Below are 144,179 nucleotides of genomic sequence, written 5' to 3'. Positions count from 1 at the left end.
AGAGGATTGAGGTGCTGGCAGGCAGTCTGGGTAGTGAGAGGATTGGGGTGCTGGCAGGCAGTCTGGGTGGAGAGAGGATTGGGGTGCTGGCAGGCAGTCTGGGGGATCTCTGAGCTGCAAGCGTGGGACTGCACTCCTTGCACTCATGATAATGTGGAACCTTGTGAGCTCAAGAGACTGTGAGAGGTGGTTATGAAAAGCTCCAGCAGAGGCTGGGAAAATGGAAAGTACTTACTTTGCAAGCCTGGGAACCTGGGTTCAGATCTACAGTACACATGTAAAAACAACCAGATCTCGGCACAGGCCTGTAAACCCAGTTCTGGGGAAGTAGAGACAAAAAGATACCTAGCCAGCTAGGCTAGCCAAATCAATGAGTTCCAGGTTCAATGTGAGATTTAAAAAAAAAAAAAAAAAGATTTATTTATTATGTATACAATGTTCTGCTTGTATGTATACCTGCAAGCCAGAAGAGGGCACCAGATCTCATTACAGATGGTTATGAGCCATCATGTGATTGCTGGGAATTGAACTCAGGACCTCTGGAAGAGCAGTCAGTGCTCTTAACGTCGGAGCCATCTCTCCTTCCTCAATGTGAGATCTTGTCTCAAAAATAGAGTACAGCCTGGAGAGATAACTTAGCAGTTAACAGTCTGTTGCTCTTGTGTATAAGGGGTGTGGTTGTGGACGCCTTTAAAGGATTAATCCCAACTCTTAGGATGAAAAGGCAGGTGGATTTTTGTGAGTTCAAGTCCAGCCTGATCTACAGTGAGTTCTGGGGCTATTCAGAGTACCATAATGAGACAAATAAATACAAGGTAATGTAATGCTCTTGCAGAGGACCTGAGCTCTGTCCCCACCATGCACACTGAGTGGCTCACATCTGTAACAACAGCTTCAAAACATCCACTGCCTCCATCTCCCTGGGCACCTGCACACACCCGCACACGTGAATCATCCCCCAACACATTACACATACTTAAATAAAAAATAAAGTGAAGGAGACCAGCAAGATGGCTCCAAAGGTAAAGACACCCGCCATACACACCTCCAATTTGAGTTTGGTCCCTTGGAACCCAAGTAAAGCGGGCAGGAGACAATCTATCCCAAAGTTGCTCTCTGACCTCTACATGCCCCCCCCCACACACATAAAATAAGATATAAATAAATTGGATTGGGCAAGATAGCTCACCCAGTAAAGATGCTTGTCCCAAGCCTAGTGACCTGAGCTCAATCCCCAGGACCCACACGTGAGAAAACTCACTCAGGAAAGTTTTCCCAAGTTCTCTCCATGCATGTGCCATTTAGCATGTATATACACAAATCAGTAAATATCTGTGAAATTTGTCCTTCAAAAGGTCAAGAGCAATTGAGGAAGACACCTATGCCAACCTCTGGTCACCACATGCACACAAGAGCACACAAAGAGTAGGGGACAAAGCCACCATCTTAGGGCAGAGAAGAGGCAGATTCTGAGTGTAGAAGAGACTGTGCCCAGTGGCACTCCTCCACAGTGGCACTCCTCCACAGTGGCACTCCTCCACAGTGGCACTCCACAGTGGCACTCCTCCACAGTGGCACTCCTCCACAGTGGCACTCCTCCACAGTGGCACTCCTCCACAGTGGCACTCCTCCACAGTGGCACTCCTCCACAGGGGCACTCCTCCACAGGGGCACTCCTCCACAGTGGCACTCCTCCACAGTGGCACTCCTCCACAGTGGCACTCCTCCACAGTGGCACTCCTCCACAGTGGCACTCCTCCACAGTGGCACTCCAGGCTCTCTGGGCTTGCCTGCCTTTCTAGTTGTGGGGTTGGGGACTGAGCCTTATTCTCATGCCTCTAATTTCCCTCTCTTTTTAAGACTTATTTCTATTTTACAGCGTTTGTCCTGCACGTATGAATGTGTACCATGGTGTATGTTTGGTACTGGAGGAGGCCAGAAGAGGGTGTCAGATCCCCTGGAACTGAAGTTACACAATTGTGAGCCATCATGTAGGTGCAGGGAATCGAACCCAGGTCCTCTGGAAGAGCAGCTAGTGCTCTTACTCACCGAGCCATCCCTCATTCTCTCCCTTTCTTTTTAAAATTATTTACTTTTAGATGAAGCTAGAGTCTCAAGATATAGTCCAGGCTGGGCTTGAACTTGTAGGAATCCTTCTGCCTCCACCTTCCAGGTGCTGGGATCACAAGCTTGCATGAAAACACACAATGAATTTGACCTCTTCTCACTCAAGCACGCTAGCCTCTCCAGTACAAGTCAAAGCAGTGGTGCATCTCTGCAGGGGAGTGACAGCTCGCTGCGGAGCAGCTTCACTTGTGGGACTGTGCAGAAGTGCCCGGGGGAATGAATAAATGCCTCTTGGACCATCCCATTTCTGTCATCTTACTGCTTTGCCCACCGAGCAATCCTTTGGTTATGCGGTTCAGTTTTAAAACTTGTGTTTGAGTCAGCAGACAGAGGCTGGGGAAGTCTGTGTCTACTATCAATTCACAGCTTGGCCTGTGAATGTGGAGCACCAGTCACTCCTAAGTGGCCCCCATTTCATTTCCACTGCCCTCTGTTTGGCGGGGTCATTCATCCGGGGATCCACGCAGCAGTCTCTCCCAGGCGCTACCCTGCTCTAACCCCTTCTCTTATCCTTCCTGAACACAGACGCCAGGAGCTCCTGCTTAAAACCCTGCCAGCTCTCCAGAGCCCCCAGGAAGCCTGCAGGAGTCTTGGCACCAGCTCTGTTCCAGGCCCTCCTCTTTTGTGACATTCATTTCCTCTGGCGCCTCCCCTGCCTGCCCTTTCCTCGCTCCTCTTTCCTTCGCGTGTTCAAACAACTTCCTTTTCCTTGATAACACACACTGCCTCGCGTGACTCATAATTAGTCATGTTTATCCCTGGACTGTGAGCCTCTGAGAGACCAGACTTGGTCTATTTTTATACCTCCCCATCTCCCCAGGGCCAGATATGGCACCTTGCAAGGGTATGCTAAGCGGCCATTTATTGAGTCTATGTTGTGCCAAGGCACCTGGCTGGTGCTGGAGGTAGCAGAGGAGGTAGCAGATACTTAACAAAGGCTAGTGATTTGTCCCTGATAAAAGGGACATCAAAGTGTTCTCTTGTCTTAGGATGTTCAGGCGAGATGCCTTCCTCAGCCTGTGTGTGTGGGGTTGAGAAAGCAAGCAGGCTCATGGTGGCAGCCCACAAGAAGCAATGTCTGAATTATTTCAATATTCCTGTTTTACCCCTCCTCAAAAAACTGAGGCATACATTGACTATGACACTGGGACCTGTTTCCTCTACATATAATGGATTTTGGGGATCCAGTCTGTTTGGACACTCACCTTCCTGGACCTGGAGGGAGGGGGAAGGAACTGGAACTTCCCACAGGGCAGGAAACCCTGACTGCCCTGGGGGACGAAGAGGGAGGAGGAGGGGGATTAGGGGGAGTGGGAGGGTGTTGGGAGGGGGGGTGGAAATGGAAACTTTTATAATTTAATAAAATTTACTAAAAAAAAAAAAAAAAAAAAGAAAGAAAAAGAAAAAAAAAAAAACAAAACTGAGGCATAGGTTGACAAGATAGCTCAGCGGTAGAGTTGCTTGCCAGCAGGCCGCAGACCTAAATTTGGTCCCTGGAACCCACAGGGAAGAGTACAACAGACAAGCAGTCCTCAGACTTCCACATAACTGCTGTGGCATGTCTACCCATACACACACAGAAAATAAATAAATGTTTTTAATTGAGGCATGTCTTACAGCCCAATTAACACAGTTCTTCTCTTTTCCTCCTCATAACTGGTTTTCTCCCTCCTTGTATAACTGCTTTAAAAAAAAAGATGGGCTGGAGAGATGGCTCAGTGGTTAAGAGCACTGACTGCTCTTCCAGAGGTCTTGAGTTCAATTCCCAGCACCCACATGGTGACTCACAACATGAGAACTACCATTATAATGAGATATGGTGCCCTCCTCGGGTCTGCAGGCACACATGCAGACAGAACATTGTATACATAATAAATAAATCTTTAAAAAAATAAGCAAACAACAAAAACAAACACAGGGTTTCACTCTGTAGCTCAGACTGGTCTCTTAATTCTCCTGCCTCGGCCTCTAAAACATTGGAGTTCCAAGTGTGAACCACAGCACCTGGCTAAATTGTGGGGTGGGGAGGAAAAGGCAATGCCAAGTGTCACTTCTCCCCAGGCACCGTCCACCTTGGGTGTGTTTGTATGTGTACATGAGAACGTGCGTGTGCGTAGATACACATGCTCAGATTGTATCTGGAAGTATTCGGACATGTGTGTAGAGGCCAGAGGACAACCTCAAGTGCTGTTTCTCAGGGACCCCCTACCTTGTCGTTTGAGATGTGATTTCCCGCAGGCCAGGACTCACCAGGTAGGATAGGCTGGCCAGTCAGCAAGCTCTAGGCATCCGCTACCCCTGCCTTCCCAGTGCTGGGATTATAAGTGTGGACTACCATGACAAGCCCCACCCCCTCTTCTTTTCTATAACTCGAACTCAGATCTTCATGTTTGCACAGCACAAAAGCCCTCCCACTTCAACAGACATGTACAAATAAATCAATGTAATACATATTTTAAAACAAAAAGAAATGATTTAAAGAAGATGGCTGGCTGTTCTTGGTTGTCAACTTGACTATATCTGGAACCAACTAAAACCCAAATAAATGAATGGGCACACCTGGGAAGGATTTTTTTTTCAATCATTTGAAGCAGGAAAACCTCACTTTAATCCAGATCTTTTGAGGGGGGAAGATCTACCTTTAATTTGGACCACACCTTCTGCAGGAAGCCTACATAAGGATCAGGACACGGAAGAAGGAAGCTCTGCTCTCTGCTTGCTTGCTCTCACCTTGCTAGCACGTCCATCCCTTCCCTGACATTAGAGTCTGCTTCTTCAGGATTCTGGAACACACTGAAGACCAGCTGAGACACCCGGCCTGGTGGACTGAATAACTGCTGGATTCCTGGGTCTTTTGTTCATAGACAGCCGTTATTGGATTAGCTGGACCACAGCCTGTAAGCTGTTCTAACAAATACTGTTTCTCACACACACACACACACACACACACACACACACACACACACACGCACGCTTATTCTATAGGTTTGGCTACTCTAGCGAACCCTGACCAATACAGAAGTACTGGCATTATAATTAGAAAACAAGCACCCATCCCTTACGATATTTGGTTTTGCCTCTTTCTCTCTGAAACATTTACTCACTGTGTGTGCGTGTGTATGCCTGCATGTGCTGTAGCGTTCAGAAGGTAACTTCTGGGAATGGGTTCTAGTTTTCACCTTTTACCATGTAACTGTAGGAACTGAACTATGTCATCAAGCTTGACAGCAAGCTCCCTTACCCACTGAATCATCTCACCAGCCCTGCTTCTGCCTCTTGTTAAGCAAAGATTTGTTTTTTTTTAATTTATTTTAATTTTACATATATTGATGCATCGCCTACATGTATGTCTGTGTGACGGGGGTCAGATTGCTTAGAAAGAGTTTACAGACAATTGTGAGCTGCCATTTGGGTGCTGGGAATTGAACCTGGGTCCTCTAGAAGAGCAGTCAGTGCTCTTAACTGCTGAGTCATCTCTCCAGCCATGCAGAAGAAGATCTGTATACACTATACCTATATCTTGCATAGCCTGTGCAATAAACTAACAGTGCCTCAAATTAATGCTAACTCCTCATGTTCTATAAAAGCAGCAAAGAATATGCTATGATAGGTTCACCTTAATCCTAGTGTGTGGGAGGCCAAGTCAAAAGCCTAACAAGATGGAGGACAACCCGAGTCACACAGAGAGAACCTGTCTCAAACACAAACGAGCTATAACAAAAACGGGGTGGATGGGCGATAGCTCAGACAGTAAAGTGCTCGGCACACAAGCATGAGGACCTTGGTTTGATTCCCAGCACCCACATAGAAAGGCAAGTATGAACACTCATGCTCACCATTGCTGCACTGATGGGGCTGAAGGGCCCTCGGGCAGAGGCAGGAGAACTACCAAGTTCAGTCCCCGGGTCAGCTAGCCTACAGTGCTCAGCTACAGAAACAAGAGACCCCACCTCAACAAGGTGGGAGGCAGAACCGACTCCTGAAAGTTGCCCTCTGACCTCTGCGTGGGTGCCCCCCACCACAGTAAATACTGAAAGGAAGGAAAGAAGAGAGGGAGAGAGGATAGGAGGAAAAGGGCTGGAGCGATGGCTCTTGCAGAAGACCTGAGTTCAGTTCCCAGCCCTATGTCAACTCCCTGGGACTCTGGCTCCTCCCGGAGATCTGGTCTCTTCTGTGTGCACCTGCACCTGCACCCACAGCAGGGGCACAATTACACATAATTAAACCATGAAAATAAAGCCTTGGGGGAAATAAATAAAAACAAGGCAGACAGTACTGAGGAATCCACCTGATACTGGCCTCTGGCCTGCACACACACGCACACACACGCACACACAGAAGGACAACAGAAAGCCCAGGGAAGCCATGCAGTGCCTTTTGGCTCCCAAGGAATCAGACTTTTGTCACAAATCATCTCTTGTCCTTGGCGCCACCTCCCCGCGAAACGTCCACCCTCACTACAGCCTTTGTTTCACAGCCGTTCTTTGTCACTTGAGGAAATTAAATTCATGACAAAGGGTAGGGAAAACAGCAAGCCATTCTCAAACACAGACACCAGTGGAATGCTCACACCGCAGACTCCTAGGAAAGAGAAACACACACATGTCATGTCCCTCCCTTCTTTCCCTTGGTGCCAGGGGCTGGAACTAAGTGTCTGAAGGATCTGGTCTACTATTAAGCCTTAGACAAACTTTTTCTCATATGATAACCTATACAAAGAAACACAGCTGGGCTGTGGTGGGGCGCACCTTTAATCCCAGCATTCAGGAGGCAGAGGCAGGTGGATCTCTAAGTTCAACTTAGAATGCGTTCCAGGACAGCCAGAGCTACACAGAGAAACTTTGTCTTGAAAAAACAAACAAACAAAAAGAATGATTTATTTTATTTTATGTGCATCTCTGTTTGCTATGCATATGTTTTTGCAACATGTTTGCATGTTGTCCTTGGATGCCAGGAGTTGGAGTTATAGCTGTGAACCACCATGTGGGTACTGGAAATTGAACCCAGGTCTGTTTAGTGGGCATGTCAGCCTGCCTGTAATTCTAGATCTCAAAATTGGTGTCAGGAATCCCTAGGGCAAGCTGGCTAACCAGGCCAGCCCTTTCTGAGAGTCCCTGCCTCAAAGGATAACGTGGAGAGCTATCCCAGAAGACTCCTGATGCCAACTTCCAAATACAGATGCACACACATATGCAACCACACCAATACAAATGTGCATACACGCAAGCATGTGTACCACATACATAGATACATGGGGAAAAGATAATTATATGCAGACAATGGCTTCACCACTGACACACACCAGTGACAAAGAAGGCAGAACAGTCTCTCCAGAAATGAGGTTCACAAGAAGTCACGTAGGAGGCAAGTGTCTTGTCAAGTGGGGAAGATAAGTCATGCTGTCCCTGATAGAGGAACATAGGAGCAAGCATGTCCAACATGAACCTGCTGGCTCTCTCAAAACCTCTGCCTCCTGATTCACAGCTTCAAGCTTCATGATCCTCACAGACTCAACTCCCCCATTATCACTGTGTGGGGTCCCCTCAAGCTCTCCCACCATTCCCTCAGTTCCTGCAATAGTCTCTGAACTGACAACTGTTTGCTCTGGCTCAGCCCTGAACGGGGCTGCCTGGGTGAGAAGGGGGAGATAATGGAGCTTTTTACTATTCAGCTGAAATCCTCAGGGGCTCCAGCACCTTGAGCATGAAGTGCAAAGTGTCCCCTGTGGTTTCTAAGACCCAGGGTGGCAGGACTCTGCTCACCCCCAAACCTTACCTCCAACCTCCACATTGGGCCAGGGGACTTAGAATCCTGAGGGGCACTGCAGCACTGTTGAGTGTGAAGGGACACACCTGGAATCTTGGGATGAGGAGATCACAGCCAGCCTGTGCTACACAGCAAGTCTGAAGTCAGCCTGGGCTACATGAGAGCTTGTCTCAAAAAAAAAACCATTGATGGATGGGTAGTGTATTTCCACAGTAGAACACTTGTCTCCCATGTACAAGACCCTGGCTTTCGTTCCTAGCGACACTTATATGCTCAGGCCTCGCTCCAAAAGATCCAGGGTTAATGTCCCCAGGGAAAGACCTGGCATCATGATGTCATTAAATCACCATGACATCACATTAAATTCACAGCAGGGCTGTGAATGCTGCTATGGACAGGCTCGTTCTGCCTGCAGATACGGGTTCCCTGCACTTGCTGTGTCTGTCGCTAGGAACACCAACGCTGTCCACTTCTGGCCATGAAGCCAGACTTCCTGACCTCTCTTGTCCACTGCTATGTTCCCAGCACCCAGCACTGGAATGAAGTATTTGCCACAAGCAAGAGGCAGAGGAGTAGACGTCTCTGTTCCTCCTCTCACCCAGCTAGCCCCTCACACCACACGGACTCCAGTCTTCTCTCAGCCACACGCTCCGCAGGAGGTCTGTCTCCGAGTTCCCTTATGCCTGCATGCCAGGCAGGGTGGCCAGTACAGCGAGCAACGATTTAAAAAGTGCAGCAGGACACCTGGAGGTATACAGACAGATGTGGACTGCTGGCCAAGGAGGGTAACAGTGTGGTTGGGGCAATGGTGGGAAATGAAGCTGGGGAGGCACACTGCCGGCAGCTTATGAAAGGCCTTGTGGCCACACAAGGAGGCTGGACGCTGTGAACAGTCAGCCAGCGGAGGTTTAAGGAGAGTGACTCTATCAGCTTGCATTAGCATGGACGACCGCAGACACTTAGGGCACAGGGAAGACCAGAGGGAGCTAAGGCACAGGACGGGGAGAGGAAGCCAGAACAGAGAGGCAGAGAGAGAGACAGAACCTGACAGGGGCCAGAGATAAAATGGACAGTATCTGCAGCCCAGGTGGGGCTGTGAGAGAGGGGCGTGCTGCGGGGGACTCTGATGTCCTGTTTGTGGTGGCGGCACAAGCAGACGTGGCATTGGGATTAGACAGGCAATGCTGACCGCTTGGGCGCAGGAGCCAGACTGACTTGATTCAAATCTTAGTGCTTGAAAAGGCTTAACTCCCTGGCAAAAGTAAGCTTGCCAAATGGGAAGGCAAGACAGACAAGAAGGGGTACAGAACATAAAATGGAATCCTATATTCCGCCGCAGATGTCTGCAGGAAGGGTGGAGGAAGTCTGTGAAGGAGACAGATCAGGGACATGCAAGGGACCAAAGTGAGAGCAGCAGTCGCAGGACGCTTCATGTCACAAAGAGCTCTGGGCTCCAGCGAGGAGGCTCAGTGGATGGGGCACTGCCATAGAGCCCTGAATCTACAAAAAGTCGGACATGGTAGTTTGCACTGGCAAGGTTAGACAGAAGGTGGAGACAGGAAAATTGCCCTGGAAGCTCATGGGCTCCTTAGTGTGCCTGAAACACAGTCCCCCAAAACGGGGGAGCCGGTGACGGCAGTGTGCAAAGGCACTCACTATCAAGTCTGATAGCCCGAGTTTGATCTCTGAAACCCACATGGTAGAAGTAAAGGACTGATTCCCACAAGTCCCTCGGACCTCCATAGGTGTGCATTGTGCATATACACACAACACACACACACACAATGTAAAACCGAAGTTAAAAAAAAACCGACAAATGAAAATGGGAGCTGGAGAGATGGCTCAGTGGTTGAGAGTGCTCACTGCTCTTGCACAGGACCTGAGTTCAGTTCCCAGCACCCACACTGGGATCTGACACTCTCTGTTTTGGAGCATGCCCCCCCCAAGGCACACATGCACGTGCGCGCGCGCACACACACACACACACACACACACATCCAGACATAAATTAAAAAAAAATAAAGCTGGGTGGTGGTGGTGCATGCCTTTAATCCCAGCACTTAGAAGTGGTGGCAGGTGGATCCCTGAGTTCCAGGCCAGCATGGTCTACAGAGCAAGTTCCAGGACAGTGAAGACTACAGAGAGAAACCTTTTTTACAAAAACCGAAATATAAATAAAACAAAAACAAATTTAAATAGGGCTGGAGAGATGGCTCAGAGGTTAAGAGCACAGGCTGCTCTTGCAGAGGACCTGGGTTCGATTCCCAACACCCATATGGTGTCTCTCCACAACCATCTAAAACTCTAGGAGATCCAACACCCTCTTCTCGCCTCCATGGTCACTGGGCACATACATGGTACACAGATACATACATGCAGGCAAATTCATAATAATAATAATAATAATAATAAATAAACAAGGTGGAAAGAGAGAACCTGCTCTCAAAAGTTGCCCTTTGACCCCTGCATTCAAACACACACACACACACACACACACACACACACACACACACACTTTCTCACTCTTTATTTTAAAAAATGACAAAGAAAGTAACGGGCTTGTAGGTGTAGTGGCTCTTGCCTGTGCCTCCAGTGCTGGGCTACAGTGGTGGAGGATTAGCCTAGCAAATGCAAAGCCCTGGGTTCAAACCCTAGTCCCCTCCCAAACCAACCAAACAGGAAGTCCAGGAACCCCACTCTGGGCTGGCAAGATGGTTCATCATTAAGAGTACCAGCGTGCCAGGTGGTGGTGCTGCACGCCTTTAATCCCAGCACTCAGGAGGCAGAGGCAGGTGGATCTCTGTGAGTTTGAGGCCAGCCTGGCCTACAAGAGCTAGCTCCAGGACAGGCTCCAATGCTACAGAGAAACCCTGTCTCAAAAAACCAAAAAAGAAAGAAAGAAAGAAAGAAAGAAGGAAGGAAGGAAGGAAGGAAGGAAGGAAAGAAACCAAACCAAAGAGCACCAGCTGGCAGAGGATGGTTTTAATTTAAAATTGTTTATTTTAGAGACAGGGTTTCTGTGTGTAACCCTGGCTGTCTTAGACTAGCTCTGTAGACCAGGCTGGCTTTGAACTCACAGAGACCCACCTGCCTCTGCCTCCCAAGTGCTGGGATTAAGGTGTGCTCCATGACCTCCTGGCAAGGACCCCTGGTTTTATTCTCAGCACCGACATAACAGTTCACAACTGTCTGTAACTTGTTTCTCAGGGGATCTGATACCCTCTTCTGGTCAATACAGGCACTGCAAATATGTAGTAGCCACAGAAATGCAGGCAAAACACTCATACACATATAATAATTTTTAAAATTAAAACAAAAACCTACTTTGTAGCCAAGAGGCATCCTTTCTCCTTCCATAGTGAATCTTTGCACCTGTGTTTGCACCCCACCCCCTCCAGCCTTCAAGGATGACCCTCAGAGTACACGGCCACATCTTTTCTGTCTTCTACTGAAGTTTTCTCTCCAGTGAATTCTTCCCACTGGCCTCCCCACACACAATCAAAACAGAACAAAGCCTTTCACCGGCTTCTGTCTCCCCCTCCCCTTTCTTCCCCAGTCAGAGAGAGGCCAGCTGACACAGCTCTTTTTTAAGTCTAGATGGTAATTTCCCAGGCTTTTGGCTCCGGACTGTGTATCTCTCTAATTTTTCCTTCGTGTGTGTGTGCCTGCACACACACACACACACACACACACACACACACACACACACACACACACACGTAGGCAGGAGGGCATCAGGAGACAAAGGTGGTTGTAAGCCACCTGTCATGGGCGCTGGGAGCTGAACTTAGGGCCTCTAAGAACAGCAAACACTCTCCAGCCCCATAGAGTGAGTATCTTTAAAACTTTGGCAGCCGTGGGGTCTCCTTGGCTCAGTGCTGGGCATAGTTCTTTTTTTTTCTTTAAAATGTATGTGTCAACCGCGTGACAGTCAGAGGAGAGAGGACACATCTATGGAGTGTGTCTCCTACCATTGCATGGGTTTCTGAGATCAACTCAGCTGCCATCAGGCTTGCCTGGCAAACCCTTTCTGCACCGAGCCGTTCTTCCACCCTAGCACAGTCAGTTCTGATAAGCAGGCACTAGATAAGGGAAGAGCGCTGTGTCTGCCGAAGACACAACAGGAAAAGTTCCCTAGTGTAATAGTGTTGAGGGGGAGGAAAGTGCTAGGAGAAGCAGCAGAAGGAAGCGGCTGTCAGGCCTCCTGATAAGTATGGAGCCTTTTAAGAACAGGACATACCCTCACAGCTGTCCTTCACTGTCTCTGTGCCAGAAAAGTCAGCATTAGAGGTGGGAAAACTGGCTGCCCCTCCGATAAGAGAGGAACAGAGATCTTCAGCGAACACTTCACAATCCATGCACGCACATAGCTTGCTCGCTGAGAGATGAGCAGGCGAATGTCCCCTCTGGCAACAGACCATTAGAAAGCAGGGTTCAGATGCACCTTGGTGCACCTGGCTTCCTCCCTAGGCGCAACAGGCCTGATAAACCCCACTGCACAGCAGGAGGCCACATTCCTGTGCTGTCGGCACACACTAAGGGACCTTTCATTCAGTGTTTCACTGTTTGCTTATTTCCCGAGGCATATACATGAGATTTTCTTTTTCTTCTTTAAAACACAGGATCTTGCTATGTAGCCCAGGCTAGCAGTAATTCTTGATCCTACTGCTGCTGCTTCCGGAATGCTGAGGTTACAAGCATGAACCACCAAGCCTGGTATATGAGTCACTTGATGAAAAGATCAAGTAGGAACTGGAGAGATGGCTCAGTGATTGTAGTACACGCTGCTATAGTTCAATTCCCAACACCCACACAGTGGCTCACATACATATGTAATGTCACCCTCTCCTGGTGGGTACCGCACTTACATGGTGCACATAGATGCAGGCCAAACACTCGTGCACATAAGAAAGAAAAGAGATCTAAAAAACAAAAAAGTAAACCCAACATAGAGAACCACAAAATATCCAAACCACTGTTAAATATAGGCTAAGGCTAGGCAGACAAGATTGCTAAACTGGTCAAATATTTACCTAAAGCCTGAGCCTGCATGAAGGTAGAAAGAACCAACTCCTGAAAGCTGCCCTCTGACCTCCACACCCGCGGTGAGGTGTGTATATGTGTGTGTTTCACTCCCTCATAAATAAATAAAAGTTAAAGTCCACCAGGTAGTGGTGGCGCAGGCCTTTAATCCCAGCACTCAGCAAGCAGAGGCAGGCGGATCTCTGTGAGCTTGAGGCCAGCCTGGTCTACAGAGAAAGTTGCCAGCCTGGTCTACAGAGAAAATTCCAAGGATGGCCAGGGCTTCTTCTACAGCCTCCATTCACTTTGGAAGACATGGGCAAGATCCGGCAGCCTCCCCCCGAGAGGTGCAGAGCTAAGGCTGTGATCTCTGCTACTGTTTCGTCCTCCTGCACACCGCCCCTCCTTCCAACAGGGCGGCCACTTACCTCTGAGGAGCCGGAATTCTGTCAGGAACATACTCTCAATCCACTGCCCTCACACATTAGAACGAGGAGCAACATGGACTAGCAATGCCAGCATTTAGCAGCCTTCCTATGGTTTTTAACTCAGAAACCAGACACATAGCCTGACCACCTACTCCAGCCCAAGGATAGAAAACCTCACCCCAGTGCTCCAAGGCAACCTCAAGTCGATCTCTCTCAGGCCTCACACCGGTCTCTACAAACTGTCCCCGAAACACCGAGTCAGTTGCACGACCCTCCATCTCTGTCCTTTTCTGCTTAAACATTAAGCTAACCCACAGGCAATTTCCGTCCCCTTCCTGTCAGGTAGACAGCAGAAAGACGATCCTGAAGGCTGATGACGCCGACTCCTACTTTGCATACAGTCCACACTTAGAACCACTAATAGACTCACCATAGCTGACAGCCCAAGCTCCTAGCTCAAGGGACCTTTCACCACCAACTTTCTTACTTAAAACGGGACAGGCTCCGATACTGGGAGACCTAGGCAAAGCAAGTCTGGGTTGTTGCTGTTTCCTGTAGCAAAATCAGTCTTCTTTTAATCTTGGTAGGTTAACTCTTTCAACGGGGGCTGGAGAGACGGATCAGTGGTTAGGTGCACCAGCTGCTCTTTCTTAAGACCTGAGTTCCTTTCCCAGCACCTACACAGCAGTCCAGTCCATTAACTGCCTGTAACTCCAGTTCCAGGGATCGGATGCCCTCTTCTGGCAATCCATGAACACTGCACACTCATGGTGCACACAAAACACTCATTGACATAAAATATAAATTAAAAAAAAACACAATCTATCACGAAATAAAACAGCTATTACATTCCTCTAGGAAACGTGAACAAATCCATCAGCTAAATTTCAATAGTCTCAAATTCATACTTTTGTGAAATAAGACTGCTTTAAAAAATAAAGTAGAAAGCAGGAACAAAACTAACTAAACAAGGCTAACCTAAGTGAGCATCGACCTTTCTTTCCTGTGGGCACCCGGGTACAGCAAGTGCACAGACATGAACACGCAAACACGACTCCCCTTTCTGCCCTCCACCTCGCAGGGAATTTGCCACCCAGTGACACCTTTCTTGACTCAGTAGAGGAATGCTCTCTCTTCAATCAAAAATTTGTGCTTGAGGTTTGGATTTTTTTTGTTTTTAATGGTTAGGAAAGGAAGCGAGTGGGACGTGAAGCTTGGAACTCAATTCTCAATTCCAACTAATTGAATGGCTCTTTTCCTCCCATCTTTTTCTGCAGAAAACGCAGGTATATGGGTTAAATTTCAAGTGAGGTTTTTTTGGCAGTTAAAAAAAAAACCCAATTAAAAGAACAAAAATGGAGGTTGGCAATCAGGGTGGAGATGGGGCTGAAATCGAGGACTGCAAAGGCTGCCCGGGTCCAGAAGGCCCGGTGGCTGAAGACAGCATGCGAGGACGCCACCCGGGTGCTCGGCAGCCACCGCCTTGGGCTTCTGCCAGGGACTGCGCGGTCTAGGCTGCCCACTCGCACCTCGGGTTGGTCCGGACTTTAGGCTAGGCTCGTTCACTTCCGGTGACAAATCCCTCCCACCACCTCTAGAAATAATGTACCGTTTCTCCATCGCCCTCCTAAAGACGGTCGGCCCTATAGAGAGAGGCGACGCGCCCGGCCTGGGGTCTTAGCCCCGCGCGGCCAGAGGCCGCCAGCTGCGCAGGGAGTGGCCGCCACCGCACTGGGGAGAAAGAGGGTGTGGGTGGCATGTCATCCTCCCCCGCTCCCCCCTCCGACTGCAGGAGTGGGCCAAAAATAAATAATAATAATAATAATCTGTTTTTAGTCTCCTCCAGGAATCCCGGAACCCGCTCCAGCGAGGAACTCAGTCTCTCTCATAGCGGTGCTTCGCGCCTGCTTCCCGCCCCCAATAAACTGCCCACGGGGACCCAGGCGCCCCCAGGCCGCGCGGAGCTGCAGTGGTTGGGGGAGGGCAGGAAGGATGAGGGTTACCGGGGCGGCAGGGACCGGCTGAGCAAAGAGGTGATGGAAGGGAAAAAGGGAAAAAGGGAAAAAAAAAAAAAAAAGAAGAAGAAGAAAAAACCAGAGGCATGCAAGCGGCTCCCTGGCCAGCTGTTCCAGCTGCAGCTTCCTCCGGCGCGGCCCGGGAGGTGCAATAACCCCCCCCTCCATCTTTCTCGCACTACCTGTCCCCACCACCACCACAAGCACACATTCCTCCCCACCACCCTGGAGCAGATCTCCGGCCTGTTAGGGGGTAGTAGGGAGGAGCTGGGGGGAGGGGGAGGCCTGCGAGTTTCTAACCTTGTTCTTATAAACAAACCCACATGTGCAGCTGCCGCTGCTGCAACTCACCCCACAATCCCGGATATAAGTCCTGCCCCTTTAAGAAGAAAAAAAAGCTTCACCCGCCTGCCTCCCACCCCACCCATCCACCAGGACCTTTGTCTCCCCACCCCCTCCTGTCAACAGCCCCGCCCTCGTCCCCGCCCCTCCAGCGCGGAGAAACCAATAGGCGAAGAGGATACGGCGGGACATGACGTCACTGCGGCAGACCAATCACGGGGCGCGTTAGTGGAAGGCCTTGTGGAGGGCGCCGGGAGGGAAGGCTGTGGGTGAGGAAGTCTGGAGTCAAGATGGAAGATGTGGGCTGCTCCGCGGCTCTGGGCGACCCGGCCGCCGCTGGGTCCCCGAAGGACCTGAGCCTGGTGCCGGAGCGAATTCAGAGGCGCGAGCAGGAGCGGCAGATGGAGGTGGAGAGGCGCAAGCAGAAGCGGCAGGACCAGGAGGTGGAGGAGGAGAAGAGCGGCTTCTTCGCCGCCGCCTTCGCTCGTGAGCGCGCGGCGGCCGAGGAGCTGCTGCGGGGCGAGGCGTCGGCCGAGCGGCTGGAAGAGGCGGCCTACCGACTGCAGGGGCTACGGAAGCTCCTGAACGACTCGGTTCTCTTCCTGGCGCCCTACGATCTGCGGCAGGGCCAGGCGGCGCTGGTGCAGCTGCAGGCGACCCTCGCTGAGCGGCGCCAGGAGCTGCAGCCCAAAAAGCGCTTCGCCTTCAAGGCGCGGAAGAAGGATGCTGCTGGGTCCACCCAAGTAGACGCCGCACCCGTCGCTTCGGCGGCCCCTTCGCCGCCCTTAGCCACGGAGGAGGGAGCTCCCGGCCTCGGCTGGGCTTGCGGCTTCTCCAACCTGGAGTCCCAAGATTTGGAGAAGAACGCCGACGAGCTGCACCAGCGCGACATCCTTTTGAGCGACCTGACCAACTGCACTGTCAGACTGCGTGGCAACCCCAACACCCTGAGGCTGGCAAAAGCCCGCGGCTGCAAGGTTCTCTGCGGCCCGGTGTCCACCTCGGTGTTCCTGGAGGACTGTCGTGACTGCATACTGGCTGTGGCTTGCCAACAGCTCCGCGTACACACCACCAAAAACACGCGCATCTTCCTACAGGTGACCAGCAGGGCCATCGTGGAGGACTGCAGCGGCATCCAGTTCGCCCCGTACACCTGGAGCTATCAGGGGATCGACAAGGACTTCCAGGACTCCGGTTTAGATAGGGGCAGAAATAACTGGAACCACATAGACGATTTCAATTGGCTGGCCCGAAACGTGGCCTCTCCAAACTGGAGTATTCTCCCTGAAGAGGACCGGGACATCCAGTGGGAGTGAGGGCGGGCACGCTCAGAGATAGCCCATTCAGTTTACTTGATGTCGTCACGTTGTTTATGTTTGCGGTATGAGGGGCTTGAAACGGTTGACACTCCCCTCCTTGTGAGTTCCATTAAATTCATGACAGCCGACAGGGGCTTTTGCTACTTTGATGACGTTTGCTTGCCTGCCTTTGAGTGTGACGGTCTGAAGAAGAAGGGGAAGAACGGTTGGGCATTGAGGGATTTGCCGTTCTTATGGTTAACCACAGAGCGTGATAAAGTAGGTCTTCAATAAATAATAGGGGATGTCAGGAGAGCTCCATTAGGGCACAGTTTGAAATGGAAGTGGCAAGCCCACGCAAACTCCATTAACAGCTGACCTTTTCCCTCACTGACAGTTTGCCCTGTGTGTTTTTTTCTGCTGACTTTTAAGACTCCTTCCTGGACTTTGGAGTCCAGTACTGTGCTAGGTCTGACGTTTGGATGGACTCCGGGAGGCATATGAACCTTCTGGCTGTAAGACTGAGATAGTCACTACAAGTGCCATCCTCACCCCCATCTTTTTTCCTTTCTTTTTGCAGCCCTTGCTGGTGTCGAACTCACAGATTTCCTGTGTACTTGCCTCTGACTCCATACCAAAACTCATACTTTTGTACACTTATATTACTGAACTCTCAAGTCTAGTGTTGGCACCATGTTTTACATGAGAAAACATGTAATTGGCATAAGGACACAGCTCACACGATAAACTGCTGGAATTTGAGACTAATGTGAACCCCTTTTTTTTTTAAAAAAAGTTTTATTTATTCGTGTATGTTATGTATATGACATATCTAGTTGTGTGTGTACCTGCATGCTGGAAGAGGGCATCAGATCCCTTCATAGATACTGCGAGCCACCATGTGGTTGCTCAGAATTGAACTCAGGTCCTCTGGAAGAGCAGCCAGTACTCTTAACCACTGAGCCATCTCTCCAGTCCCGACCCCATCTTTTCTTAAAGGCCAGCTCCCATGCTTGCCCAGATCTGGAACTTCCTCTGTAATCTGGCCTCAGAGCATAGGGAGCCTCCTACTAGCTGGGATTTTGGAGTTTGAGGCTGCACTGCCAGTGGGACCTCCATCTTAACAGCATGCTGACGGTCGTACTGAGCATGGAGCCAGACGGAAGGCTTCTGAATACAGGCCAAATTTAGTTCTCGGTCATACGCTGCTAGTGGAGGGAAACATCCTGCTGAGATTTAATTTCCCCACTCATTTTGCTCTGATATCCTCGGGTACAGCCTTGTCTTCTGCTCTAGAAACCACTGTCCAGCATTCTTAGATGTAAAACTTTGGTTGTGTTTTGAGGTCTCACTATGCAGCCCTGGACCTGGCTCTTGCTGTCCTCACAGATCACCTGCCTGTCTCTCCAGTGCACCATCATACTTGGCCTGAAACTTGGTTTTAAGACATGCTTTTTAAGAGTTTAACATGCCTTTTATTTTTAAATTTTTATACCCCAAGGATTAAGATACTAGAAATACCTTACACATTTATGTTTAAAATATGTAAAATGTTCTGTCTTACTCCAAAAGAGGATTTAAAGTAGATGCTTGGATAAGTGAAATTGGACAGCGTGACAAAAGCTGATGGGACGGAGCATGGGTCTCTCAAGACAGAAGCCAGACTTTCTCTCTCAGTCACTCAGAAGGCAAAGATGCAACAGATGTCTCAGTCAAGCTGAGGCACTGCAGGAAGCACCGTGCCGGCAGCATACACCAATGGCCTTGCAATTCTCTGAAGACTTGTCATTTTTACAGAAAGGCTCACTACATTTAGAAAAAATCCTGGCATTTGGTAAGACCTTGTGTAGGTCGGATGTAATCTCCATTACCACTAGGAAAAGAAAAGCAAATAAAAATAAAATATTGGAGCTGGGGAGATGGCTCAGTGGGGACAGAGCTTGATAATCAGGCTTGAGAACCTGAGTTCAGAACCCTGAGTGTCTGTCTAGTCCTTTGCCTTTGACCCCAGTGCTGGGAGGTCAAACAGACAGGAGGGTCGGGGGCTCAGGGCGCTCATGGCCAGCCAGTCTAGCAACAAAGACCGTAGGTTCTGTGATAGACCCTCACCTCAAAAACTAAGATGGGAAGGTGCTTCTGGCCTTAACAGGCGAAACGGAGAGCTCACACCAAATCCACTAAATAAATTCCTTGAGATCCCTTAGATATTAGGAACCTGTCATTTAGTTTTTAGCTTATTTTTCCTTCAGACAGGGTTTCATATGTAGCCCAGGCTATCCTGGAACTCCTGATCTCCCTGCCTCAACCTCCCCAGTGATGCTATTGGAAGCATCTACCAACACACCTAGCCACAAACCAGCAAGTGTGATAGACCTCAGAATGACAGAGCCGTTAGTGCTGGCTCTCTTGGCTGAGCTCCCCCTGTCCGGCAAGCCCTCCTTGCTTCTCTGAGAGATCCCCAGACCTCCTGCCACCTACTCACACCTGACTGCAAACCCCACCAGATGAACAGTGAGCACCTAGCTAGCGCCCTATTAACGTACTTCAGTATTTTGAAAAAAGCATTGCTAGTCTTTCTTCAAGTCTGGATCCCCAGTGCCCACAGGGCAGTTTACAACCATCTGTAACTCCAGTTCTGGGCGAAGGGTGGTGTTGACGCCCTCTTCTGGCTTCCCTGGGCACTGCCTGCAAGTGCGCAGGCTTACATGTAGGCAAACCGCCCATATACATACAATAAAAGGGGAAAAAGGATTAGTGTAAAATTAATCTCCCTCTGTTTTTTTAATTTTGTCTATACATTTATAAACATGCTATACTGAATAGCTTTTTCTTCCTGAGTCCCAATGGAAGAATGCTCCTGGTCTTGTTATGGATATACTTGGAGGTCTCTCGCGACTATGTTTGGAGTGGGATCTTGCTATTTAATGATTATGCAGTGTTTGTTTACACAGAGAACCCACTATTTATTTAATCGGTGTCTAATGAACAATAAAGTTTGCCAACAGTATACACTACCAAAGACGCCCATGTCTTGCAGGTGACCAGCAGGGTTATGGTGGCACACGCCTTTAATTCCAGTCCTTGGGAAGCAGAAGCAGGTGGATCTCTGAGTTTGAGGCTACCCTGGTTTACAAAACACCCTGGTCTACAAAACAAGTTCCAGGACAGCCAGGGCTACACAGAGAAACCCTGTCTTGAAACAAAAAAGCCTTGTGTAAGAATGACTCAGCAATGTGCCGTTCTGTCTGTAGGCTAAGTACCTAGGACGGAAATCACTGCATTAACAGGCTATGAGCATCTAGAATATGACATCAGTAGAATTCCGGGGGGGGGGGGTGTTAATTTCCATCTGCACGGCCTGCTATCAGACTTCTGGGTCTTCATGTAAACTATAATCTCTCCACCTCCCTTGTTTAAGTCATTTCGTGCTACTACCAAATTGGTCTTCTTAAAGCATGTCACTTTTCCTAGACCCCTGTTCGCGCAGGACTCACTCCTGGCCAGGGAAGATAAGCCCTCCATGTTTTCACAGCCTCCTGTTCTTACAGCTTGTGTCATTTCCTCATACACGCCCTGTTCTCCAGCTTGTCTGAACTAACGCCCATCAGTCACACACACACACACACACACACACACACACACACACACACACACAGTCCCGGCGGGAAACGACTCGGAGAGTAGTTTTGAAGAGCTTCACACGGGAGCTATTACCAAGATGTAGGCAGAGTTCAGGACACGCAATGAGATGGTGTGGGACCTGCGTCTTCCCTAGGGCTGAAGCTGCTATCTGAGCGGGATGGGGAGCAGGAGGGGAGAACACCAAGAGGTGTAGGATCCAGTGGAAGAATGCAGCCTACCACGGTGCAGGCAACTGGGGGCCTCTTCGGGACAGGCTCTTTTGCTACCTGCCACTGACTGGACCCAATTGGGAATGTCAGAGCAATGAAGTCTTGGTACAGCCCTTTTCTTTTTTCTTTTTTTTTTTTTTTTTTAAAGATCTATTTATTATGTATACAGTGTTCTGCCTGCATGTATGCCTGCAGGCCAGAAGAGGGCATCAGATCTCATCATAGATGGTTGTGATATAGTTGCTGGGAATTGAACTCAAGACCTCTGGAAGAGCAGCCAGCATTCTTAACCACTGAGCCATCTCTCAAGCCCTAAATAAATTTTTTGTTTGGTTTGGTTGGGTTGGGGTTTTTTGTTTTTGTTTTTGTTTTGAGACAAGGTTTCTCTGTAGCTTTGGGGATTGTCCTGGAACTCGCCCTGTAGACTAGGCTGTCCTGAAACTCACAGAGCCTCCCAAGTGCTGGGATTAAAGATTAAAGGCATGCACCACCATTACCCAGTGTTCTCCAGGTGGGAGAAATGAAGACAGCATCTAGAGGGCAAATGGGAGATAATTTGGCTACAAAGATTTTCTTCCAAATCTCTTAGGCGCTGTTTCATCAAATTCCATATAGTTTGAGTCTGTGTGCACTGGCCAAAGTTTTGTATAACTCAAATGTCACTTCCTCTGAGTTGTCCTCAGTCTCTGAAAATGAAGCACAATGTGCACACACACACATACTCTCTGCCTCTGCCTCTCTGTCTCTTTCTTTCACATGTGCGTGTGCGCGCACAAACACACACACACACACACACTCTCTTCATGCAGTACTGGGAATGAAAGTTAGGGTCTTGGCACACACTAGGCAAACGCTCTACCACTGAGCTACTTTGCTGATCAAAATGTTTGTTTGCTCGAAGACAGTCTCTGTTGTCTGTTTAACTCTGACTGGCCTTGAATTTGAGATCTGCCGGCCTCTGCTTCAAGAGTGCTGAGATTAGAGTTGTGTGCCACCATCCCCAGCCAGAATCATCATATCCTGAGGCAATATGAGCTACAAAGGAACGTGAATGAGCCAGTCTCTGGGGTCAAGTTGTTGGGTTCTCTAGTAGCTACATTAAACAAACAAAAACTCTTTGAGACAGGATCTCATGTAGCCCAGGCTGGCCTCAAACTTCCTTTGTAGCCAAGGTTAATGTTGAGCTCCTGACCCCTGCTTTACCTCCCTTATGCTGACATACAGTGACATGCCACTGTGCCTGGCTGCTGCAGTCCTGGGACTCAAGCCCAGGCTCTTCTGCATGCTGGGTCTTCTACCCACTGAGCCGCCCACTTACTTGATTTTTGTTTCCTAGAGATAAGTCTCACTTTGTAGTCGGGCTGGCTTCAAACTCACAAACCCTCTGTCTGACCGCTCAGAGTGGTGGGGTATAGATGTGCGGCACCTGCTCAGTTTACCAGGCTTGATTTCAGAGGGGAAGAAAACGGAAGAACGTGGACAGTGCAGGCCAACTCAGTCAACATTTCCTGGAATCCATGGGCCTCTGAGCCAGATGGGCTTGCATGTGACTTCAGCAGAGTCAGTAAAGATGAGCCATCACAAAACACCCCAGAGAAACCAAAGAATGATGGCTACGGGGTGTGGACAGAAATATGGCTCTTGTCTCCGAGGATCACAGAGCTAGGTGTCCTCAAAACAATGTGCCCATGAGGGAGCAATTTCATGAATTTTGTATAGTAACAGAAAAAATCAAGTCAGATACTAGTTCCAGCGAAGCAGAGACTGTTCTGCTGGGGCCTGAGCTGCCTGTCACAGTCGGCTTTGACTGGTGGAGCCAGAGGTCTGTTCGTGTATTCCAAAGGATTTAACTAATGGCCACAAAAGATCAGGAACAGAGGAGGTCACTAAGTGGCTATTTAAGGGGCTAATGATGTCTCCATGTGGCTCTGAACCTGCAACATCCCAGCCGCTCCACGTCACTGATGTTCTAATCGATCAGCCTTTCAGACACAGCTTCCTTCCAAAGGATCTAGTTCGCAGTGTACAGAATAGAGAGAGCCTCCAGTGTTAGCTGTGAGCAAGGAGATGAAAAAGGGGAGAAACTGCCTCTTCCTAGCCTGGGTTACTGAACCCTTGAAGGGAGGACCATTCGTTTGTGTCCTATCATAATGAAAATTTCCAAAAGAGAGCACAGGACTGTTTACTGTGAGAACACGGGACTGTTGACTGTGAACACAGGACTGTTGACTGTGAACACGGGACTGTTGATGTGAGAACACGGGACTGTTGTCTGTGTGAACACGGGACTGTTGACTGTGAACACGGGACTGTTGACTGAGAACACGGGACTGTTGACTATGAGAACACGGGACTGTTGACTGAGAACACGGGACTGTTGACTGTGAACACAGAACTGTTGACTGTGAACACGGGACTGTTGACTGTGAACATGGGACTGTTGACTATGAGAACACGGGACTGTTGTCTGTGAACACGGGACTGTTGTCTGTGAACACGGGACTGTTGACTGTGAACACGGGACTGTTGACTGTGAACACGGGACTGTTGTCTGTGAACATGGGACTGTTGACTGTGAACACGGGACTGTTGACTGAGAACACGGGACTGTTAACTTAGCTTCCAGAGAACTGGGAGTTAGACCCCTCACAGTCAGACACAGACCATGGGTAGATAAGGGAGATGGCAAACTTCCAATTTCTTTCTTAGCCTCCTGATGAGGCAAATGCCTGGTCGGCTTTTCTTCCTGCCAGCACCGTCCCCCTTCCAATTAACTGGTCTAGGCTGGCCAGATGTGCTCAAGGCTGGCATTGAACAGTCTACCCGCAGCTGTGCATCTCTCAGCTCCTGATTCTTTGTTTGAGCTGATCAACCCAAAATGAGGGAAGGGGCCTACCCCAGGTCACCAAAAACAGTTGAATCTCTAGCCCTCAAGGGGAAGGTGAATTTCAGTCCCCTCTGTGTGCTCTGCAGGGATCTTCTGTGAGCATTTGTGTGTGTGCATGAGTGTTAATGTGTGTGGGCATGAGTGTGCATGAGTGTGTGCTCTTGTCTCTTATAATGCTACCTGCTGTGTGTGAGATTTTTCCAGCTTTTAATTCTGTTTTTGATTTCCTGAGACAGGGTGTCTTTGTGTAGTCCTGGCTGTCCTGAAACTCATTCTGTAGTCCCGGCTGGCCTCAACTCAGAGATCTTCCTGCCTTTTCCCCCTGAGTGCTGGATTAAAGGTGCGTACTACCATACCTGGCTTCAGCCTTTTCATTCTGAAATTCATGAGAAAATGAACCCAGTCAAGCCCCTTAGTTGGTCACACCTCCTCTGCTCATGAGACTGAGCTGTGTCTCCTACAGGGGGACGTTGGCTTCCGAATATGCCTTTGTTGGAGCCCGGCTGACCTGGTACTCACTGTGTGGACATGGCTGACCTTGAGCTCATGTTTATCCCCCTGCCTCTGCCTTTGGAGTCCTGACAGCACAAGCACGAGGCTTCTCATTCAGACCAAGAGCCTACTCTACTGGCTCCTTCCTTTCTCCTATTCCTCTCCCTCCATCTTCTTCCTCCTCCCCTCCCCCTCCTCCTCCATCTCCTTCCAGTTCTCTCTCCCCACCTCCACTTCCCAAATTAGTTAACTTCCACTCAAATCTTTTCTTAGAACAGATTTTTTTTGATTTTTTTTCAAGAGAGGGTTTCTCTGTGTATATCTGGCTGTCCTGGAACTCACTCTGTAGACCAGGCTGGCCTCAAACTCATAAAGATCCGCTTGCCTCTGCCTCCCTGAATGCTGGGATTAAAGGAGTGCGCCACCACCGCCTGGCTGAGTTTCTTGATTTTTTTTCACTATTACATCCTTAAGAAGCCTTTAATCTAACATATTTATTTCTTATTTTGAGTCAGGGTCTCGCAGCTCAAACTGTCCTTGACCCCCTCATGTCACCTTTTACGAGAAAGTACAGTTCTCAACCACGTTTGGTGTTTGCCTTTCTGGGGATACTTGGCAATGATGCATTTTTTTTTCCCTTGTCACAGTTGGCAGATAGTGAGATGCAGCTGCAGCCAGGGACTCAATAAACAGCAATGCACCAAGCAGCTCTCCATAACAGAAAGCTGTCTGGACCAAGTGAAAAGTCAGTTTGCACACAAAGAAATTAGTCTCCCAGCTGTTTTTTCTCTATTAACATCAGAGACTAGAAAACTTTAGGACAGCTGTCTCAGAGTGCTGAGAGACAAACACTGTCACACAAATATTATATACTGTGTGAAAATAAAATTTTAAGTCAGGCAAAGTGGCACAGTCACTGGTCTTAGAACTCAGGCAGAGGCAGGCAGATATCTGAAAATTCAAGGCCAGCCTGGCTCACATAGTGTGTTCCAGGTCAGCCAGAACTACTTAGTGAGGTTTGGTCTTAAAAACAAAACAAAACAAAACAAAAGCAAAAACTAAACAAGGATGACTCACAGATATGTTCAGAAACAAATAAAACCACACAGCTGTCTGGTGTGGTGGCCATGCCACAGCACCTGGGAGGCAGAGGCAGGCAGATCTTGGTGAGCTGGAGGTCAGCCTGGTCTACAGAGCGAGTTCAAGGCCAGTCAGGGCTGCATAGTGAGATTTGGTCTCAACAACAACACAACAAAGAGCAAAACAAGCAAACAAAATTTTAAAAAATCAAAACCGTAAGCATAAGTTCGTCATACAGGAACAGATGTCCGAGAAAAGCCGTGTGCCTTCATGGTTCCAGGCACCAAGCTCAGGTACCCAGAACTGTGCATTCAGTGCCTTCACCGGCGGAGCCATTGGGCCAGCTCCATGTTTTTACGTTTTAAATATAACATGGGTAACATTTACCGATATTTAATCATAGCGTGATATCCTGATGAAAATGAAATGTTTCCTCTTCTAGGTCCATCTCTAGTCTCCTTTTTCCTTCCTTGATAATTTGACCTCCTCGGGAATGCTGGCCTCTCAAAGAGCCGAGTGACTTCAGCATCCCTTTCCGTCCACTGAAGCCCTTCTCTTATGGCCACCAGGGGGCGCACACAGACGCAACATAGGCTCAGCGCCGTCCGGCGCAGCTAATCCACTGTCCCTGCAGCACTGTTTTTGACTTCTGCTCAGCGCTTCCCTCCTGTTTTCTCTCATCCGTCTGCGTGCCTCCCACAGCCACCTAAGTCCAGTTTCAGGACAGCTTCTAGATGCTTGAGTGAGGGAGGCAGAGTCTTTGTTGGGGGAAGTCTGCTCTAAAGCTTCACAACTCCAGCAAGCAAAATTGGTTCTTTCCAATGTCGCTGGTGGCCGAAAGCTGAAATGTTCTGAAGTTCCAAAGTTGTGAGGAGCCAAGGCGGGACCCTAGGTAATGTAAAAACCAAAACTAAAAGGTTTTACCCAAACTGTATGACAATAACAACATGAGACTGTTCCTATACGCCCCGAGTCTGCCTCCGGAGATGCTGTGCACTCAACAGGAAACAAGGGTTATTTTCTAAGGTGACTTTGTTGGAGGAAAAACAGCCTTTGTTTAGTGGCTTTGCTTTCATACCTCCTCTGTGGATTTTGATTTGATTTTACTCAAAGACCTGAAAACAAAATATTGGAGACAGTCAGACAGTGGCGACACACGCCTTTAATCCCAGCACTCAGGAGGCAGAGGCAGGATCTCTGTGAGTTCAAGCCCAGCCTGGTCTACAGAGCAAGTTCCAGGACAGGCTGCAAAACTACAGAGAAACCCTGTCTTGAAAAATAAAGCAAAACAAAATTTAAAAAAAATTGGAGACAAGGTTTGTCTATGTCTGGTCCCAAACTCACAATCCTCTATAGTACTGGGATTACAGGCATGCAGTAAACGCTCTGGTCACCTGGAAATTAAAACACAAACAAACAAATGTTGTAGTTTGTCCGTCCATCTGTTCGTGCCACAGCGTGTGAGTAGAAGTCGGAGGACAACTTCCGGACGTTGGCGCTCTCCTTCCAGCACGAGACTCCTGGGGATCCAACGCAGGTCGTGAGGAGTGGCAGGCAGCACCTTTATCTCACGGGCATCTCATTGCCCTTGATCCCGAAGTCTTCTTTTTCTGGGGAGGGGGCATGGCAGGGGCATTTGCAGACAGGGTTTCTCTGTGTAGCCCTGACTGTCCTGGAACTCACTCTGTAGTCCAGGCTGGCCTCGACCTCAGAGATCTGCCTGCCTTTGACCCCTGAGTGCTGAGCGTAAAGGCTGTGCCACCACCGCAGTAGAAATGACTTTTTAAGCAGAAGATGATGCTGATTAGCTGAATGTGACAGAGGTGTAGAAAAACCCGGACGGTCATAGGCCATGGTAAACTGGTTGGAAGTTGGTTTAACAACGATAGTAAAACACAACTTTGAAATTACAGAGGGTTGTGAGCTGGCATGTGGGTGCTGGGAATTGAACCCAAGTCCTCTGGAAGAGCAGCCAGTGCTCTTAACTGCTGAACCATCTCTCCAGCCCTTACACTGTATACTCTTAAAACTAGTGAAAATTGCTGGGCTTCGTGACACCCAACTTTAATCCCCAAACTCAGGAGGCAGTAAGTTCCAGGACAGCCAGGACTATCTAGAGAGAGACCCTGTCTTAAAATTGGGGCAGGAGAGACAGCCCTTGCTGCTCTTGCAGAGAACTGGAGTTGGTTCCCAGCAACTTCACAACTGCCTGCAACTTCAGCTCCAGAGGATCAGATGCCCTCTTCTGGCCTCTGTAAGTACTGCACCCATGTGCCCATTTCCCCACAACCACATACACATACACATGTGATTAAAAACACATCTTTTTAAAAATGTATACTCATTTAATCCCAGCACTCAGGAGGCAGAAGCAGGCAAATCTCCGAGCTCAAGGCCAGTCTGGTCTACAGAGTGAGTTCCAGGACAGATAGGACTACACAGAGAAACCCTGTCTTGAAATCCCATAGATAGATAGATAGATAGATAGATAGATAGATAGATAGATAGATAGATAGATGACAGATAGATAAATGTATACTCCAGCAGTTGAAGCAGAAAGAGGGATAATTCAAGACCAGCTTTGGCTACCTGGCAAAGTACTGTCTCAAACAAAACAGTCTAAAAATATAACAGTCATGTAAGATATTACTGGTTGGGATAGTAACTCTGTATTTCCTTCCTTCCTCCTCTCTCTCTCCCTCCCTCCCTCCCTCCCTCCTTCTCTCTCTTTCTCTCTCTCTTTCTTTCTTTCTTTCTTTCTTCCTTTCTTTCTTTCTTCCTTTTTCTCTCTCTCCCCCTCTTCCTTCTCCTCCTTTTTGTGGTTTTTCAAGACAGGTTTTCTCTGTGTAACAAATTAAAGGTGTGTACCACTGCACCCAGTCTAACTCTGTAGTTTTCGTTCAAATTTTTATAAACCTAAAATTGCTTTTAAAATATCTACTAATTAGAAATAACAATAAGTAGCTAGGTAGTGGTGGTGCACACCTTTAATCCCAGCACTTGGGAGGTAGAGGCAGGTGGAGCTCTGTGAGTTCGAAGCCAGCTTGGTCTACAAAGCAAGTTCCAGGACAGCCATGGCTGTTACACAAGGAAACCCTGTCTCGAAAAAGCAAAAAGCAAAAAAAAAAAAAAAAAAAAAAAAAAAAAAGAGGAGGAGGAGGAGGAGGAAGAGGAGGAAGAGGAAGAGGAAGAAGAATAAAGTAACACCAAACCCAAAAAGCCGTCTGGTGGTGATGAGATTAGAAAATTTCTTCAATTTTGAAGCCAGTCTGGGATGCATAGCAATGAAAGGCTATAGAGAATCTGTCTTAACAATGAAAAACAGAAGACAGAAAAACAAGCCCCAAGACAGTAACCAAAAGCAACAAATCCTTACAGACTCACTAAGGTCATACTGCTGGGCGGTAGTGGAGCACACCTTTAATCCCAGCACTCGGGAGGCAGAGCCAGGCAGATCTCTGTAAGTTTGAGGTCAGCCTGGTCTACATATGAAGTTCCAGGGCAGGCTCCAAAGCTACAGAGAAACCTTGTCTGGAAAAACAAAACAAACAAACAAAACCAAAAACAAAACTTCCCATTCCTTCCTTTTTTCTTTTTGTTTTTTCCAGACAGGGTTTCTTTGTGTATCCCTGTCTGTCCTGAAATTTATTCTGTAGACCAGGCTTGCCTTGAACTCACAGATCCGCCTACCTCCACTTCTGGGGTGCTGGGATTAAAGGGGTGCCCTGCCACTTAAACTTCCCATGTCTGTCTTTGTGACCATGGTGACAGATTTAACTGCTGTTTAGACTGGTTATTTATTTATTGTTTGTTTGTTTGAGATAGGCCTCATGTAGCTCACACTGGCTTTGAACTTGCTACACATAGCCAAGTGTGTGTCTTTAATCCCAACACTCAAGGGGCAGACACAATTGTATCTTTGTGTTTGAGGTAGCCTAGTCTACTCAGTACATTCCGGGCCAGCCAGAGCTGTACAGTCTAAGATAAGAACAAAATAAAAAAAAACCTTCTAACCCTCAAGATGAGGCTGGCATCTGGGATTACTTCTTTGTGGTCTCATCACATGTGAGTGGTGTTTTGCCTGACGTATGTCTGTGTACCACTTAAATTCTGGCCCATGGAAGCCAGAAGCGGGTGTCGGAGCCCTTGGAGTTACAGATGGTTGTGAGCCACTGCGTGGGTGCTGGGGATCCTGGGTGAGTTCTCTGCAAGGGCAGTGTTCTTAATCACTGAGCCACCCCAGCCGCAAATGCTCAACCTCTCTGCTCTCAGACTCACAGACCCGGCAACCTCCCTGGGGCTTGCAGGAACTGTCCAGCCTGTTCTAGCCAGCTTGAGTCCTCTTGGTTCTGGACTTTTGAGCCGAGCTGGATCCGGCAAGTACACACACGGAAGCTCCTCCCAGCCATGTTTCGAATTGGCATGGTTTTCTCTAATGGGATGACCCTGGCTAAAGAGATTAACAACGGCACTGTGGATCCCACTTCTAATCCGCAGTGTTCGGGCTGTCCCTCCTGGGCTGGGAAGGACGCTGCAGAAACGGCGGCCTAGACTAGCTCCTGCTGCCATTACTGAGTTAACGAGGATTCTAGGCTAGGGAGGCCCCAAGATGGGCAACTCCCAGCTGCTTGGGCCCATGGTGCTCTTCCTAAGGCCCTAAGTGGTCTAGCCCCTGACCTCAGTAGGGTTAGGAGTGGAAGCTGAACTGTGGGAGGCTGCCTGGACCCCACTTGGTAAGCATGGCGCTGCTCAAAGTCAAGTTTGACCAGAAGAAGCGGGTCAAGTTGGCCCAGGGGCTCTGGCTTATGAACTGGCTGTCTGTGTTGGCCGGCATCGTCCTCTTCAGCCTGGGGCTGTTCCTGAAGATTGAGCTCCGCAAGAGAAGCGAAGTGATGAATAACTCCGAAAGCCACTTTGTCCCCAATTCCCTGATAGGGGTGGGGGTGTTGTCCTGTGTCCTCAATTCTCTGGCTGGCAAGATCTGCTACGACGCTCTGGACCCCGCCAAGTACGCCAAGTGGAAGCCCTGGCTGAAGCCGTACCTGGCCGTCTGTGTCCTCTTCAACGCCATCCTTTTCCTCGTGGCTCTTTGCTGCTTCCTGCTGCGGGGCTCCCTGGAGACCACCCTGGCTTACGGGCTCAAGAACGGGATGAAGTACTACCGGGACACGGACACCCCAGGGAGATGCTTCATGAAGAAGACCATCGACATGCTTCAGATTGAGTTCAGGTGCTGCGGCAACAATGGCTTCCGGGACTGGTTTGAGATTCAGTGGATCAGTAACCGCTACCTGGACTTTTCCTCCAAGGAAGTCAAAGAGTGAGTAGCCGCCGTTCCAGGGTGGGAGACCCAGGGTTTGATTGTCCAGCCTGCCCAGTGCATGCATTTTCCTCTCTGTTGGGTATTTGATCTGATCGGGGTTTTGAGGTGTGTGGGGAAGGGGGGCCAGGGCGTTATGCTGGACCATGTGAAGTTGCCAGCATCTGGGCCCTCTGGCCCTTAACGATGGCAGCTTCATCTGGCTCAGCCTCGCGTCTGGCCGAGGTGGGGAAAGGTGTAGAGACGCTTAGGTGAGCTGGAGTTCCCAGGAGGAGAGCCGTAATGTGGAGTGCTTCACACAATAAGAACGGGCCTTCAGAGCTCACATGGACTCAGATATATCTTGGTACTTATCCTGGCCCATCAAATTTCCTGGTTTGCACCTTGGTTTACCAAGGTTTCAGCACTTAAAAAGGTCAAAGTGTCAGCAAAGAGTCTGTCCTTGGATATGGCAGAATTTGAGGTAAGCCATCCTCCTGTGACGTTCAGGGGGCAGAAGGCAATCAGCTTTGGACTGTACTTTGTTCTCAACTGCTCTGTGACTTCAGGCAGGTTGCACACCCATCTTTCAAGGGAAGATACTGGAATATGTGATTTGTCTATGTCTGGTATATAGCAGGGGCTAATTAAATGCCTGCTTGTTCTGTCTTTCTCTCTTCCTTTTTATTTTGAGTCAGGGTCTTACTATGTAGTTTGGCTGCCTGGAACTTCTTACGTAGACTAGGCTGGGCTTGAACTTGGAGAGATACTTCTATTTTTGCCTTTCAAGTGCATGTGAACCATGCCCAGTGCGTTTTATCTGTGTGCATGTGTACAGTGTGGCACAGTGCACGTGCAGAGGGCAGGGGCAACTTCAGGGAGCCGGGTCTTTCTCTCTGCTGTGGACCTGGCATTCATACTCTGGTTGTCAGGTATGGTGAGCGTATGGTGAGCATATGGTGAGCGTATGGTGAGCGTGGCAGGTGCTTTTATCCACAGAGCTCTTTAGCACATCAGTTTTCCAGAATATTCTTGTCATGTGTGAAAATGAAGTCCTGTGGTTGAGTAGGGGGTGCTGGTGAGAACAGGCCTTGGCCTTAGCTCTGGCTGCTCTTCCCTGTGGATGCTCTCTAGGGAGGGGGCATGATTTGCAACACCCTGGCTGACATTCCAGGGCAGTGCCTCATCCAGGTGCCCTTTCCTCTGAGTAACTCTGACAAATCTCAGGGTGTACTGAACTGGTGGGTACCTAGCAGTGGAATGCGCTTGAAGCCCCGAGGTTCCTGGGCTACTGATAGCTTAGACCAGGCTTCACTCCTCAGGTGGAAGGAAGCCCCAGTGAAGGTCACTGCTTGAGATGTTGTTTTCTCTGTGAAAGGAGATTATAGCCACAAATCCCCAGCCAAGGAGAGGATTGTGACCAGCTCTGCCCTTTCTAGATGACAGGTCTGTGGGGGACAGGAGAGGAGGGCATGATTTGCATAAGCCGCCTCCGGAGGATGTGTAGCCAGGGGCCAAGCAGAACTCTTGGGGCTATGAGAGGCCAATGTAAAACCAGATGAATAAGGCTTCCATTTATCTCTTTCTCGTTTCTTTCTTTTCTTTTTTCTAATGTGCTCTCTGAATGGAAACTGCCTGAATGTTTCATGTGTGTAAATTGTTTTGAGCAGATCCACTCCCTCCCCTCTAACCCCAATCCCCAATATTATGTGTTCTTTCCTCCCAATTTTATGTGTTCTTTCTCTGTGTGTGTGTCTCTCTCCTCTCTCTTAATTAAGTGAAGTCCAGTTAGAGCGAAGGTGTCTGGCCATCTGCCGGAGTGTGGATAGTTTTTCAGGGCCCACCTCCCTGAAGAAAACTGACCCTCCCTCCCCGAGTGGCCATCAGTGCTAATGGCTCCTTAGTTAGAGCTGGGAATTCCTGGCCACTTCCCCATCCATGCTGGGCTCTTTCCGGCTTGATTTTGTGCAGATCTTACGCCTGTGGTCAACAGCTGCTACCATCTCGTGTGCAGCTGCGCTGCTGCTCCTGGAAAGCACGTTTATCTGTACCGTGCATTGGCTCGCGAACGCTCTGCCCGCTCTCCCGAGATGACACCTGCACATTGGGAGGAGGGCTGTGATACAGGCGACACATTTGGGGCCGAACAGTCCCGCATTCCCTGCCCATTGGCCACTTGTGAGCCTCGGTGTTGGTCATCAACAGCTGTAAAAAGAAGTGTCTCTGGTAGAGAGTGACAGCGTTGTGGGCGGTGTAATAAGTCAGTAGGAGCTGTTTAGTACTGTGGCCATTTAGCTCAGCAACAGTAAGTCCGCTAGGGAACCTTCCCTCTCCCACTTAGTGCCAGGGATCAGCGTGATGCAGGGCCTTGGGCACGCTAAGCAAGTGCTTGACCACGGGCCCACCTTCTCAACACCTGCCCATTTGCCTCCCTGCCTCCCTCCTCCTTTCTTCCCTCCCTCCCTCCTTCCCTTCACCAGGAGGCAGGTGCTGTCCTTTCAGCTGCCCCCCTCCCTCCAGCTGGCCTGGAACTCACAGAGATCTTCCTGTCTCTGCTTCCCAAGGGCTGGGATTAAAGATGTGTGCCACCACTGCCCGGTGGGATGCAATTATCTTAATTCCATTGTCCTGGAAAAAAAAAATTCCCTATTGTACACACAGAAAATATCATTGGCAATGGTAGGAGGCATGGCAGTAGAAGACCAGCAGGGCGTGGCGGCGCACTCCGGAGTATCCCAGCAGAGGCAGGCAGATCTCCGAGTTCAAGGCCAGCCTGGTCTACAGATGAGTTCTAGGACAGCCAGGGGTACAAAGACAAAGAGAAACCCTGTCTTGAAAAACCAAATAAATAATTAAAAAAAAAACAGAAAATATAAAAGACATTCAAGAAAGATTCTCATCCATAATTGACAGGTGGCTTTACATTTTCTACATTTTAGTCTAGAATTGTTCACATTTTCTTTTATTTTCACTTTTGTTTTGAGACAAGGTTTCTCTGTAGCTTTGGAGCCTGTCCTGTAACTCACTCTGTACACCAGGCTGGCCTTGAACTCACAGAGATCTGCCTGCCTCTGCCTCCTGAGTGCTGGGATTAAAGGCGTGCGCCACTGCTGCCCGGCTCTTGATCTTTTTTAACTGCTGCATACTATTCCCTGAAGAAGGACACACTCAGGCAGGCTCCTAGCTGCTCTCATCCCTGTTGCTGTAACCAGAGCAGGTCTCTTTCAGCCCTTTGCCCTTGTCTGTTCTCTTAGCGCCCCATGGCCAAGTTTGGCTTTTCTGCATAAAGCTGGTCTTAAGATACAACTGTATCAGAAGGCAGAGGCAGGTAGGTCTCTGAGTTTGAGGCCAACATGGTCTACAGAATGAGTTCCAGGACAGTTAGTGCTATACAGAGAAACCCTGTCTCGATAAACAAACAAACAAACGATACAACTGTGGGAATGAGACATCTCTAAGGACCTCATACCATAGTGGGATAGCCTGTGCTACCTTGGGCAGAGCTAGCAGGGGATAGCCCACCCTCACTTCCCACAGGCAACCAGTGTGGAGATCTTCCAGAGTCACATTTGCCTGAGACTACGGTGTTGGGTCCCAAAGGAAGAATCGAGTTTAGCACAGGGAGGAAGGGCCAAGCTCAAGGTGGGACTTTGCTGGGCCCTCTTAGTCCCCCATCTGGAGTATCACCTTGTTCACTTAGGGGCTGCCCTCCTTCCAAGCACAGACAGGGCCCCACTCACCCCACTCGCCTCCTAAGACAGTCAGGGGGCACCGAGCTCCTTAGGTGAGCTGGCTACTTACATCATCTGCTTCCCAGGCTGTGGAAGTACTCTGCCTGGGGGTAACTGGGTCTCGTAGGGTCTTAAGGGGAAGCCTGTCCTCTAGGCTAGCCCCCCACAGCCAAGGTATATCTAGCCTTGTCAAGGCATCCTGCAGACTCTCCTGGAAAACGTGTAATTTGGTGGGTGAATTGATAAATCCATAGGGAAAGACACGAAAGTAGGCAGAGAGGGTCACAGGCATCCCGCACATTGTGACTTCACCCTACTCGGTGCGCAGAGGGACAGCCGGGGAAGGGGCCATTCCCTTGACTTCTGAACTTTGGTAACCTACCTAAAAAGCTAGCATCTAGGACACTTTGGTGGAGAGTTGATCCCAGTTTAGGGCACAGGCTACAGCCAGGACTTAGAGTGCACTTTCTTTTCCTCCCGCCCACTTCCTCCCTCCTCTCTGGTACCTGATGCATGAGGCATGCTGTCTGTCGAGGGGCACCCTGTTAGGGGGACATGGCCACACCCTGTGGACACCAGTAGGGTATCTTGCTTACTGAAGCTTAGGAAGGGGCAGCGGGGCGATGAGGACACTCCAGAGTCTCTGCTGGCCTTGACCCCAAGACTGTCAACCTGACCCTCGCTTCAGATGCACAGAGAGCAGGTGTGCTGGCTTCATTCCAGCTGGGGACATCTGGGGACATCTGGGGTGGTGTGGGGTGTGGTGGTGTGGGGTGTAGGGTGTGGTGGTGTGTGGTGTGTGGTGTGGTGGTATGGTGGTGTGGTGTGTGGTGGTGTGTGGTGTGGTGTGGTGTGTGGTGGTGTGTGGTGTGGTGTGGGGTGTGCGGTGGGGTGTGGTGGTGTGAGGTGTGGTGTAGGGTGGTGTGGTGTGGGGTGGGGTGGTGTAGGGTGTGGGGTGGTGTGTGCGGTGTGGTGTGGGGTGGGGTGGTGGGGTGCGGTGTGGGGGTGTGGTATAGGGTGTGGTGTGAGGTGTGGTGGTGTGGTGTTTTGTGGGGTGTGGTGTGGGGTGGTGTGGAGTGTGGTATGGTATGGTGCAGTGTGGGGTGGTGTGGAGTGTGGTGTGGTATGGTGCAGTGTGGTGTGGGGTGGTGTGGTATGGTGCAGTGTGGGGTGGTGTGGTGGTGTGTGGGGTGGTGTGTGGTGGTGTGTGGTGTGGTGTGGTGTGGGGTGGTGTGTGGTGGTGTGTGGTGTGGTGTGGGGTGAGGTGCTGTGGGGTGCTGTGGGGTGGTGTGATATGGTGCAGTGTGGGGTGCTGTGGGGTGATGGTGTGGGGTGTGGGGTGGGGTGGGGTGGAGTGTGGTGTGGTATGGTGCAGTGTGGGGTGGGGTGGTGTGGAGTGTGGTGTGGTATGGTGCAATGTGAAGTGGGGTGCTGTGGGGTGCTGTGGGGTGGTGTGGTGCGGTGTGGGATGGGGTGTGGTGGTATGTGGTGTGGTGTGGTGTGGTGGTGTGGGGTGTGGTGGGGTGTGGGGTGTGGTGGGGTGGTGTGGTATGGTGCAGTGTGGTGTGGTGTGGGGTGTGGTGGGGTGCGGGGTGTAGTGTGGGGTGGTTGATGGCGCGAGGCAATGGTTCCTGAGATAGAGTAGGTAGACGATCACATTTTCTTCCATTTTTGTTTTTTAGAGACAGGGCTTCTCTGTAGCTTTGAAGTCTGTCCTGGAACTCGCTCTGCTCTGTAGACCAGGCTGGCCTTGAACTCACAGAGATCCACCTGCCTTTCCTCCCCAAGTGCTGGGATCAAAAGCGCATGCTGGCCACCATCACCATCTGTTTCTTTCATATTTAAGTCTCCCCAGGTAGAAGCCCCCAGACGTGGGCTGGGCTGGAACTCAGATGCTGGAATGTGTACCTAGCATGGTGGGAAGCCTTGGGTTCCTTTCCCGGCTCCACATAAACTGGCTGTGGTTGCTCATGCCTGTAATCTTAGCACTTGGGAAGAAAAGATGAAAATCAGAAATTCAAAGTCATCCTCAGATATTTGGCAAGGTCAAGACCAGCCAGCCTAGGGTAGAGGCCTCCGCTCCCTGGGAAACAGGCAGATTCCAGGCCAATAGGGAAGTCAGTGGGTAACTGCTGTGGGTTGTTGTTAATTTACCCGTGTGGTTTTAGATGAGACACTGTCCTGCCCAGAACCCCACTTCCTCTTCTCCAGAACATTCCGGTGGTTTCCAAGGTCCTCTTCAAAGGCCTGAGGTGGAGAGCAGCCAAGGCAGCAGTGCGTTGCTTGTGTTACCTGTGAGGAATGGGCTCCTGCCACCTCACACAGGCCCAGGAAGGCCTGGCCTCACAGTGACAGGTGGCCCTGAGATCTGTTCTGTGCCATACCCACACTGTCCCTGGTGACACTAGAAATGGCTTCAGAGAATATATGTGCTTGGAGAGAGGGCTCAAGGGGTAGCCTGCAAGTCAGAAGCGGGATGAACGGCACCTCAGTGTGGACGCCCTCAGGTTAGAGTAAAGTCCGTTGACAGTCCGGGGTGTTTGAAGGGAGGAATCACCCCAGAGATTAAATTGTGCTCAGGGTCCCCTGGCCTTCAGGAGGGAAAGGGTGCAGAGATGGGGACCTCTGCCGGCCTCAGCCTTAGGAGCACTGGTCTGACCCTCATTTCAGATATCCTTGGGGCGTACTTGAGGCAAGTGTTCAGGCTTCACCCCAACCTCAGGGACATCTGAAGGCCCTGCCAACACCCCTCCAACCTGTCTTCCTGCCCTACCGAGGGCACCCCAACCAGCACTGGCCCAGCACCACACAGGCCAGGCACTGAACTCAATGCTGTCCCATGCACAATGGCGCCGGCAGGCAGACGGCTCCTGCGGCAGCCCGGGATTATACAGCCCTTGTCTCCCCCATGGCAGCGAGCCTTGCTCTGCAGCTGCCCTCAAAGGTCAAGCATGGCAGCCACTGACTCACAAGCGACCGTGTCCCCGGGAGGTCCTCTGGTCTGTTCGTTTCAAAGCCTATAGAGGCTTCCCAGGTGCTCAGGATGGCTCGTGCTTAGCCTCTGCCCAGTGAGGCGCCATTTGTGTGCTTAGCATTTCCTGTGCACCATGCCCTCTTTAAGCACGCGATCCTCATGTGGGGGAGCCCATTTCGCAGCTGAGGAAGCTGAGGTAGGCCAGGATTAAGGAATTTAAGGGATGAAATGGGTCTGTGAAGGGCAGAAGTCCAAGTCAGTGGTCCCCTCTTCCCCGCCTCATGCCCTCGCCACCTAGCACATCTATTCTTTAGGCAGTGCACCCTGCCCATGAATAGATGTCAGGGCTGAAGGACGTGGAGGGGTGGGAGTGTGTCATAACTCAGGCCAACGTGTGCAGTCTTTCCACAGTCCTAACCCGTGCAGGTGGAAAGCGGCAAGCATCTTGCGGAAACGGCCCCACAGCTGTGTCTACACACAAGGGGGCTCAGCTTCTCTTGGAAAGAGAAAAATGTAAATTCAGACAAGTTGAAGGTTGCGAGTGAGATGGTGTATCAACTGAGGGGGGCAGGCAAACTAGCTCCCCCAAGTTGTCCTCTGACCTCTATGTGGCGCCGTGATACATGCGTGTGCCCACGGTAATAAATGTGAGAGGACCATGTCCTCTCAAGGAAGATAACGATGAAGTCCCTTAAAACAAAGCAAAACTCAAGACTCCAAGGTGCTAGTTTTCATCCACTGCCTCTGCAGGGAGCAAAGCTTGGACTGGGAGGGGCAGGTTATCTCCCCTGACTGGCTGGACACAGCCTCTCAAGGGAGGAGGATGATGTGGGGGGGCAGGATCACCCATAGACACAGGGCACTTCTACAGATTCTCCATCTGTATTCTACACAAACAAACATATGAACCATATGATCCATGCCCACATCAGGCTGCCACAGATATAGCTTACTGAAACAAGAAAGCAAAGCAAAATAAATTCCAGAACATTCTCCATTGGCAGATGTGAAAAGACGCCTAAGACTAATATGTAAAGCTATCACGTGAATTTTCCATTTCAAAAAACAATTATTAATTGTTATTATTATTACTGGTGTGTGTGTTGTGTGCCTGTAGGCATGCGTGCCTGTGGAGGTCAGAAGACAGCCTATGGAACTGTTTTCTCCTGCTACTGTGTGATCCTAGTGACGAGAATCGGGTATCAAGCTTGGCAAGCCCCTTTACCCACGGAGCCATCTTGCCAGCCCCCATGTGGACTCTGAGAGATGAGGGTGCTAAGGCAGGCTTGATTTATTTTATGTGTATGAGTTCGTGTGCTCATGCATCTGTGGACACGAGGACGCATGGGTGTGTGGAGGGCCGAGGGTGACCTTAGGTATCCTCAGGTGCTGGTCAAGCAGGTTACACTGGCTAGCCAGTGACTCCAGGAATCCATCTATTTGGTCCCCCAAAGCCCAAGCCATCAGGGCAGCAGATGGAATTCGGGTCCTTCTGCCTGCACGGCCAAGCACTTCACCAATCTGAGCTGTCTCTTTAGCCTTGATCTATGTATGCATCTTTGGAGACAGTCTTACGTAACCTGAGCTGGCCCTGAATGCACTAGGTAGCCAAGGATGACCTTAAACTCCTAATCCTCCTGTCTGCACCTCCCAAGGGCTGGGACTACAGGGGCCCCACGGTGCCCAGCCAGCACACACACACCACAGTGTGCTGCTGCTGGAGGAATTTCGTCACCCCTGGTCAGGTGGCACGGGTAGCCTGCGGGGCTGCGAAGGAATCACCGTGAAGATTCCTTTTGGATTTTGGATCCCTGCGAAGGCACAGCATACCCTAAAGAAACCAACACAGACACACAGAGTGGCTGCGAGCCTCGCTTGGCAGTACGGGGAGTCGAGAATTCAGTCTTGTCTTTCAAAGCGGGTAGGAAGGTCCCACTGCTGTGAGGTTAGAGGTGGGAGCTGCGTCTGTCCCCAGTCTTCATGTCCTGCCTCTGCACAGGTCCCAGGCCAGAGCAGGCCTTCTGGAAACATCTTTCTAGAAAGGACCTTGCTCACGAATGGCCTGTGAAGGGGAAGATGGCTGGTGAAGGGGTGAGGGGTTAAATTCTAACAGGAGCAGCGGTCACCTCAACCCTAGGTCCTTAATTCCTACTGGCCTGGAGTGGATCCAAGAAGTCCCTGCAAGCTGGGGGCCTGCCTGGCAACATAGGGTGACTGGGTACATTGCTGTGTTCCCTCTGCCTCCATCTTATGGGCCATGCACTCCAGGAGGGCAGGGATGGGGGCAGTGTTCACTGCTCTGTCTCTAGCTCCAGCAGAGAGGCTGCTATGTGGTGGGTGCTGGTGGGCTGTGTAGGACTGAGGAAGTGGTTCTCAGTGGCCGGGAGGCCCGACACCGTGAGATGTCCTGAACCAGGCTGCTTCTCTTCCAGTCGCATCAAGAGCAACGTGGATGGGCGATACCTGGTGGACGGCGTCCCTTTCAGCTGCTGCAACCCCAGCTCACCACGGCCCTGCATCCAGTACCAGCTTACCAACAACTCGGCACACTACAGCTATGACCACCAAACCGAGGAGCTCAACCTCTGGCTGCAGGGCTGCAGGGCCGCCCTGCTGAGTTACTACAGCAGCCTCATGAACTCCATGGGTGTGGTCACACTCCTGGTCTGGCTCTTTGAGGTAGGCCACAGAGGACAGGGAGAGGGAGCCTGCCTGCCTTGGTTGTACATGGTGAAGCCAGACCCGGGGAGCAAAGCTTCAGGGTCTCATGTAATCTAGGCTGGTCTTGAACTTGATACATAGCCAAGGCTAGCTCTGAATTCCTTATCCTCTTGGCACTGCCTCCCAAGTGCCAGGAATGGTGTCCATCACTATGTCTGACTTCTTTTTATTGTTGAGACAGAGTCTTACTATGTTGCCCATGCTGGTCTTGAACTTACTATCTCCTGCCTCAGCCTCCCCGCTAAAGCTGGGACCATAGGATGTGCCACCATGCCTGGCATCATTGCTTACAAAATTATTTAGGTAAAACCAACATAAAATTAAACTTTTCTTTTTTATTTTACTTTCTTTTTCTTTTCTTTCTTTTTCTTTTTCTTCTTTTTTCTTCTCTTTTTGTTTTCAAGACAGGGTTTCTCTGTATCTTTGGAGCCTGTCCTGAAACTAGTTCTTGTAGACCAGGCTGGCTTTGAACTCACAGAGATCTGCCTGCCTCTGCCTCTTGAGATTCAGGGCATGTGTCACCACTGTCCGGCTCTTTTTTTTTCTTTCTGATATAGGGTCTTTCTCTATATAGCCCAGACTATTCTGGAACTTTCCATGTAGACCAGGCTGGCCTCAAACTCAGAGGTCAGCTTGCTCCTGCCTACTAAGTGCTGGGATTAAGGTAGTGCGCTACCGCGCCCTGCAAAAATCAAGCCATTTAGTGTATTGATAATAACGCCTGTCTGCCACCTCAATCTAGTTCTAAAACACTTCATAGCCCCCCAAGAAAACTCTCAGCACCCCAAGTCCACGGCAGTTATCCATCTCTGTGCTGCGTTGGGCCCTTGCACTATGCAACATTTTATGTTTGGCTTTTCTCTTAGATCGACTTGGGGTTCCTCTGTTTCCACTTTTTGTTCTAAGGTCTTAGATGATTATAGTGATGTCACATGGGGACAGCGGCATACCTCTGGGGACATAAACAGTGTTGTCACCGGGCCCTTCAGTCAATAGGGTCTGCGTGGACTTGACTTGTGCTTCGCGTGTTGTTGTGTGTAATGTTGGTCTAACTGTCACCCGCAACACACCCTCTTTCGGAAGCTCTGGAGCTTGAAACTCAACAACCCCGCCCCATCCCTTCCCTTGTCTAGTTCCTCCTTGGAAGGGAATTTGCCAACTCCCAGCATGGGAGCTGTTCCGGGTGCTGATTCGGCCACAAGGTACTCAGGTGTGACTCAGGTGTGACTCAGGGTGCCTGCACAGAGCAATTCTTGCCCCAGAAAACCCAGGCTCCAACATCCAAATGTATCAAGACAGAAACATTAACTGAGACAGTTTCCTTCTATCAGAGACAGTTCCTTGAATCTCTCACGTAGTCCACGGACGTGGACAAGGGGGTATCTACCTAGGTCTAAACCATATGTGAAATGACATTGTGGCTGAACCACATGCAAAGGCTTTTGATGTCGAGGCAAAGACAGCACCTCATGGCCATTTATTAGCTGATGATGCTTTGAGGTAGTCTTGGGAATGAATGGCTTGAGGGGAGCAGTCTACCCCCAGGGTGACAGTCAGCACCGTTTAAATCCATGACGAGATGCCTGTCCTTGAAGACTGTAGAGGAGCACCTGGTCTCCTAAGTCACTGCTCACAGGGACTGGTTCACTGGGAACAGGGAATCTGAACACCCCAACTTCTAGTGAGCAGAGCTGCCATAGACCCTGGGCTGCCAGAGCTGCTGGCAGAGCTGTGACCTTGGCCATGACCTCGCATCACAGGTCAGGAGATGAGCAAACGTCCACGGTGCAGCTCCTTCAGCAGGAGTTTGTCACGGTGCAGCAGGTTGCTCTCAGGAGGAGGGCACTTTTCCCATTGTAGAACATGTTAGTAAGCTTTCAACATACAGCAGTCCCTAAGATTGGCCAGTCACTATGATTAGATGCTCTACAGTTAAATTCTCCCCAGTGCACCCACTGGCAGATGTTCGGTGAGGTGCTGACCCACCCTGTGTGGTCTAGGGCTGGGGCGCTGGATGAGTCAGGTGTATGGGGTAGGGGGACAGTCCGACTCCTAGGGGCAGCCTGGAGCTGCACAGGGCACTTGAATCTGCATAGAGGCAGACAGTGAATGGGATACAAAAGAGAGAGAGGAGAGAGAGAGAGAGAGAGAGAGAGAGAGAGAGAGAGAGAGAGAGAGAAGCTGTCAAGCCAGTCACTGACCAGCAGACACACACAGGACCCAGCCATCCATGGGAGGCGGTAGCCATCACTGAAATCTGGAAGCCAGAAGGTACAGCCATTGTCTCCTAGTCTCCCAGTCAGGCAAGTACAAGGCTGGGCTGCCAATCGACTGCCAATCCAGGTGCTTTTGGCTCTAGGCTCTGCCATAGTGGGTGCTAATGCAGATATGCAAGCAGCTGGTGACAAACATCTGTTCATCACCACATGAATGACAATAAGAGAAGACCCCACACTGCAGGGGTTGCAGACAAGGAGGTAACTTTAATTTTTTTTTCAGATTTATTTTGTGTGTGTGTGTTGTCTGCATGCATGTCTGTGCATTGTGTGCATGCATGTCTGTGCATTGTGTGCATGCATGTCTGTGCATTGTGTGCATGCATGCTGCCAGTGGAGGTCAGAAGATGGGGTCGGATCCCCTGGAAGTGGATTACAGATGGTTATGAGCTGCTTTGTGAGTGCAGGGAACCAAGCCTGGATCCTCAGAACGAGCAAGTGCTCTTGACTGCTTAGTCTCTTCCAGTATCTGAAAGGACTTCTTTTGTTTGGTTGGTTTTTTGAGACAGGATCTCTCTACACAGTCCTGACTGTTCTGGAGTTCTTTAGTAGGACCAGGCTGGCCTTGAACTCACAGAGATACATCAGCCTCTGCCTCCCCAGTGCTGGGATTAAAGGTGTGAGTTACTGACCCTGACCTAGGAGTAACTTTTTAAAAAATTATATTTGTTTTTTGTTTGTATTTTGTGTGTGGATGTTTGAGCATGTGTGCCATGGCACACTTGTGGAGCTCAGAGGACATCCTGTGGTAGCTAGTTGTCTCCTTTCACTATGGGGAACTCAGGTTGATTCTTGGCAGCAAATGTCTACCTGTCAAGCCACCTTGGTTGCTAAACCAGGAGATGACTTTGTGCCCCTATCCATGAAGCTGCTGATATTCTTATGGGCCAAGAAACACACTGTGAAAGGGTGGGAGGGCTGGTGTGTCCAGCAAGGTGGAGGCAGGAAGAAGGGGAGGGAGAGGGGAGGCAGGGCACTCACTCATGGTTGGCTCTGGATTAACAGGCAACTGTGGAGAGCCATGATGATCTAGGCAAAGAATATTACATGTTCTAACAGCTTCAGGGAGTGGGTGGGATAGGGCGCTGGAGAGGGAGGCCAGGGTGGGATGGATTCAGTCTTTACCAACCCAGGTTTGGTGCCACCATCAGTGTTAGTGCGGCACCTGGGGAGGCGTGTGTTGCTGGTGCTCACATTTTCCTAACAGCCCAACCCTTAGCTATGCCCCATGTCTGCTCTAAGTCTTGGCTCTCCCCATCAGGTGAGCATTACTGCTGGACTCCGCTACCTGCACACGGCGCTGGAAAATGTGTCGAACCCCGAGGACCCCGAGTGCGAGAGTGAGGGCTGGCTGCTGGAGAAGAGTGTGCCCGAGACCTGGAAGGCCTTTGTGGAGAGCTGTAAGAAGCTAGGCAAGAGCAATCAGGTGGAGGTAGAAGGCGCAGACGCAGGCCAGGCCCCAGAGGCTGGCTGATGGCTTGGGGTCTCTCCCTTCCTCAACACTTAGCGGACTCCAGGAAATGTGGATACCCCCTTGTCCAGCTGAAAGCCCAAATTTCCCAAGAAAGCCGGGCACCGACTGACTCTTCTTGACAGCGGGCTTTGAAGTTCAGGGTCCTGAGGGCATGCGACAGGCATTTGTGAAATGGCTGCATCCAAATGCGAGTGAGTGAACCCTCCTCAGTGGACATGCGGTCTCACGGGCCGATGGCCCACAGGTGACTGGCCACACCAAGGCCCCTGCCCCGGTAGTGTCTGCCTCTTTTCAGTTCCAAGTTCTGCATCTGAATCATCAATCACTTAATCCATAAACACAAGGGTGAAAAACCTAAGGGCCATGTTGTCTTTTCTTAATGACAGGGCTAACAGTCACCGTTTGCTTATGGTAGATAATGGGGGAGGGGCAATGGACCCCCCCCCCCCAAGAGGGTTACCTCCACATAGGATTCAGGGATGGTGAAGAAGTGGGGGTCTCCTTCTCTTTAGCCTCACTAACTCCAGCTTGAACCATGGGCTGCTGGCATATCCCAGTATGCCCTTCACTCACAAAGTGCTGGGGGAGCCACCGCCTGCAGCTAAGAAAGAACAGAGTGAGCTTGCTGTCCTTCTGTGGAAGAGGGGGAACAACCAAACGAGGGTCCACTTGGGGACTAGGCCTTACCCCCTGGTGGGCTTGGGGACATGGGCTCAGGTGGCCAGGACAGTCCTGTGGACTGTACTGTCAATAGGAGGGTAAGAGCCTCTGGAAACTTCTGTTTCTCTCCACACAGTCCTGTGGGAGTGCTGGAGACAGGTTTTCTTCCCACACTAGATTACCTGTGGAAGTTGCCATTTCTTCTGGGAAAGACAGGCAAGCTCTCAGGGGAAGGGAAGCGAAGCAGTTTTGCTGGCACCCATACTGGGGGTGGCCAGTTTGGCATAGGAGTGCACCGTGTGGTTCGAACCCCTCTCAGGGGGAAGACCCAATCAGAGATGCTGATACACCCAACACATTTTGCCCTCAGTGTAGTCTTCAGAGCCCCTCAGAGCAAGGGCTGGCCCAGAGGCTGAGGCAGGCACCTGTGGTGAGGACCCTGAGTTTTCCACCATCCTTCAGGAGGGCTGAGAACCATGGTGAAAGCTACTTTAGACCCATGTGTAACTATGCTGTCAAGAGCTGTATTAAGAGACATTAAAAGCTATATTGTATGAAACTCACTGTTGTTAAGTGACTGCCTCAGTCCATTCAACAGCACGTACCACAGGATGTCCAATTCTAGCCGGTACCTGTTCAAAAAGGCAGAAGCCAGGCCTGGCAGTGCATGCCTATGAGCCTAGCATCTGGAGAGACCAGGAGTCCAATGGCATCTTCCAGCCAGGTGGTGGCGGCACACGCCTTTAATCCCACCACTCAGGAGGTAGAGGCAGGTGAATCTCTGTGAGATTCACAAACAAACAAACAAACAAAAAAAGAAAAGAAAAAAGAAAAACAAACAAACAAAAAAAAAAGAAAAGAAAAAAGAAAAAAAAGTTCCAAGGCTAGCCTGGGCTACATGAGACTGTGTCTTATAAATAGGGGAGGGGTTGGAGGCTAGAAAGATTGATTCAGTAATTAAGAGTACTTGCTATTTTTCCAGAGGACACACACGTTCGGTTCCCAGCACCCATAGGTACATACTCACCGTAACTCCAGCTCCAGGAGATTGGGTGTCTTTTTCTGGCCCCCATGAACACCCACATACATGGCACCCTTCCACAGATCCATAAACAATAACTTTAAAAAATCAAGTCTTAGCCAGGTGGTGGTGGTGCACACCTTTAATCCCAGCACTTTGGAGGCAGAGGCAGACAGATTTCTGAGTTTGAAGCCAGCCTGGTCTACAGAGTGAGTTTCAGGACAGCCAGGTTTATACAGGGAAACCCTGTTTTGAGCCTCCTCCCTCCAAAAAAAGAGTCTTTTTTTCCATTCTGGATTTCTTAAAAACAAAAACCAAAACCCAAAAAACCCAAATTTTCCCAAATAGGTAAATATATTCCTCCTTGGGTCAGGTTATGGGCAGGTATGGTTTGGAGAAGACAGGGTTAACTTGGTGATCTAACAGTGCCCAGTAACACACCAGCACCAGGTCCCTCAAGTTTGTGTAAACTCACGAACAGGTGTGTCAGCCCCATCTCAGGCAGAGTCACTGGTAATGACGGAACCATGGACTTTCTTCTTCAGTGGTGTGATGGGTAGACACCTGTCTTGTGCGTGTGAAGGCTTTTACCACTGAGCCACACCCCAGCCCAGACTTCTGTTTAGACTGTGGCCCAAGTTGGTCTGGAACTTGCTATGTAAACCAGGCTAGCCTCAAACCCAGCCTTTTTTTTTTTTTTTTTTTTTTTTAAGTTTTTGAGATGCAATCTCACTGTGTAATGTTGATTGGCCTGGAACTTTCTATATAGACCAGACTGGCCTTGAATTCACAGAGATCCGCCAGCTTCTGCCTCCTGAGTGCTGGGGTTAAATGCCTGCATCACTATTATCTTGACCCAGCCTTCTGAAGTAAGAGTTGGTGGCTTCTTATGCTGAATGCCCAGAGAGGCAGGACTCCTGGGAGTTTGTAGTCTCAGCTCAGGTAAGAGCCTACATCTCCCTTCGGCAAGGCTTCAAGCTCAAGACTAAGCCATCGACAAATAAACCCCCGAGTAACCTCAATATGGGCTAAGAAGATTAGCGAGCTCCTGCTGAACAGGCTCCCAGGCCTCCTCACCCGGCACCTGCTAGGCCAGCAGGTTTGCAGCTTAGCTGAAACAATGAGGTTCGTTAACCCAGTGTGGCAAGTTCTTGCTGTGTCAGTGGCAGAGCTGAACCCGTGGAAGCTACGGAGTCCACGAGATGGTGGGAGAGATGTTTGCCCACTTCTCAGTGGACGTGGATTGGCTGCCGAGGAGGACAGCGTGATGGAAGGAAGGCATAGCCAATCAGGAACAAACCTGCGTCCACACAAACCCTACCAGGAGTGTTTGAAAGCACAGGCTGCTCACCAGTCGCTTAGATGGTGACCACATTAACCTTGGCAGAGTGAAATCCACTAGCACCCAGAGATCTGTGTGACTCTCAAATGTTGTGCCCTGGGCTTGTGAGGCCATGTTAGCTGTGCCCCCCTTCCATGGAAGGCAACCACAGGCTGGACGTGCCCTGGGGAGCCAAGTCACAAAAACTAAGTCCCATTCCATTTCTGGCTTCCCCAAGGCCACTCTTGCTTTTAATACTTTTATTTTATAAACTATATCTCATATATCCAGGCCTCAGACTCACTATGTACCTGAGATGACCTTTATCTCCTGATCCTGCTAAGTGCTGGTGTTGTAGGCCACAGCAGTTTTTGTCCTGGGATGAAACGCAAGGCTTTGTGTATGTGAGGCAGCTGACTAAGCTATGGTCTTCAGGTTTAAAATGTATCAGTACGCAAAGCAGCAGGCTGGGGAGGCACCTGTGTTAGTCACCTACCATTCTGGAAGGAGTGCAGGACAGGATTCAGGGCAGGGGGAGGAGAGGAGAGGCATGAAGGGACATTCTGGGGCGACAGGGCTGTTCACATTCTTAATTGTGGTAGTTGTCAAACACTGTGTACATTTGTTAAAACGTAAAAAACAACCCTGTGTTCTAGGAAGGGTTACTTGCGTACTGTTTGTAAAGAAGACCTCAGTAAACACCACTCCCTAAGAGTGGGGATAGAGCAGTTGGGCAGTGGTGACCCACACCTTTAATCTCAGCACTTGGCGGCCAGAGACAGGCGAATCCCTGAGTTCAAGGCTAGCCTGGCTGCTATAGACCAGTTCCAGAATAGCCAGTACTACACAGAGAAACCCAGTAGCCAGTGAGAGACACTTGCCCTGGGACAGGAGTCAGCTGGAGGTGCACTGGAGAGCCTGATGCCTGACAGTGTCCCCGTGTGGAGCCTGACCTCTGACAGTGTCCCCATGGGGAGCCTGACCTCTGACAGTGTTCCCGTGGGGAGCCTGACCTCTGACAGTGTCCCCATGGGGAGCCCGACCTCTGTCGGTGTCACCGTGGGGAGCCTGACCTCTGACAGTGTCACCGTGGGGAGCCTGACCTCTGACAGTGTCCAGGTAAGAGAATTCTGAGAACACAGAACTCTGCTCTGAATAAGTTCCCTTCTTGTACACATCTCAAGCACCAAGTGCCTGCTGAGTGTACATGGACTGGCAGGGAGGCAAGCAGGCAAGGCCAAGCAAGAGCGCACACGTGCAAGAATCCCACGCAGATCTGCTTCCTAAGGAGCTGAGGTCTGAAATGGCCCTGGAGACTTCTAGGGCTCAGAGAGAGCCAGCAGGAAACCTGATCAGCTGAGATAATGTCCATGTTCCCCGGGAAGGTCAGCGAGGCTTGGGTAGTGGCCATAAATGACACTAATAGTTTAAGCCTCTTAAATTTTAGGCTAATATCAATGTCCCACTTTTGCAGCAAGGTGACACGGGGAGCTTTGCTGGGTTCTACGTGTGAAACAACACTAGACAGCAGCTGGAGTAATGTCAACACCTAGAGCCTTTATTTGAATATCTTTAAACTGTTTACATATGATACATTCCAAACTTTACAAGTTGTCCACAGATATTAAAATTATAGCCAATTTATTAAACATAAGATTTTCCCTGATATGGAAAGCATGTTATATAAACATTTCTAAAAAAAAAAACCATGCAAAACAAATCAAAAGTCAGATGTGTTGGTATGAACAAGAAACCATCTTCACATTGCCAGACAGTGCGGGCTGCAGAGCAGTGGGGATTCACTGCCCAGACCCTGACATCTCAGGAGGGAAAGGCAGGGCCACCCTCTCAGGCCTGACCCGGGAAGTGTCGGGATGACTTAGCTCACGATCTTTTTTCCTTCCTGGGTTGGTACCAGCATTGAACCCACGACCTTACTCATGCTAGGCAAGCGCTCTGACACTAGGCTCATGCCTAGAAAGGTCTCCGTTTTAAATTCAAGAATAGTGAGCAGAAGGTGAAAAGCCTAGAGAAGCTGAACTTAGAAGTCTGAAGAAACTGCACGTGTCAAAGGTCAACATAAACATCAGTTACAACATCCACGGCCATTCAGACCATGTCAGGGAACGGCTAGGGGAAGGGAGAGCATGGAAGAATTTCACTTGGGCTTCCTGCTGCATAACCTTGAGCCTGGGAAGCAGAAGAGTGAAGCGAAGTCCATTCTTTGGAGGGGAGGCAGCTCCTCACATGATCCTGGAGACTGTGATAGCAATGTTTCTTTTAGCCTCTGGTCTGGGCTTCGGACCCTCCTGGGATACTTGGCATGGATGCAGCTGAGTGGAACAGAACTTGTGGTTGAATCTGAAAGGCTGAGTGATCAGGCTGACAGAAGGCTTAGAAAAGCCGATAACCTCTTCTGTTCATGTGGCCTCAGCTCACATGGAGACCGGAGTTCATCTCTTTGTTGTGTCTGCTGTCACCGTGTGTGTGTGAGCTCTTTTCACGTCTGCCGTGTGCAGTGTGCCAGAGTTGTAACTGCGGCACCCAGGGGCGATGGTTCTAGAAAGGCACCTCTCAGATAATACCTAAGAAGAACAGAAGTTCGTGTGCATGCCGCTGGAGGAGGGGCCTGAACCCACGAGCAGACAAGCGGCAACACATCTAACCCGGGAGACGTGGAGTGGGCGAGGAGCTCAGAACACTGGCTCTATGATTTTGTTTGCTTTGAGACAGGGTCTCAAGTCAAGCTCATAACATAGTTGAAACTAGTCTTGAATTCCTGGTCTTCCTGCCTCAGCCTCCCAGGCTGTAGCCTGACACTTAGCTGAGGTCTTACCTGTCTGCTAGTATCTGGTTGAGGGGCTGCACACACACTGTTTACCTCAGAGCAGAAGTTATTATCTGGGAACCTAGGAGATCCTTTCCATTTCAAAAGCCCTTTGAATAAGCCAAAAGTCTTGACAAAAATAGATAAAACCAACCATCTCCAGTTGTGAAAAGCCAGCCGCTCTCCCCCCAGGTTCTCCTGTCAGTGTCCCCAGCCTTCCAGGCCAGCAGCGAAGAGAATTCCAGCTTCAAATTCAACTGCTCTGCTCCTGGAGGTGAGGTCCAGTCCCAGAGGTGAACGGCATCTCTGCTGCGGCACCAAGATGGGACATGTCATCTGATGGGCCCCAGGGGCTCCTTTAGCTTCTGCTCAACAGTCAACAATTTCAACACCATCAGTGATGAGGAACGGCTCAGGCTACTGGCAAGGGAAGTAGGCAACCTCCAAAGGAGCTCGGCTCTGTCTAGAAAAGGGTCTCAGGCCAGGACACATCTGAGGGACGCAGTGATAAAATCTGTCGGAAAATTATTTTCATCAGTCTGTGGAGCCAGAAACTAGAAAAATAAAACTGGGAAGAAAAGCTTAAATAAAGAACTTATTTCAAAATAGATTCAGCTGAACTTATTTTCTGTTGTCTTCCTGGAAAAGTCAGCTGGTAACAAAACTCCAAGTTCAAGTTTTTGGTAGAGGAGTGATTATAAATGCTGCCAGTCAATGCCGACCAGGGTTTGGTTGGCCTCCTGTGCATGTCCAATTTCCTCCGTGATACTGTGCTGCTGCCATAGCTTCTGGATCTTTCGAAACCGCTCGTGGCATAAATGTAATGGATTTCCTCGTCTAGAAGGAGACACATGTCATTCACATGCACTGTTTGTCCATCCCTCACATCCCAACCCTCTGTGCTAGGAAAGGCACGGAACTACTGCAGATTCCGCCCGTTCCACCCTGCGTGAGGACGGCTGCAGGGGACACGTACTGAACAGAGACAGTGCCTCAGTACGTGGTATCTGACCACTGCCCAGCAACAATAACATTTTAAAAGTAGATAATATGAAGAAAAAAATTAGCCAGGTGAGGTGGCACATTCCTTTAATTCCAGCACTCAGGAGGCAGAGGCAGGTAGATCTTTGAATCTGAGGCCAGTATGGCCTACAGAGTGAGTTCCAGGATACCCAGGACTAAAACCCTGTCTTGAAAAAATATATTATTATCATGTGTGCATGGTGTGTATATGTGTGCTATGTAGGTCATCTAGCAGACCTTTACCACACTGAACCATTACCAGCCCCTTTGTTTATCATTAAACATAAAATTTTCTTTTCAGCATGTGTGGTACATGACTATGTACATGTGCACATGTATTCAGGAGCACATAGTATGCTCTGCCTGTGGAGGCCTGAAGCTCTCGCTGGGATGTCTTCCTGTCTCCTTCCATGCCAGCCTTTGGACAAGGTCTTTCCACTGAGCTCACCATTTTGGCTGTCTGCCTGCCTGTCTTCTGCACTAGGGTCCCAGAGTGCTGGGGAATCTGAATACAAGTTCCAGGATTTTGAGGCAAGCACGTTACCTCTTGAGCCATCTCCTCAGGCATTTTAAAATACACTAATAAAGTGTGTGGGTGTTTTTGCACCTGTACGCACACGTGCGGGTGTGCTTATACCTGACTGTACATGCACGCAGAGGCCAGAAGTCACCCTCAGGTGTCATCCTCCTGTCACTTGCCAGTTCCATTCTGAGATGGGTCTATCAGTTTTTGCCTGGCACTCATGGACTGGGTGAGGATAGTTGTCCAGGCGGCCCTAACCACAGCCCTCCCGTCTCCACCTCCTCAGCACTGGGATCATGCGCAGGCAGCACCTCGCCTAGCTGTTCACATAGTTCTGGGGATCAAACCCAGGCCCTCATGCTTGCACGGCAAGCACTTTGTCAATGGAGCCATCCCCTATCCGCTCACAGCATTCTCAGCTGGGAAATGAACATATAGCAGGCAGCAGGTGCCCTCTGTGGAAACAAGTTCACAGGTAACAAAGCTACCTCCAGCAGAACCGGTGTCTGCGTGTCAGCATGGCTGACTTCAGGGTCAGGCTGGGTGCTTACCTGAGTCCCTGGTCCGTCTCCCCGTAGTCATCAAGGTAGGGAGGAGAATAAAAACATCCTTTGGTTTTGCCAGCTAAAAATAGCACCTGACATTCCCGTACCCTGTGGAGAAAGCATTCATCACTGTGCATGAATACAAGTAACCAAGGTGTTGATTAGGCTTCAAATAGAACAAGGATTGACGTAAGAAAATACAGAACTAAATGAAATACTACTGATCATTTCATCACAATTACAGAAAAATACTCATTTGGAAAAATACGCATAAACCAGGCAGTAGTAGTGCACGCCTTTAATCCCAGCACTCAGGAGGCAGAGACAAGAGGATCTGTGTGAGTTCGAGGCCAGCCTGGTCTACAGAGTAAGTTCCAGGACAGGCACCAAAGCTACAGATAAACCCTGTCTTGAAAAACAAACAAATAAACAAAAAAGGGGTGAAAATTCTGCACAACATTTCCTAAGTGTTCTTTTGTTTGGATACAACGCCTGACAACAGCCTGAGGCTGTGCGTGGAAACTAACAGTGCCTAGCGCAGCAGCAGGGGAGGCTGACGCTGTTTCTTAAATACAGGTTTATTAATTTGTGTTTACACGGAAGTGTGTGAGCCCAGAGGGCAGAAGGAGGCATCAGATCCCTGGCACTGGAGTTACAGGAGGTTGTGAGCCACCACATGGATGCTGAGACCCAAACCCAGGTCTTCTGCAAGAGCAGCCAGCGCTCTTGTGCCCTGTGTCCCCAGCCCCTGGAGGGTTTGTTTTTTTGTTTCTTTGAGACAGGGATTCTCAATAGCTATGGAGCCAGTCCTGGAACTTGTGCTATAGACCAGGCTGGCCTCTGGCCTCAAACTCACAGAGATCCGCCTGCCTCTGCCTCCTGAGTGCTGAGATTAAAGATGTGTGCCACCATCGCCCATCTGGAGGGGTATTCTTAACTGGGTTTGGAGAGGACACTAGGGACAGGGCAGCTTCACATTTATGGAGGTCAAAGGGGAGCAGAGCTGTCAGCTGGGAGCTGGGCTGGACATCTGGGATCCAGCACCAGTGGAAGAACCTGCAGAGTTAGCAGGAGCCACGCAGGCAGTGTGAGGACCTCTTACAGTGGCAGAGCGGCTTCTGACCCTGCAGCGCTATTTTCCTGTGCCCGCCCGAGAACAGCAGTGCTCACCTTAGGAAGATGCCAGCCCCGGAGCCGCAGGAGTAGGTGTGTGCTGTGCAGGCTCCAACGTCCTCCCCCTCCAGCTCAGCCTGGCAGCAGTAGCTCTGAGAGCAGAGGAGAGTTCCACACACGAGGCACAGAGTTGGGGCTCTGCTTTTGTCGCCGCCTGATTTGGGGCACCTCCAAGACAAAGACACATGAACACATCACTGCTCTGAAGGAGTGTGGCTACAGAACCCTGGAACATCATTTTTAATGTGTTAGGACACTGGAACATGCACAAAACCATGTACCAGGGACACCCAGGGGAGCAGAAGCTGTGGAAAGCAAATGAGAGTGGTGTGTGAAAGGTGAGACTGTGCTACTGCACAGACGCAAGGCATTGTGGAACAGTGAGAAGGACGTGGACTGTCAGGGGCACATCTCAGTCAGTGTGCAGAGCATGCGGACATACAGCTACACAAGTGAAGATGTGTGAAGTCACAACTGCTGCTTCGAAACAGAAGACCGTGTAGTTAGCATCTTAGTCACACAGGGAAGGGAGAGCAGAAATCTCAACCGAGAGCCTGCCTCATCAGAGCAGCCCGTGAGCAAGTCTGTGGGGCATTTTCTTGATTGCTAATTGATGTGGGAGGGCACACGGCCCATGTGGGCACCGTTATCTCTGGAGAGTTGAGACAGCCAGTAAGCAGCCTTCTTCCATGGTCTCTGGTTCAGTTCCTGCCTCCAGGTGCCTCCTTTGAGCTTCTGCTCTGATGCCCCTCAATGATGGAGTGTGAACCGGGAGCCAGACAAACCCTTTCTCCTCTCCATTTTGGTGAGTGTTTTATCAACGGATTAAACTGGGGCAGAGGCTTGACATCACACTCAGAGCAATGTCTACAGGGCAAGAAGGTAAGGCCCAGACAGGAGATGCCCAGGGCGTCAACTATCCTGATGATGCTTTATTTCTTATGAAAATGTATCTTTTTTTAAAAAACAAGATTTATTTATTTAATTTATGTATGAGTGTTCTATCTGCATGTATGCCTTTATACCAAGAGAGGGCATCAGGTCCCACCTGGGTTGCTGGGAATTGAACTCAGGACCTCTGGAAGAGCAGCCAGTGCTCCTAACTGCTGAGCCATCGCTCCAGCCTGAAAGCATACTCATCATGCCGTCTGCACACCAAGTGTTTAAACATTTATTAAGAATCACAAAAGCTCTTATTAAAGTGCAATTATTATTCAGAAACCCTTTGTTCTTGCCACCTTCCACCTCTCATTCCATGCCCTACTCTGAAACACGGCCAGAGACATTTACTAACCATGCTATGGAAAGGACTGTTGACTTCTCTTCCCCAAACAAAATAAAGAGTCACCACCAAACCTATCCGATTGTCTGTGTAAGGAGCTAAGGGGCAAGGCATCAAGAGAAGAACTTACGAGAAATTGGATGCTTGGTTAATGAGGCTGCTGTAATCCTCTGGAAGGTCGATCAGTTTGTTAGAGCCTCTTGGGTAGCTAAGAAATTAGAAACATGAAGAGCTCAGTCAATTCATGGTCATGTTATAATTATGTGAGGTTAATTCTCGGCTAAGTCAATCAAGGGAGGCTGAACTAAGCAACAGATGGCCTACCACAGTGTAAGCAGAGAAGACAACTGAAGATGCTCTCGCTTACTCACTGTTCAGCTGCTGGGAGGCCATTGCCATCAGCAGGCCTGGAGGCTCGGGTAGGAACCCTTCCCTTGTAACCAGGGGCTTGGAGGACTAGGGATTTAAATTGCAGGACTCTCACTCTACGAAAGTAGATCTGAGTAAACTTCAGGCTGTGGCAGACAGAACATTCTGAACCAGAAAGGCCATTAACAGGGAACTAGTTAAACCCCTAAGATTATACTCCAGCTGGAGGCTTTGCAAAGGACACACTGCATGCTCTGAATTAGGTAATCCTAATGGGTCTGCCACTCTTCTTTGCAGCAAAGGCCTACCCAGGGAAACTGTCTGTAGTAGAGACGTTAGAAAGAGTATAAAGCCTGCCTAAGATGACTCTCACCCTTGAGAGTGTTCAGTAACTCTATCCAACACTAGTGAGATGGCTCAGCGGTAGAGGTACTTGGTGCCAAGCTTGTGGCCCTCAGTCTAAGCCCTGGAATCCACAGGGTAGAAGGAGAGCAGTGATGCCTGCAAGCTGTCCTCTGACCTCTACACATAGGCTGTGGCACGCGTGCACCCACATTCACACACAAATAAAAATGTAAAGTAAAAATCAAAACAAAATCACTGTCTTCTACACTATGCTGTATGTGTCGTGTCTGGATTCTGTCAATGCAGCCGTGGGACTGACCCAGGGACGGCAATGTCCTAGACATGTGCAGCAGGAGCGCTGAGGTCACAGTGACACCTTCAGTTATCTGCCCCCTTTCCAGCAAAAGGGTGGCCGCAGGAAGGAGGGCCGGTGAGGGCACTCACTCTTGGCTTCTGTCCGTGGCACAGTAAGAGAGTGCATCCACACAATCCGGAACTGATGGTGAAGGCTGTGCTTACGGGGTGAGCTGAAGGCACGACAAGACTACACCCATCTTCTTTCAGTCACATTGATTCTGGGACTCGAAGGAACTCAGAAGGAGTTGAGCTTAGAGCCCAGTCAGTACTCAGGGCCTCTTTCTCAGTGTGCGCCCCCCCCCCTCGAGCCTGCGGCTGCTCAGCACAGGATTGCTGTATGGCTATCCACTTGTCTACTCTGTGGGCCTCCCCATGGGGTGCTTGCTAATTACACCACCATCAACTCCAGTTTTAAGGGAGCACACACGCCAGAACGCCCATTTCAGAAAACCACATCTGTAAGGAGTGGCTTTTTGAAAGTCTGTCAATTACTCTGAGATGTACTTCAAGTTAAGAAGTACTGTGTCACTGGGAATGGTGGTGCACGCCTTTAACCCCAGCATTTGGGAGGCAGAGGCAGGTGGATCTCTGTGAGTTAGCGGCCAGCCTGGTCCACAGAGTGAGTTCAAGCATAGTCAGGTTTTCACACAGAGAAATCCTGTCTTGAAAAGCAACAATAACAACAAAGCAGCAGCAACACCATGTCCCACAGGCGTTCTCACTGAGGCACTTGTGTGACCCAGAGGGATGCTCCACACAACCAGAGCTCAACTAATGCAGAGGCAGAGGGAGAACTGGCCGTGACTGGACAGTCACAAGGGTTGCTGTGGTGGTGAGGCGACTTCCTCCCAGCTGACATGGAGCAGGGAGAGATTCTGGTGGTTCCACACTCACAGTGTAAGAAGCACCAAGCTGGCCTGCACATTGATGGGGCCGCGAGCAGCCTTGAGGAGAGAGGTGAGGTTGTCGGAGGCCCCACCTGAGACCCAGGTGCCACTCCCCGGCTCACAGCAGCTTTGATCTGGGGCAGGGGAGTCGTCTGAGAGTCTGACTCCATGACACAGGTCTCCTGAGCAGTTGCTGATGCTGCAGTGAAGCTCTTCAGTCATCCTTGCCCATATCCTTACAGGTGTCAAGTAAGGCCTAAACTTACTGGCTGGAACTGTTTCTTTGGTCTGTTGCTATCTCAGCAGAGACACCCAGCCCATGGAACCTCATACCATCCCTGATATTTGGATAATTTGAAATTCTCCGTAATGAAAGACAGGATAAAAAGAAAAGAAAAACAACTAACAAAACCCAGGATGAAGAGTTACATTTCTAAAAGCAGTTTCCCAAAGCACAATTCCCCAGACACAGCTGACTCTGCTTCTTTTCCCTACCAAGGGCACAGTGCATTTGTGTTCCTGTCCGACTTCCAGCAGGACACTGGCAGGTTGATGCTAGATGCTCTGTCTGTGAAGTCCTGGACCCTGAGGGCCACAGCCCTGAAGGACACAGCACACACAGCCCTGAAGGACACAGCACTCACATTCCATCTCGCCACCCACCTCACACCAAATCCCCGAGCTCCTCTAACTTACCTTATTGCGCCTCTTTCACCGTTCAGATAGCTTTTAACTTCACTGTTCTGGCACCAACTTTAAGGCAAACAGAGGAAGGAACTTATTTTGGGAGACAGGGTTTCACTGTGTAGCCCAGCTGGTCTCTGACTGGTTTGTTATGGACTGTTTCCACAGGTGTCCATGTTGCTGTGTTGTTCTGTTTGCTCATATGGGGTTCCCCTATAAAGTCCAGGCTGGCCTCAAACTTCAGACCCTCCTTCCTGCCTGCTAGGATTACAGGCATATGACATCATACCTGGCTTTTCAGACATTAAAAAAACGTGATGAAACACAGATAGGCCTGACCATTTTAATCATTATGAATTTGAGAGTTCTCTGCATTAAGACATCCAGACTGTTGTTCAGCATCATTACCACCCAGATCTGTCTCATTTGCTCGAACCAAAATCTATCCCACTAAACACTGCCCTGGCCTTGCCCCATAACCTCTACTCAGATTCCTGCAGACACATGCTGTTGTCTTGTCTTTATTGTTTGAGACAGGGTCTCAGGATGTGGCCTCAGGCTGGCCTTGAATTTATAGCAAGCCCACAAAGCCTCCCTCACAGGTGCTGGGATGACAGGCAGCTGTCACCACCTTTCTACTTTAGCTTAAAGACCTAAGAAGTAGGACTGGTGTGGGGTGCACACCTGCAGTCCTGGCCCTCAGGAGCCCAGCCAGGGCGTTACAGGGAGACCTCGTATCAGCAAACACAGCGGCACAGACAGCTGTGCAGGCGGTCTATAGCAGCCGTTCCATGAAGGAAGTACATTTCTCACGCGCTTCCTCCTCCCCTCTAGGCAAACTTTACCCACTAGGTTGGCAGCGATCCTACCCCGCAGCCAAATCCTTAGCTAAGTTCCGTCTTCTTTCTCTTAAACATTTATTTATTTTTGAGACAGATTCTCACTATGTAGCCCTGGCTAGTATGAAACTTGCTATAAAGACCAGGCTGGCCTTACACTCACAGAGATCCACCTCTGCCTCCTGAGTGCTGGGGTTAAAGGTGTGCGCCACCCAACATGGCAAAACACCCTAATTCTCATAACTTGAATTATGTACTAAATCCTATCAGGTTCAGTAGCTTTTCACTAAAAAACTCTGAAATATCAGAAGATAAGGCTTATTTCATAAACTATTAGAGAATGCAGAAAAATGTCCAAACAAACATTACCTTTCAACCAGACAGTTCATGATGTCACTGTTTTCTTGAAAAAGGTGCATGAGGTTGGTTGGTAGGGAAAGGTAGTTACACAAATGTTCAAAATGGCTTGTTCCAGAAACTGTATATGGGGGAGAAAAGAGATACAAACAACCCACAGTTGCGTCCCATGCAGAAGTGAAAAGAGCTATTTCTTCCTTTTCTTTTGTTTTTGAGATAGGGTTTCTCTATGTAGCCCTGGCTGTCCGGGGGCTCCCTCTGTAGACCAGGCTGGCCTCGACCTCCTGCACCTAGTTTATGAGTAACAGATAAACTGAACCTTGCTGTGAGTAACACAGAAACCGACACGACACAGGCATTTCTGAGACCTAAAGCGCCGAGTAAATGCTCATTCAACAGAGGCTCTCACAGCTAGTTCTTGGGATTCAGAGGCAGAGCATGGATGCAAAGCTGTACACTGGCATTCTACAGGGGGATGCTTTCCCTATGCTCTCAGTTATCAAGCGTATTTGTTTATTGTTTTGTTTCGTGAGTGTTGGGGATGAACTCAGGTCTGAGTGTGCCGAGCAAGCATCACCTCTGAACTCTGTCCCCAGTCATTTCACATTTTCTAACTTATCTTTATTCTACTTTTCACTTTATTTTTTTTTTTTTTTTTTTTTTTTTTTGGTTTTTCGAGACAGGGTTTCTCTGTAGTTTTTGGTGCCTGTCCTGGAACTAGCTCTTGTAGACCAGGCTGGCCTCGAACTCACAGGGATTCGCCTGCCTCTGCCTCCCGAGTGCTGGGATTAAAGGCGTGCGCCACCATCGCCCGGCCTCACTTTATTTTTATTAGCTTTTTTTTTTTTTTTTTTTTTTTTTACTTTCATCTTTGAGACAGGGTCTTTTTAGGTGGCAATGGCTGTCTTGAACTCACACAGCCACGCGCCTCTGCCCAGTGCTGAGGTCAGAGGGCATCACCATGCCCAGCCTTGGTGTTCTTCTACGTGGCTGGAGCAGGTGACCACGAACTTTCCTACCTTGAAGGTCTGGTGGGGCTGGAACTCCATTTAAGTAATGGAAAAACAAGGCGGAGCACTTGAGGAAAGGCGTGATGGCAGCCCGGACGCTCCGCCACAGGTGCCAGCCAGAGGGCGCTTCTTCCAAGGCACTGAGGAGAGAAAAGAAGAAAGACAGTAAGGAAAGATGGCTGCAGCAAAGCGCGGTGTGCAAACAAGACCGACACTAGGAACTGATGATACTATGGTTAAGAGGAGTGGGTCAAAGTAATATAGCCACATATAAAGAAAAATTATAAAATAAAAACCCAAACTGGGTGTGGTGGTGCACACCTTCTACCCCAGCACTTGTGAGGCAGAGGCAGACGGATTTTTGTGAGTTTGAGGCCAGCCTGGTCTACAAAGCAAACGACAGGACAGTCAGGACTGTTACACAGAGAAATTTATCTCGAAAAACCACACATACGCAAAATCAAAAATGAACAAAAGGCACAAAGAAAACCCCAGCAGTTGTCCCAGAGCCTCACACCACCACATACTATCCCGACACAGTGCTTCCAGCTACTTTGTCTTACATAGCTGCAGCCACCTGCAGTTTAAACCACCAGCTATCTAGAGCATTCTACATACTGTAATAATTTTAATCCAGCCATTGTATTTTAGAAACACTGATCACAAGTGACATCAAACTACGCCTCTACATAACCATCTGGCTCACTTTCAGCTCCTTGTTGGCATAAATAACACCAGAATATGTCTGTAAATGCCTGTAAGTTTTTCTGTGTGTTAGATTACCTCATTAGTGTGGATTCTCAGATGGGATAACTCAAACAAGTTTTCTTTAATGTATATATATACATGTATGGTGTATACAAATGTGTGTCCCTCAGAGCCCAGAAGAGGATGCTGGATGCCTGCTCTGTGTCATTCCCCTTTTATTACTTAGAGGCAGGGTCTTTTCCTGAGCCTGGAGTTGTGCTGGAGGCCAGTGAGCACCAGGAATCCTCCTGTGTCCGCCACCCACAGGGCTTTTTACACAGTGCTGGGATTCAAACCCAGCCCCTTGAGTTAATGCAGCAAGCACTTCCCCGCATTCCCGTAGGCTCTTGATCACACTGTTGAGACCCACGTGAGACTGCTGTCCACGACACAGCAACACCATATGTGCTCTTCTAGTAATCTCACTGTGCTTCTGCTGCTCCTGGATTATCTGACAAACACATCATGCTAATTTGATTTGCATTTTGAAATTACTGATAACTTATGTTTTAGGAGAGCATCTTCAGAGTGTATCTGCCCACTAGCTGGCATCTGATTGAGCAAACGAAGGACTCACTACCAAGTAAGCATGAAGCTGCAGACATTATTATCCTTCTCTCAGAGACTCAGCTGTGTTACTCCTAGATCTTTAATACAGTAACACACAGCAATTTCCCCTGGCTAACAAGCCAACTCCTTTCTCATGCTGACCCCTACTGACCCACGTTGGCATATGGGAAGTACCACCCATTAAAGATTGGGGTCTCACCTTCCAGTACACTGGTGAAGTGTTTTGTGCAAGGAGAGAACAGCTAATTCTTCTTCCCCACTAGGATTTTCTTGATCCATGCCATTCTCTTCTGAAAAACAAAGGCACATTAGTGGTTTCCATTCCTATTGTGTGCCGAAAGGGCAGATAAGTGTGTCAGCAAGCACTCAAACACACCCCCACACTCACATATTACAGGAAACAGTCTTATATTTTCAAGTGTGCGCACGGCGCTGATCTCCACCCGACCGCTGAGCCAGCACTATACTGTGGGTGGTGTTAACAAGCACACTGGGCTGCAGCCACCATCCAGTGAGGGCTATCAGCCACACATGGTCTTACAATGTTTGGAAACAGGATGCCTGAATGGAAACACGGCTTAAGAACAGGCTCACTGGGTGCTAACGAAATGTGAGGGAAAACAAAGCTGGCGTTCTCAGCCTTCAGCTGGCTTGATTTATGCTGTTCACAGACTAATGAACTAAGCAGAAAAAAGCAAAACAAGGGCTATCTATCTATCTATCTATCACGCTTATTTGAAACTGAGAAACTCAAGTTCATGAAGCTGAAAGTGCAGAGCTGGGAGTTACCTGTACATGAGGTAAGTAAGATCTGTACGATGTGTGCCATGGTAACCAGACGGAAGATGTGCAGGTCTCCAGTACCGAGGCTGCTTCCTGAAAAGTCCTGACACTGCAGAGCAGGAAACGCGAGCACCAGGCCCACCTAGACACCGAATAGAACATCAGCACAGCCCTCTCCTCATGGCCACACACTTCTGTGCTCTCCTCGGATCTCTTCCCAGCTTAGCCCTCCACTTAAACTTAAAAAGGAGGAAGGGCACCGTCTGAAAGCCCACGAGGACTGCTCAGTGAGCTGACTAGAGCTGAAAGGCCTGAAGGGCCAGTTACTATTATTTCATTTATCCAGTGGATTCCCCTATGAACAGACTGCTGGTAATGATAAGAAATAGAAAAATAGTATTTTCATTTCTTTTTTTTTTTAAAGATTTATTTATTTATTTATTATGTATACAACATTTTGCCTCCACGTATGCCCACACGCCAGAAGAGGGCGCCAGATCTCATTACAAATGGTTGTGATCCACCACATGGTTGCTGGGAATTGAACTCAGGACCTTTGGAAGAGTAGCCAGTACTCTTAACCACTGAGCCATCTCTCCAGCCCCAGTATTTTCATTTTCTTAACATTTATCTTTTGTGTATGCATCCAAGAGTGTGGAGATCAGAAGACGTGACCTCTGTGTTTGAGTTGTGGTGAACACATGCCAAATAAAACATGAAAGGTAGTATTATTCAGTCATTAAGAATGAAGTGATGCCGGGCGGTAGGGGCGCACACCTTTAATCCCAGCACTTGGGAGGCAGAGACAGGTAGATCTCAAGTGAGTTCTAAGCCAGCCTGGTCTACAAAGCGAGTTCCAGGGCAGCCAGTACTACACAGAGAAACCCTGTCTCGAAAAACGAAAACAAACAAACAAAAAGTATGGAGTGATGTTGTGTACAAAGAAAGGGATGGAAGCAGAGATACTAAACGATGTTTGTGAGACTAGAAAGAAAAATACAGCTGTGTGGCATGTTTTCTTTCATCTGTGGTATCTAGATTAAAAAAATAATAATAATAAAAAGGAGAAGAGGGGTCCAGAAAGTAGGAGGGACAAGAGAGGGAGAGGTGAATATGATCAAATATGTGATATATGTATCTCAATCACAGGGAAAGCTACTGTTTTGTATAAGGAACATACCCTAATTTAAAAAGTACAAAAAGGGAGGGAGGCAGTCTGTCATTAATTATTGTGACCAAAGGGCTAGATCTGTTCAGATTTCCTAAAATGCACAAAGCCACTAAAGGATTGTGCACAGATGTGTGCATCATTTATACGGCCATTGTTATTTTTACCTCTTAGTGAGTCACAAAGCCAAACAAGAGAGGAAGCACACCCAGACACCTGCACCTAGGCTCCTCAAAACCTAACTAGATCCGGATGATGACAGCGCCTCCCAAGGGCCTTTCTGGCTAGAGACTCATCACGTCCTAGGGAGAGTCGTGGAGGGCAGTGAGAGGACACAGAGCCGGCTGTAAACACCCACCAGTAAATGAAACATGTCGACGTCTAATATGCTCGGGAGGTCTTCGTAGCTGTCATTAGGCACCAAGGCTGGAGATGGAAGAAGATACATTAGCACACTTCAGACGCCAGCATCAGCACAGAAGCACCACGGAGCAAACCCTTCATTGTGATGGAGACATTAGACTCCTACATAGAAAATCCCCAAGGACCAGAAGCTGCGGGAACACAGGTGGTCACAGACACTGGAACACTCACATGCGAAGAGTTTACAGAAGTGTCCTTGCACCACGGGGAGTGACGCCACCGTCCAATGTGCTGCTGCGAATCGGGTCAGAGCCCTGAGACAGTCGTCCTGAAGGAAAGAGGTCTTTACAGTCACCAGAGCAGAGAGCGGCCCCTTCTAAAAACATACTATGAGACAAACAAGCAAGTCCCACTAGCCCACAAACAAGTTCTTTAGCATCTGTACAGAAAGCGGGCTGTACTGAGAGGACCGAGTGCTCTTACCAGTCTACAAGGCAGAGGTCCAAACAGTGGCTTCTCTTCATCACTCAAAATCCGTTCTAAAGATTAAAAATGGTTAAGAAGGTAAATTAAATGCCGTGTATATTTTCTTTTCTTTTTTTTTTTTTAAAGATTTTTTAAAAAATTTTATTTATGGGCTGGAGAGATGGCTCAGTGGTTTAGAGCTCTGGCTGCTCTTCCAAAGGTCCTGAGTTCAATTCCCAGCAACCACATGGTGGCTCAGAACCATCTATAATGAGGTCTGGTGCCCTCCTCTGGCCTTCAGGCATACACACAGACAGAATATTGTATATTAATAAATACATAAATATTAAAAAATTTTATTTATTATGTAGACAGTGCTCTGCCTGCATGAACCCCTGCAGGCCAGAAGAGGACATCATTACAGATGGTGTGAGCCACCATGTGGTTGCTGGGAATTGAACTCAGGACCTCTGGAAGGGAAGAGCAGCCAGAGCTCTAAACCACTGAGCCACCTCTCCAGCCCCTATTTTATTTTCTTAAAAGCTACTTTCTTTGTACATTTTTGAATAAGTTCTATTATTTCTGAAGAGAATACAATTTTGTCAGGTTTTAGCATCATCCCCTACCCTCCTTCATAGTGTTTCTATGTGTATCCCTGGCTGTACTGGAATTCACTCTGTAGATCAGGCTGGCCTTGAACGCAGAGATCACCCTGTCTCTACATCCTGAGTGCTGGGATTAAAGGTACCACTATGCCCAGCAAGATTTTTACCGTCTTTAAGTCATTTTGCAAGAATTCACTTTGGAATGGAAGAAAAAAATAATATGCCCTATAGATCAGTCTGGCTTCGAATTCAGAGATCCACCTGCCTCTGCCTCCCAGAGCTGGGATTAAACCGTGTGCCACCATGCCCAGTGTACTTGCTGTTCTTGCAGAGGACTTGGGTTTGGTTCCCAGCACCCACTTGGTAGCTCACAACTATTTGCAATTCTAGTTTCAGGGGATCCGATGCCCAATTCTGGCCTTTTCAGGTACTAGGTTCACACACAGTACACAGACACACATGCAGGCAAACATCTGTACACATAAAATTAAGGAAAAAACCCTATCGGGTCCCTAACTCACAGCCACCATCTCACTTGTTCTCTGTTGCTGCAGTTATTTACATCGCCAAACAGACCAGCATTTTGCTGGTCGACAGATCGTTCCTGTTTTCTTCTTATTACTTCTTTGTATTTCATTACATGAAACATTCATTAAAAAATGTCTACGTATGAGTGTCTGCCTGTTCGCCTATCTGTGCACCATACTGGTACTTGGTGTTCAAGAAGGCTGGCTCTTCTAAGCACCGTTCGTTTTGGTTTGGCTTGTTTGTTCCTTCCTTCCTTCCTTTTCTCTCTCTCTCTCTCTCTCTCTCTCTCTCTCTCTCTCTCTCTCTCTCTCTCTCTCTTTCTTTAAAAGACAGTGTTTCTCTGTGTGGTCCTGGCTGTCCTGGACCTTAAACTCACAGAGACCTCTGCCTCCTAAGTGCTGAGATTAATGGTGTGCACCACACTGCCTGGCTGTTTTCGTTTTTTTATGGCAGGGGTCTCACTTTGAAGTCCTGGCTGTCCTGGAACTCTATAAACCAGGGTGGCTTCAAACTCACAGAGACCTGCCTACCTCGGCCTTGGGATTCAGGAGCATGTCACCACACCCAGCTTCTAATCACATTTCTAAGCCACAGCTCTGTGACTTGAAGAAGCACTGTGGAATGTCTCACCTATGCTCTGGATGGTGTACGCACAGCTTCCCCAGCACATGATGGGCACACGGGGGTCCTCTTCATTGGGATGAACCTTCAGTCCCACCTTGTAAGTAGCCGTTCCAAATGTTGTGAGCATTTCTTTTATGCTATCAGAATACGGGTTCCTGTGTAAACACATAGGTTTAGTTCAAAAGTTGCACAAATGGATAGAATGGCTCTCTCTCTGTTGCTCTGTCCTGTAGGGCAATCAAACCGATTAACATATCCAAAGAGGGCTGTATGCCATTGTGCTGACTGAGGGGTTCTGTTCTGGGTGTGAGCAGAAGAAAGGCGCAGGACTGAAGGGGTAAACAGGTCCATCTGCTGTTTGCACCATGGAACTGCCAACTGAATCTCAGGCAAGCTCCCCGACAGCTGGAGACAACTGGAGTCTCCAGAACTGAACCCTGGAGGAACGTTGTTCTCACACTGACATCAGTGAGTCCCTGATTCAAAAGCTGGTGGTGGCTACTGACCTTGCTGTGAGACTCAGCAAGCTCTGACCGGCCCAGCAGGGCTGAGCATCTATGCCTTACTGTTAAATAGCTACTCAAGAACAAGGCAGATGGAAGGAAAGGTCATAACACTCACTTAAGTTAGCAAGCAGAAACTAAACTTGGACTGGGAGATGGCTTGGTCAGTGTGTGAGCACAGCTTTGGGTTCAATTCGCAGCATGGATGGGTGGGTGGGAAGAACAGCTGCTGAGACTGAGGAGAGCGAAGAAGGCCAATATAGGTAAATAGAGGCCCATGAAAAACAAAGGTCCCCAAGGGGAAAACTCAAAGGCTCAGCAGTGAAAGACACAGAAGGAAGGGTTACCAAAACTGCCCAATGACTAAGAAGTCACACAAAAGGAAGGGATATCAGGACATCTCAAACATTCCAAACAAGGAAAGATGTCGAGAGTTCAAACTAGTGGCAAGGAACAGGAGTTCAAAACGTCATTTTTTTCTCAACAGGTAACACAGAATCCCACATGGTAGTGCATGGCCACTCCTAAATGAGAGGTGCCACTGTGAGTATGTAACCAGCCAGGGCTACCCAGTGAGACCCTGTCTCAAAAACAAAAAACAAACAAACAAACAGGGCTGAAAAGATGGGTCAGAGGTTAAGAGCACTGACTGTTCTTCCAGAGGCCCTGAGTTCAATTTCCAGCAACCACATGGTGGCTCACAACTGTCTATAATGAGAACTGGTGTCTTCTTCTGGTCTGCAGGGATCCGGGCAGACAGAACACTGTCTACTTGATAAACAAAATCTCCAACAAACAACAAAACAAACAAAGGAACACAGCCAAGGACAACTGCAAGGACAGCTATGCCCTGACCTAACCAGCGCAGAAGACTGAGGGCCTGTGTTGGGGCAAGGCCTCTGGGACAGAAGGTACCTGACAGTCTCAGGGCATGGAAAAGCAAATGCCAGGCTTGGGTCAGAATCACAGCACCACCCAGAAACAGCCGTACTCTGCAGGGCATCAAGCTTAGGAAGACAAGGAACCACAGCTGCAGGAGATCGGCTGCTACAGGATGGAGGTCCCTCCAATACATAGAGCAGAACTCAACACACAATGCAGAGGCTGACCACTGATTTAACCCCCTCCCCAAATGATCTTATCTGACAATAAGGTATTACTGAATTCAAAACATGGAATAGGGCTGGAGATACAGCTCAGAGGTAGGGCACATGCCTGGTATTCATAGGGCCCTGAGTTCAGTAATCAGCACGGGGTCACAGAAAGTGCAGAAGAAAGGTTATGGAGGGTATGGACATCAGTACGGGAAAAGACAAACCCAGGACTCGGGGAAGCAGAGCAGCAGAGGCTGAGGCCCTCTCCACATCAGGCCTTCACTCGGGACACACAGGCACAGACCCCAAAAGACCTTACACTGTTGTCACCCCGCCCTTACCACCTGCACTCCCTCCCGCCAGGGATGAGGAACGAGGCACACAGAGGTTAAGGAATCACAGTCACACAGAATGAGCAGTGGCACCAAGCAGCCTGGTTCTGGCCCCCGAGCTGGACTTTGTAACTAACTGGCTCCTGAGTACAACAAAAGAGGAGTCTGGGTGACTAAGGGAAAGGTGGAGATCAGAAGGAGGCCTAAGCTCTGGTGGAGCTGAGTGGCCTAGGTTAAGATCTCGTGATGATGTGTCAGGGAGTCAGGGACACAGCGGCAGTGGACACTGTGGAGCAGCAGGCGCTGTCAGGGTGAAACCTGTCCATCAGTGGCTCTCACCCTTCTTAATGCTGCAGCACTTCAACTCAGCTCCTCACTCTGGGGTGACTCCAACCATAAAATTATTTCCTTACTACTTCATAACTAATTTTGCAACTGTTATGACTCATAATGTAAACATCTGATATGCAGGATATCTGATACTTGTCCCCTGTGGAAGGGTCATTTGATCCCTCAAGGGGTCACGGCCCACAGGTTGAGACCACTGCTCACACAGCTTTGATTGTTACAACAACATGCAGTATGTGAACTTGAGGCAGCATTCCACCCTCAGGCCTGCCAAGACACGCTCCACCCACAGCTCGCTTAGCTTTTCAAGGGCTAGACTGAAAGGGGAGGATATCGTATACTCACTTAGGCTGAAAATCAGGCCTGAAGCCTTCCGGGACCTGTATGTCACTCATGTCTTCTACATTCTCTGAAGAGGGAGCATCTGTAGAAATAGGCATTTTATACAGTTATTCAGCAGAACACAATCTTTATGTATTTCTGCCATGTAGGCAAACAAAAAAAAAACCTGAAAGAAATTCCACTGACTCCAAACCGCCAAAGCGTCCGCACAAGGCACGAGTGCTGCTGTGGCCGAGCGTGCGCTATCTGTAGCTGTTCACGCTGACGTCATAGCACAGCCAAAGCCTCCTGCCCATGACACTTTCCTCCAGCACAGAGCGCAGAGCAGGGCCTATGAAATGCTGCTCCCGCCAGCGAAAACCAACACTAGTCCTTCACCTCAGTCTGTCAATGGCCGAGAGAGAAGCGCTATTATAAACACGAGCTGTGTGTTCTCAGAGAAAGGGGAGTCACGTGTACTCCACTGCAACACAGACAAGTGAAACAAATCAGGTTACTTATTTTTATTGTTCTCTTGAGACTGGGTGAACCATGTAGCCCAGGCTAGCCTTTTATGATCTTCCTGTCTCAGTTTCTCCAGTGCCAAGATCACAGACGTGTTACACCACTACTAGCTTATATTAAATTTTAAGATGGAAGGTTTCATTTGTAAATATATAAAGAGATTTTATCATTTATTTATATACTTTATTTATTTTTATTTTTTTGAGATAGGGTCTCAGTATGTCACTCTGCTCAATCTTAAGTTCACAGAGATCTGCCAGACTCTGCCTCCCCAATGCTGGGACTGAAGGCATGCGTAACTATGCCCAACCTTATTTATATTTTTAAAAACATTTATTTTTATTTTATGTGTATGAATGTTTTGCCTACAAGTAAATTTGTGCACCATGTGTGTCTGGTGCCTACTGACGTCAGAAGGGTGCTTAGATTCCCTAGAAATTACAAATAGCCACCATGTAGGTGCTGGTAACTGAGATGTTTTAAGAGAGCAACCAGTGCTCCTAACCACCGAGTCATCTCTCCAGCTGCTATTACATAGATTCAGATTTTTATTTTATTTCTCTGTGTGTGTCTATGAGTGAAGGCAGATGTGTATGTGGGTACCAGAGGCTAGCAGAGGGTGTTGGAGGCCCTGGAGTTAGAGGCAGCCACAAACCTGTGACGTGGGTGCTGGGAACTGAACTCAATCAAGTCCTTTGCCAGAGCAGCAAGTGCTCTGAATCACTTGAGCCATTTCTCCAGACTCTCGTTTTAAAAACAATTTTGTTTGGAGACACATTTTCCAACCAACTCATACTTTAGAGAAAAAAGTACACCACAGTTTGTGCATGGGTATGCATGAGCATGAACACACGCACACCCGCAGGCACACCCGCAGAACTTACCAGAGGCACTTTCTTCTTTCCTAAGCACCTGCAATGCTTTTATCTGCTGAGATACTGTTCTAATCCACTGTGTCAGATCTGGTTGGTCTGAAAAATTTAACCTCCTAGAAGAGATTACAGAGAACACTTAATGCTTTGTTGATTAGTTTAATTAAGATACAAAAGCTGTCCAGTGGTAGTGGCAGGTGAATCTCATAAAACAAAGCAAATGAAAGAAAAAAAAGTTTAAAAAGCTTTCCTGAATAATATATGCATTTTAGACACATTTCAAATCAAGCTTATGGGGTAGGCGAGATGGCTCAGAGGTTAATTAAAAGCACTGGCTGTTCTTACAGAAGACCTGGGTTTGATTCCCAGCACCCTTACGGTGGCTCACACCCATCACTCCAGAGGACTCGATACTCTCTTCTCCTGGCCTCTGTGGGCACCAAGCTGACCTGTGGTACACAGACACTTATGCAGGCATGACACCCATACACACAAAATAAAACCCAAAAGTTAGACCAGGGAAAATGTGTCGTATTAAAAACAAAAAAGTCTGGGTCTAGTGAGATGGTTGAGCCAGAAAGGGGCTTGCTGCTAAGCCGACAACCCGAGTTCAATTCCTAGAATCCACAGGGTGACTGTCATATGATGGACCGGGGATGCCCACATGGGTGAGATGATGAGTTTAATGTGAACAATGAAAGCAAAAACTTCAGGAGACATACTGGCCAACAGAAATGAAATTATATTTTGATCAATGATGATAATATCACTGAAAGTACTGCTTATTTTTAGTATTGGAATATGACAGAATTTCTTAAACTTCACAATTACCAATACCACAAATGTTCATCACATGCTTAGTGACAAACCTAGCAAAGCTCTTACTGTAAGATGCTCATAGCCTCCCATCTGATCCTCCAAATGCTTCTAGGTATGACTGTGCCCATGTCATACACAAGGACACTGAGTTATGCAGCCTGACTTAGGTCCTGAGGGGGCAGAGCTGACATTTGGACTCAATCGTGTCAGATCCCAAAGACTGTTCTACAACATTCTTCAGTTGTGGCTATGCCATCATTAACAACTATAAGAAAGAAACAAAAAACCTGGCCACCAAAGTCACAGGTAAAACCAACCAATGTAATTTCTCCTCACAGGCAGCTGATACTTCCTAGTTCAAATACAGGGGTACGTTAGCACCGTAACGCTCCTTTGTGATCAGAAAGCACAGAATAACTGAGCACTGACAACAGCTATAAATGTTTTGTGGCACCAAAGACAAAGTCAGACTCTGAGTCCCTAAACTAAAAAGAAAGACAACCTCTGCTCTAAACCGAATCCAAAGAAAGAGAAACAGGTAACTTATACTCATAAAACTTATGTTAAATACCCACATAGTTATTTTTTAAAGATTTACTTGGACCTGGGTCCTCTGGAGAGCAGGAGTGTTAGGGCTCGGCCATCTCTCCAGCACTTATTCACCGTGTATGGTGTGTGCCCATGTATGCCAAGGAAACATATGGAGAGCAGAAGACAGGTTTTTTTTTTTTGTTTGTTTTTTTTAAATTTTGGAGACAGAGTCTTACTGTGCAGCCTAGACTAGAACTCAGAGCTCTACCTGCTTCTCAAATGCTGGGACGAAAGGTGTGCACTACCACACCCAACAACAGACTGAGTAGTACCTTTGGGAAGAATGAGGGAACATCTTTAAAGTAAGATTTCTATAAATAAAGGAGATACTAGGTTTTCAGGGATAAACAAAGTTTACATCATCTTATGGGGAAATAAAACAAGTTATATTTTGGCTTGTTCCCTTTTACAGCTCATAACCAAGCTCCACAGATCGGCTAGAAGAGATGACTGAATAACATGTTTAGAAGGTTAGGTGGGTCGCATTACACAATTGCCCAGAGCTGAGTCTCTCTCCTCCATCACCTACAAAGCCAATCTCTGATGCAGCACAGTGCTGGGAAGAGCTCACCTGCCGAAGGCACTCCTTGGTGGAAGCAGCAGGGGGATCACGGTGTTGCTCAGGCACTCACAGAGTGGGCAGAGGAACTCGCCGTTCTCTACGTCATAGCTAGTGTGCAAGCGCAGTCGCTGCTGCCTTCGCTGTTCTTTAGCTTGAACGGAATCAAAATACCTTCACAATTAGAGAACAGGGGTGTCAAAATCCATGGGGTTTATGTCAGCAGGAGGTGCAAGCATCAACATCCTTAAGTAATTTTTCTCGCAAACAATTAAAAACTTGACTGAACTGTCCTAAACACAGGCAGTATAGTATGACTTCTGAATTACTTTACTCTTCAAGGTGGATTTGGAGTCCTAACACAGAAGCAGTGTAAACAACAAAACCTGACTGATCTAATAAGCATTTCAAGAGAGGGAAGAGTCACTTCCCAGTGCTCACTGTCTGGGGCAGCCACACCAAGAGTGAGCACAGTGCTGGAGAGCACATGAAGCACCAGGGCAGAGCAAGGGGAGGGCTCCCCCTCTCGGGCCTCGGGAGCCACAGAGTATGTACTAACACCTTTGTAATTCAGAAGTGTTCACCTTGGACCTGAAGAAAGAATGCATTACCCATATAGCCTATATGATATAGAGTTCACCCTACTGTACCAAATCTTTCTGTCCTTCCATCTTGTTACCTAACGGAGAGCTGGTCTCTTCTCTGGAGGGATGATATATCTGATACAGTTATATTAAAATGTACCCGTCACTCTCAAGTTTCTTACTATTCCTTTACATTCATTACAAAGCAAGTACTTATTTATTAGGCAAATACACATAAGTTTGCTAGTATCTTTAGTTCTTATCCCCAGCCCTAGAATAAAATTTCTTTTGTTTTAAAAGTTAATTCTGAGCCTTCAGATGGCTTCTCTTGAGTAATAAGAATATAAATTACCTTTGCCAACAATGGGCATGCATAACATGTCCACAGCTACCAGTGTGTGTTCCGCAAGATAGATCAGGGTGCATGAATAATGGATCATATTTTTCTGCGTTACAAAACAAAGATATAAAAGATATAAAAACAAAACTCTAAGCATTTAACTTTTCTATGGTCAACGTGGACCCTTAGGTTTGTGAAGACCTGGGTGAGGAAACGCTAATTTACATTGACTTTAGATAGCACCAATTTAGGCAAGACTCTAGTAACTAAAAATTGAGAATCTTGTAATTCTCATTACCTGTGGAAGACAACAGCCCTGACGGTGATGTGAGGTTGAAAGTGCATTAGATAACTGGCCCTCCATACCACAAGCCCTGCATCTGTGGTGTCCATAGAAGGCGGGCCAAAACATCCAGGAAACCCTCCACAGGAGCTCACATACCCTCCTTACGTCCGTCATTCTCTCGTTACACAGCATCGAAACTGTAATCTAGAGATCAAGTATCTAGAGGATTCACCAAGACTGCATGCAATTCCTATGCATTTGAGCAGGGTTTCCCCTCCTCAGTGCTAAGGATGAAAGCCAGACCTGCACTCCCAGCAAGCAAGTGTTCAGCCCCTGAGCTCCCCACCTAGCACTATACCATCTTATACAGGGACTTGAGCACACCTAGGATTTTTTATATACACTCTTGATAATAAAGGATCATGATCTATCTAAAGCTTTGATTGCTGAGAGACTCCAGTTCCCCATCATGCCTCATGCCCTGAGCTCAGAGAAGAAATTCTGAGAGATGTGTTAAGATACAGTCTCAAACTATAGCCCTGTCTGGCCTTGAACTCAGCCTCTGAGTACAGGGATTACAGATGTGAATCATGATGCCTGGTATGGAGTACAGGGATTACAGATGTGAATCATGATGCCTGGCATGGAGTACAGGGATTACAGATGTGAATCATGATGCCTGGCATGGAGGCTGCTTGTCAGTGAAACTGGGTTAAAATCTAGTAAAAAGCTAGAACTTACCTGGATCCTGAATGAATTTAGTTCTGTCTTTTGACAGTACAGTTGATCTCTGAACAAATGCTGCCAAGACCATTGCCTTGCTTTCCACAGTAACTTCTTGTTCCTCTTGACATAATATACAGGTGACAACCTGTCTCTGTTCAGGAACCTGTGTCTGTGCTGGGCCCAGTGCTGTGAGTGCTGTATCTGAAACCAGAGGGCTGCAACAAAAAGGTTATGAAGACACTGAGTGAGCAAAGCAGTTTCTCTATAATCATTAGTGACAGATTCCAGACAGACACATGTTGAACCCATGATTTTTATAACACTAAGTGGTATGAGTCTTTTATGTGCTTCAACACAATCTCTAATCTTAGAGCAACCTGCCTGCAACACATACCAGTGTTCAATCGTTCATGAACATCAAAGGTTCTCTGTAGAAGGTAACACTCTAGATAGACACACAGATCACCCAGAGCTAGAGATTTCTTTTTGTGTGTACATGCACATGTATTTGGGGGCCATAGATCAACCCCAGGTGGCAGGACCTCTCACTGGTCTGGGGTTTGCTGACGAGGTTAGGCTGTCTGGCCATCGCCCCAGGAACAGCCCATCTCTACCTCCCCAGCACTGGGATTACAAAAGCATGCGCCAGCTTTAGCTCTGGGAGAAAACTCAGATCCGTGTTTGTTTGGTACACAGTTTACTGGCTGACCTTGGGCTATTTCCCTTGCCTAGAAGTGAACGTCTTTTAATGGAGACTTCCACTTCTACTCAATTACGACAGGATTAAAAGCATACCAAACAACTAATGATCGAAGTCTGAAAAGTCATTATTTTGTTTACCTGCTGTCAGGAGCAGCAGAGGCAGAGGTGTCCAGCTCTGTGGTCTGCTGGAAGAGCTCTTTGTTCTCATCAATAAAGTGCCGCTGCATCTCAGACATCTGGGCCATGATCTTCTCCCGGCGCAGTCTAGCAATCTCTGCTTTCCTTTTCCTCTCTGCTTTGTCTTTGTCTCTTGAGCTCTGGAAAGATGCTCAGTCAGTCAGTCTGTTAGAGGTCAGTCTTTTCCCCTAAGCAAAGCATCTGTACTGTAATAAGATCCACTCCATCACCTTCTTATTTAAATGCAAGAGTCAATCTAAGGTACTAAGGGAAAGGACAAACTGGAATATTGCTACAGGCTATAATATATGCATCTTTTGGAATTTAACTTTCATGAATGGCATCAACTACTGCCTTACTGCAGAGAAACCTAATTTGTTCATACTAACCTGCTAAAGTTTTTTGTATTATTAGCTTATCTTTTTTTTGAGACACGGTTTCAATGTTACAGCCTTGGCTGGTCTGGAATGAGTTACATAGACCAGAAAAGCCTTGAACTCAGAGATTCACCTGCTTCTGCTTCCTGAGTGCTGGGGCTAATGGGATATGCTGGCATGCCTGGCTCTAACTTGCTTTTTTGGTCGTTTTTTTTCAAGATTGGGTTTCTCTGCATATCCTTGATTGTCTTGGAACTCGTTCTGTAGACCAAGCTGGCCTAGAACTCAGAGATCCACATGTCTTTGCCTCCCAAGTGCTGGGATTAAAGGCGTGCGCTATCACCGCCTGGCTTAGCTTCTTTTTACTACCTCTTCCATTATGGTTCCTTCTGTCTCTGCCACAGGACTGGTGGATGAACTCTCTCTTATCTTCTTAATTGCATTAAACATCTGAAAAAAAAAACCCTCTATTATCCTGAAGTTAAGAGACATTATTACAAATAACAAGTATTTAATGTTTCTCACAAGCTGCAAAGCAATGTGGAAATGTTACCTTTAACAACCACCTAATCATATCTTTGTGGACTTCCAGGGAGGGAGCATTCTGCAACGTCTCAAGCATAGCAAGGATGCTTGGGGAGTTATTTGGTGCATCACCAGGTTCTGAGAAAAAGAAACAGAAGGCACAAAACCAGCTCATACTTCATAGCACTCACTCCTGCAGAAGAGAATGCGACTGCCTATCATTTAATACACTCGGCCTGACTGTGCATGTGTCTGTGAGTGCATGTGGAAGCCAGAGGCCAGCTGCCTCGCTGTTGTTCTTTACCTTATTTTTTGAGTCAGGATCCCATGCTGGGCCTGGAGTTCAGTGATTGGCTAGACTAGCCAGCCACCCAGCCTCTGGGATCCACCCCCTGGAAACTGACACCTTATAGCAATGAGAGAATGAATGGACTCAGAGATATTTTTTGTGTGGTTATTGGAAAACATAAGCATCACAGCCAAAGGAGGCAGAAGAAAGGATGTGAACTCCTGGGAAAATGCCAGTAGATAACAGAATGCAGATGGGCTGGCACCTATGAAAATCAAAGCACATCTGCAGTGGGCAGAGGCAGCTTCTCCCTCTGCTCTTCCCTGCATGCATGGGAGCAAAGAAGGAAACCAGACGTGTCAAGACAAACAGCACTGCTGCTTATCTTCGGCACAGCGGCTGCACCTTAATCTACTGCTATTTCAGCCGGCAACTGCGACTCTGAAGTGAACAGGCTTGCTTCTCTCCCAGCTGCTCAGGCTGCAGCCTGGTGGGAATTCTGTCCCCATACACAGTGGCTCTGATGCTGTCACTAAAGGTAGCTTTAACTAAATATCTATCATTCTAGTTATAAATACAACTTGAGATTCAAAGGCTGGGATGAAAACCCGATAGCTCAGAGAGGATGAGCAGCAACTAGCTACCTCTCTCCTTGCTGGACTCTGGCAAAACAAAAAAGCCACTCCACTCCAAATCCCTTCACCCATTACTCCTGGTACATCTCTCTATCTCTTCCAGATACCCTTTGATGCTCCAGGATTACTTTCTATCAACTAGTCGCTAACTCAGACTCCTGGACCCAAAGTTAATTTTATTTAATTAATGCAAATGCTAAAAACTTGGGGTTCACTGTGTGATCAAATATCCCCCAACACAAATATCCCCCTTCTCGGTTCTTTCTACCCTTCTCTTGCACAGCCATAAAACATTCTCACCATCATTTAAAAGAAAGAAGTTACAGAAATAATCCTTTCAACCCAGGAATTCCTACATTTCCATCCCAGCACCATGAGTTCACCCATGAACACCCTAGTAAAGGGCTGTTGGTGAGCTAGGCAGGAAAGGCACAAGTTGAGCCTGATCATCTTTGGGAGCAAAGAGAAACACAGAAACTGAATGTGTGGGCTACCATGGGGCACAAAATGGCACAATCTGATCCAGAAAACATGAATAACTATATAAAATTCACAAGATATATTTTTAAAAATCCTAAACAATACAGATTCATAGTTGTAACCTACAAGAGTAAAAGAATGAGTGCTTATTCTAAAAATGAATTTTCAAGTATTGGCTAAGCAGTGGAGGAGCATGCCTTTAATCTCAGCATTTGGGAGGCAGAGGCTGGCAGATCTTTGTGAGTTCGAGGCCAGTCTGATCTACAGGATAGTCAAGAAACCCTGTTTAGGGGAGGAAGATGGGAAGAAAGGAGTGAAGTATTGCCAGGTATGGTGGCGCATGCCTTTAATCCCAGCACTTGGGAGGCAGAGGCAGGAGGATCTCTGTGCTTTGAGGCCAGCCTGGTCTATATAGTAAGCTCCAGAACAGCTAGGACAAATTACAAAGCTTATCGCAAAGAAACAAAACAAGTGAATTATTAAACCAGGCACGGTGGTACACTCCGTTAACAGCAGCAATCAGGATGCAAAGGCAGGCGGGTCTCTGTGAGTCTGCAGTCAGCCTGGACTACACAGTCAGCCCAATCAGCCTGGTCTATACAAAACCAGCCAGGCTTACATATCGAGCCTCTGCCTCAATAAATAAATAAATACACATAAAAACAAATATACCAAGTATTAACTGGTGAAGTTCAGGGGTATGTATATGGGTGTTACTACATAAGTCCTTCAGTTTCTATTATTATGTGTGTGTCTATGGATATCAACCACAGCTAATATGTAAACATATACATCTTAAAAAAAACCTCTTAGTGTATATATGTGTTACTGAGGACTGAATTCAGGATTACTGGAAAAATTTTAAAACAAAAAGTCACAAAACAACATCTTCCTGGCCTTTTAAAAAGTCACATAATTCAAATATAAACAGCAACAACAAAAAGTCAAATTACTTTATATAAAGCTAGAATCCAATCCCCTCCAGCAAACCTTTCAATCTTGAACGCTGCAGACCCCCTCCACCACGTTTTTGTAAGCTAGGAGAATAACAAAGGTGAAGTGCTGACATTCTTTGTGTTTCTCCTAGAGGTAAATATATGTGTGACACCAATTTCATAAGGGGACCACACAGTAAATGACTCCTCTGGCAGCCTCCGTATCAAGTTATGTGAGCCTCAAAAGGCTGCAGTGAACTGTCATACCAGTTTTCAAGCTAATAACTCTACATTATTTTCTGCCCTTTGTGAATTAACATTTGTGAACTCCAGCATGCACAGACCCTAAATATTTTTGTTAGGCTCTAGTGACACCACTATTCAGATGTAATATCTCTAATATCCAGTCCCAAAGAGTTTTTTCTACCGGGATCCAATACAGTATCATTTCACAGATGGACAAGGTAGTCTCCAACATTTCAATTCAGTACAAGCCATTTGAAGCTCGACAAGTAATAGCAGTTATGAGCCATCGCTTAAAACCACTAGGCGAGCGCAGGGGGAATGGAGCGGTCATACGTACTTGAGATCTTCTGAGTGAAGGTGAACGTTTCCACGTGCCCTTCCATGGCACTCTCCAGGTGCTGCTTTTCCTCCTGGAGGGCCATCCCAATCAGATGCAGCACCTGAAGCACAAATTCTCATGTTTAGAAAATAAAAAAATCTAAAACACAAATATTTAAAAAAGGATGAAAATATTTACTATTGAAAAATAGCAAACCATACACTAAACACAACAAAAACAAATCTCAATTGTTTATTCAGAAAAAGGGGTCATGCTTGTATCCTAACAGAGAATTTCTGGCAAAGAAAAACAAAATTTCCCATTTCAGCTAGGAAGAGATTTCAAGTGTGATTTTTTTTTTGTTGTTTGTTTGTTTTGCTTTGTTTTTTCGAGACAGGGTTTCTCTGTAGCTTTTGGAGCCTGTCCTGGAACTAGCTCTTGTAGACCAGGCTGGCCTTGAACTCACAGGGATCCACCTGTCTCTGCCTCCCGAGTGCTGGGGATTAAAGGCATGTGCCACCACCGCTCAGCCTCAAGTGTGAATTAAGGTTCTCTCCAGCTACTGCTGTGACAAGCTATGTGTGCATATATGTAATTTCCAGCTTTGTCTCATACCTATACGATGGCCTTGAAAAAAACCAAACCAAACCAAACCAAACCACCTAACCACGTGGCCAAAGCAAGGTTTCGGGCATCTAACACACACTCATCCGAGTTATATCTAGTTCTCATCTCCAAGGACTACATTTTCTTTCCAAATATTTTAATGTAATTTAATTTCACGTGTCTGAGTGTTTGACTTCACGGATGTCTGTGTACCACACGCCTGGTGCTCAAGGAGCTCAGAAGAGGGTGTCAGGTCCCCTGAAACTGCAGTTCCAGATGGTTGAGTCACCATGTGGGTGCCGCGAGGTGAATCCTAGTCTTCCAAGAGCAGCCAGGGCTCTTAACCACTGAGCCATCTCTCCAGCACCTCCAAGGACTAAATTTTAACCATTTGAAACAGAGATACTTCTATCTTGAACACCAGATTATGTTTGTAGTTTCCCACCACCTCACAGATACCCTTCCCATGTCCTGAGAAACCAGAGAAACCTGGGCCTACTGCTCTTCATCTCACAGTTCAACCATCTCCCACGGTCTGAAGAGGGTGGCCGTCCCTCCATGCAGGGGAAAAGGCTGCCAAGGACGTAGAAGAACTTGACAGGCTTGAGTCAGAGTCTATACAGGACGAACACCAGTCATTCTCGCTTCATCAGGCCCCACGGATATTTTCTCACACACAGCAGCCCCCAGGACACCCAGCTGTCTGAGCTCACATCTTAAATACAGGCTTAGAAAGGGGAGGGGGTGAAGGATACACATGCCTTAACCAATGAGATACTTGAGCCTGCTGAGGCAGTCCATTAATGGCAGCTGTTAGAGGAAGGCCTGCCTTCATCTGAATTCTTGGCTTTCCTGTTTTTACATGATATTCTTGCAGGAAGCCCTCAGAGACAACGCCTTCATCTATTAGCCGAGAAACAGAAGCTTCACTCTAGGCTTCTGAGCTTGTAAGTACTGGATGTGCAGAGCCTGGTGGAAGGAGGGTATGGTGCAGAGTGCACGTTCTACTGACTGAATAGATGTCACAGTGGAGGAACCTCGTTGAGACTCAGCTTCCCCGCGGATATAATCATTGAGCATGTGTGGGTCTGCTAACTGAAGACTGACGTAACCTGTGTGACAGTGTCTACATTCTGTCATATCCTGGACTGGGCAAAAGGTAGGATCAAGAGACCGAGACAGGCTGGCTAATGGGACCCAGTTAACCATAACCAACCAGTATAAAAATACCAGCAGGCACAGAGTTCATCAGAGAAAAGGGGAAGGTAATAAAATAACACATAGTCCTCATTTTTCTCTTTATTGAGACAGACTGTTTTTCAGCTACAGAAATCTGAAATACATAAACCTACCCTTTGTAGCATAGACTCCGACCAGGCAGATCCATGGTGCTCTACAGCCCACTGCAGTATTGTTCCCATGATGTATAACATGACATCAGACTGTAAAAGGTTAACCAGACTTGCAAATAAGGGGCAGAATGGAGGCAAAGCCGGAGGAGGAAGTGCTAGGAACAAAGTAGAACATGTTTAAAGGAACCATTTCTCACTAGGTAGCCCTGGCTGTCCTGGAACTTGCTATGTACACCAAGCTAGCCTCAAACTCAGATATTCTCCATGCTTTGGCCTGCTCTGCAGGGATAAAGGTGTGAGCTACCCACACCTGGTTTGTGAGGCACTTTTGGTGGGCTTCATTAAAGGACATTTACTAGCAAGTATCTTCTAGCTCTATTCTCAATGTTAGCCAAATGCACAAGGACAACTATATATTAAAAAAAGAAAGAAAAACATAACCCCAGCTGTACATAGAGTTCTCTTATCTCCAGCAATGCCTCAAGATCTCCATAAAACCGCTGACTACACAGTGACCTGGCACAGACTCCCGTCTCTCTTGGTGTGTGTGTGTTCATGTGTGTGGAGGCCAGAGGTTGATGTGGGTTGTTTTACTTGATTTACTTTGTGAAAATGATATATACCATGGCAGGATATATTGATGTCTGGCTAGTCTAGCTAGCTGATTTGCTTTGGGGCATCCTTGTCTTTGCTGGCCTCCTGCTTGCTGAGATGTAAGGTGGGCCACCAAAATCCACTCAGCTTTCTTCCTTTTTACTTATTTCTTATGTGCACTGGTGTTCTGTTGCTTGTTTTATAGGTCTGTGTGAGGGTGTTTGTTGGTTCCTCTGGTTACAGAGAGTTGTGAGCTGCCATGTCGGTGCTGGGAATTGAACCACGGTCCTCCGGAAGAGTAGCCAATGCGCTTAACCTCTGAGCCGTCTCTCCAGCCCCATTCACCCATGTTTATTTTTGTCTTCTGGAGATCTGAACTCTGGTCTTCAAGCTTGTGCAGTAAGTGCTTAGTCTGCTGAGCCATCTCTCTAGCCCGCTGTCTCATGTGGTATGTGTGCATGGGTCATCTTTCACTCCTGTCTGTGAGACGGTTGAGAGGCAGGATAGCTGGTAAAGGGAGTGGATTGAAGAAGGCCAAAAACTTCCCTACCCTGAAACCCTTCTCAAAACACAAGCAGCACCACGTGGAACAAAAGGAGTGGAGGTGAAGGACTGAGATGTCTGCAGGCATATGGGGAATACCAGGCCAACTCAGTCATTTCCGGATGTCTGGGGAGGGAGTACCATCTTAACACTACTGCACTCATTCTTCCTCAGAACAGGAGAAAGGCCACACGAAAGCTTATTCTTACATTTCCCTCCCTGCCAAGGTGACCACTATGGCCAACAGAAAACAATGTTTTGCTAGTAAGAGACTGATGTGGACTTTGGAAATGAGATTAAATACCTGTATCTTCCCTGTTCTGTCTTCTCAGTTTCCGCTGGGCTTCTTCTGCCTGATGGAAGACAATGTAACAGGGATAAGAATTACAACACACAACATTAGCATCTGTTTTCAAACCCCGTCCCTTTAATTTAATCCTGCATTTCAGGCAGGAGCTGCTATGTGTGGACTGGGTAGATGGTTTCTACCTCCTCCATGTGTAGTCCTCCCCCACCACTCATATATCACGGATAACTCTTTTTGTCAGTTAAAAGAATCCTCACACATGTTCTTTAAGATTGGGGGGGGACAGGTACAAACTGGAAACTTAACTTAGGCTTGAATGCTACGAAATGTATGAGAATAAAATAAAAACTTCACAGTAATTTTGATTTTTAACATAATTTATTGAAAAAGTTAAAAGAAGACTGCAAGTCAGTTATAGTGACGCATGCCAATAGGATTTGCTGAAGGAGTGGAGGCAGGAGGATCACGAGTTTGAGACCAGCCTAGGATACACATAAAAAAAAAGTGCAAAAATATAAGTCTTTGGAATGATTGGAAAAAACTGCATAAAAGTCAAAATGCCTATCAAATAGGACCAATTGTGAATATGTGTCAAATGGGCTTGACGATCCTGATATAGGCTGAAAATCTGTTTTCAGAAGTCAAGACTAATAAACTGGGGATGTATTGCAGTGGTAGAGAGCTTGCTAGCACATACAAAGTCCTGGGCTTGATCCCAGCACAGACAGATAAATAAGCAAATAAAGTCAGGTGTATCTGTGCAGTTAATCTTACTTACACCTAGACAGCGTGGGGAAGACCCAGTGGCCCTGCTGCTTGTGCCATTCTAATGCATGGAAGGCAGCAGAAGCCTGCTGTTTATAAGGAAACCGGACCCAACACTTCCTACCACACTGAGCTCCCGCCTACCTTGGACTGCTCTGCTCTGGAGAAGTGATAGAAATACAGGTTGAACTCCCTGGCACACTCTGGCTTCAGTTCATACATGCCTCGTCCTGTCAGCCCAGGTTTCCTATGGGGGAAGAATATTATTAGCAAGGTCATACATACCAAGAGCCTTAGATGTCCTAGTAAGACTGGAGCTCTCACATTTGCTTTTGTAGGGTGTCAAGCTGAAATTGTTCTGTGGGTTGACATAACGATACACATCAAAAGCTGAAGTCATTGTATCCAGCACCTCCACTTTGAGCTGGTCCTAACTACAGAAGTGAATGCGATGGAGACAGATCAAAGTCCAACAGAACAGGCTTCCAAGCTGCAGCATTTCTAAGCCTCTGATCACCACTACCACTACGTATGGTGTTAACTTTTCTGTTTTAACATGCAATATGTTCTAAAAACTTTTATAGGACAAATCCCATTAAAACACCTGTGTGAAATAATACTCTATAGTAAGAACACTCAACAGGGAGAAAGTATTTGCCATATATTTAATATAGAGAGAATCAATGTTTCTAACATATATAAAAAATGCTAAAACAGTAAGATGGGGATGAATGGCTGGGAAGGAAATCACACAAAAGTGTCACGATCTACAAACAGTCAAGAAACATGAGATACTCTACCTCACTGACTGCATAACGTAACTAGAAGCAAGGCAACAAGTCCATCCATTTACTACACAGAATTATAAAAGTGCACCGGGCTGGGGGAGGAGGTCATCAAGTCCTAAGTTTAGTTCAAAGCAACACCATCTGCCTTCCCCCAAAGTGAGTAAGTGCACACACATTCAGGTGTTGACAAAGCGCAGGGACCAGCAGGAGTGTAAACTGTTCGTCGGGACATAAACCTTGCTTTCCTTTCTTCAAAGAGATGCTCTGCTCGTCAAGGTAAACATACCCACGATGCACACTACCTGCTTTGATACTAGGAACATCTGGGCAGTAAAGATCTTAGCAGAGGAGGCAAGGAGACCCCTCTGCTGCTCTATCGGTTGAGCGAGGCCTGATCCTAAGAAACACCAATAAGAAGTCTAGTCCAGAATTAAAACTTGAAAAGGCCTGCCACTCTTGAAGTGACAGCTTCACCCTCTGTTTTATCAAAACACACACATTAAGAAAAGTGATTATGGGGGCTGGAGAGATGGCTCAGCGGTTAAGAGCACTGACTGCTCTTCCAGAGGACCTGAGTTCAATTCCCAGCAACCACAGGCAGGATACTGTATAAATAAATAAATCTTAAAAAAAAAATTATGGAGGCTGGAAAGACAGCTCAGTGAGAAAAGGCATTTGCTGCCAACCTGACAACCTGAGTTCAATCCCAGAAAAGCTTATCCTAGAAGAGAACTGACTTCCTCAAGTTGTTCTCTGACTGCTTTTTCTTTCTTTCTTTCTTTCTTTTTTTCTTTCTTTCTTTCTTTCCTTCCTTCCTTCCTTTTTTTTTTTTTGTTTTCAATATGGTTTCTCTGTGTAACAATCCTAGCTATCCTGAACTAGCTCTTGTAGACCAGGCTGGCCTTGAACTCACAGAAATCTGCCTGCCTCTGCCTCCTGAGTGCTTGGATTAAAGGCATGCATCACCACCGCCCGGCATAATTTGTTCTGTGACTTCTATTATGTTATGCTGAAGTAAACACAGGTGCACAAAAAATGTTAAAAAAATGAAAACTTCATAAAATATGACATAAACTCACTTGAAATGGGCAACGGTCTCAATGACGCTCTCCATGCCAGTCTCCTTGTTTTCCTAAAGAAGCAAGAAACAGCATGCTCAGCGGATGGATGGCAACTGCAGCACTCTGGGCAGTGGACTAGTCTGGTCCAGCACGAGTCCCTAACACCACCATCAGGGACCAAAGGTCAGGATGATGTGACTGAGCAAGGCCAATCAAATTAATCAGGACCCGAACTGCAGAGCCCTGGGGCTGTGTAAAAAAAAAAGCCTCTGGCAGCACATGCTGAAGAGGGGACAAAAGAGATAGCTCAGCAGTTACGAGCATCCATTGTTTTTTCCAGAGGACCCACGTTAGGTGGTTCACAAGCATCCACCTCCAGGGGATCCAATACCCTCTCTTCTGGGCTCTTTGGGCACCTGCACTCACAGGTGGACACACCTATAAAACTTGAAAACAAATAGCAGAGTCAGTGAAAATAAAGGCCTCTCAGCTATAGGAGCTGAAATTCCCATGGCTGAAAATTAGGTGGCTGAAGACTAATGGCCCTGGGAGGAAAAACAATTATAATTCAACCTACGAATGTTCTTGTACACATGACTTTTGTCACTTCAATAAGATGTGGCTCATTGTTTAAAAAAAAAAGGCTCTTCCACCAGGCTGTGGGGATGCACACCTTTAATGCTAGCTCTGGGGAATTCCAGCCTGAGACACACAGAGAAACTCAAAAAACTAAAGTCAGGAAAACAAAACAAAAACAAAAAACAAAAGACAAACAATTCTTCTGGGGCCTGAGAAGAAAAAAGCTCTGAGAAACCTGAGTCTACTTAACTCAGGTGAGTGGTAGTTCACTCCTCCCTTAACAAATCAACACACGAGGCTGGAAGTATGTGTAACCATGGCAAGTTCAGAAGACCGTAAAATGCCCTGCTAGGTGGACAAAACAACTTAGCTCTAAAAAGCATATTCTTCAGTGCTCACTCTAACTCTGCTCTGCTTTCTGCTCAGGGTTCCCAATATTTTCCTTTTAAGTTACGTCTAGCAATTCCATTCACTGGAGTTACCCACATCTCAGAACTGTAGCTTGTAGGGCTGCAGGGAAGCACACACCCCGATAGGTGGGGAAGCTGACGAGCTTTCTTTTAAAAACTGTGGCACTTACATCTTCAGGCAGAGACTTCACCAGTTCGCTGTGAGCCATAGGTTTGATGCTCAGCTGATGGATAATCTCCCGCTTAATTTCATCTGTGGCGCTCACCTGTCCAACCCCAGGACTAAATCTTTCTCCTGTCCAAAAACAAAAAGGTAGATGGATATATTTTACAGACCCATGATACTTATGTGATATATACTTTTAGTTCCTGCAACAGAATACACTCCTCTGAGTTACTCTGCTGTTGGAAAGTAACGACTGGTTTGGTGGGGAGCAAGGGCGAGAGCAGTTCCCAGCACACTAGAATGTCACGTGACTTGACGGTTGCTGGCTGCTTTGGAGAAGGATGAGAAAGAGAGGGCCTTAGCAGTAGTCAAGGCTTTTGCCCGATCCTTCTCTGGTGGCAAGGAGGGAATCCCCCCTTTCTACTTCTGCCTAGGGGCAGGCAAGATTTCACCTTGAGCCCTCTTCATTAGCTTCATTCCTGCCCGTTGGATTTGCTACTTTATGGCCACAGAAGGTCTGAAACAGCAGGTGAATGACAAGGCAGAAGGGATAAAAGAACTGGGAAAATAGGGGAGGGTCCTAGAGACATGGACATCTGTGAGCCAAGGTCTTTAGTAACTGCAATTACCACCATTCGGGTCCAGAAGCCACTTATACCAAGAACCACAGAGAGAAACAACAAACTGAAGGTTTAAGCACCAGCAGCTCTGCTTACCACCCTGTTCCTAGATAGCACAAGGCCCTACCACCCTTCCCCCAACAGTCTTTCAGTTCATTCCACTTCAGCCACTGCATCCTTTCTTCTTCCAGAGGGGAGGGAAGGGGTGTGTCCACCAGGCCCTTCTCTTAAACCAGGGACCCTGGGGACTAGGAGAGCACAGCTTCATCATCTTGGACGCGGGAGACAGAACTCACCGACAAGCATGATGATGAGGTACAGCATCTCTTCTATCAGAGTGTTGTTCTGCTGAACGACATCCTGCAGGAAGGCCAGTTCAGAGGTGAGAACACGAGCACATGGTCCCTGGATGACCATATCCCGACAGCAGAGGCTTCCTTAGCATGCGGGGTCTTGTGATACGGGTTCTTACCTTATGGGTAACCTCTGAACTGAATCTTTTCCCGTAGTCAGGCGTGCTGAAGATCTGATAGAGTTCAAAGCGGCTGAGCATGATCATCAGGAAGTGATTTGGATCCATCATGGAGACACCTGTCTTTTTTTGTTTGTTTGAGAGAAAGGAGAAGAGGAAGGTCAGAAGGAACATCCATTGTTAGTGAGAGAGGTTTTCATCCGCACAAGAAAACACAGCTTATTTGGCCGCCAATTCTAAGAAAAGATGGACGCCTGCTTAGCCATAGACCTTATATGGTGTGGCTGACAAGACGGGACAGGAATTTATTTAAGTTGGTCAAATAATCTACACAAACAATGTGCCCTATAACCTAACCCCCCACAACTACATGGGCTATCCCAGTCTCTGTCAGTTCACAGGACACTTCTAAAGCTCAGTTGCACTCTCCTGTCAGGGCTCACTGCCTGCTAGGAACTGAGAGAAATACCAACTAAGCTTCCAGTTTGTAAATACATATACCATTATTGAGATCTCCTGTTGTGGAATTCCTTTACACTGTGTGAAGATGTGTCACTGTGACTGGATTGATAAGAAGTCAAATGGCCACTAGCTAGGCAGGAGGTATATAGCAGAGACTTCTGGACAGAGAGAGCTCTGGGAAGAGAAAGGTGGAGTCACCAGCCGGTTTCAGAGAGAGAGGAAGACATGCAGGAGCAGAGGTAAAAGCCTACGTGGCAACAGGTAGATGATTAGAAATGGTCTAATTTAATTTGTAAGAGCTAGTGGAACAAGCCTAAGCTATAGGCCAAGCTTTCATAATTAATAGTGTCTCCAGGTTGTTTATTGAGAGCTGATGGCCCAAAGAAAAATCCATCTACTATCTCCCACTTTCTCTTTTGTGATAAGCAGTCTATTTCATAAAATGAAAGCTTTTATATTAATTTAATTTTCTTTTAATGCCATTTAAAAAGTTCTAAATCAAACTGAATTCTCAATAGTAGGAAACTGAACAGAGTCCTCTGGAAGAGCAGCCAGCCGCTGTGTAACACTCCTGCTGTTGTTGTTACTATTGTTAGTCTTTTTGAGACAAAGACTCACTATGTAATCAGGCTGGCCTTGAACTCACAAGGATCTGCCTGTCTCTGACTCCCAAGCACTGGGACTAAAAGTATGAGTTACCAAGTCAATCTATTAAAAAAAAGAAAAAGTTTCTCTGTGTGTGTGTCTGCCATGTGAGTGTTGTGCCTACAGAGACCAGAGAGATATTGGATGCAGGTGGTTGTGAGGGGCCTGCCTAATATAGGTGCTGGGGATAGAATTCAGGTTTTTTGGAAGAGCAGGAAGAGCTCTTAAGCACTGAGCTGTCTTTCCAGCCAGGGTTTCTGATTTTAGCACTGGGTAGATTCCCCAAGGCAGTGAGCTTGATAGGCAGGGGGCTATGGAACACACAAGCCATATCTAGCACGCTTAGCCTGACAGTTCTGGAAATCAGGTGGAAACACTGTACAGGCTGTTGGCCTGGTGTGGGAAGTGTTAGGACAGGGCAGGCAGGAGTCAGAAATATGGGAATGAGTTTTAAGAGACTGTCTCAGTGGAAGCAAGACCAAGACTCACTCTACCCCGAGGTCAGGGCTTTAACTCATTACCTGAAGCATCGCTATGTCTTTGTCGAACATCTCTCGTCTGCATTTCACATTATGGTAGTAATAGATCTACAAACAATAATTCATTATAACAGTTAAATAAACTTTAGTGGGTACAGCTTCCTGATCATTCCCTCACTCCAAGAGAAAGCATATGGGTTTGTGTAAGCACAAGTTGTGCCTCTCTGCTTATATGGATCTGGCGTGAGTTTTTAGTTATCACTATCCTAGCACAAATAAACCAATTAGAGATATCCATTCATAGTTGTTACAGTTTCCTGGGTCTCCCAACAACAACAAAAGACTGCTCCAGGAAAGTTTAGGGCTTCTGAAACTGGGGAAGAGCGGAGCAGCGATGGCTGAGCTGGTAAAGCCATTGCTGTGACATATGATGGCCTGGGTTTGATTCCCAGAATTCATGTAAAGGTGGGAAGGGGGAACCAACTGCACAAAGTTATGCAGTGATCTGCACATATGCTCTCCCAACATCACACACACACACACACACACGCACACACACGCACGCGCACGTGAACACGTACCACATTCAGCTTTATAGTCAAATAAAATAAATTTTTATCTTAATGCCACCCTGTATTTTTTTCTTCTTTTTTTTTTTTTTTGAGAGTAGATTGAGTAGCCCTGGCTAACCTAGAACTCACAATACAGATAGACCAGGCTAGTCTCAAACGCAGAGAGAACTTCCTTCATGATCCTATCTTCTGAAAGCCTGATTAAAGGCATGAGCCTATCACATCTATTTTACCCCCTGCACTTACTATTGTGTGTGTGTGTGTATGCACATGTGTATGGGCATGCACAGCATGCATGTGAATGGTGGTCAGAGGACATATGCAGGAATTGGCTGAGTTCTTTTGCCACATGAGTGCAGGTCAGTTTCCTGTCAACCTGACACAAGCTAAGGTCAAATGGGAAGAGGAACCCTCAGCTGAGAAAATGTCTTGGTAAGACTGGCTTGTGGGCAAGTCTGCGGGTATTCTCTCCATTTATGATTGATGTGGGAAGGCCCAGCCACTGGAAGCAGTGGCCCCGTTGGTCACGCGGCTTTGGGTTGTATATAAAGAAGCTAAGCAGTGCTCCTCCACAGTTGCTGATTCAGTTCCTGCCCTGACTTACCCTACAGTGAACTGTAAGATGATGGAACACCCACACAAAGCTACTTTGGGTTATGGTGTTTATTGTAGCAGTAAAAAGCAAATTAGGCCAATGTGGATGTCAGGGACTGAACTCAGGTCACCAGGTTTAGCTGCAAGTGCTCTCACCACTGAGTCTGCCCACACTCTGGGCAGTGGAGCAAGTGCAACACAGTTTAGTTTTTACTATTCAGCTTTGCACTAGAGACTGTTTCTAATAAGCGTTGATACCACTGCTACTCATTTCCACTTCCCTGATGAAATACAGACGACCTAAGAAACTTTAGCTTACTTTGGATTTAATTTTTCTAACAATTTAACACAGATAATACAGATTAAACCCCTTTTTCAAAAAAAGACTTATTTGTGTGTGTGTGTGTGTGTGTGTCTGTGTGGTACATGTGTGGGGTACACTCACAGGTCAAAAGAGGGTGTCAGAGCCCTTGGAGCTGGAGTTATGGAGGTGGTGAATAATCTGACATGGGTGCTGGGGATTGAACCCGGGTCCTCTGCAAGAGCAACAAGCACTCTTAACTGTTGAACCATCTTTCTAGACTCCAGAGTCAAAACTTTCAATGTCCATTTAAAACTATACAAGGTTTATCATAAAAGCTAATGAATGGAATCAAAACATCACAGAACTAAAAAACCAACAAAACTCACTTACCTGGTTTACTAATGAGAAGCCATTTCTTCTCCACATCCCGGCATGCACTTGGGCACATAAGACAAGACATCTAAGAGGATGCTCTATCAACATAGGTGGGCTCAGTTCACTCTGTGTGTTAAAAAAACAAAAAAAAAAATCCACCTTGTTAAAATTTGTATAAGGAAAGGCGGTTAACAGGAAAGCTTATAAAATAATACGCTGTATCTATGCTAAGACGTATTTGTGTGACAATTTTGTGTCATTTAGCTAGGTTATTTATGGCCAGCCCAACCTAGCTGTGATTGAGAGGCATTCTTTATATTTTAGTAAAGTTTGAAAATGGGAAATTATCCTCTAAAGTGGATGGGCCCCATCAACTCAGATGGAGGCTGTAGGAAAGGAGGGTTTCTCTGTGTGGGGGTGTACACGCGTTGTGGCGCATATGTGGAGGTCAGAGGAAAGCTTCGGGTATCAGTTCTTGCCTTCCACCTTGGTTAGGGTAGGCTCTCACGGCTGCTGTGACCTGTGAACGTCCCTGGTTTCTTCTGTCTTAATATGTGCTGATGCAAACAGCTCGTCCTGGCTCTGTGCACAGAAGCCATCTCATTCACTGAGCCACCTCCCCAGCCCCAAAAGTGTGGTCTCTGAAGAAGGGATTCTGCCTCCACGAAGGACTCTGCACTTGTGACTACAATGCCAGCTGTCTTCTGGGCTCTCCAGTGTCCCAGGATGCTCATTGAGACTCATTTCCAACTCCATAAATACATGAGGCAAGCCCTTAAAACAGCTCCTTACTCCTGCACGCGCGCGTGCACACACACACACACACACACACACACACACAAATTTCAACATACCCCTATTTATTGTTTCTCTTCTCTGGAGAACACACATTAATAAAAGTTTGTTTCAACTTGGTTTCAAACACAATATAATGACTAGATGTTCCTATTAATGTCGAAGCCACTTACTAGAGGTAGGAGCTCGGGGAATTTATATGCCACTTCACTTCTGCTTAATAACACATGCAAACCTGCATGGAGGAGAAACAAACATTTCCATAGTAAAACTAATGTTTACTAGACTCAATAATCACCCAACTTACTATTTAACTTTTGAAAAAAATGTTTGGGAATGTATCAGATTACAAATTAAATTATAAAATACAATGTATCTATAAATGAAGCTTTTCAATAAATCTACATTAGAGGCAGGCAGTTAGAACTCATCTTCATTAATATTGCTGACATTTTAGAAGTAAATACTGGATGTACAGACACAGCCAAAACAGCTCAACAGCAATCAAACCAATGTATATACATTATGCCAATGTAGAGGTATCTCCTGGGCCATGGGCTTCATTCTTGCTGGAAGCTGAGATCCTTCTGGCAACTGAACAGAGAAACTGGCTGACTGACCCATGGTCTGTGCTGACCTTGACCTCAGAATTAAGTTCCTTAGAATTTCCAGTTTAGAGTTGACATGGGATTTCTCTCTGTATGCTGTGAATACTCACTGGTGACTAAAGAAACTGCCTTGGCCTGTTGATAGGGCAGAATTTAGGTAGGCAGGAAAACTAAACTGAATGCTGGGAGAAAGAAGGGCGGAGTCAGAGAGAAGCCATGTAGTCCTGCTGGAGACAGATGGTAGAACCTTGCCAGTAGGCCATGAACCCCGTGGTAAAATATAAAATAATGGAGATGGGTTAAATCTAGATGTAAGAGCTAGCTAACAATATGCTTAAGTAATTGGTGAAGCAGTGTTTTAAATAACATAGTTTCTGTGTGATTATTTCAGGGCTAAGTGGCCGGGAATCAACAAGTGGCCTCTCTCCCTCCAACACAGAGTCAAAACCAATTTACTTCCTACCCATGAGAGGAACACTTTTAGCTCATAGGCCATTCCAAAGGCTACTGTTTAGGCCATTTCCTTGACAGACAGCACTTATCAGTACTTATCAGTCCCCATTCAAGCCTTTGAGAACCTTCCTCCACTGCCTGCCATTCCTAGTAACCGTTATTAGCTACTGCTGAAGCACCACCAGCATCGTCTCTACCTTGTCTGTGAACTGTGCTTTGTTTTGTTTTGAGCAGACTCTTGCTCTGTAGCCCCAGTTGGTCTCAAACTTGTGCTCAGTCCTCTTGCCTCTGCCTCTGAAGCGCTGAGGTCACTGGCATGCGCCACCAAGCCAGCTATACGGACTGCTTATTTTATTCTCTATTCTGACTACAAACACCCAGGGCAGACCTCATGGAACACTGGGAGATGAATGCTCCCAGATACTCACAGCACAAACTTCAGGGAAGGGAAGGACGTAGACAGAAATTAGTATATTTCTGGGGTTTTTGCTTTTTCACTGGTGGTAATTATTACCCTCAGCTTCTACCCTGATAACCAGGTTTTGGAAGGATACAGAGTGGTAAGTCGCTGAACTGAAGGGACCAACGTTTTCCCCCTCTCGTCTAACACTTAACCAAGAGTTTTTAGTTGCAGAAAACAAACCTGGGATAAACAAGTTATAGGAAGGAGAAAAATTTCTCCTACAACCAGAACTTTATATCCTCTATCCTCTGTCTCTCGTTATTCATTCTTTCCCTTCTTCCTTCCCTTTCTCTCTCTTGTTACTTCGACACAGGGTCACCTTGTACTGTAGGCTAGGCTTGAACTCACTGTAGGCCAGGCTAACCTGGAACTCATGGCAACTCTTCTGTGGAGTCCTGGGATCACAGGTGTCAGCCAGTGTCCACAGCTGCTGTACTATTCCACTGGTCAATGTTTACAAATAAAAGCCTCACACGCCTCAGTGTACGGCCCTGCCCTAGAGCCCGGCAGGATGTGAAAGGCTAACAGCCAGAGATGTGCGGATGCCCAAAAGATGCACTTCCAGAACAAAAGGAGTCATTAGTACCTGACCCCATGACATAAATGTCATCAATAACTCGACTCATAATTTAATAATTTAGATGAAATGAACTAATTCTTGGAAGACACAAACTGTCAATACTCCCATGAGGGATGGATACCCTCAACAAGGCCATGCTCTATCACAGGAGTTGAATCAGTAATTAACAGCCCCTTTCGTACACATTTAAGGAAGCCATAGTATGGATTCTCCAGTCTCCTAAAAAGTATAGATACAAAGTGAAGTACACCTTCACATCACAGTAAAAAGCTACCGAGCCACAGTCACTAATCACAGGCTCTGTGATGGGACATAGGAAGTCACTATTTTCTGAGTTAAGAACGATCTAAAGAAGGTTGGAGAGATGGATCAGTGGTTAAAAGCATTGGCTGCTCTTTCAGAGGACCCCAGCATTCACATGGCTGCTCACAACTGTTTCTAACTCCAGTTCCAGGGGATCGGGAATCCTCACACAGACAATTATGTAGGCAAAACACCAATGCACATAAAATAAGAATACAAAAATTATATAAAAAAAGAAAAGAATGAACTGAAGGGAACACAGTTTGAGTAGGATAAGATATCTAGAATCAAGAGATCTCGAAGTAATGTGAGGGTCCCGCCAGGAGAACTAGGTGCACACACAGCCTCTGGCTGCTGCAGAGTATCTGTTTTAGGTAGTGTAGTGATTGTAAGTGGCCTATAAAACAGTCTGACATCAATAAAGGCATTCACTTGTAACATTCTGCTTAAAGGTTATCGATCAATGAGCAAGAAAGAGCTGAGAGAGAGAGAGAGAGAGAGAGAGAGAGAGAGAGAGAAGCTATGGTGGCTTTGATTTATTAGCAGTGGCTTCCAAGTGAATGACTGCCGTGACTTGTCAGAACTGTGAGCTCAGTCACTAGGATGTAGATGTCACGGTGATGTCAGAATAAGGCCTGCCCCACAGTACAATGTTATGGGATGCGATGCCCAAATACCTCAAAATGAAAGCTTGGCTTCTTGCTTGGACACTAAGGACTCTTTACGCCTCAGTCCTCCCATCTACGGACCAAGTTTAGTAACTTCTACTTCACAGCAGAATAATCAGATCAGTGAACACATGTAAAACTCTCAGGATAATGCCTAGCACACAACAGGTATTTAGAAACACTACAGTCATTTGAGAGAACTTTAGGGTTCTTTTTTTAGGGAAGATGCTTTACCTGCAAGCAAGCGAGAAATTGGGAGGTGAATGCTAACTTTTTCTTGGGAAACACAGTATCTGATAGTTTCCACTGAATGTCCACAAATACTGAGTGTGATTGGCTGTTCCCCATCAGTAAAACCACCATGACACTGCATCAACACAGCGAGGCATTTCTTGTAAGCTTCAATTAACACTGTTTCCTAAAAAAGAGGGTTTGTAACGTAAGTTACCCAAAAGACCGAGTTGCTACAACATTGACTTAGCACCTCAAATTCCATGACAGGTAAGTACCTCAATATGAACCAAAAATAATATGGACCAAACCAAATTCAGTCCTCCCTCCCAGAATGGGTCCCTTTCTACCACTGTCCTCTGCCCAATGGGTGACATCACTCATCAATAAAGTTGTGGAAATCTAGACGTTACCAGTAATGTCCTTTACCCCAGTCCATGCTTTCTAGTCTATTAACAAAGTGACAGCCTTTTCTTCCCAGTTTCTCTCAAAACTAGCTACTCCCGCATTCTCCAGTAACTCAAAGACATTGGCAACTATCTCTCTGATAAACTCCCTGCTTCAACTCTTGGTCCATCCATCCATTCTCCACAAAGAGTAATTTTACAGACACAAACTGGACCATGTCACTGTTAGGTACACCCGAACAGCAGCCTACCAGTTCAGCTAGACTACAACCGAGATAACTCCAAGGTCCTGACATCAGGCAGTCCTGCCCATCCCTGTCCCTGTCCCCCCTCCAGCCTCCTGGTAGCTTCTCAAAGCTCCTAGATGCCCAGGCCTCTCATCACACAGAATGATACAGTTGGCCTCTGAATCAGAAACCCCTTTTCTCTATCCAGCAGGTTTTCATACATTGTTCAAGTATCATGGACACTCTCTGACCCTCTGACTTTCACAGGTTCTTACCAATGAGGGAAGGCTGAAATTATTTTAAGTCACAGGATAAATGTGACTTAATGTGCAAAAGCAAGCTTATTCTTGGATAAATGTATCCACTATTTTTATACGCTTACTGTCTAGGGAGGATTACGGGGAAAATGAACATAATTACATAAGCGTGTACACGATTACCTCCCTGACTTTTTTTAAACATACACTTCAAAATTTGAGCTTTTGATAGTTATTTAATGTACAGGTGGAAGTGGAAGTGTGCTGTTTCTGAGTTCAGCTGTACAAATATTTCCCCAAATCTCTTATTTTCACTTAAGCGTCTGTCTACCCACTGTTTCTCACAGTTTCTACCACCAGAGGAACTCACATCCAAAGCGCACCAATCCTGCACCATGGAGATCACGTGTGTTAGCTTCATTTGCAGCGTGAAGGCGGCTTCCCACTCCGGCTCCATTTCGATGTGCTGTCCTACTTGACGCGTGATTGGATCCATCCCCTTAGAAAGCAGAGAGAGTTGGTAAGAATAAAAACTAGTTTTTTTCTCACAAAGAAACCCGAGGAGCAATGCATAAGAAATATAAATTGATTACAGAGACTGTTCAAATAATGTAAACTTTTGAAGAGGGAGTATCAGGGGGAAAAAAACCTAAGAAATTCAATAAATCTCCTTAAAATTCATTCAATGATTTTTTCCATTTATTCATGTATGTTTGAGGCAGGGTCTCCTTAAGCAGACTGGCTGGCCTGGAACATAAGATCACTCTGCCTCAGCTTCTCGAATGCTGGGATTACAGTTGTGTGTCATCACACCCCGCCAGGATTTATGAGCCAGTGGTGGCTGAACCCAGGGCGTCACATATACTAAGCACTTGCTTCATCAGAGTTCCATGCTCAGCCCTTGACAGGCTTATAAAATGTTACTCAACTTACACCTACACTACACAGTTATGTGAGAAGACAGGTTTTATACTTACTCACTAATGTGTAGCTCAAAGCTCAGAGGCCAGAATGAAAACAAATAGCCTTTGACACAAAAGAGTCCAATTCTTTTTAGGACTAGCTAAGCTATCCTGGCATTTAAGAACCACTTACTAAGCCTTCTCACACAGCTCTTCCCTAAGTGTTTAGAGAGGTCTCCTGTCTTCTAATTGCTTCCATGCTCATTTGTCTCTACGTCTAGACTCTGATTTGCACACAGGTATGCTTCACAAAGAGACCAGTGAGGAAAATGGTCCGGACTGCACTATGTACAGATCCCACTAAGACCAAAGCAACTGTAGAAACACTAAAATAAAACACAGGCCAGAGAGATGGCTCAGCGGGCAGCAGAGCCTGGTATTAACCTGAAGACCAGAGTCACCCTGAGACCACATTGTAGAAGGAGAACTGATTGCCATGAGCTGTCTGTTGACCTACACAGGTGTGCTATGGCATCCATTCACAGCAAGTATGCGTGCATGTGCGCACCCCGCCTCCCCCCCCCCCCCCCCCCAAAGACCTCCTCTTTGCAACACAAAATAAATCAGAGGCTGGGAGTTTATCAAGAGCTAGAGCTAGGCTTAGTGGTAGAATTCCTGCCTACTGTTTGGGCACAGGGTCCTGAGTTCGTTACCAAGCATCCAAAAACAACTAGTTTTTCAAATAAACTTAAGTAAGTACACTAACAAAACAACCATGGAAAAGGATTTGCAAACTCTTAAAAAGCAATACTAAAGAGAACCCAAACATCTTTCTTTTTAATTAAAAATTTCTTTGTGAAAAAAAAAAATTCTTTGTGTATGTTCTGCTAGCACACAGTGGTACACCATGTGCATGCAGTGCCCAGGGTGACCAGAAGAGGGCACTGTATCCCCTGGAACTGGAGTTATAGACAGTTTAGAGCTGTCAAGCAAATGGGTGGTGGGGACTGATCCAGGTCCTCTGGAAGAGGAGCAACCAGTGCTCTTAACTGCTGAGCCATCTCTCCAGCCCCAAACAAGACATCTTTTTTAAAACAGAAAACAACTTATTTTTGCTGAGAGTTCTGGGGACAGATCTCATGTCCTCTGACTTCTGCAATAAGTACTATTCTAAACTGAGCCTCCTCACCGGTCCACTGAAACCGAAATTGGGGATGGGAAAGCATAAAGAAATGTGTTCACACAAAAATAAGTTCAGTATATACATACCTGCATGCATTTCAGTAATTCCAAAAAGGCATCGAACCCTTCTAAGAACTTCTGCCTCAGCTCATCTGACCACTCAGTTGGTTTGCTAATCAACACATACCTATATAGACAACAGTGGCAGTGAACACAGAAATACCCGCATTGTACAAGCTATAATTTGTGTGGAAATGAAGGAAACACTTACTTGAGATCTAAGATAAGACTCTGAACTCTCCTGAACTTGAAGGCTTGAAGGGCAGTGTAGCGTTCAAATTGGAATCTACCCTGGGCATCTCGTTGTTTCAAATGGTCCATGAAAGCCTTAATGATAACAGTCATCAGGTTCTCTTCCGTGATGAGCATTCGGGCCTAAAACAGAGTTCATGACAGAGGATGGCAATCAAAACCTGTGCCCCAGGGAACCGAGAGCCATTACTAGTTTAGCGCCCACACTTTAAACTTGCTCAACACAAGTATCTCAGCTCAAGTGCACTACCAGGTCATTTCTAAAGATTTAGCTATATTTTATGTGTATGAGCATTTGTCCACATTATGTATGTGCAGCATGGGTGAGTGGTGCCCACCAAGGTCAGAAGACGGCATGATGACGTTAACTTGTCTTCAAAGGAGACATTCACATGCACTATACAGTAAGTACGGGGACTTAGTGCAGGATCTTTAAATGAGACATTCACATGCACTATACAGTAAGTACGGGGACTTAGTGCAGGATCTTTAAATGAGACATTCACATACACTATACAGTAAGTACGGGGACTTAGTGCAGGATCTTTAAATGAGACATTCACATACACTATACAGTAAGTACGGGGACTTAGTGCAGGATCTTTAAATGAGACATTCACATACACTATACAGTAAGTACAGGGACTTATTGCAGGATCTTTAAATGAGACATTCACATACACTATACAGTAAGTACAGGGACTTATTGCAGGATCTTTAAATGAGACATTCACATACACTATACAGTAAGTACGGGGACTTAGTGCAGGATCTTTAAATGAGACATTCACATACACTATACAGTAAGTACAGGGACTTAGTGCAGGATCTTTAAATGAGACATTCACATGCATTATACAGTAAGTACGGGGACTTATTGCAGGATCCAGAGGTTCCTGGATAGAAAATCACTCTCACTGATTTTCTAAAGTTCAGTATGAAACTGTACTTCCTCTCTCTCTTTTTTAACCAGCTGACATTTGTTTTTGCTTTTCTGACTTTAGGAAGTATAAGGTCTCATAGCTCCTAAGGTCTACCATCCAAACACAAACTGTTAGATTTCTGCATTCTTCCAGAGCTGGTATTTAATACCTACCTACCTACAAGTGCATGCATGCAATAGAAGACTCAGTGTCTGTTAAATACACACATACGGATATACACAACCACAGTTACCTCTTTCTCCCAGAGAACATACTATCAACTACCATTCTGCTTTTCAGTTTTTACTTAATATAAAAACTTTTACATAGAGATTATCCTGTAGCATTTCATACAATTTCTCTTTCTTTCTAACCATCATCAGGCATACTTTGCTATCACATTTAGCCAGGTCTGGAATGCTGTCATTTACAGCTTTGCGGTATGTGCTATTACAAAAGACATAACAAATACCCACTATGTAAAATGGCAAAGTAACTTCCTGTAAGTGGAATCACCCAGAGGGAGTAGAGTCTAAGTTTGGCAGCATCACCAATGTCCTCCCAGAACAGGGCTCACTGAGCTCCATGCCCATCCAGTCCGCTCTATCGCTCACTACAGTTTCACCTTCATCCTGTGTTAGAGTCAAAGTAAATTTACACTTTCTAACTTAGCTAGGGGAATTAAAGGTGTAAGAATGGCAAAGAATTCTCCAGGAAGACTATGGTCGAGTCTGAAGGAGCAACAAATACACACAGGTTCCCAGGAAGGTGTGCTGTTCCTGCTTGTTGTATTGACTAGGAAGTTAAGGAGAGCAGAGGCAATCCCACTGGGCTAGAAACAGCTGTGCAGACCAGCTTAGGTGGGAGGAGAAGTGGCACAGTACCACTGGGGGTGGGCACTCTCAGTCAAGGCACTGGTAGTTCTGGCTAATGTTAGAGACGGCTGGGTCTACAATGGCAGGAGGCACATTCTCTAAGGTTACAGAGAATGCTTTCAGTCCTTGCATTGGAATTTTGTTCAAACTGTTGCTAACTTTCCAAGACAGCTGTCATCATTAGACACTGATGACTACACAGCCACTGCAACTGTTCTTATAGACCCACCACTTGATGCACAGGCCTACAATCCCACTTGCTTTATAAAACGTTATCACTCCATAACTCGGTTATTTTTTTATAATTCATATTAAAATTTGTGCTGCCAGACTTAGCCCACATCTTACAACATATTCACAATAGGCTACAAAGTTTCCTGTAAGACTGAATAAAAGTAATGTTTCAGGGACACGCTCTGGTTAAACTCAATGCCACAGGATCCAATCAGGAGAATGCTGACTGGGGCAGTTAAGAAAAGTCACTAAAGGCTGGGTGTCGGTGGCTCACACCTTTACTCCCAGCCTTTACTCACGCGAGTTCAAGGTCAGTATGGTCTACAAAGTGAGTTCCAGGACAGCCAGGGCTACTCAAACCCTGTCTAAAATGATCAGAGTCCTAGCAGAATACAGCAGTGCACAGAAACTGAGTCCAGCACTCTTCCAGGTTCCCCGGGACAGGGCCTAGATTCTGAAGCCCTGGAGGATGGAAGCCTGAGAGGGGTAGAAATCCTAAGACAAGGATCGGACGTGGCAGTCTAATCAAGGCTAGGGCAGGAATCTAGTAGATACTCCAGGCTCTCCACTGGGAACTCTCAGGTACTCCTAAACCAAGTCTTGCTGGGTGTGGCAGCCCATCAGGTAAACTGTGAGGACTGTTCAACTGGAGGCAAGCTTGGGCTATAGAAACCCTGCTAAGAAAAAAAAAAAAAAAGAGGGACTTATAAAACTGCAGGCATTAAATAGAAAATAACATTAGACCTTGTAAATCAATGTAATTGGAAACATGGCTAAATTAACAAATTCTTTTTTTTTTTTTTTTTGAGACAGGGTTTCTCTGTGTAGTACTGGCTATCCTGTATCCTGAAACTCACTTTGTAGACTATGCTGGCCTCGAACTCAGATCTGCCTGTTTCTGTCTCCTTAGTGCTGGGATCAAAGGCATGTCCAACTACCACCCAGCTAAATTAGCAAATTCTCTTGTTTGTTTTTTGAGACAGGGTTTTTCTGTGTAGCCCTACCAGTCCTGGAACTCACTCTGTAGATCAAACTGGCCTCGAACTCACAGAGATCCACCTGCTTCTGCCTCCAGAGTCCTGGAATTAAAGGCATGAACCACCACTGCCCAGCGCAAATTCTTAAGAAAAATCACATTTTTAAAAAAACAATAATAAGGGGGGCTGGAGAGATGGCTCAGAGGTTAAGAGCACTGACTGCTCTTCCAGAGGTCCTGAGTTCAATTCCCAGCAACCACATGGTGGCTCACAACCATCTGTAATGAGATCTGGTGCCCTCTTCTGGCCTGCAGGCATACACACAGACAGAATATTGTATACATAATAAATAAATAATTATTTAAAAAATAATATTAAAAACAATAATAGAATACCTAAATAGTCCTAAACTTATTTTAAAAATGTAACTGGTAAAAAATACTTTCATAAAGAAATTTCAAGGCCCAAATGGTATACTAGAGAATTCTTCCAAATACTTAAGATAGCAAAACCCAGGGAAGCCGTGAATACTGCCCTGCATCTGGAGAGGCGCAGACAAGGGCACCACGCGCAGAGAGCGAGCAGAAGTGGCCTTCTGGGCCTGGAGTTCCGACTGTATGTCAAGTACTCTCCACACATACACATTCCAGGACTCGCACAGAAACAAGAAAACTAAAACCAAGAACCACACCAGCTCCTGGCCATGGACCATGACAGTGTTCTCTGGGTCTGTTTGCATGTTTATGCATCCGTTCACTATTTTTACTCTTTAGGGCCTATTTCTCTAACATTCCCACATAGTTGCTGAGCCCCTGCCCGCATGTTTCCTCTCTTCCTTCTTTTGGCCTCCCCACTTTGGTGTTTCTGTGTATGGTGTACATGTGTGTACAGGTATGCGGAGGCCAGCGTCCTACCACCTTCCCTATCAGTCCCTCAAGATTTGGTCTCTCACTGACCTGGCAGCCGCTGTTTGTAAGCTAAGCTGGCTAACGCTCCAGCTGAGCTGGGATACAAACTGGGTCCTATCGCTGCACAGCAGGGTTTCTATCCAGTGGGCCATCGTACCAGCTCCAACATTACTGTCAAGTGGTGTCTGAACCTGCCAGGCTGACTCTAACTAAGAAGGCAATTTCTTCAAGTACGAGGACTAAATTTCAGAACCTGAATCATGACAGTCCCAGGTTGAGACATGTCTGCCAAGCCAGGGGAGACAGTAGGTCGTGGCTAACCAATTGAAAAAGGTCCACAAACAGATTTGATCCAGATAACAGACGGCAGTGGAGGGTATGATGAATCTGAATATCCTATTTATCCACATTTCCCCGTAGCCATCATGGGCTTAGTATTGAGTGATGTAGGAATAAATACATACACCTACATCAAAGATCTGTCTAGAAATTCCACTTAATTACAAGTCAGAAACTCCAGAGCCATCTTATATACCACCCTCAAATCCAAATCTCAGTTGTCATGAAAGCCACCGTCCTTCAAGCCCTCAGCAAGGTCTGCAGATGTGACAAAAGGCAGCTCTCAAAATCCCTACATCCACTGGGAACACCTCAGCTCAGTGCACAGTCTTCTCTGGATTGCTGCTTCAACTTCTTTTATTTTAAATATTAACGAATGAATGAATGTGTGTGTATGTGTGCATGTGGTCCACAACGTGCACAGGGATTAGTGGACAACATGCAGGGCTCGAGTCTCTTCCTCCACCTTGTAGCCTCAGGCTTGTACCAAGGTACAGGCTTAGCAGCAAACGGTTTTGCCAGCTGCATCATCCCATTTTACCCAGCCTCACTGCATTAAGTTCTAGGTAAGTTCTCCAGATTTGCTTTACTATCTTCCTCAAATTTACTCCCCATCTTGCAAATAGTAGTCTTTTCAAATCACAAATGTAGGACTGGAGCTATAGCTCAATGGTAGAGTGAGCTTACCTAGCACGTGTGAGGTCCTGAGTTAGATCCCCGGTATCACACAACATACATACATTCACACACATGCACTCATATACAGACATGCACACACATGATAAGTGAAAATACAGTGGCCCAAGTGTCTCTCATGCTCTTAAGATAAACACAAATCCCTGACTTGGCCTACAGCAGCATTCATTAACGAGCAGATCATTGACGATAGTCTTTGCTGGATACTTTACTTTCCTTTTGATTTTTTGGAGACATGGCTTCTCAACAGTCCTAGCTGTTCTAGACCCGGATCTGTAGACCAGGCTGGCCTCTAATGCACAGAGATCCGCCTGCATCTACCTCCCGAGTGCTGGGACTAAAGATGTGCGCCACCCCTGCCCAGCTAGCAAATATTTCTTAACAAAAAGAAGTGACTCCCCTAGCCACACTAGAAAATGTACTTGCTAGGAAAGTGAGTGCAAACTGTTCTTCAAACTCCACAGCCTTGCTCTGAGCTCAGAGTACACCGAGCTGCTCCCACATGCATACCCTTCCCACAGCACACTCTGCATACATCCTCCCTTCCAGGCTCCACAAAAGGTACCTTCCTAAGCAAAGCCGTTGGACTCCAGCTAAGGGCTAAGGCCTTATTCTCTCGCAGAAAGCAAATTTAATGTGTATTGCTGCTTATCTTCATGTATGTCTACGTACTGCATTCCAACCTGGTGCCTTAGGAGGCCAGAAGGCAACATCAGACCCCTGGACTGGAGTCATAGGTGTTTCCAGCCACCACGTGGGAGCCGAGAACTGAACTCGGGGCCTCTGGCAGAGTGTTTTCATTATTTATTCCAGTCACATCTGTTTCGTTCATTTCACCTTTAAAGCCTTGCCTAATAAATGGTAATAAATCTGTTTAATGAAGTACGATCTTTAGTTACTATACATGATGAAACTTAACTGATGGAGGCTTCAGGACTGTCGTGGCTGGATTTATGTCAACTTGACCCAAGCTGGAGACATCTGAGAGGAAGGAGTCTCCTAAGACTGGCTCTAGGCAAGCCTGTGGGACATTTTCTTAGCGACTGATGTGTGAGGGTCAGCCCATGGTGGGTGCTGCCATCCCTGGGCAGGTGGTTGTGTTGTGGGTCTATAAGGTGAGCAAGTCAGTGAGCAGTATCCCTCCATGGCTCCTGAATCAGCTCCTGCCTCCAGGTTCCTCAACTGTTTGAGTTCTTGTCCTGATTTCCTCCACTGATGGACTACAGTGTCAAAGTGTAAGTCAAATAAACCCTTTCCTCTCTAAGTTGCTTTTAGCCCTGGTGCTTCTTCACAGCACTAGTAACCCTGACTAGTCCAGAGAGCAACCTGGAGAACATTAGTAAAAGACAAGCCAAGCCATTGCCTTAGCTACTCTTTACTTATGCGGGTGAGGATTGAGGAGGAAGATTCTTCAGGATCTAACATAGTATATGGCATGTTATCTGATTCGAATGTCAGGAATATATTTGATAAACTAATCAGCTAAATGTTAATTTTTTTAAATTTTATTTTATTATTTTTTATGAGACAGGGTTTCTCTGTAGTTTTGGAGCTTGTCCTGGAACTCACTCTGTAGAAAAGGCTGGCCTCGAACTCAGAGCTCCACCTGCCTCTGCCTCCCCAGTGCTGGGATCAAAGGCGTGAGTACTACCACTGCCCAGCTAGCTAAATGTTAATTTATCACTCCAAAACCACTAGGAAATCCAACTCTCCTCTATTATTACTTTGACATTCAAAGATATGTTGTGTGTGCTTGGTGATGTCTTCCTACACAAAGTACCAGCTTATTGAGGAGCACACAGGTCTTACCTCCAGGATCTGAGGCTTTACTTCTGTTAATGGAAAACAAGAGCATTCTCTAGTCTTTCAGTACTTACAAGTGAAGGAACTGTGAATATCTGAACCGAGAGGTCTGCGACTGAAAACTCTCTGTCGTGGTCATCTGTCACATAATCACTCTGCAAACGCTCATAGTTCTATTAAGAAGGCAAAAAGAGGCAAGGAGTGCCGGCTATGAGTTACAGAGAGGCAGACTCTACTCACCAGAGTAGGTGCGGTGAAGAACTGGACAGATAGAGCAGTCACCGACACTGCTCGCTCGTGATCATCCTCCATAAAATCTCTCTGCAACTGCTGGTAATTCTAAACAACAAGGGGGAAATTCCTCTAGTCCAGTGACCAAATGGTTAAGGGTTATACTGACAACTCAGTGCTGGGGACGGCAACAGGAAGACACGTGTAGGACATGGAAACTCAAAGGGTCACTACCATTGCTGCGGAAAGCTGTGTTAATAGGTTCTTCTGGAGCACAGTGCTAGTTTAGCAGCCCAAATAGGGAGTCAGACCTCCTAAAACCCTAAGGTGCTACTGTTCACTGGGGGATGAGACACAGCAACATCATACTATCTGCCCCCAAACCAGCCTTTCATTGCTTTGGAATACACATCAGAATCATGTGACTCCTGCAAGGTCACCATCAATAGATTTGGGAATAGGACACAAACATGGATGTTCTGAAGATCTCTCCAAATGACTGCCATGTGCTTCCTTTGTCAAGTGCTCCTACTGGGGGCATACATAAAGTAAGTACTTAGTGTCACCATGTGCTTCTGAAAGCAAAACCAACTCTGTCAGCCATCTGGAATTCACCATTTTCAAATTATACCAAGAGAGGCACACTGCCTCCATGAATTTTAATAGGATTAGACCCATCTATAATGGCATGAGGTTAAGTCATCATCCTTTCAAATCCCAATCACTGCATATTTATATTGTTATTTTTTTGGTGGGGGGGAGGGATTGAGGCAGGATTTCTCTGTGTAGCCTTAGCTGTCCTAGTACTTACTCTGTAGACCTGGCTGGCCTCGAACTGAGAGAGATCCGCCTGCCTCTGCCTTCAGAGTGCTGGAGTTAAAGGCATTTGCCAACACTGCCCAGCAATCACTACGTATTTATGTATTATGGTGGGGGAGGGCAGGGAGTCTTGTTTCTACACCTTTATTGGTAAAAGGTAAAAAGATTCTGAAGTTTCTTAGAATTTCAAATGGATAACCTCACATCTCATTGTTAAACATTGTTTTGAAGCCCCAAATACTATAGTTATTCCTTAAATAACTTATTTATCATCAAAACTGGAAAAATAAAAACCCTACTTACTTTTGCAAATCGAACGGCAAAGAGCTTCTTATACTTCGGGTCCATGAGCAGGCTGCTCATGAACAGCTGGTGATACACACTCCTAGCGCCTTCGGGGAAGAGCAGAGCGTGAGACAGACCAGAACTCCGTTTCCATAGCCGCATGTGTCTCAAACCACTGGGACAAAACTCTTTATGCTTTGCTCAGAACAAAACACTTTTTTTTTTTTAAAGGATTTTACTTTAATTATCAACATGTGTGTCTGCATATGTGAGTTTGCCCAGGTGACTATGGAGGCCAGAAGTACCACATCCCTCTGACACCAGAGATACAGTGCATGACACCTAATGTGTGTGCTGGGAACAGGACTTGGGTCCTCTGCTTGAGCAGTGCATCCTCTTAACTGAGCCATCTCTCCCATCCTGCAATATTTTTAAAGATAAAATGTGTGCAAAATTAATCCCCCTTCCCCTCTGTTGTTCTGCAGTGCATGCTAGCCCGCAACCTAGGTTGGTGTTGGACTCCTGAGTGCTGGGAACACAGCATGTGCTGCCTTGCCTAACTCTAAATGTGATATGTAAGAGAATATAGAAGCTGTTTAATCTAGGTCATAGGCCTCCTATACAACACTTTTTTAAAAAAAATAATAAGGTTACAGTCCTAATGTTTGGTGTATTTGTTAGGGCCCAAATCTAGCACTACAATTATAATTTTAAAAAGTATAAATATATTTATTAACATTTCCAAATTAAAAAAAATACCCAACTTTGACACACCAACCCTTAGAAGCAATAAGCAAGTCACCTTTCCATAATTTGGAATCATTAAGCATCAGTCTGTCTACCAGAGAAGAGTTTTCACCATCTGGCCCTTCTTGTAATCCGACCTGACACAAAATTCGGCGGAGGCCATCTTTAAACAGAAGGAAGAACAGTCATGAGATGGGAACGGTAAGCTTTAAGTATTAATGGGAGATGACACTTCAGTGCGGGCTACAATCAGAGTGTCACGTCTTAGTGAAGGGTAAACTGGGGAAGGACCTTATTAACTATTTTATTTTTAGAAAAAGGAGAAAAAATTAGAAATCTCAAATCACAACTCTAATTGTAGGATGTCAAAGTTAATGTCTATCAGAAAGGCAATAGTCTTTTCTGCCCTAATGAATTTAATTGGAAAAAAAGAATCCCCAACTTGCTGATGTAATGCTGTTCTCTATGTATTTATGCTAAGGGACACAGGGGTAGTAAAATCAGTCAGAAAGACTATGTGTGAGGTAGTCATAACACAAAACTGCTAACAGAACAATGTGTAACCCTGAAACTGCAATATGTATCAATATGAGTTATTAATGCTACGCAAAATACCTTCCATCAAACTTAAATACACTACAGCACTGTATGAGAGGCCTGGAAGACAGACTCTCACGTCTTCTAAAGGCTGCGCTCTAGATAAGCTCTACCAGCATACATGCATGTGGTGTATCTCGTCTATATTTCCCTCCCCTGAGACAGGGTCTCTCTGTGTAACAGCTCTGGCTGTCCCGAACTCACTCTACAGACCAAGCTGGCCTTGAACTCACAGAGATCTGACTGCCTCTGTCTCCCAAACGCTGATATTAAAGGTGTGTGCCACCACTGCTTGTTTCTGTCTGTATTTTTAATCATCAGTTCACAGTGTAGTATTTTTTTAACAGCCTTCAATAATACAAATGTTAAGTGATCTTCCCTACAGTAACATTATGTTTTGCCTATTTATGACAGGTAGCATAAATCTATTCCTAATTTACCCTTTAGTGAATAGAACCCAACTTGCATTTTTGGCTTTGGACATGAGGTTCATGATTATGGTACATTCCAAATTGTCTTCTATGTAAGTCAAGAAAAGAAAAACCTAAGACTGGCAAACATAAATTAGTATATTCCAATGTACATGTTTTCAGATATGCAAAGGACAGGTCATAAACAAAAGCTGTAAGAGGCCAAACATTTAAATTATTTAAATTAATTTTATTAAATTGTGTTATCATTAACATTTATTTACAGCAGCACTTTGCAGCTTCATCTGTGAAGGGTTTGACAGGATGCGTCACTGAAAACAGTCCCTTCTGTCATGTCATTTAGATACAGTCTTGACATATCAAACCTACCTGAATACCCAATAACACTTCCCAGCCAAGACAGGGCTTTCAAACCAAAGTTCTGATGAGCAGCGACGGATGAGTGCATGACTTGAACTTTGAGCGGCTTGGTCTGTCTGCTGGTGTTCCTCTTAAGGAGACAGGGAGGAGAAAAGACTAACTGAAAACAGCTGTTTAACTAGCATTCTTAATACAGCACAATACCCACACGACTTATGTGTCTATAATAAAACACTATTTTTCTTTTAACACGCTGACTCAGCTTATTCTCTAGACAGAATCTAAAGACTCAGTGACAACGGTAAGAGGCTCCACCTTGTAAGTCACCAGAGCCTTTGGTCATATATAGGAAAATCTGTAGTGCCAATTACAAATTCATAAATCCTCAAGAAAGCTTGCTTTCTGCCTTCTCTCTCTCTCTCTCTCTCTCTCTCTCTTTCTCTCTCCTTCTTCCTTTTCTTTCTTTTTTTTTTTTTATTTTGTTTGTCAAGATAGGGTTTCTATGTGTAGCTTTGGTGCCTGTCCTGGAACTAGCTCTTGTAGACCAGGTTGGCCTCAAACTCACATATATCCACCTGCCTCTGCCTCCTGAGAGCTGGGATTAAAGGTGTGCACCACCACTGCCCGGCCAAAGTTTTATTTTTTTAATTTTATATGTGTAGGTGCTTTGCCCACAAGTATGTCTGCATACCTCGTGCACGCAGTGCCTTTAGAGGCTGATAGAGAGCATCGGATCCCCCTTAACTAGCATAAGAGACAGTTGTGAGCTTCCATGTGTGTCCTGGGATTTGAAGCTGAGTCCTCTACCACAGTAGCCAGTGCTCTTAAGCCCTGAGCCATTATGTCTCCAGTCTGAAGAACGCCTCATTTTGCAAGCTGAAACCTTGCACCCAGTGAACACATGCCTGTCCCATCCTGAGCAGCACTCTGCTCTCCCATCCCTCACACAAGTGGAATCACACAAGGATTCAGCCGTTTCTTGTTCATTTTACTTAACATCAATCAAGAGTTATACAGTGTCACACCTGCGAAATGGCCTTCACTTTTAAATGTGGAGAAACATTCCACTCTACATGTATGCTACATTTTCTCTGTTCACCTGTCAACAGGCACTGGGTTCAATAAACTCTTTTTCATGCATACCCAGAAACAAAACTACTGGCTCATATAGTCATTCTATTTTTAGTTTCTAGGGGAATGGCCATGCCGCTTCCCACAGTAGCTCCTGTCCTTTTACATTTCCATCAGCACAACACAAGGGTTTCAATTATCCTATACCCCCGCTGACTCTACTGTTCTGGATGAAAGTCTGGATCCAGCAGGACTGAGGTATCCCAGTTAGGGTGGAGTCCGTGTCTCCATGTTCTTATTGGTTATTTCCCTTTGTTAGAGAAATGTCTACACTTTTGAAACACATAACTTTACTTCCTTTTATTTCTTGTCTGAGTCCTCTCCGTACTCTATGTCCATAACCTACTTTTAACACATATGGCTTTGCGTATTTTCTCTGTATGCACACATCATACACATCTGTGTCAGACGGTTTTTCCAAATCTGCTGTCTGTCTTTTTAACTTTAAGTATGCAATTTTTTTTAAAGATTTATTTATTTATTACGTACACAACATTCCTTCCATGTATGCTTGCATGCCAGAAGAGGGCACCAGATCTCATTATAGATGGCTGTGAGCCACCATGTGGTTGCTGGGAATTGAACTCAGGACCTCTGGAAGAGCAATCAGTGCTCTTAACCTCTGAGCCATCTCTCCAGTCCCAAGTATGCAATATTTTGTTAAAAATTTGATGTGGCCAAAAATGAGTGCAATTTCTCCCCTATTAGCAATCTTAAATAGCTTTGAGAAAACCAGAATAATACAATGTTAAGAATCATGATCTTTAAACACAACTTAGGTGACTGTGGGTTTATAAAGGCAAACAAATGTCTTGATAAACGCTAAATAATATAGTTAGTCTTAAGCTGATGAAAAGTAACAGATATGTTTTCAAATCACTTACCACAATGACTGATTTCGCCTGATCACAGTACTGGAAATCTCCGTATCGAACAGACCTACGCCCCTATAAAGACATTTAAAACTAACTGTAAAAGCATTATATTCAGCATGAGTAGCTTGTAAATCAGTAAATATGCTTAAATATACAACTTGAGTCAGTCTTTAATATTTATATCAATTTTAGTCACCAATGGAAAACTAAAATTTTGCCAGGAGGTGGTGATGCATACCTTCAATCCCAGCATTTGGGAGGCAGAGGCAGAAGCAGGCAGATTTCTCTAAGTTCAAGGCCAGCCTGATCAAAAAGCGAGTTTCAGGACAGCCAGAGATGCACAGAGAAACCTTGTCTGGGGGCGGGGGGAGGGGAGACAAGACTAAAATTTTTCTTAGCTTGACTATTTAAACTACCAGTGTATGCACGCACACACACGCACACACACGCACACACACACACACGCACACACACGCGCGCACACACGCACGCACACACATACACACACGCACACACGCGCACGCACATACACACACGCGCACACACGCACACGCGCACACGCGCGCGCGCACACACACACACACACACCAACAACAGAGTGCTTATTCTAGCAGGCTTCTCTGTCTTCCACGGCCCAGTGTCTCTAATGACGAGGCAGAACTAGGGCAACTCCACATTTCCTTTGACTGCTCTACCTGGTAATGGCTTAGTTTTAACAATATATTTGGGCCAATAGTCAAACAAAAATTTGAAAAACAGCCTAGACACATATACTTTTACTAATTTTTCTAGCTAGCTTATCTGTAATAAAAAGTTCTATTTCTTTAATCCCAGACCTTGGGAAGTAGAGGCATAAAGATCTTTCTAAGTTCAAGGCCAGTCTAGACAAGTTTCAGCAAGTTCCAGCCAGCTTGGACTAGAAAGTAAGACCCCCATCTCAAAAAAAAAAAAAAAAAAAGTTAAATTTCAGGAAGCAGAGGCAGGTGGATCTCTGTGAGTTCAAGGCCAGCGTCATCTACAGAGCTAGTTCCAGGACAGGCTCCAAAGCTACAAAGAGAAACTCTGTCTCAAAAGAACAAATGAAAGAAACCAGAGAAATGTTAACTTTCTCATGACTTACATCTCGATCGACTGTAGTTGCAAAGCCAATGGCTTCCTTCTGTGTACAGTTAACAGCTTTCTGAAGAGTATAAATGACTTGCTCATAGGTGTGAACCTCGTCATTAAACAGCATGCAATAGTAGGTGTCACTCTTCTCTCTGGGGAGAGAACATTGACATTAATGCAGCGTAAAGAGTAGGCGTGGCCATAAAGGCAGGCATCTGTGGGCATAAGCAGTAGCAGAAGAACTGAAGAAGGGAAACCAGCTCAAGTGCTGGCCAAAGGGCTCTGGAGGATGTAGGCGTGTAGCCAGATGGTAACTGATAAATGGCAAATATTAAAAGAGAAGCCCATCAGAGTTTCCCGTGTTGGTGGCCCTGGTCAGTTAAATGAAAATAAAGTCAAAACAACAACAACAACAACAACAAAGCCAAGACAAACAAAACAAAAGCCAGGCGGTGATGGTGCACACACCTTTAATCCCAGTATTCAGGAGGCAGAGGCAGGCAGATCTCTTGAGTCCTGGTCTACAAGAGTGAGTTCCAGGACAGCCAGGGCTACACAAAGAAACCCTGCCTTGAAAAGCCAAAAACCAACCAAACAAACAAATGAGAGGGAGAGAGGAAAGAAGGAAGAAAATCCACCCAATGCATAGGGCACAACCCCAATTATCGGCAACACATTGAAAAAGCAAAGAAGTCACCCTTTGGTGATTGATGTCTAATTAGTCTGGTGACCTCCTGATGTCCAATCTCCAGCCCAGTTACCCTCAGCTATGAACAAAGGTCCAATAACCAGGGAGGGACTTTTCAGAAAAGAGGAGGCTGTGTGAAGTGAGGGGCTAGCAGCCAGTCCTTTTAACACAGTTGGGGCTGAGTCCAGCTGTCTGCTCACTAGTTTATGACCTCAACAGTATAAATAAAAACGGCAGATGGACAGTAAGACAGCTCAGTGATGAATACATTTTATACTTAGAAGCAAATAGCTAAAATTGCATTGAGCATTTCATAAAACCCCTAAACCCACTTACATAGAAGAGCTCATCCCCTGACATCTTTCCAGCTTTATTAGATCATCTAAAGGAGAAGGCTAGTGGGCGTGGTGGTGTACACCGTTAGTCCCGGCACTTTGGAGGAGAGGCAGGCAGTTCTCTGTGAGTTTGAGGGCAGCATGGCTATACAGTGAGTTCAGGTCAGTCAGAGAAAGACAGCAAAGGACAGAGATGTCAGGGATCGTGTGGGTTTAGGGATAGAACTCAAGTTGTCAGGCTTGGCGGCAAGGCCCTCACTTGCTGAGCCGTCTTGCTAGCTCTGTGTGACCTAACACTGCTACAAACCAATCATCCTAGAAAAACCTTCACTGATCAGCATACAAGCTGCAAAACTGGATTATCAAAGTCATGCTTCTGCTAAAATCCAATAATTTTTCTTAAAAACTGCTGGGACAGCATGGTGCCTAAGCAGTTTAGGTTACTTGTTGCTCTCTAGCAACCTGAGTTCGGTCTCCAGGATCCACTTGGTAGCAGGTTCTCCTCTGACCTTCATGGCACTCACTTCTTCCTTCCCTTACACAAATAAATGGATGAATAGATGCAGTAATAATTTTAAAAGAAAGACAATGTCCTCTCCTAGCTGTGTGAATGACGTTAAAATTTAGCAGGTTCCATACATACAAGGAATGGCCATACTTACGCCATCTCTAAGTCTGCAGGCAATTCGCTTTCTTTTTCCCAGGTCAGTATATCTACTGCGTATTGAAACATAATAGCAAAAATGTTGTAAGTTCTTGCGATCACATCTTCTGACAGATGCACAAGAGGGTCCTGAGGGAGAACAGAAAACACAGCTCCCTTAGTGTTTTGTTTGTTTTGTTTTTTGCCTTCCAACTCCAACTCTCAAACACAAGAAGGGTGACAAGTTTTGTTACATAACAAATTTAATCCTGTACATGTTACAAAACACAAAATTATAATTCCTAAAACGTTTTCTTCACATGATCTCAATTTTAAATTAGCTGAGTCAAATCATTCAGACACTCAAACGTCTAATGCATATAACTATACACTGTGGAACAGCACACTGGGAACCCTGAACTCTAACCTCAAACCATCTTTCCAGTTGTGTATGGGAAGCTCCAACTCGCAGAACTGAGTGAAGGTGTTTGATGTCAAGCCTAACCATGTGAGTTTGATCCCTAGAGCCTACACAGTAGATAGAGAAAACCGACCCCTTCAAGGTGCTCTGTCTGTGGTATGCATGTGTGTGCATGCACACGCGTGTGTATGTGTGTGTGTGCACATGTGTACAAGCACTCGTACTCTAACCAAATGCAAAAAAACCCCCATAAAACAAGAAAAAACCATCAGTCATCCAATTTACATAGGAGAAAACATGTCATTCCCCATTTAAGACCTAGGAGAAGTTTCCTAAATTAACAAAGAAGATGTCACACAGTCTATCGTGGCTCTCAACAAAGAGAAGTACCTGAACCCACTACTTTTCTGTTCATTCCTTCTGCCAAGGGGCCATGTGGATTTCTAAAAAGATTTATTTATTTATTTATTTGTTTATTTATTTATTTAGCGTTCTGCCAGCATGCCAGAAGACGGTATCAGATCTCATCATAGATAGTTGTGAACCACCATGTGGTTGCTAGGAATTGAACTTAGAACCTCTGGAAGAGCCAGTGCTCTTAACCTCTGAGCCATCTCTCCAGCCCCCATGTGGAATTCTGATGGGGCTTTCATAATTGTCACAGTGATGGGATACGCTTCTGCTGTTTCACACAACATATACAACGGTCTATACGCCAACTCAACAAATGTCCATAATCAGACAGTACTTGCAACAGTTGATCTTTTAAAATTAGTTTTATTTTACTGGTATGATGTTTTGCCTACAAGTGTTTCTTGCAGCACATGCTTGCCTGTGCTTTTCAGAGGCCAGAAGAGACTGTCAGATTCCCTGGAACGGGAGTTATAAATTGTTGAGTCATCATGTGAGTGCTGGGAATTGAACCTGGGTCCTCTAGAAGAGCAGCAAATGCTCTTAGCCGTGAGCTTTCTGTAGCCCTGCAAAGGCGAATCTTGACTGGCAAGATGAGGGAATCTGGCATTGTCTAGGAGACATAAGTCTGGGTCTACATATGAAGTTATTACAGAGCTTTAACTGAGAACGATGATCCACCCTCAAAGTCAGCAGCACCTTCCGACAGGAGCCAGCTGGAAGGAGGTCCCAGGCAAAGGCCTGTCTGCCCTCACTCCTGAGCAAGGACAGCTATAACCGCTGCCATCAAACTCCAGCCTCTGAAAAATTTGGCTTTCCAAAGTGAACTGAGCATTAATGACTCTCCAGGAACTGCCAGGGCTTCAGAGCCAACTGGGAATGCTGAGTCCTCCAGCTCTGTGGACTGTTCTCAGTCTCTCCAGCATGCAACGCAGATGGCCACTGCTGCACGAGCTGGTTCCTACGGTACAAGCCTAGATTCTAACAAATCTCCCTTTGGAATGTCTCTATCTTTGTTTCTGTAAAGAACCCTACCTAATGCAGTATTTATTACTTTTTTCTCTGTGTGCACATGTGTGTGTAGTGTGTTTTTGTATGTGTGTAGGATGTCAGGTGGGGTCTCTTGCGAAGCTGAAGCCTAACAACCCCGCTAGTCTGGCCAGCTAGCTTGCCACAGCAAGAGGGCCTGAGCTGTCCCCAGCACCCCCGTAAATAGCTGGGCCTGATACAGCATGCATTAGACAGGGCTTTCTGCAGGAACAGAATCCCTCACTGGGGAGGGAGACAGGAGGATTCCCAGGAGCTCAATGGTCAGCTGTTCTTGAGACCCGGTCTCAAAAAGTAAGGTGGGAAGCAACAGAGGAAGACAACCAACATTAATGTCTGACTGCACAACAACTTACCTCCTCTTCCACGACCTCAGAGCTGTGAAGCGCATGCTTCTGACAGTAAGGACCCTCTTTCCACGCTTCAGTGTCACCACAGTCACAGAAGCCTCCACCTCCCGATGTCGTCATCTTGAAAAAAAAAAAAAGACAGTATCTGGTAAATATTCACTGGATGTCAGGTAATAATAACAGTATCAAGTGCTAAGGACTGAAAACTGCTTAAGTGTTCCTTGCTTTGAAGGGGAAAAAAAATAACAAATAAAAGGGGCTGTCAATGTTTTCTTGCAAGTAAGCCTGTAGGTTTTTGACCGATTTCTAAAGAAAATGAGCTACTTTGCTATAGTGGGGAGAGTTTAGGTATTTCAGAGAGGCTGTGCCCGCACACTGCTTTCTTAATTAGGAAAACAAAGGACTGGGGAGGTCCCCTGGGGTTTGGCTAGAGTGCTGCCGTCTATACTAACGACGCTGTGACACAGCAGGCTCAAGGAACAATTTTTCTTCCTTAACAACTCCTAAAATTCTGTTCCTTTCAAGGGTTGGTAAAAAGTGCTCATTGAAACTCTGTTATCACCTAGAGGCTTCAGGAATTAGTCACACTTATGCTACAGCTACTAGCTACTAAGTCTGGCAAGACAAAACCTATAGGCTAATAATTGGTATACCAGTAGTAGTTTAAAAAAAAAAAACTACCACAAAAAGGAGTTAGGAATGAGTTAATTCAGATGCAACAAATTTTAGAATAAATCCAACTCTACTCTACCCAAAGTAAGCATTTGTATGCTCTGTATCACAGCATAATTAGTGTCATTCTGCATATTCTATTTATTCCCAGGAGATGCAGATATGGGCCAAGAAATATGGTAGGCCGCCACTTGGGAAACAGCTTGGTGTACACATGTGCTCTTGTTACCAAACACCAGACAGAGCAGCTGAAGGGTACCTGGAAGTGCCTCGCCAGCTTATTGTGTGTGTGTATAGACACACACTCACTGATATTCTATATATCCTTTCTGTTCTTTATTATCAGGACCTGGGCAGAGGGAATACCAACAACCATGGAAGAGTCCTGGCCCAGCTGGGCTCTGGGATTAGGAACAGGACTGAAGCTCTTCGCAAGTCTATCCAGGGAGCATGCAAGGTTCCTCAAACAACAGTCCCTTCTCCACCTCCCACAGCAGAGGCAGGTCTGGGGAGAGCCTCAAATAAAATTATCAAGAGTCTTAGGGGCTGGAGGTGGGCCCTGAATGACAGAGTAGTATAGGCCTCTTTAATAATCACTTAAAATACCAGATCAATCTAGCTGACAGCACAGAAGATCCAGTTTTTGCATTACCTTTCTTAAACCTTTGAGTTCCAAGAAGTGTAGGCTTATAACTCCTTTCTATACTGAACACCTCTACCCCCTCCCTTTCTCCCTTCCCCGGGACGAAACCCAGGGCTTTACTCATGCTTGGCAAAGCCCTTTCTATACTGAACAACTCCCTTTCCCTTCTGGAAATAGAACCCAGGGCTTTGTCTATGCTTGGAAAATACAATCTAACAGCTACATTTCCTAAAAACAAAAACAAAATCCCACAATTTGGAAACCATTCTCCCCCAAACCCTTACCTCTAAATCTTTTGGTTTTAAAATGAGAATTGGTTTGGAGGCTCTAGCAAGGGGCTCACTACACACATCCCTTTACTGCAGACTGGCCCTGCCTTTGGGCCTGAGCATGCAGCTTTAGGAGGGAGTCAAAGCAGAGCAGCAAGGGAGGAAGGGAATGTTCACGTAGCCAGCCAGGGCAGTAAATCAACTACGGTGAGCAATGGGGTGACAGACATTGTAGCCAGCTTGCCCTCACACCCATTAGATTTTTAAAATGAGTCAAAAGGTACCTAGTATAAAATTCAATACTGTGTGTGGTTGCCATTTGAGCATTACCCTGTATCGATGGTCTCTGTGGATACTTCCCAAAAAGCACTCCATGCATAAAACACAGGTAGGGTCAACTGCACAATCCCTGTCAAGTTAAAGAAAAAGAGAATGAATAAATATAGGTATCAAAAATTAATCCTCTCCCACAATATCAGAACCGTTCTGGAAGTGCCAAAATAGGAGATGCTAGTCCCCAAATCTGCAGCTCTCTGCTCAACGAAATCACCCATGTTTTCATGCTGGAGCATATGAGGGAGCCTTTCAACACAGCCTTGACCAGAATTGTCTGTCCACTGCTCCACAGGTTTGGGAAGACTTGATCTAGTAAGCTAATGCACCCTGCAGCCACAGCTTACAGCCTTCTATTGAAGTGGCATCTAAAATGAAGGTTGGGTTTGAGTGCTGAACTCTTGTTGTTAAATAGTAGCACTTTTCTATTTGTTTCGAGACAGTCTTCACTATGTAGATCAGGTTGGCCTTGAACACACACAGATCTGCCTGCCTCTGCCTCCAGAGTGCCGGGAATAAACATATGCACCACCATGCCAGAGTAGATGTCTTGCATATTAAGGCAACAACTGCCCTATGACTAACTGGGTTCAAGAGTGAATGTCTGAAGCCCAGAATGGGAGAATTATCGTATTCTTAATCTGAAGAACAGTCTCAAAAGGTTGAAAATAAATACCATTAAACAAGAACTGGAAATATACAACTAATAGCAATATTGAAGGAACTTAAAGAGCAGTAAAATGTCACTTTCAACTGTCCCCTGTATTTTGAACAGTAGCACAGGTCTCTGACAGTATTTGTTATGCTTAAGGCACTAAATAGATAAATATTCCACATCTGCAACTGGGAAACAGCAGCTCATAGAGCAGTTGAACTTGGGATAATGGAGATGTGGGTGCAGGCCAAGTCCATGGTTCCGAGTTACCAACATCTCCTCCTATAGCCCAAGCACGCTGTTTATGTACTAAACTTCCATGCACTTTGTGGTAACAGTGAGTAGTGCCACAGTACAACTTGATTTTCTACTAAGAGTCAAATTACATGGAGGCTAGCTGCTGATGCAACCTCAGAGCTATGTTGCAGCAGGCTTCCCTTGACTGCTGCAACACAGCACCGCCCCAAAGAGGCTGGGACCAACATGGTCAGCTGAGACGACTGCCAGCCTTGCTTCAGTAGAAGGACATCTCTGTATCTTCAGCCTCACAGCACCAGCTGTTCCCATCACGTACCAGACACACCTGAAAACCCCATGTAAGGACAGAAAGAGAGTGGACCCTAAGGGGGAATCCTGGCCCATTCTTAGACTAGTTCACCTTAACTGATGAATAATCCTTTCCTCCCTTTAGTCTGCCCACAAGACAAGCTGTCTAAAATCCCAGCAACACAATTCTCTCTAGAAGCCTGCATGCCCTATTTGTGCTCTGTAATAAATGAATCAAGATTTCTTTGGCCTCAGAATTTTTTCTCTAAGGGGTGACAGAAAACCCAGGACACTAGGTAGAGGTCTTGTTTTGTTTCTCGACCTCAGGAACTTCTCCTAGCCTTTACCAGGGACGAGTCCCAACAGCAGCTGCCACATGTCTGGGTTTCAGTGCCCACAAGAAAAGTCCATTAAAAAACAAAAGAATACTCATAAATAAACTTTTAATACCATCAACTCATGTAATATTATTTATTTACTCATGTGTGTGAGTGCGCACGCCTATGTACCACAATGCACATATGGAGGCCAGGGAGGAACCTGCAGTTGCCAGTTCTCTCTCACCTTCCACCATGTGGGTCCTGGGATTTAACTCAGGTATGAGGCTTGCTGAAAAACACCCTTAACTGCTGAGCCATCTTGCCAACATATCATATGTTTTCAAATATTTATTTTCAGCATTTTAAATTTTATGTATTTTTGTGTATGTGCACCTGAGTGCAGGTGCCTGCATAGGGCAGAGGTGAGTTAGACCTGCTACAACTGGGGATACCAGTAGCTTCAAGCTGACCAACATGGTTGCTGGGAACAGATCTTGGGACCTCTGCTGAGCCAATCTCCAGCCACCATCATATATTTTTAACAACAAAGTACAGGTCTAAGCATTTAAATTTAGCTGCAAGGAAAACAAACAGCCCATTTTCCCACATTTTATTATATGAGTAAAAAACTCCTAACATACTGGCATGTAAGAATTTAAAAAAAAAAGGGCTTTCCAGGCAGAGGCTTGGTGCGACATGACACAGATATTCTGGCTTTGTCTGTGTTCTGGCTTGTGCTTCCTAGTGGCTGAAACAACCCTGAGGTGCTCCAGGCCTTAGAAAGCAAACTCCTTCTGACCTTCTGCTGCCTTCCCCTTGCCTTTGCCCTTCTCTAAGTCATGTCAGCAGAACCGAAATACTCGCGAGCCACGCCAGTCTTTCTGTCTTGAAGACAGCCATAGAGAAACTCTCCCAGAGTAGTTCCTAAGTGGATCCTCCATATCACTGAAAGGAATGGTCAAGGCCAAGAAGAACCCATACAGACAGGTTTTGTGAATTTTCCCAGTCTATTATGAGCACTAGGCTTACCCTTTTTGTCCAGTCACATTGCCACATGACTGAGCTTCACCCATGTTCCATAAAAACCAGAAAGGACACAGCATGGAGAGCTTCCAGAATGCTCAACACCTGGGGGGAGCCACGCACAGAGGGCACAGAAGGTTCTCTCAGATCTTGCCCTGTGTATTCCTTCATCTGTATCCTTTACAATATGCTTTATAGTAGCCCAAGAAATACAATTCCTTGTGGCAAATTAATCAAATCCAAAGAGAGAACCACAGGAATCCCAATTGCAAATCAACCCATCCTGAAAAATGGGGTTTTCAGAATTGGGTGGGAGGGGCCAGAAAGAACCCTGAGGGGTTGGGCAAGAACTGGAGAAATCACCACAGACCCCAGATATATCTATTTCAGTACTTGGACAACGATTGAATACAGACCACAAGAGGGTCTAGAAGTGCTAACACCTCAAAGCAATGAGCACAGTTGCCACCCAGCCACTATCCTATTGCTAAACACTATTTCTGACTAAGAAAACCATTTCTAGGGAAAATGATTGATCTCAAGGCAGACAGGGAGAAATCTACGATGTCACCAAGTCATCTTTTGTTTTTTGTTTTTCAGACAGGGTTTCTCTGTGTAGTCTTGGCTGTCCTGGAACTCTCTCTCTCTCTCTTTTTTTAAAGTTCTTTTTTCCCTAAGATTGATTGATTGATTGATTATATACAACATTCTACCTTGTATGCCCGCACGCCAGAAGAGGGTGCCAGATCTCATTACAGATGGTTGTGAGCCACTATGTGATTGCTGGGAATTAAACTCAGGACCTTTGGAAGAGCAGCCAGTGCTCTTAAACACTGAGCCATCTCTCCAACCCTGGAACTCTCTTTCTAGACCAGGATTGCCTTGAATTTACAGAGATCCGCCTACCTTTTTCTCCTGAGTACTGGGATTAAAGGTGTGCCTACCAATGTCAGCAATCTTGTGCCAGAAACTAAGTAAGCACTTTGAGAACACTAGCAGCATAAAAAGAGCAAACAGTGCCAAAAGCTCCTATTGTGTGAAGTTAGGACACAGTGGCTAAGTGAAAAAAAAATGGTGCTGGATCAATGGACCCTTCAATCCCCAGGACCCTTGCAAAGGTAGAGGGAGAAAACAGCCTCCACAAAACTGGCACTTTATCCTTGACATATGTGCCCCTACCATTACACACACACGCCTTAGTCAGATCCCAGCTGTTATGGTCATGGATCAATACATCTCAAGTTCAAGTACTGTTATGGTCATGGATCAATACATCTCAAGATCAAGTCCTAGCACTGCAAAAATATGAAAACAAAACAAAAGAAAGAAAGTCAAAGCTTCAGAGGAAAGGACAGCTAACACCATGAAAGTGCTTTCCCACAGAACTTTTCATTACTTGGGGCGGGAGTGACTTCATAGCAGAAACAGCTTGCGGACAGCACTATCAAGGATCAATGGGACCACAGGCCACACACCAGGGTTGGATTCATCATCTCTGTGGCAGTCTGGCCAAAGGTACAAGGTCTATTTACCAGACAAATCCAACTTGAAGGGCATTTTCAAAAATAACTAGTTTATAATCTTCAAAAGTATCAAGATTATGAAAAGAAATCAAGTAGACTGGGGTTAATTCAGACTTTAGATTTAAAGACACACAAATGTGCGGCTGGCATTGTATCTTCTGGGTAGAGGACACTGCTGGAGCCACTGGAGTACAGCCTCCTTATCTGTGAATCACAAGGTTGAACTCCATCTACTCCCCAAGCAGCAGCAGCACGCTCAGAGAGGTCTTTATAATGCCAAGAACTCGCTCTACAGTGCTTCATTCTACAGGATGATCAGAAGTGATACTCTGACCATACTAATAAGGAAAAACTAACATGGAAAACCAGATACCTTAATTAGCTTAATTTAAATTTTACAGCAAAATGTTTTTTAAAAGTTGAACAACATCTCTATCAACAGTATATCTGCACGACAGAATACTCTCTAGCTGTGTAAACTGAATGGAAAGACGCTAAACTTTTAGAAAATTTAGTTCTGTGTACATATTTGTTTCAAGACAGGACTTCTCTATGTAGCCTGGAACTCGCTCTGTAGACCAGGCTGGCCTCGAACTCAGATCTGCCTGCCTCTGCCTCCTGAGTGCTGGAAGTGTGCATCACCATACCTGACTTACATATTTCTTTTCATTACATTAATTTATTTTGTGTGCATGGTCACATGTATATGGGTTTCTGAGTGGTCTCTGGGATCACACTCTGTGGTCAAGAAGCTTAGCAGCAGATGCCATTACCCACTGAGCCATCTTGCCAGCCTATATGTTTGCACATACAGTTCAGATAGTCTGTACCTATCTGTATACATATGCATGCATGATGCCTATTACACACAGAGAATTTCTGGAAGGGCAGAGTGTTAAGCAGTGATAGTCAGCACAGAAGGTGAGAACGGGTCAGGGCACGTTCTTCTGTCTTCTCTCGCAGACTCAATTTCACCGATCTTTTAAGGTCATCTTGTATTAGTAAGCCCATACAGCAAACATATCCTAATTTCCACCATCCCCAATTAAAAAGAAACTCCTTGGAGAAATGACTGATTCTCCATATAGGTCACAGCAAGTACAGAAAGCTGTGGGCATCTCATCAAGCCAGAAAGGGAAGCAGCACCCCAAAGCTAATGAAGGCAGAGGAGAGAAACAAAGGAGCCAGTGTGATGGGTTCCACAGCCAACTCCGGAACAATGCGAGCATCAAAAAGAATCATTGTAAGCAAGATGCATCAGGAAGGGCGAGGAAGTAACAGGCCAGGACAGAGACAGAAGTTACTTAGGGCCTTCTCCCGTGCTGCTGACAGGCTGGTTCTTGATCTACCTGGAAAACCATTTCATGACTATTTGTTCCTAAGTCGGTTAATTAAACTGTATGTATTGGTGGTGCGTACTTTTAAATGTATAGGTTTCATAATTTGGAAATAAAAATCTGAAGGTTTCAGAGAAGAACTGTCATATTTTACCTGCAAGAGTATGTGGGCTCGCCTACTTTAAACACTCGGCCACAGAGATGAGAAGGCTTGTTCGCCTGTTCAAGCTTCGGAAAGCCCAGGGCAGGGTCCTCACCACAGATGTACCACTCCATTGGTCCCAACAAGATGTGCTGTGCGAGTGTGTCTTCCTTTTGGGGGTAAGGGTTGGGACCCCGGCAGTAGATTTTGGGCACACAGTGGGCTAAATGCTGGTATACTTCTCTGGTGAGGTCAGTTGCTTGCAGCCATTTCTTTAAAAAAAAAAAAAAGTTTTAAATAAGGTCAACTGAGTACTAATTCGAGCAATTATACCCAACTTCCTTTTTGGTAAAAATATAACAATAATCACATTTTGTTTATATTGTTATACATTAAAATTTTAACCTGGGCCATCACACACACACACACACACACACACACACACAGACACACACACCTTATTCAAACCACAGCTGTTGTGTTCATTTGACTTCTAATGCTTTGCTCGAAAAATGTTATTCCAATTGTGAGAGGGATTTTCATGTCAGGGACGGACAGATGGATAGATGGTGTGTGTGTGTGTGTGTGTGTGTGTGTGTGTGTGTGTGTGTGCGCGCTCTCATGAATGTCATCCCACAAGAGCCTGAATGGATAGACTGTGTGAGTGCGTGTAGTCTCTCATGAACGTTATTCTACAACAGCCTGGCCTACTGACTATGGCTTCTTTTTCTCTGACCAGCTTCTCTCTCTAAATCCTTTCCCCTTAGCTCTCCCTACTAAATCCAAACAGAAAACCAAAAATCAAAACACTTCCTTTTGTGGACCTCAACTTTGCTTCCATCTACTTACATATCTGGATATCTCACAAGTACCAACTCAAAATGCCCCAAACTAAACTCCTAGCCCTCTCACCGCCATCTGAATCTGTCTGTCACTCTCTCTCTCCGTCAGCATTTACCTAAACTCAAAAAGTTTAAATTCTGCTTCACTCAACATCGCCACTTTGTCTTCACCATCAGACAGATACCCCCAAAACTCTCCTGCACCCACTCATTTCTCTCTACAGAACCCTCATCCCATTCCAGGAGCAGCATAGCCATGGACTTCCTGGGGTCCCCCCCACCAGCTTTATCCCTCTGCAAATTTTTCTAACCTCACTATTGGGGCAATTTTTGACAAATTTGCCCACTTGAACATGTCATACATCTTCCCAATATGTTCAAGATCAAGGCCCTGAAATGGCCTGCTAAGTCCTTCTGGCTTACTGCCCTGCTTTCTGGCTGTTTCTGGTCTCTGAGTGTACTGGCTTTTCCTCCCAGGAGGTGTCTTCTCAGTCCATTTCCCACCTCCCTGCCCTTAGTCAGGTGTGAAGCAGTGAGCACTTGGTTAGACCGGTGAACGACTACAAGTGTGTTTTCACTCATTCTGTTTACACTCCAGAAAGAAAGCGGAGGGGAGGTCCAGACCTCTGGACTTAGGTCAGTTAAGTCTAAAGCTGAACCCACTGAGCCCTAGGTAAGACACCTCGAAGACTCCCTTGCCCTTCCTCTCTCCTTCTCTGGCCTTCTGCCACATATCCTGCCTCCTCTGCCACATATGCCATCGTTCTCTTAAACTTCCTTGTGCCATACTGGCTCTAAGCCAAGAAAAAGATATAAACCTCACAACATGAAATAAAGGGACCATTTCTACTATAACGCAGCTAAGTGAACTGCTAACACAACTCACAAACCCAGGGTTTACTTAGGATGCGATCACAGTTTTGTTAAGAAAGACTTTTACTTTCCGGGGTTGATGCTACACACCTTTAATCCCAGCACTTGGGAGGCAGAGGCAGACGGATCTCAGAGTTCCAGGCTAGCTTGGTCTACAGAGCAAGTTTCAGGGCAGCTGAGTATACACAGAGAAACCCTGCCTTGAAAAACCAAAAAGGGAGCCTGGGGAGGACTCCAAGCCAGGCATAGTGCTGTTTGTGAACCTGTAATTCCAGAAGCAGGAAGATAAAGAATTCAAGGGACCACAATCAAGCAATCCCTAGCACCTGAAGAAGTCAATGTACGGAGCTGGAGAGATGACTCAAAGGTTAAGAGCACTTTTGCTCCTGCAAAGGCCCCAGGTTCAGCTCCCAGCACCCACGTGGTTGTTCACAACCATCTGAGATTCTAATTCCAGGGTATGTGGGGCCTTCTTCTCAACTGCAAGGGCACCAGGCATACACATGACCACACATGTGTACATCCAGAGAAAATGCTCATATACAGTCAGTCAATTAAGGCCTTCATTTAGCTATTATCTGCATAATCCTCAGCCCACACATTTTAAATATTTGTGACTAAACTAAACAACTTTTTAGTCAATCTCATGTTCCATAGAACTCTTGCTAAAAATCTAAGTATCTTAGTTCATAAGGCTTGGTACTGAAAGAAAGGTCCTAACTGCAAACCTAAGTTTTTTTACCACTTGAGTAAAAGTGAATTATCTTCATGTTTGCTTCATGTAAGCAGGAAGGGAGCAAATTATTGTTAAAATGACAGTATTTCTTAGGAGACAATCCCAACATTTTAAGGATTCTTCCCTTTTAAAGAGTAGCTATAAATCAAAATTTTATACATGCAGGAACACAATGTGTAAGCATGAACTCACACACACGTGCGTGCACACACAACTCACACTTTAAGCTCTATAGTTATGAAAAGGGCAAGCAGTGGAATCTTACTCATTGAGTACTTTTTGTTTGTTTGGTTTGGTTTTTCTATGTAGCTCTGGATATCCTGGAACTCTCTATATAGACCAGGCTGGCCTTAAACCCTTAAGAGATCCTCTTGCTTCTGCTTCCTGAGTACTGGTATTAAAGGCGTGCACCAGTACACCTCATTCATTGAGTTTTTAAAAGACACCTTTACTGGCTACATCCATGGGTAAATGTCCATTCATTGTCAGTTGAACAAAGATAAGAATAAAAGTTATCGAATTAGTCTATGCATTTTTTGTGAATGAAAAAGTGTAAGAAATCTGAATACAATTTTAACTGACAACACTAAGGTTTTGCTTAAAAGCATTTTTCAGTAGGACAAGTAAGAACAAATTATAGCTGGGCAGTGGTAATGCACACCTTTAATCCATTCAAGAAGCAGAGGCAGGCGGATCTCTGTGAGTTCTAGGCCAGCCAGGACTGTTACAGAGAAACTATATCCTGAAAACCCAAATAAATAAAACAAATAAAGGCATATATGCATGCATACATACATACATACATACATACTCACTTAAAAAATAAACTCAGGGGCTGAAAAGATAGCGGAGAGGGTAAACACATGTACTGCTCTTACAGAGGACCAGAGTTTGTGCCCAGCACCTGTCTACAACTCTAGCTCTGAGGGACCCAGCACTCTCTTTTGGACATTATGGGTACCTGCACTCATCTGAATATACTCTTACATACACACGTATTTTAAAATAAAGTGAAAATTGGAGGGGGATAACAGGGTCTCACTCTATAACCCTAACTAGCCTAGAACTCCCTATGTAGATCTAGAACTCACAGGAATCCACTTGCCTCCACCACCCCAGTGATGTGATTAAAAGCATGTGGCACCAAATCTGGCCAGAAATGTCTTGAATAAATAGATTTTTCAAAAAAGAGAGGACTGGAGATATAGGTTGGGGTAGAACACTTGCGGAGCATAGGCAAGACCCTGGACCTACACTCCACTACGGTAAGAAAGCAAGCACAAGAGAATGAATGAAAATCCCAGCACTTGGGAGGCAGAGGCTAGCAGATCTCTATGAGTTCAAAGGTCAGCCTGTCTATAAAGCAAGTTTCAGGATAGCCTAGGCTGATAAACTCTGGGGAGACAGAGAAAGAAAGAGAGAGAGACACACACAGTCAAGACTGGGTTTCTCTGTGTAGCTTTGAAACTTGTCCTGGAACTTGCTGTGATAGCCCAGGCTGGCCTCGAACCCACATGAGATCCACCTGCCTCTCCCTCCCAAGTGCCTGGATTAAAGGCATGTGTAGCCACCACCTAGACAAGAACATTAATTTAAAAAAAAAAAAGATTAAGTTTAAAATGGTGAACTAGGTGGGGAAATGGGAGCATGTCTGTAATCCCAGCAATTTGGGATGTGAAAGCAGGAATATCATAAATTCAAGGTCATCTTCAGCTACTTCGGGAATGAAAGTTAGTTGGAGCCACATGGGATTCTGTTTTAAAAGAATAAAGAAAAAACTTAGTTTTCCGTATTTTATGCTCCCATCTCTCCTAAAGCCTCACTTTCGAAGAATTGTAATCAAGAATAAGGTAGTTCTTAGAAGAAATTCTGTAGTATTCATTGTGGCTCCATCAGCAAATGTATCAAATCTGCCCATAAAGTTCCTCTGATAAACAAGAAGCTTCAACTGGAGAAGGTGCAGTAGGGCAGAGTACCTGACTTCAGCCAGTCCCCAGCACTCATCGCAGCTTACAACTATCTGTAATTCTAGAGCCAGGGAACCTGATGACCTTTTTTGGCCTCTTGAGGGCATCTGCACACATGTGCACAGACACATGAACACACACATACATCCACGCAACTAAAAATTAAAAATAAATTTTAAGGAAAGAAAAAAGTTAAGGCTATATTATTACACAAAGCATGTCAGTAGTAAAACAAATATCTAATTTTAAGTACCATTTTATTATGTGTTATTACTTTAAAACCTAGCTAAGAAAGCTGAAATATGTTCCCCATCGCTTAGAAGTATATTACTGGGGCGGCGATGTAGTTCAGTAGTACAGGACTCATATAAGGCCCTGGGTACCGATACTGCTGAAATAAGTAAACAAATAAAAAGTTTATTACTGTTGTGTGAAATATTAAAAGCCACCTAAGATATTTGGACTCTATTACAGGCATCTTAATCTGATTAAACTTAACATGTATCATTATATAAAGCAGGAAAAACTTAGGACTGTCTCTCACAATGACTGCTCACATATTTCTCTCTTTTTTAAAAAATATTTCTTATGGTTTATTTAACTTTATTTTATGTGCATTAGTATGAAGGTGTCAGATCCCCTGGAACTGGATCTTCAGACAGTTGTGAGCTGTCACGTGGGTGCTGGGAATTGAACCTGGGTCCTCTGGAAGAGCAGTGTTCTTACCCGCTGAGCCATCTCTCCAGCCCTCACATATTTCTCAACAGAACGAAATGAGCAGCTTTTCATACCCATTCTCCCCTGCTACATAGAGCTGAGTCTTCCATGTGAAATACTGCTACATTTGACTGTACTTTAATTTGTCCTTATTTCAGAAACATGGACTGGAGCATTTACTACCTTATAAGTAAGTCCCCATCAAGTAAGTAAAGGAACTGTCACCTCATTCCACTAAAGTAAACATGCTATGACAACATTTCCAGCTTTCCTGTCATTGAATGTTAAATTTGAGCCTTGAGACTGAGAACATATATCAAACAGAAACACACAAATCCCTAGAGGTTAGCTTTCTTTGCTACTGCATCTAAGTATTCTATAGCCAATTAAAGCTGCATCCTTCAAGCACATCTGATTTGCTTTCGAACAAGGCTATGCAACAGCAATCCCTGCTAGTAAAATGTAGTACAGAATTGGAGGGAAACTACAATAAGCCAGTAGGTAGGAAGATACAGAAACGGGCAAAAGCTCGTGGCAAGTGCTCAGCATCAATATCACGGAAGAAATGCAAATCCAACTCATGAGCAAGCACTTCACACAAGGGCAATAATCAAGAAGACAGACAGTGCTGGCAACTGTGCAGAAAGCTAGGAGCCTCCTGCACTGCTGACGGAATAAAAACGCTGCAGCACTTTGGATACAGGCTGGCAGTTCCTCAAAAGAGTTATTACCATATGACCCAGCAGTTCCACTCCTAGGGACATGGCCAGGAGGAATCAAAGTGTGCACACACAAATCTCTACACAAATATTCACAGTAGCCCATTCCGGATATCCAAAAAGCATCAAAGGCTAAATATCTACCCATTCATGAATGGATAAAACTATATTCATTCATGTGCTATATCCATCTGTACAAGGGGCTATTGTTTGGTAATGAAAAGGAATGAAGTATCAATGCATTCTACAACACTGATGAACACTTGTGAAAAGAAGAAAAATTGTAAAATATGTTGTATGGTCCTATTTATATGAGACGTTCAGAATAAACAAATCTATGGAGACAGAAAATAGATTAGCAATTGTTTACAGTTTGGAGATCTGGGGGGAGGCACATTCCTTTGGGGGATGATGAAAAGATTATAAAAGTGAAGTCATGGTCACACAACTCTAGCAGTGCTCCCAGACCCTGAACCACACAGTGTGTGCTCTGCCTCCCTAAGACTATTCACAATGCAAAAGCCAGAAATAATCAACGCATCCACAAAACTCTACACAAAATCTCTATAATGAGTGTTGGCAAGATGGCCCATTGGTTAAAAGAGCTTGCTTGACAAGTCTGGTGACTTGTGTTTAATTCCCACATAACGATGGAAGGAAAGAACAGTCTCCACATGATGTTCTAGGACGACCTCAAGAGTGTTTGGCACGCACTCTTCGCATACATACACACAAACACAGAAATTCAAGTTCATGAAAGAAATTTTTGAAATCTCTCATTTGCTGTGTGTGTGCGCGCATGCACGATGCCTGAGGAAGAGCATCAGAATCCTCCTCAATTTCTCACTGCCTTATTTTAAACAAGACTCTCAGAATCTGGAGTGTACTGATTCAACCAGACTGGCTTGCTAGCAAGCCCCAGGCATCCTCTTGTCTTCTGCTCCCCCGTGCTGGGATCACAGGCACACACGCTGTGCCTGACTTTTTATGTGGGTGCTGGTGAGAGAACACAAGCCCTCATGCCTGCATGAAGAGTATTTGACTGAATGAGGCATCTACCGAGCTCCAAATTTCCTTTTCTTTTTGGAGACAAGGATCCCCTATATAGCAAAGGCTGGATTGGCACTTCCAAGTGATCCTGCTGTCTCAGCCTGAGTGCTGGGATGCGCACCACCCAACACAGCTTACTTTTTTTGGGGGGGGGGGGCGACGACAATATGTATACTTCCTAAATTGTAATCTCCCATTAGAACAAACTGGAATAATCATACTTGAATCAATTCTATGAGAGAGAAGACTGACACCAGCTGGCTTCTGCGATCCTCTAACATCACAAGTGTGAAGTCAGTTTAGCTGAAATGAATGCAGTAGACAAGTCTTCCTTCTAATACATTGTGTCAATAGTGTTCACGACTTGGTACTTATAGGCCAGGTGTGGTGTCACATGCCTGACATCCAGCATACAGGAGGCTCAGGCAGGGAGATTCTGAGTTCAAGGCTAGCCTGGGACACACAGCAAGCCCATTTCAAAGTAACGACACAAAAGGCATCAGTATTTATCAAATTAAAATGGGACTGGTCTTAGAATATTATCAATCACAGAGGTCAAAATTCTGAAACAACTACTTTCTGTTTAATCTTTTCTAAAATTTACTTTAAAATTTTATTTTTGAGATGGCTTTTATTTATGGCCCTGACTGGCCTGGAACTCTATTCTGACCAGGCTGGCCTCAAACTGGCATCCACCTGCCTATGCCTCAGAAGCGTTGGAATTAAAGACGTGCGCCACCACACCTGACTAAAATTTACTTTTAATTGAAGAGAAAGCGTGCATTGATTTCAGCTGTGGTTAAGGGCCACGCTGGAGCCTGAGGCTGAAAGGACAGTGTTAAGTATTTAGTGTCCTGATTAAAGAGACCCAGGAAGCCCCCCTAGATGTACTGCAGGTGAGACCGCCAGCTGGGGGAGCAGGCATTGATTCTATGGCATCTGCTCTGTCTGAAGCGCTTCTCTTGGCCTTCACACTACATTTCCTCAAGTTTAATTTCATAAATCTACACAAGAAAGCCAATGAAAAGTCAACTGAACAAAAAGTACCGTGAGCTCAGGCATGAGTTCTTCACAAACTCAAATAAGCACAAGTTAATAAGGGTCTGTTGAGGCTGGAGATGGCTCAGCAGTTAAGAGCACATACTTCTCTTCACCCAGCACCCACACTGGGCATTCAATGCCTGCAGCCAGAGTGCAGACATCTACACTCGTATGCACATGGCTGACACAGACATATACAAGTACACATAACTAGAAGTAAATTTTTTAAAAGGTTTGTTGCATTTCTCTTATTTTCCTCCACTTCACCTGCTTGAAAACTTTACCACTTAAGAGCTGGGAGCAACAGCCTCCGCAGCAGGTTTGTAAATGGCTTCCTCGGGAACCTCAACAAACTCAGGATTCTCTCATCAATTTTAGAATGGGCTAACAGTGTCATGAGCCAAGGATGCAAAAATTCAGAGGGAGAGAAAAAAAACAAACTAAACCAAAACACCCACTACTTTGACAAACAGATTTGACAACATTAGAAAAGGATACCAAGTCAGTGTTAATTATTTTCCTCTTTTCTTATAGCAGGGTTTTCATTTTCTTTTCCAAATATCTTTGATAAATCAAAGGCAGATGGAGGCTGAAAATCCTTGGGTTGTGCAATTTCACACAGAAAGCACATGAAAACAGGCTGTACACCTTAGTCTTATAAAAAAATTACAAAACTTGGAAAGACAATGTATTTTAAAAAACTGATCACCTTTACCCTCTCAATTATTTCCACCTGAACTTCCTTGTTCTCATTAATCCACTTCAAACCCTCAACAGCCTCACATGCCAAATACTGTCCCCCGCATGCAGTGTGCTGATAAGGGTCAATTCCTAGCTTTTTCAACTGGAGGTCTTAGAGACTGGGCTCCAATTGTTTGAGCCATTCACAGTCACTGTGGACAATCTGGTCCGATAGGTGTCCCTTGCCCTCACTGGCAAAGGATGACACTGAGTGTGTTGAAGTCGTTGTCTTTATAATGTTGCTACTTACATCAGCACTGTTCGTATTACATTTCTAGTCCTCACTGAGTTTGAATGGCTTAAGTTTAGGGCCTAAGGGCTGCTCATACACTGTGATCAACTATCACTAATGAGCTTGCATCTGTTAACCAAAGCTGCTTTCTCAAAGTTATATAACGTTTGTTGTTCTCCGTCCAACTTTTCCCAACTTCTAGAAAAATGTTTTTTTTTTAAAACCTCCCAGTCTCAAATGCTCAGCAAATGCGTCAAGACGGTACCTCGCACACCAGCACCAACGTTGCCATCTAACTAAAATAACAAGTGCAAAAGAACTTTAAAAAAATAAAAAGCACTGAGGGGGGCTGTGGGGCTGTGCTGTTTGCCCCCCCCCGCCCCCCGCAGCTCCAGCAACAAAGTTGGCTAGGACAACAAGCCTCAGCGCTGACACTGCTCTGCCTAGCCCAAGAAAAGGAATCAGAAGATAAAGTAGGGCGACCATACGACAACGCTAGGAAGCGGCTCGCTCCCTCGCTCCCGTCTTCCAACAGCCGGCAGAAAGGGCAAAGGCCCAAGTGTTGCAGACTTAATGGAGGATGAGGATAAAGAGGGATAATGAAAGCGCCGTGGTCGAGTGGCCAGGTATAAGGGGGTCTAGGGACCTCTGAGCACGGAAGGCGCGGAGCAGGCTCGATGGCCTTCTGGGTCCTTTCCCTACAGGACAGGGCCAGCGCGGCTGTTACCCGAAGTCAGTAGCGCGCTCCGGGATTTCCAGGACTCTGTTCCTCCCCCGGGGCGCGGCCTGCGACGGCCGGACGTGGCTCTCCCGGGCTCCCGCACTCACCCCTGCGATCTCCTCAGCAGAACATTCCAGCAAACTGCGGTCGATGGCCTGCACCTCGGACTCCAGCTCCGACGCCATCTTCTCTCCTTCTCTCCTCTCCGGGCGCTCTGGCCGCTGTCGCCTCTCCCCGGACCTCAGCTTCGCTTCTGCTCCCGCAGCCGCGACGGTCGCCTCTGTCCCGGGGCGTCAGTCCCGGGGCGTCCTGGCGGCCGCGAGCCGAGCCGCGCAAGGAGCAAAGCGGGACGCGAACCTGCAGCGGGGACGGCGGTCGCTTGCGCGCGCGCCCGGGCTCAGCGCCCAGAAGTCAAGTCGCCGCCTTGCCCGTGACCCGGGAAAGGACACCGAGAACCCCAGGCCTGGCACTCCGGATGGCCACTACCGGGTTCAACGCCAGGAGAGAGGCAAAAACACCCAGGCGGGGAAGCAGAGCATTCTGGGTACTGTAGTCGCTCCCTACGTGACCAGGGAGCCGAGTGAAGCCTCTAAAAAAGGGGCCGCGCGCGAGCATCATGGGAGTTGTAGTACATCCCCTGGCGGAAGCCTGGCAAACGACAATTTAGAATACGTGAAAGGGACTTTGACGCCAGAAGAGCGAAATAACGTGTGAACTGTCGTTTTAGTCTCTCAGTCCCATTTATTCTTGTCATTTTAAAAAAATCTCCCTAGCACCAAGAATCGTTCCTGGCACGATAGACACTCAACTGTCTGTCAAAAGTCTGGTGTCTGACAAACCCTCAATTGTCAAAAGAATGAATGAACCACGCGTTCTATTCCTGAGGTTCTAATGCCTTGTCATCCTTACAGTAGTCAGTCGGGGTATATTTAGTACCGAGGTTTTGAAAAGTTTTAAGAAATATTTTTTAAAACTTCTCAAACAATTTAATTTATGACCTCTGCTTGAGATTTTTTTTTCCAAGTCTTGATGCAAAAGAAAAGTAGTCTAACGAGCCCACTGAAAGACCCACTCTTGGGTTCCGGGAGAAGAGCCCTGGAAGTGCGCGCTTACTTCCGCGTCCAACCCGGCTGCGTCCTGCGGCTGCGCAGAGGGAGAGACGGCAAGCAGAGCTGGTACTGCCCGTTGTTTTTGCTGATTTTCCAAGGTTGAAGGGAAAAAACAAACAAACAAAGCACAACAACAGCAACAAATTCTAAGGTCCAATGGCAGTCCACAAGACATTAGAAGAGGTACTGGTATTTTTCAGCTGCGTTGCTTTAAGATTATACTGACTGCACCCGAAGGTTTTACCGTCCTTTTTCTCTCAAAGCAGAGTGATTAGAGGCGTGTATACTGACTGTAGTTTGTGACATGTATTTGAATACCTTTTAAATTTTCGTCGTGGAGAAGTTAAGGCTCTCACGGATGACCTGACTCTAGTTGCCCTGTAAGAAGAGACTTTTTTTTTATTTTTTTGAGTTGTTAGGGTTAGCTATTGGAACCTGGCAGCACTAACAAGCTAGTCTTGAGTATTTGACCTCAACAGAATGGTTAGAGAGATAGCAAATAGTGAAAAGGCAGAGAAGGAAGATTTTTCGATATAGCTCATTGGAAAGAGTGATCCTATATGCTCCCCCCCCCCCCCCGCCCACTCTGACGTGAGGTTTAGGTGTAAGCAGAGGGTGGTCCTGGTCAATGTGTGGTCTCAATCCATCGTTGATCCATCATTGTCTTGATTCCAGTCTCTTCTGCAAGGCGCTCTGACAAGTTATAGAAACTGTAAGAAATCTCTTTCTGGGAGATAAGCTCTGGTTGATACCAGACTCCTATTCCCTGGGGTCTTTTGTCTTAATAGCCTGGTAGCGAAAGGGAGGAGCACAAATGCTTCATCATCATGACCTCATATGTGCCAGGCCTGAAGAAAATAATGGATGTCTTTGACGCTTGGGAATGAAAAGGCATTAGCCACCTTCTGGAGCTGGGCCCTGAAAGAGCATCTAAGGTGGTTTGAAAGAGACTGGCTCCTGTAGGGGCTCATATATTTGAATGCTTGGTTCCGGTTGGTGGAACTGTTCGGAGGAGGTGTGTCATTAGGGTAGGGCTTTCATGTTTCAAAAACCCTTGCCATTCCCAGTTAACTTGTACCTCTGCTTGTTGCTTGTGGATCAGATGTAAGCTCTCCACTACTACCCCAGTGCTCTGCCTGCCAGCCTGCTGCCGTGCTCCCCACCACCACAGAGGGATGTGGATTTACCCTCTGAAACCATGAGCGGCAACAAACCCTTTCTTCTGTAAGTGACCTTGATCATGATGTCTTACCACAGGGACAGAAGTAACTGAGACAGCATTCACTCTTTGGAAGTCGGCCTTGGATTCTTCACCCTCAATGAAGAGGAAGCTAACCCAAGTTAGTCAGATTTTTAGCCCCCTCCACAAGCTCCCATGTCCACAGTCCCCAAATATTACTTTTTAAATAGAGAAAAACCTTTTCACGCTCTTATAAAATATAAAGAAAAATTGCTCTTGGACAGGGGATGGATTTTGCCTACCATATACTAGGTTTTGGATTTGATTTCCTAGTTAAAACAAAAACAAAAATATTACCGCTGGTCTTGTAAGATGCCTCAGCTGTTGGGGACTATTCTTTTCAGGTGTGGGACTTTTATTTACGCTGCATTCGTTTAATTTTGTGATGTTGATTGCTGTGCCTTGTCTAAAACACCCTGATGGTCCTAATAAAGAGCTGAATGGCCACAGCAAGGCAGGAGCGAGGCTAGGTACGGCCTGCAGGCAGAGAGGATAAATAGAACAAGAACCACGAATAAGGAGGGAGAACAAGGGAAGGAGGACATCAGGGACCAGCCACCCAGCTATCTGTGGAGAAAGAGTAAAAGTATGATATACAGAAGTAAGAAAAGGAAAAAAGCTCAGAGGCAAAAGGTAGTTGAGGTAATTTAAGAAAAGTTAGCAAGAAGCAAGCCAAGCTAAGACTGGGCATTCATAACTAAGAATAAGTCTCTGTGTGCGATTTATTTGGGAGCTGGGTGGTGGGCCCCCCAAAAGCCAAAAGAATAAAACGTCACACAACACTCAGTGGGTAAGGAGCTTGCCATATAAACTTAATAACTGGAGAATCACCATCAGGGACTGTGGTGAAAGAAGGCTCAGTATCTGTCCTCTGACCTTCATATATGGCATGGTGTGAGCACACATTTGCACACATATCATGAAGTTATCAATTTTTGATAAAAAAATATGAGGGACTAGTGAGATAGTTCAGTGGTTAAGAGTGCTTGCTGCTCTTGCACAGGACCCAGCTTTGAATCCCAGCACCAATATGGCGGTTCACAACCATCCCTAGCTCTAGCCCCAGGGCATCTGATCCAAGCCTTCTTTCCTCCTAAGGCACAAGACACACACATGGCACATACATATACTAAGCAGAGAAAACAGCTGGGTATCACCCATGCTACAGAATTGTCTGCATGCCTATCTGGCATGCTACTTTATTCCAGAGGAAGGCTTGATTTACATATAGAACACTTCTGAGCAAGACCAAGGTTAGAATATGTTTCTGATTTTGTTTTGTTTCTTGTTTTGCCACCTATTATAATGTTTTCCAAATGCTTAAAAAGATGAAAACATATTTCCAGACTTGATGGCACACAATTCTAATCCCAGTACTCTGTGGACAAAGGCAGGAGAATTTCTGTGTGTTCAAGGACAGCTATATATACAGTTCCAGAAGAGCCAGACCTATATAGTGAAACCTGTGTAGAATATTATTTTAAGATGTGTTACATTTGTTTCTGCTGTGAAACATTTGTTTAATGAGCAAAGATGTGTTGCATTCTTTCATGTTGCACTTGTTTAACTCTGTGAAGCTGTGTTACTCTGCCTGTCTAAAACACCTGATTGGCCTAATAAAAAGCTGAATGGCCAATAGCAAGACAGGAGAAAGGATGAGTGGGGCTGGCAGGCAGAGAGAATAAATAGAAGGAGAAAAAGAAGATCAAGGCGCAAGAAAAGAGGAGAGAGGACATCAGGGGCCAGTCATCCAGCTACATAACCAGCCATGGAGAAAGAAATAAAGGAAGATATCCAAAAATAGAGAATGGTAAAACACCCAGAGGCAAAAGGTAGATGGGTTAATGTAAGTTAAGAAAAGCTGGCTAGAAACAAGCCAAGCTAAGGCTGGGCATTCATAAGTAAGAATAGGGCTCGGTGTGATTTGTTTGGGAGGTGGGGGGCAGGCCTTCCTAAAGAGCTAGAGTAAAGATAAGAAAAAAAAAGAAAGTACACCTACACCCCCCCCACAGAGACATGACCACATGCACGCAGGTGCACTACATGAAAGCAGATGGGGTAAAGGGAGAGTGTGTGGGGAGAGGAATTTAGGATAAATTTTACTTTTCTTCATACCTATTTTTGTCTATAGTGTACCTTTCATTGAATATATGTTTATATTAATAATGTTTGAGTTTTCCATAATGAACAATAAATTTTCCTGCAGTGATCTTTAAAGTTTCCAGGAAGAAGATGGGGCTCCACAACAGCGACTTCACCTGGTTGATATGACGTCATGATGCTGTTTTGAGTACCAGCTGCTCAAGATGATTCCAACTTGGTTAGCTGAAATGGTGCACCTTCTTACAACATTCTGGCCAGAACTCCAAATAAGAACTCCAGAAAAAACCCTATCGACTACTCAGAGACCATTTGCAATTATACAAGACAGCAGTCTTGAAACTTAACCATCATTTTAGTTTTACAGGATCCCATAGGAAGAACATCAGCCCCATGACAACTGGAAGTAATTCTAGAAGACGATGTCCCCCTCCCAACAAAGTTGTTCTCAGGGTTAGGGACATCATTTAGGAAGTGATTATAATTGTTATAGTATTGGGGTGGAAGTTTTGTAGCCTCAGGGATCTCACTTGAAAAAAAAGAAAATTGAATAAGATAATAGGTAGATTACTGTGAGCTTAGTCACACTAATAATAATAGTGATTAATAGAGTGAATACTTGTGAGCTTTTATAGACAATTGACATTGGTATAGATTCTTGTATATTGATACAAGTTCAAATTATATTTGTTATATTGAATATGCTCCTATTTCTGTTTACAATGTGCAAAGTTATTTTGTCAGATTGTATGCATGCATGTTTCTACTTCTGTTTAAGACATTTTGTATATTGATACAATTTTAGGATATATTTATCATATTGCATTATACATTTCTACCTCTGATCAAGATACTTATATATTATTTACATTTTGAGATCATTGCCCTTATTTGTTGCACAGTTGTTTAAAGATCATCCAATATTCTAATATAAAGTCTTAGTCTTTGAGCTATATAGGTATTAAGAATTATAGGTCAATAGTCATTCCATACTTGTTACACTTATAGTTAGACTACTCAGGTTCTTTCGATACATAGAGATTGTATTCTGCATAAATAGGTAATCTTCAACCACTTCAAAGAACTGTAGAATATGGCATTTAAATAACTTATGGTCCTGTTGACGTGAGACACACTTGCTCCTGGCAGCACCGATCTATTCCTGGGAGTACGTTGAGCACCGAAGACACTCCACTTGGAGTTTATTTTCTTCTTGGCAAAACTGGCTTTTGGGCAAGGAACTTCCCATGCCTAGATCACTGACAAGTGCTCGGTGTCCAGACTGGACAAGCAGGATACAAGAAAAAAGACTGCCAAACCTCGCCAAGACAGGGTAACACAGTTTTGAAAATGTCCCTGCCTCTGAAAATGGTCTGTTAGTTACTCTAGGCCTTAGCCAAAGTTGGTTGCTCCAATGTTACAAATGAGACTTTGGGTGATTGCCCAGGTAGCCAGTTGTCTCTGTCATCTACTGCACATTTTGAAAGCTGCTTGATTGCACTTCCTGCCTACTCAGGTAATATTATCTCCCTTCTCAGGTCTTCAATGGGGTTGAAGACTAGATAGTTGTAGTTACTTTCCTCTCATGATTTTGTCAAGCCATTTCTAATACAAGACTCCTTAGGATAGGATAATTATTAAAACATTTAGCATATGTTTCTTGCTTGATATTGTTTATGTTGGTTGCAATTCTCATTTTTATACTTGATAACTGTTCTTATTGTATATAGTTTTGTATTGGGTTTGGAACTCTCTTATTTAGACAAAAGGGGGAGGTGATGGGGACCCTCCTTCAGCCAATGGCCTTTGAGAGGCTGGACCAGGCTGGGCGTGGCCTTGGTTACCAAAAAGGTGCCCATCTGCCTGATCACACTCTCTTTCTCTCCCCTATCTCGCTGGATGATGAATTCGGTTCTTGTTCCCGGTTCGTGCAGAGGATGATGATCTGTGAGTCCCCCCTAAAAAAGAACCCTCTTATTATACCCAATTCTGAGTTAGTGTGGGATTACTTTATTCATGTTCCACTTCACTGCACCACTCCAAATCCCTTCCCACTACTTCCACGCTCTCTCTCTCTCTCTCTCTCTCTCTCTCTCTCTGTCTTCCAGATGCCCTCTGATGCTCTATAATTACTTTCTGTCAGCTAGTTGCTAGCTTAGCCTCCTGCCCAAGGTTAATTAATTAATTAATTAATTTAATGCAAATTCTAACTTGGGATTTACAATGTGATATCAAATATCCCCAACAGGGGAACCATATGCACAGAGTACATATGTATGAAAATGCCGTGATGAGGCTGTGGAATCAGTGGGTAAAAGCTCTTGCCGCCAAGCCTGACAACCTGAGTTCAGTTCTCTAGTTTCACATGGTGGAAGGAGAGAGCCAATGCCCACACACTTCCCTCTGACATCTACATGTGTGTTGTGGCACACACATATAAATAAATGTAAAACTGAAATATATATATATATATGTGTGTGTGTGTGTGTGTGTGTGTGTGTGTATTTCTAAATCAATAAGAATACCTTTTAAAAGATTGAATACGCCCATTCCCCTTACTCTAAGTGTCTCTCAAAGACTCCCTTTTGCTGTTCTTGAGCTGTGGTATGGGCTGTCCATAGTGCTTCTTCATGGCCAATTGAACCTGAGGTAAAGCCACAACTGGGAAATCTAGAGGCAAAGACAATGTCTCTTCAGGGTCCTAATGTCAATTCCAAACAATTATGAAGAAATTTTTTGTGGCATTCTTATTTGTTTTGTTGTTGCTTGCTTTTTGAAAAACATTTTTGTTAATTCTTTAATAATTTCATAGTATATATTTTGACAATATTCATCCTAATGTCTCCAAGCCATTCCCATTTCCCTATACACCTAGCTTCATACCCTTCTTTTTAAATACCTTATTGGCTCCAATTTTATTTGCTTGTTTTTTAAAACAGGATCTCATTATGTAGTCTAGCCTGGCTTGTACTTGTGATTTTTGTCTCAGTTTCCTGAATGCTGGGACAACAGGCATACACCATCATGCCTAGAACATTTTTTATTTTTTTATTTTTTTTCTTCCTTGAAACAGTGTCTCACTACGTGGTCCTGACTGTCTTGGAACTCACTATGTAGACTAGGGTGGCCTCGAATTCACAGAGAGTCATTTAACTCTACATCCCTGATTAAAGGCATGTGCCACCATCCCCAGATTTCCTCCCATTTTATATATGTGTTATGTATGTTTGCATGTGTTTGTGCTTGCACAGGGAGGCCTGAGGTTACTGTTGGGAATCATCCATATCCCATGAGGTGGAGTGTGTCAATCAAACCCATGGCTGCAGATACGGCAGTCTTGCTGCCTGGCTTGCTCGGGGAATCACTTTTCTCCTTATGGGGGACCACGCCCACCTGGCATTTATGTGGGTTCTGAAGATCTGGATTCTGTTTCGCATTTTTGTAGGACAAGTGCTTTAACCACTGAGCACTCTCTCCAGTCCTCTAAAATTTATCTCTAACACTATAATGTCATTCTTTCCAATTACTTTGAGATTTCTGATGTCTTTTTAAAAATTCTTGAGATGGATGTCAGTTGTCTTAGGGTTTCCATTGCTGTTTTGAGTTCCTGTCCTGACTTCCTTCCGTGGTGAGCAGCAATGCTGAACTGTAACCTAACAAACCCTTTCCTCTCCAGCTGGTTCTTTGGCCATGTGTTTCACTGTGGCAGTCCTCCAGAGGTCCTGGGTTGGATTCCCAGCACCTATACAGAGGCTCACAATCACCTTAGCTCCAGTCCCAGCGGATTAGCTTCCTCTTCTGGTTTGGAAACACACGATGCACAGGCATATGTGTGGGCAAAACACTCTTTTTTTATGTAGTTTGCAATAAAATAAAAAGAAATTCCCTCTTGTGTTGGAGCTATTTATCAGTTATTTATCTCCAATATTGCATTCATTCTTGGATCTGCCCTAGTTTTGTTAAAGTATGTATTGCAGTAGTTTCCCAAGAAAGGCTGTGTGTCAAATCACAATCCCAGAGAACCTAGACAACAATGAGGATCCTAAGAGAGCCATACATGGGTCAAATCTACATGGGAAGTAGAAAAAGACAAGATCGGGTTGGAGAGATGGCTTAATGGTTAAGAGCATTGCCTGCTCTTCCAAAGGTCCTGAGTTCAATTCCCAGCAACCACATGGTGGCTCACAACCATCTGTATTGAGGTCTGGTGCCCTCTTCTGACCTTCAGGCATATACACAGACAGAAAATTGTATACATAATAAATAAATAAATAAGAAAAAAGAAAAAATCAAAATCTCCTGAGTAAATTGGGATTATGGGGACCTTGGGAGAGGGTTTAAAGGAAGGGGAGAGGCAGGGAGGGGAGCAGAGAAAAATGTAGAGCTCAATAAAAATCAATCAAAAAAAAAAAAAGGCGGTGTGAAAAAACATTCCAGGATTCTCGTAGCTTCTGGTATGACTATCAAGAAATCCACAGCTATTTTGATGTCTGATGTTTTGCTACCGACCTGGTTTTCTATCTTAGGAAACCTACAGGGTCATTTTTTTCATTTAAAGTTCTGGGTTTTCACAGTGATGTGATTTAGTAAGGGCCAATTACATTGGTGCTGGAACCAAGTAGAGCCTTCTTCCCTCCACCCTTGTTCCCTCCTCTCTCCTTCCTGTCAGTTTCTCTTTATATATGTACATACATGTGACCTATGCGCATGTCTGTATGTGTGAGTGTGTATGTTTGTATGTTTGGGGGTTAGTGTGCCTGTGTGTATGGGTGGGTGAGTGCGCATGTGTGTATGTTTGGGTGAGTGAGCATGTGTGCATGTTGGAAGGGTGAGTGTGCATGTGTGTATGTTTGTGGGTGAGTGTGCATGTGTGTATATTTGGGGGTGAGTGTGCATGTGTATGGAGAGACCAGAGGTTCATCTCAAGTGTCTTCCTTGACCCTCCAACTCCCCAACCCCTATTGACCTTTTCTACCTGAGAATGCATCTTCAAGTTTTGAGAAATAGTAGACGATTAATTTTTAAAGAAAACCCAACATTCTCCATTTTCAGTTATGATTCAATTATGATTTCAATTATGTGATCCCAGCTCCAGGGGATCTGACACTCTCTTCTGGTTTCCATGGGCCCCTGCACACACATGGTACATACACACACAGAGAGACATATTACACATATGTACAAATAGGAAGATGAGTTAACAAATTAAGCAAAGCCTAAAGATGGAAGTGGTGTTATTGGATTCACGTGTTTGCCCTGTCACCAGTTTCTAATTTTCTTCTCACTCCCTGCCCCGGTCTCTGTTTATCAAAGCGGAGTTGAAAATTCCTTATCAGTGTCTATCAGGGCACTTTGTAGGTGGTAGCCCAGATATACCCAGGGCTTAACCCACTGTGACACTTTTACCTGGTTCCCATTATCTGTGTTCATCCTTTGGTCCTGTGCTGTGGAGTTATGTGGTGAGGGACAATTAGGTATTTTTACATTACGTTTTTGAACTATTGATTTACCTATGGGTGAGAGAGTATTATGCCACCACACGCTCACGGAGGTCAGAAGATAACTTGTGGGACTCAGTTCTCTCCTCCCACCATGTGGGTCCCAAGGATCAAGCTCAGTTGCTGGACTTGGCATGAAGCATCCTTACTCTTTGAGCCATCTCGCCAAGCTTGGGAGCATATGGCTTCTGCTGGGCCTGGTGTTACCTACCTGTAATTCTAGCTTCTGGAGGTGGAAGCAGGAAGACCAGATGTTTAGGCCAGCCTCGGATACTTGGGGAGATAGATCTATATGAGATTCTGTCATTATGGAGCAAATGAATGGTTTGTTAGAGAACTTTAGGCTTCATATCCCTGAGTTAGGGAGAATTCTCATTTGCAAGATGAGGGCTAGATCCTTCTTTTACTTGCTGGGAAAATAGGCAAATTTGAAGGGTGGTTTTTATTTTAATTGTGTGTGAGCATGGACGAGGTTGTGTCATGCCCTGTACATGGAGGTCAGAGGACAACCTCGGAAGTTTGCCTTCCCTCACCTGCCACCTTGTTTGAGGCTGGATCAAACAAGTTAAGACACTGGATATGCCAAGCCACCTGGCCCACGACTTACTAGGTATTCTCTTGTTTCCCAGTCTCAGCTTTCTGGGAGAGCTGTGAGTGCACATGTATGCTGCCGTGCCCAGCTCGTAGAGGACACATGTATGCTGCCGTGCCCAGCTCGTAGAGGACACATGTATGCTGCCGTGCCCAGCTCGTAGAGGACACATGTATGCTGCCGTGCCCAGCTCGTAGAGGACACACGTATGCTGTGTATGCTGCCAAGCCCAGCTTCTAGAAGAGCCTTAGGATTCAAACTTAGATTGAATCTAAGTTTTTTATCTAGTGAACCATCACCCCCAACCTTAAAAGAGCCCTTAGAAAGTTAAGTTATAAATCTACTGCAGGCAGAGTTTTTGTCTGGACCACCGCCTCCAAAATAGATGCACAGAGACTTAATATTAATTATAAATGCTCAGCTGATACCACAGGCTTATTTCTAGCTATCTCTTACAACTTACATTAACCCATTTCTATTAATCCTCGTTTTGCCACATGGTGTCACCACTCATCCTGAACCTTCTGCTTCCTCTCTGGCTGGCAACGCCTCTGACTCCGCCCTTCTCTTCCTAGGGTCCAGCTACTGGTCAGTCAGCTTCTTTTTTTTTTTAATAATTATTTTATTTTATTCTTAGGTTTATTTATTATGTATACAGTGTTCTGCCCATATGTATCCCTGCAGGTCAGAAGAGGGCACCAGATCTCATTACGGATGGTTGTAAGTCACCATGCGGTTGCTGGGAATTGAACTCAGGACCACTGGAAGAGCAGCCAGTGCTCTTAACCTCTGAGCCATCTCTTCAGCCCCAGCTTCTTTATTAAAACCAATCACAGCAACGTATATATTCACATAATATAAAGGAACATATTACATCTGTTCTCCTCCTCCCTCTCCTCCCACTCCTCCTCCTCCTCCTCCTCCTCTTCTTCTTTTTAGTTTTTGAAGACAGAGTTCCTCTGTGTAACAGCCCTGGCTGTCCTGGAACTCCCTTTGGAGACCAAATTGACCCCATACTCACTGAGATCCACCTGTCTCTGCCTCCTGAGTGCTGGGATTAAAGGCTTGTGCCACTACCACCTGGCTATAAACCTATTCTTACGTCATTGTAGCTATGAAATGGGCAACAGTAAAATACAATCTACTTGTTAGCAGTTGGTGAAATGATTACCTGCAGATATAAGAATAGGGAAAGTCTACCCACAGTGCCATTGAGGATGTAGGACTGACTCACCATGTAGAGGTGCTTTTGTAAATGCCTGACGACTTGAGTTTATCCCTGCAACCCGCAAGGTGGTTGGAGAGATCTGTGAGTTGTGCTTTGACATCCACATATGCCCTATGACTTGAGCGTACCTATGCTCACACACTTGTGAACATATAAACAAATATTTAAAAAGAAAGTGGTGTGTGGGATCCAGTAGGGATGTAGGTCAGCTGATAGCCAGCCTTGCCTCACAAGCACAGGGTCCTGGGCTCCATCCCTGGCACTGTATAAGTAGCATGTGGATGCTCATGACAAGACAGTGCCCTTTCTCCTCTTGGTCTTATCCTGCAGAACAAGTACATCTTTGTATCATGGAATTTCTAACCCAAACTTTAGGGTTTTGCATACTTGATTCTGTCAGAATTACTCATCTATTCCATCCATAGAATTCCACCAAAGCAGGCAAAATGTCAGTCACCAGCCCAGTGAACTGACTGACCATCAACCTTGCCTGGGAACTTGAGCAGAAGTAGAAGATCCTGTTTTCTCTGTTGAGCCCGAGTTCAGATGACTCGATACTTTGCCTTTGATTCTGCTCACTAGAATGAGACCTCTCGTCCTTCTTTCAAAGTGGCCCTTCAGGTAGAGACTGCTAGCCAGGGCAATGTTTCAAATGACCTTGGAACCATCCTCTGACACGCTTTCTCCGCGATACTGCTAGGGGACTGCAGGGGGCGCTCCCATCCAGGGCTGGCCCCCATACAGAACCGACTTTCAGTGGGGCTCGGCTTTCTTCTGCCTGCAGCCTCGCTTTAACAATGGAGCTTTCGTTTGTTTAGCTGTGACCTGGTGGCACAGCTGGGGGCCAAGAAATACCCTGTGTCGCTTTGTTATTTTAGGTTTCATAAGCAGCTAGGAAGTGACATTCAAAATGACATCCTCAGGGCAGAATATCAGAAACTAAATCCTTCCCCTCCCGAGCTATGTAGATTGGGACTCCTTGGTGGCACGCCAGCAGCCAGGAGGCCAGTTGAGATCCATTCCTGCTTTTTCGTAGCAGGAGGCTTGAGATAGAAAACCCTGCCTGGTGCAGGTTGAATTTTTCTAAGACAAATTGTGGTTTGTTCACAACTACATTTTCGTCCATTTGATGCAGCTTCTTTTTCTGACAATAAAATAAAATATAAAAATAAATCAAAGTCAGAGGTTCAGGCGTAGTTGTTAAATCAGTCCTAGTTAATATGTCACCACTGTGTGTAGTAACTTGAATGTCTGAATCAGGTCATAGTCTTATCAGAGGGCGGCAGGATTCCAGGAAACCTGGTATCTCATTGTGACGGAATTAAGGAATGGCTTAAAACAAGTCTGTCTGACTTAGCAAACAGAAACATGCACACTCAGTTAAACATGAATTTTAGACATCACCCTTGTACATTTCATTTCATTTTGCTTGTCTGAGACAGGGTCTCATGGTGTAGCTTTGACTGCACAGGAACTCTTTATGTAGACCAGGCTAGCCTGGAATTCACCTGCCCCTGCCTCCCAAGTGCTGGGATTAAAGGTGTGGGCCAC

The 144,179-nt window shown here is 46.1% G+C and overlaps 3 protein-coding genes across 4 annotated transcripts; 2 read left to right on the top strand and 1 right to left on the bottom strand.

The window, feature by feature from the left end:
- The first annotated feature begins 15,946 nt into the window (after window positions 1-15,946).
- Window positions 15,947-17,168, top strand: Tbcc (tubulin folding cofactor C). Its single transcript, XM_048445341.3, has one exon. It carries the CDS (start codon window positions 15,991-15,993, stop codon window positions 17,014-17,016), a length of 1,026 nt encoding a protein of 341 aa, XP_048301298.1. The 5' UTR covers window positions 15,947-15,990; the 3' UTR covers window positions 17,017-17,168.
- A 12,879-nt stretch (window positions 17,169-30,047) lies between these two features.
- Prph2 (peripherin 2) lies at window positions 30,048-44,098 on the top strand. The gene is made up of 3 exons (XM_048445184.3): window positions 30,048-30,628; window positions 39,745-39,991; window positions 43,571-44,098. The coding sequence occupies exons 1-3, from the start codon at window positions 30,048-30,050 to the stop codon at window positions 43,781-43,783; spliced, it is 1,041 nt and encodes a 346-aa protein (XP_048301141.2). The 3' UTR covers window positions 43,784-44,098.
- A 4,224-nt stretch (window positions 44,099-48,322) lies between these two features.
- On the bottom strand, window positions 48,323-131,362 carry Ubr2 (ubiquitin protein ligase E3 component n-recognin 2). Of its 2 annotated transcripts, none has more exons than XM_048445343.3 (47): window positions 130,969-131,362; window positions 121,235-121,494; window positions 115,674-115,752; window positions 113,766-113,879; window positions 111,550-111,680; window positions 109,878-110,016; window positions 108,767-108,829; window positions 106,761-106,881; window positions 105,419-105,526; window positions 104,635-104,723; window positions 103,522-103,620; window positions 96,486-96,649; window positions 96,302-96,401; window positions 94,501-94,629; window positions 93,243-93,426; window positions 90,107-90,168; window positions 89,154-89,264; window positions 87,336-87,401; window positions 85,708-85,830; window positions 85,532-85,595; window positions 84,620-84,744; window positions 83,479-83,531; window positions 81,756-81,858; window positions 80,844-80,892; window positions 79,403-79,557; window positions 77,463-77,565; window positions 74,569-74,678; window positions 74,385-74,465; window positions 73,600-73,778; window positions 72,775-72,974; window positions 71,760-71,853; window positions 70,836-70,997; window positions 68,867-68,970; window positions 67,482-67,560; window positions 64,866-65,014; window positions 63,121-63,176; window positions 62,869-62,965; window positions 62,633-62,700; window positions 61,113-61,248; window positions 60,523-60,613; window positions 59,016-59,146; window positions 58,009-58,117; window positions 56,813-56,869; window positions 54,289-54,366; window positions 52,874-53,044; window positions 51,710-51,811; window positions 48,323-50,449 (listed from the first exon to the last, which is right to left on the bottom strand). In XM_048445343.3, exons 1-47 carry the CDS (start codon window positions 131,044-131,046, stop codon window positions 50,308-50,310), a joined length of 5,268 nt encoding a protein of 1,755 aa, XP_048301300.1. In that variant the 5' UTR covers window positions 131,047-131,362; the 3' UTR covers window positions 48,323-50,307. The 2 variants fall into 2 exon arrangements, with proteins under 2 accessions (XP_048301300.1, XP_048301299.1); XM_048445342.3 differs by lacking the exon at window positions 103,522-103,620 and adding an exon at window positions 103,356-103,454.
- Window positions 131,363-144,179: the final 12,817 nt, after the last annotated feature.

The sequence above is a fragment of the Myodes glareolus genome, chromosome 18 (assembly GCF_982192425.1).
Source record: "Myodes glareolus chromosome 18, mMyoGla1.1, whole genome shotgun sequence".
Lineage (NCBI taxonomy): Eukaryota > Metazoa > Chordata > Mammalia > Rodentia > Cricetidae > Myodes > Myodes glareolus.
This window is presented reverse-complemented; position numbering and strand designations above follow the sequence as displayed.

What these genes read in the sequence shown, in the direction of transcription:
- Ubr2 (XM_048445343.3), bottom strand. Translation starts at nt 131,046, where the DNA reads ATGGCGTCGGAGCTGGAGTCCGAGGTGCAGGCCATCGACCGCAGTTTG. An exon ending in AAGTGTTATTGGGTATTCAG is followed by an intron (nt 105,527 to 106,760) that starts GTAGGTTTGATA and finishes TTCTGTTTAAAG; the next exon opens with ATGGCCTCCGCCGAATTTTG. An exon ending in CCAAGGAGTGCCTTCGGCAG is followed by an intron (nt 68,971 to 70,835) that starts GTGAGCTCTTCC and finishes AATCTCTTCTAG; the next exon opens with GAGGTTAAATTTTTCAGACC.
- Prph2 (XM_048445184.3), top strand. Translation starts at nt 30,048, where the DNA reads ATGGCGCTGCTCAAAGTCAAGTTTGACCAGAAGAAGCGGGTCAAGTTG. An exon ending in TCCTCCAAGGAAGTCAAAGA is followed by an intron (nt 30,629 to 39,744) that starts GTGAGTAGCCGC and finishes CTTCTCTTCCAG; the next exon opens with TCGCATCAAGAGCAACGTGG. An exon ending in TCCTGGTCTGGCTCTTTGAG is followed by an intron (nt 39,992 to 43,570) that starts GTAGGCCACAGA and finishes TCTCCCCATCAG; the next exon opens with GTGAGCATTACTGCTGGACT.
- Tbcc (XM_048445341.3), top strand. Translation starts at nt 15,991, where the DNA reads ATGGAAGATGTGGGCTGCTCCGCGGCTCTGGGCGACCCGGCCGCCGCT.